This window comes from Brachycentrus maculatus, unplaced genomic scaffold (assembly GCF_059751285.1).
Source record: "Brachycentrus maculatus isolate JH-2025_06_01 unplaced genomic scaffold, ASM5975128v1 h1tg000164l, whole genome shotgun sequence".
Classification (NCBI taxonomy): Eukaryota; Metazoa; Arthropoda; class Insecta; order Trichoptera; family Brachycentridae; genus Brachycentrus; species Brachycentrus maculatus.
This window is the reverse complement of record NW_028280917.1, coordinates 95,001-214,551: the sequence shown is the minus strand read 5'-3', so window position 1 is coordinate 214,551 and position 119,551 is coordinate 95,001. Positions and strand designations below refer to the sequence as shown.

Here is a 119,551-nt window from a genome sequence, read left to right as displayed (position 1 = left end):
GGTAGAATGGTGAATGTTACACATGCGTAAAGTGATCACATTAACAGCTTTTAACAGAGCCTAAGCTCTGTAAATACCCAGACATCTTTATACTTCTTCATCTCTTTTGAGATGTCAAAATGTAAATATTAATAAGTGGAAAAACCCAGATTTGAAGGATATGGATACGCCCAAAATATTGAGAAAATTATATATTTTTTTACGTATGTATGTGGCCATATAAAACTGTATACCATTACTATCGATCAAAGTAAATCTTTTACACAAAAATCTATTGCAAATTCAATACAAGAATTTTTTTACAACATTTTGAGTGTGTCCAAATACTTGTTCACAAAATCTGGATTATCTCCAATTACAGGAGTTATTTTCATATTATTTTTTTACATCTCTTCAGATTTTGTGAACGAGTATTTGGACACACTAAAAATGTTGTAAATAAATTATCTGGTCAAATTATAAGCTTAAATAGTAAAAATAAAAATTATATTTTCAGCGTTTCTCATGTGTGTGATTATAATCCACGATTCAGACCTCACATACTAATAAAAGAGTTTCTGCTTAGTAAAAAAGCTTCTTTTCATCTCACCAATAGAATAGTGAAGTTCTAGTGATTCAATAATAATGTTTCAAAATTGGTTCATTTATATAGAACTTCCAAGAAATTGAGTAGTGTGGTTGTCAATATTGGGTAGAATTGGCGAATGTTACACGTGTGTAAAGTGATCACTTAAACCAGCCTATGACGGTCGTCAGCCCTGTAATTGCCCAGACTTCCATATTCTTCTTCATCTTTGATGAGATGTCAAAAAATAATATAGATTTTTCTTTGCCTATGTATGTAGCCATATAAAACTTACTATTACTATTGATAAAAGTAAATATTTTACACAAAAAACTTCTATTGCAAATTTAATACAATAATTTTAAATATAATTTTCTTATATGATTTTTTTTATCTCGTATATTTATACTCGTAAATAAAAAAGATAAATATTTTTGTTTCAAGGATATATTATTTACAGATTTATTTTTTCTCGTCAATTATGAGTGAAATATTTCAGTATATATTTCATTCCTCTAAACCTGAACTATCTCGCGAGAATTTCTTTGTTCCATGAACAAAGAGAACCGAAGGAAAGTGGTGTTAGAAAGGCCGTATATTTCAATAAGGATAATGACCACGCGACTCGACATATTCCCGCCTGAAACTTTACACTATTACAACGCGTTGTTATTTTATTCAGCCGTAAGTTCGAAACTGCTATGACACGATTATGTCATTTGTCGTTGACAAATTACGTGTTCGGGGAAAGACGCATTTAGGGATTTTCAACCTAAAGAGTCACGCTCTAATTGCATCATTTTAAAGTATTTATTCGTGTTTGAGTAAAAAGCTTAGAAGACTTCGTGTGCGCATTTAAAAGCCTTCTTAAATATAAGCATAAAGGTTTTTCCCTAAAACTGTACCGTACACAGTTTTTAAATACACATTAGAGTACTTTTATGAATTCGATCAACAATTGTTTCAACTATTTTAAATATTAAGAATACACATTTTAATATTTTGCCTCGAAAAACTCGTTCATATAAGCAAAATTTTGTTTTACTTGCACAATATTATATAAGAACTGGTATGCACCCATGATTTCCCTGGTCATTAATGCTATTCTTCTTTTCTACTTTGCGTTTTTTTAACTTCTTATTTTCCTATATACCTTTTAATATTCTACACCCAGAGCTTTCACGTAAGTCATCGATATCCTACCAAATATAATAAACTCATATATCCAAGAATCAGGAGCACATGACTGATTACCTTGCCTTTATATAATAAAAATTAAGTTAGAACTGCACCGAACCTATGAGGTATACACTGAACTATTGGATGCGGAAAACAGTTTATTGATTATTCGTATAAAACAAAAATTATACGAACCATCTAAAAAAGCTTTAAAAGGTTTTTTTAAACACATATAAGTACATATATTTTCCTCACAGTACCTTTCTAATGTGTCTTTAATTTTTTTTTATTATTACTTGATCTCTCAAGCCCAAAGAATGTTACTATTACTTCTAAAATAATAAATGTTTTTGATTATGTTATTTATTCCCGTTTTATTTATATGACATATTTTTAACGAATGCTGAGTAATAACGCCACTCGAAGAATAGTTTAGTAATCCTTCAATATTATTATTTAATATATTTAATCCAACAATATCCTCTTCATACTCTTCTTGTTTTTACAAATTACAGACAGAATTCATATTTATGGCGAACTTTTTACAATTTTAATGCAATCTCTAAAACATTTCACATAGACTTGTTTGAGTATAACCGCAGTAGTTTGCGGCGCTTGTTCTCCGAATAATGGTTAATTGTGCATATGTATGTGTATGTGTGTATGTGGGGTTGCGTGTGTAGGGGTGCGTGTGTGTATGTGTGTGTCCATGTGAGCGAATGTGTGTTTGTTTGCAAATTAATGTTTTTATTTATCATATATCTATTTTTGAAGACCTGTAATTGGCTTTGTGTTGATTGTTTTGTTAATTGTTTTGTATTTGTAGCTGTTGGTTTTCGTACAAAAAAAATATAACCAGCTTTAAACTTCTTTAAAAAACGGGCCGCAGTTTAGGAGCTCAGAGTAAACCAGAAAGCTTAAATTATTAATATCAGTCGCAAATTACAAGCGACCTAATTTTACTGCGCGATTGAAGTGGCACGTTTGGGAATTAATTATGTACCTTACTTCGACCCATAAACGTGTATGGTAAATATAGCAAAATCCTATTTTTCAGTACTTGCATTTAAATTCTCTCCGATTTGTGCTGAATATAAGTACAACATTCATTTTATTCATATTTTGAATTCTATTATTAATATTTTCATACTTTATTGAACTTGTTCTGTGATCTTGATAAACGTTTGCATTGAAAAGTCCATGCAAATGCTTACTTTTTGTATTTTATATTAATTTAATCATATCATAAATTATTATAATTAAAATGTAACTTGGTTTTAAAATCACTAAAAATATTTTATTTTAAATTAATTATGATGTCTACCGGTTTCGAAGCTTACCCCTTCTTTATTAAGACTGATTAATACTTCTATTAGTATAAATAGTATTAATATTATTATATACACTATTAATACTTTCTAAGCTAACCGGTAGACATTATAATAAGTTATATTAAAACACTTTTAGTGATTTTAAAACAAAGTAACATTTCGATTATAAAATGGAAATTCACAAAGTTAGTGCTTCAAATATTATAAAAATTATTTTATAAATTATTTATTGAATTAGTATGGATCACCATTTCGTGGTACATTTCTTGCAATAAATTAATATGATCAACTCCCTGACGGTTTGTTGGAATAAAACAGCAATTTTTAATGAAGTAAATATAATACATACTTATTTCCGCTTCGAACAAATATTGCACTTAGAATAAAAATCGAAGCTTATAAAAAAGTATGCAATTATTATCTTTATTGAGAAAAGTTCGAATGATCGTTTGTTTGAATTCTTAAGTCATCTAAATTGCTTTAAAATTTTTAAACAACTTTGGAATCTTATACGCGCATATTTTTATGTTCATAATTTTTTGTTTTAAACGCATTTTTTATCCTAATGGCAGTGCCATCTGTAGTGCGTTACAGAAATACTTAACAATGATCATGATGCACATCGTGCTTCTTGAAAGCAGCTGTAACTTTACCTTTTTGTGTTTTTGATTGCATTGCTTCATACATTTTAAATATATTCATTATTTTACAAGCATTGTAACATTGAAAAAATAGGAATATCTGACCATATTCTTCTTCATAAATGTTGAGATGTAAAAATTAAAACCCAAAGACAGGTATTTGGACCCACTAAAAAAGTCAAAATGACAAAATTTGATGATTTGTTCTGTTTTAGTAATCATTATTTTTAATCTTAAGAATTATATAACTACATATTGAATAATTTTATCTTTATTTTTATTTCTGCTATATATAAATAAGAGAACATTAATTTTCGACTCAAAACCTTGTTTCTAAAAACATACAATATAGGCTAAAATTAAAGGTGCTTAAAATTAAAAAAGCTTTTCGAGTTAACTACGTTAGTGAATAATTTTCCGTAGTTTTCCAAATGGTGAAACTAAAGCTACCGTTGCCTGTAATTAAACAAGACATCAGGTAAACTACCAAATGACTTTTCGACTCGGTCTGTTATTTTCAATAATTATATGTTTCAACAGTGAATGCTTGCCTGCCCATTTATTAAAAATACATTAATTTAATATACAAAGACCTAAAAATAAAAGGGTTAATTAAGTTAATAAAAACAAAAATAAATTTCACAACGCTTTGTCTAAATACTTATTTACAAATCTGGGTTTCTCTACTTTATTTAGTTATTTTACATTGTTTGACATCTGAACATGGATGAAAAAGAATATGGAAGTTTGGCTTATGAGCCTATGACGGATCGTAAGCCTTATATGTAAGTACCCAAACTTTTCATGATTCTTTTTTGCAGCCAAGTTTTTCTCATTCTTCCTCTGCTTCTATTACCAACATACTTTATTGAATTTTACCGATAATACTTATCTCAGCCTTGCATTCATCATTTATATCACTATTCGAACATCTATCATATAATGTTTTGCCGCACATTTGTATGAGAGAGCGCATTTCGACTGCGTTCAGCCTGCCTTCATCCTTCTTTTGTCGACTTTATGCTTCCCATATTTGTTTATTAACATACCAACATATATACATATACTAAATGCATGTATTTACAGCCCTGTAAATACCCAGACTTCCACATTTGTGTGTGTGTGTGTGTGTGTGTGTGTGTGTGTGTGTGTGTGTGTGTGTGTGTGTGTGTGTGTGGTGTGTGTGTGTGTGTGTGAATGGGTGTGTGTTTGTGTATAATATGTATAAAGTAGTAACCTTCAACAAATTATGCCATATTTTTTTAAATAGAGTATAAAAAAAATATTTACCTGTAACTGAAACATCAAAATATATTAAACAAACTCGAATGTAGAATCTTCACCCTCTTAATTAGGAAAATATTAATATCTCGAGTACCAAAGTGATGTTCTAGTTCCCCTGAAGCCTTTGGTGAAGTTGAGTTGCAAACATCCCCTTATATTGCGCTTTATCAAAAGATGCTTCTACATTTTAAAACAATATTTTAATATTTAAGGCACAAGGAAAATAAATGTAAAGAACAAATCAAGCTACAGGATGTTTTATAAAAAATATCCTTTATTTTTTTTTTAATAATTACAAATAGTTCAGTTAAACGCTGTTGAAAATACGTGATTGATTTCAGTTTGGGTATGTTTGTATCTCAGTGTTATTCTTTAGTGCTGAATATCGAAATAAATACCTATGAACATTTAGTTATTTTTCTTATCTTCTGTTTTTTCATTAATAATATTACGTTTAAACACAAGAAACTGAGAAGAAAAAAATGTTAAACATATATTTGGGAGTTATATGACGAAATATGTATTGTATTTAAGTTAACATTTTTTCTTGTGGTCAGTTATCGACTTTTGATATTTATTTTTAAACTGATTTATATGTTTAATAACAAAAAAAATACACGGAAAGTCTAGAGTAAATACAGCATAAGAAGAAGACGTATATCCTATCTTAAAAGCTCGAGAAAATGGTTCCACCGTAGCATGAATTCGGTATTTGGAGCGGCTGCAAACATAGTAAAAAGTGGCGTGATAATTGCCAATATTTAGCACAAAGAGGCATAATACGAAAAGTAATAAAAATACTTAAAAATAATGTTTCTAATAATTGTGTTACATTAAAAAGAAAGCCGGAATGACTTAACATAATTTTATGATGGAGGCAAAATAACATACATTAATACTTTTTTCTCATTTGTTTCTTTTAAATATGCTTCCCTTATGTCCTTTTTGAAAAATTTGTTATAATTTGTTATATTTTCTCATTTGTATTTCATTTGTATTTTCAGTTATATTTCCTCATTTGTTTACTTTTACACATGCTCTATACCTTATGTTTTTTCATTTGTTTATTTTTAAATATGCTTTTAACCTTATGTTTTTATTTTATATGCCTATTTATTATACCTGTTTATTGTTTTATATCTTGCCATGTATTACTTTTGGTTATTTTTTAAAAATCTTTTTTGTGACCTTCTTATTCGTGTTTCAGTGAATTCCAAAATTTCAAAATGAGAAATAGAAATTGCTTACTGGGAATATTATATATTTGACTTTTGTTTGTAATATGTTTTGAAATAAATAAAAAAAATATATACACCCTGTGAAATTTACTTGTATAAAAATATATTATTTCCTTTCAGGTTTTAAAACACATTTTAAATATTTGATAAACACCATCCGTAAAAAAAACAGAATGGCATTTTATATGAATATTCTTTTCTATAATATTCTTAGTTTAGGTTAGAATGGTAAGAATTATCCAGATATTTTTTTTAAAGGTTGATAATTTTTTTAACACAATTGTCACTATGCAATCAATATTTATTGGCATTCATAAACGGATTTCAATATATCAGTGCATGCATTCAACAAAAGATTTTTTAAAGGCTAAACTGCTTACTGAACTAGTAAATCCAATATTATTTATTATCTAAAAAAAACTCTTCTTTTAAGCCAGATACGTGACAGACATTACAAATAAAAAACGTAGCATTAAGCTCATAGATTGTTGTCGTTGAAATCGTATTATGTTTAATACGATGGCTGATTAATCAGGCGTGTGGGCACCAATAGGACGTACCGAGGACGAGCCATGCAGAAAAAGATACAAAGAGAGTAACGTCCTTTTTCGCGAGGTGCCGCCCGTAATCATTCCGAGCGGGTGGTAATTGATTACATGCCCGGGAGCTTTCTGCGCGCCGGGTAGGGTAACCAAATTAAACTATGGATTTATTAAAATTTTAATATTTTTTCTTACATTTACGGAGTTTTTTATACTTAAATCATTGATTTCCTTCCGTAGGACCCAGTGTGCAAAAAACGTTTCCCAATTATTGATTTTTTTCTTCTTAAAATCCCCCTCCGTAGTGTATTGGTCAGCACGCTTGGCTACAGTTCTGTAGGTCCCGGGTGAGAAATCCAGGGGGAGGGGTCAAAAAGATATAAGCTTTTTTTTCTTTTAATATTTATTCTTTATTATTCTGGACTGGTACCTGAAGTCGAGTGCTGATCACCATTCTTTCACGTGTTAACGATCAAGATAACACTGTGTTTATATATTGCAGTGCCCTATGCACAATTGGGGTGTAAGAAACAGATTTAAAAAAAGACGAATGATGACATACCAATGAATCCAAGCATTGTTATGAAATATGATGTAACACTTTTTTATTTGTGTTTAATAAGATTTTTAAAAAAATATTGGTAATTTTTAAAAATGCAATTTTTTTTTACGAAGTAATCAAAATTGTCATTCCTGAAATAAGAAATAAAACTAAACGTATCACTCAAAAACATATTTTCAAAAACACGTAATTTCTTAACCTTCTTTCATTTCATTTAATTATTTTATCACTTTCTGTCAGCGAATACACATATGTTTTATATTGAATCATATGGTTCTATCACATCAAAAGTATCCACATGATCATAATTGAGGAAATGTTTAAAAAAATGAACATAACGTTGAAAAATAAGATATGATCCTTACCTTTTTCTATGTACTTCGATGACTAAATGAAAATGATATAAAACTGAAAAATTAATTATTTTGCATTACCATTTTAATCAACATGTAACTAAATGTAATCTTAAGGGGAACACATAAAAAACCGATAAAAAAATTTCGAACTGATTTCGAGTCGAAAAACAGCTTTATAATGAACAGTTCAAGGTGGAAATTGTAACTTGAAAAGAAAATTGTCGGTGTAGTTGATGGTGTTAAAGAAAAACAATATGTTTTCAAAATTAAGTTTCGTGAAAAGAAATGAATAAAAAAAGAGTGAAAGTTATAAAATTTATAACGAAATCAAGCTTTATAAGATAAACATCGGATTTTGTTCATATTTTGACAAACCATTATATTTTTTTGCTTACAACTATACAATATTAAAAGGTATATGTAAGTCATATATCAAAAATTGCCAATTTTCAATTGTTCATGTTTTCAGAATGCCCAGAAAATGCACTCTATTCCAACAAAACGGCATACTTTGAACTTAATATTTACCCGCTACAGGGCAGAAAGTGTTGTTTTTGCATTTAAAAAAAAACGTATAGTTCAAAAACGTATAGTTCAAAAATCAAAGGACTATCATTGTAATTTACATTAGTAAAATTTTATTTTGGGGTCCTGAACAAATAAATCTATTTTACATAGAATATCTTTGGAACAATTGTTTCGGGTTTAAAATAATTTGAGTTGAGACCTGTTATGATTAGCCGAATTTATCAGCTTCAAAACCTGAGGTTTCAGTTTATCAGGTTTACAAAATAAATATTATTTAAAATGTTGGTGGTAGTATTTTATATTCAAACAATTTGTTTTAAACTTGGAATAATCTTCCACAAAGTTTTAGCGTACCGACCCCCAATTTTGTTTTCATTTGTTTTTCAATTCAAATAGTGATAATACCCAATTATAAAACTTTTTCCCATTTCCCTGGCGAAGTTTGGTAAACCTCCAGCGAGTATCGAGCGGCTGAAACTTTCAGGTCACCCGTTGGTCGTGCCCTGAAATGGCAAGTTAATACGGAACCCGTACAGGGTGACCTAAAACTGACGATCCCGAAATACACCATACTCAAAAATAGTCTTACCGCAATCTTGGAGAGGAGGCTTTTGTTGGGGACAAAAGTATTTTAATAATTAATCCCCTCGGGTCATATTAAACAAAACAAGGGTTTGTATTCCTTCTAGAAAATTACTTAAGGAAACTCTTAGGGCTGGATACTCATTAAAAATGTATGCGTAATCAAGTTAGAACGTCCTCCGAAAGTTGTTGAGATTCGATTCAATTCATAGCTTACTTGGAAACAATTCGGAAATCAAATAATAAATACTTTCGCAACAACTTGATTTAATTTTAAAAGTATATATTTATATATATATATATATATATATATATATATATATATATATATATATATATATATATATATATATATATACATATATATATATATATATATATATATATATATATATATATATATATATATATATATATATATATATATATATATATATATATATATATATATATATATATATATATATATATATATATATATATATATATATATATATATATATATATTATATATATATATATATATACATAGATATATAGATATATATATATATATATATATATATATATATATATATATATATATATATATATATATATATATATATATATATATATATATATATATATATATATATATATATTTATATATGTATATATATATATATATATATATATATTTATAAAACAATTTTTAACTAATATATACACAAAAAAAAATAACTCTTTATCATTCACCGATTCCAATATTTTGCCTTTTTCCCATATTCTTATTCATCTTTGATGAGATGTCAAAAAATTATACGAAAATAACTCCTGTAATTGGAGTTCTTTTTAAGAATCCTGTAATTCGGAAATCAAATAATAAATACTTTCGCAACAACTTGATTTAATTTTAAAAGTATATATATATATATATATATATATATATATATATATATATATATAAATATATATATATATATATATATATATATATATATATATATTTATATATATATATATATATATATATATATATATATATATATATATATATATATATATATATATATATATATATATATATATATATATATATATATATATATATATATATATATATATATATATATATATTTATATATATATATTTATATATATTTATATATGTATATATATATATATATATATATATATATATATATATATATATATATATATATATATATATATATATATATATATATATATATATTTATAAAACAATTTTTAACTAATATATACACAAAAAAAATTAACTCTATCATTCACCCATTCCATTATTTTGCCTTTTTCCCATATTCTTATTCATCTTTGATGAGATGTCAAAAAATTATACGAAAATAACTCCTGTAATTGGAGATAATCCAAATTTTGAACAAGTATTTGGATACACTCAAAATGTTGTCTTTATATTGTATTAGCTTTTCACTAGTGATAAATAGTTTTTTTAAAAAATAACTTCAGATTTAATTTTTAATATGCTTCTCAGTGTCGGCATTACCTTAAGATTTCAGATTCTTATTATTCTCTTATCCATTTTTCAATAAAACCTAGTATTACAGTGCAGTTTCCTCCGCATCGGGATGAAGCCGATATTGGATTCCAAAGCACTTTGTGAAGGGTGATGCATTCTAAAGTTCCTTTATAAGTGCAAAAATGTATAATGGGTGATGCAGAAAATAATAATATATCTATCGCATATTATAATACAAATACTTACACCTTATTCATTTCGAGTTAACAGAACTAATACTAATATTTACGATTTTTTGTTTTTTTTTCAGCATGCAAACAAATTTGTTTCCATGCTGTGGTAGTGATTGTCCTGACGAAGAGACGGGTACGTCTCGGTGAGTGGTTATATCCTAATATTACTAACATTTTTGTAAAAAATAAATAAGTAAAAATGACTAACCACAAAGTAAATGCTTTATATATAAATCATATTGAGAGTATAATTATATTATATATCAGATGTATACAGAGAAGTATAAAGTGTATACAGAGAAAACAAAGCTATGTTACTTTCTTGCGTAAAAGTATTTTAACAATATTAATATTATTTATTATACCAGACACTTCACCAGTAAAAATGACTTACCACAAAGTAAATGCTTTATATATTAATAATATTGACAATTGAATAATATTATACATCGGATGTATACAGAGAAATACAAAGTACTTATATACAGAGAAAACAAAGCTATGTTATTTTCTTGCTTAAAAGTATTTGAACAGTATTAATATTATTTATTATACCAGACACTTCACCAGTAAAAATGACCTACCACAAAGTAAATGCTTAATATATTAATAATATTGAGAATTGAATAATATTATACATCGGATGTATACAGAGAAATATAAAGTATATACAGAGAAAACAAAGCTATTTTACTTTCTTGCGTAAAAGTATTTTAACAATATTAATATTATTTATTATACCAGACACTTCACCAGTAAAAATGACTAACCAAAAAGTATATGCTTTATAAATTAATAATATTGAGAATTTAATAATATAATACATCGGATGTATACAGAGAAATATAAAGTATATACAGTAAAAACAAAGCTATGTTACTTTCTTGCTTAAAAGCATTTTAACAATATTAATATATAGGGAGCTGGCAGCCGACAGAAAAGCCTGGAGACAGTTTGTGGACTCCATATGCTCCACCTAGGGAGCGGATTTGGTTTATTTAAAAAAAATATTATTTATTATACCAGACACTAGAATATTCACACTACGGATGATTTCTCAATATTTTTTGTATCTTAACTTGATATGAAACATCTATTGTTATTTTTATATGAAAGACGATGGAAGTCTGAGCATTCCACTGCTTATGACCTGACATTTCACTGACTTGAGCGATCTCTTTATATCCAAATGCTGGGATACTTAGACTAACATCTTATTTTATATAAAAAGAACGATAGATATTTCATATTCAGTTGAGACACCTGTAATAAAGGTATTTTTTTTTTATTAAACCCTTATCCGCACCCCAATGGTGCATAGGGCACTGTTTCATATAAACACAGTGTTGTCTTGATCGTTAACACATGAAGGAAAGGTGATCAGCCCTCCGCTTCAGGTACCAGTCCAGGGTAATATTGAATAAATATTACAGTGAAAAAATCACTAATATTTATTTGACTACCCCTGGGAATCGAACCCGGGACCTCCAGAACGGTAGCCGAGCGTGCTGACTATTACACTACAGAGGCGGACAAAAGGTATTATTACAAATTTTTAATTAAGTTTTTTTTATATTTCTTATAGTCTTAAATTGATATATTATACATATTGTATATACCTACACTCATAGTTCTCATTAGCGGACTTTTGTATGCTCGAGTAACCGTCCCAAATTTCAACTTTTATGTACGTTTTTTTAAATGAAACGTCTAAGGATATTAATATTATTTTATTATGGTCCACTGATGTAGGTATCTGTTTTTTTTTCACCAAATTTAAATAGAGAAAATTATATAACTCATGATTGAACCCTGTTTTTTTTAAATTATTAAATTCATATCATACATGATGTAACCCGCTTTTTCTTGTCACCGAAAGAAATGTCAAATTCCTTATGAGGCGATATGTTGCGTTACGGCCTTCTATTTGTCTTCCTGACATTGAACATTTTTAGTCTTGGTATACAAGGTTCTGGGATAGTATTTTCACGTTAAGGCTCTACTAAACCCCCATTAGGTTTTTTTTATCAAAGTATATGACATAAAACAACGACCGTACTTTTCAGAAAAAATATTGAAAATGCAAAATGGAAAATTGAAAACTCTAAAATATTATAGACGAATAAATTAAGTTATTTATTAAATGTTAAGATCAAACACTGATATTTAGAGTCTCAATTGTATTTTATTGTTAAAACATACAAAAATAAATTTTGGCAATTCTTTCGCCTTGTTATGGCATTTTCAAACTAATGTTTAATAACTAACATTATTTTGAAAGCGAAAAAATTGTCACAAATTTTATTTTTATGCGTTTTAAGAATAAAATATTAAAAAGAATTTATAAAGATTTTAACATTCAATGCATAAATTAAAATGGAGTTCTACAAATTAAACGACAAATCTACACATAAATAAATTACATGTTTTATATATTTTTTTAATATATTTTAATAATGTCTGTAAATTTGTACTTTTTATGTTTATTTCAGATAAAAAACTAAACGATACAGAACTGTTTAAAAAAATACTACAGCAATTATTTCCTGTAATACCAAGACTTACAAATTTTTCTTTTTCTATTTTGAGATATCAATTTGAGATTACTCTTAACTGGACAAACACAGATTTGGACACACTAAAAATATTATGGATGTTTGTCTTCTCTTAAAATAATGTAATAAATAATGAGTCATCTTGCACAGCTATTCTTAAATTTTTGTTGATTCTCAGAAATTGTTTTATTCTTAGAATCTGTATAGCTTTTTGTTGGACTAACTTTCTAAGCTGTTTATAATTAATGAAAGAACGAAAAAGATTTTACTTTAGAGTTGTACTCATTGAGCGTTATTTTAATCCTTGTAAAGAGAATTTCGAAACATACTTTATTTTCGAGATCAGCATAACTCTTTACGGAAACATGAATAATTAGTTATGCAAATACACTTCCCTTATTACCTCGGCTAATAAACGAAAATGTTTTCTGTTCGCGTTTACATAATCCGTTTATTAACCCAACATCGCTGCGCATCGCTGCTCCCGGCCTAATACCGTTATGCGGAAATAACAGCCCTCGCAGTCAGAAGCAGTTCTAGGGTTATGAAAATTATTGGAAAATATCAGTGTGCATACATTATGTCACATGACCTTCGTCTTTTTTTTACCCTTATACCGTATCCTATTTCTTAGTATGTCCATTAAGGTGTCCCTTTTATGCTAAAATACATATATATATACATATATATATATATATATATATATATATATATATATATATATATATATATATATATATATATATATATATAAATATAAATATATATATATATATATATATATATATATATATATATATGTATATATATATATATATATATATATATATATATATATATATATATATATATATATATATATATATATATATACAACATTTTGAATGTGTCCAAATATTTGTTCACAAATCTAGATTATCTCCAATAAGGAGTTATTTTTCATATAATTTTTCGACATCTCAACAAAGATGAAGATGAATATGAATATGAAAGAATTTCATCTCACAATAGATGTCTCCAGTGATTCAAGAACAATGTTTCGAAATTGGATCATATATATAGAACTTCCAAGATTTTGAGTAGTGTGGTTGTCAATCATGGGTAAAATTTATGTTGTCTATATTGGTCATTAGCCTCGTAAATACCCAGACTTCCATATTCTTCTTCATCCTTGTTGAGATGTTAGTGAAAAAATAAGACTTATGTATACACTTATATACATTATATACAATTATGCACCATATAAACACACTGTTATTTTGATGATTAACACACGAAGGAAAGATGATCACCTCTCCGCTTCAGTTACCAGTCCAGGTTGATAGTGAATATGTGTGTAGAAATTGTATATATATATACATATATGTATGTATTTTAGGGACGTGCATTCTATAAAGGCAGGAACTCAGTGCCTACCCTACCTTACTAAGTAGTACCTAACTTACCTTACTACCTACCTCTGCTACGATCGGGTTGGAAATTTTAATTTATAAGACTTCCTGTTATATTACATGTGGATAGTGTTATTAATTTATCAATGGAATCGAATTTATTAATCTTAGATTTTGTTTTAAAAATTAGATCTAAATGTCATTCGACGTAGAAATATCGTACGGTCAATAGAAAACTACGAACCAAGAAACCCTATATCTCAATAGTGGAAATCATCTATAGTGCTGAAATCTATTCAGAAACTATTTTAAAAAATATGGTGTCTCAAATAGAAAAGAAACATTAAAAAAAAACTAACTAACCATCACGCCACTTCCCCGCAGGGGTAGGCTGAGAGAATAGAACGCCACACCACTCTGTCTTTGCAAACATTTTTCGCCTCTTCCACGTTCATGCATCTCTTCATACATACCCGCCGATTGTTTCGACTCCTTACCTAACCGTTTTCAAGTATTTGGCATACCTGGTCGTGCCAAATTTTTTTCGGCTTTTCTCTGCTCCTTTTTCCAATTACATACGCCACATTAATTTGTTTTACCGTTATTTCCACACTCATTCGTTATACAAGTCTAAACCATCTCAACACACCTTTCTTAATTTTATCGATAATGCTTATCTCAGCTTTGTATTCCTTCGAAACATTTATCAAAGAAGAATAAAGAAGTGTCGGTGTTTGGATGGCTTATGACCGGTTATAGGCTGGTTTAAGTCATCACTTTAAAGATTTAAGTCATTCACCATTCTACCAATGATTTACAGCCGCGGTTCTCAAATTTCGGAAATTGTATATACTCATACAAAGTATAGTGCTATAAATCATTCTTGTAAGATAAGACGGAATTGTATTTATTTTTAAAACGCATATTTTGTTCTGCCGTGTAGTTCGCATAGTTTTGCCCTTTTTTATACCTCTTTATTGCTTCATTAAACATACTTATGTTTGAGTAAAATTAGTGTTACATAGAAATATTTTAATTTATTTTAGTAGTTGAAATTATTCAGTTTTTATAATAATTAAACTTCTCCCTATATTTTGAGATTTACAACATGATATCATATGTATTTTCAACCAAAACGATGTCGAAATTTATATATTTAGTATCATAAAACTGAAAAAAAACGTTTTTCACTCTCCATCTCTTCCATCTCTCGGAAAAAATGGAAAGCTTGCAAACGTTCATTCAAAGTGGATTTAATACTATTTCAGTTCACTTTATTAAGCTTAATAATAATACAATTTAAAGGAAAATGATTTTAGGCAATATTTATAAGTAATTTTTTTTATTGCAATGCTACATATATAAATTTTTCTCTAATACTTAACAAGGGTGATTATTTTCCTAGAAGTATTTTAAATAATCAGAATATTCTTTCATATATTAGAATTTTAGTCACTAGAATTTTCACATAGTAATTAATATATTTTTACTCAAAAGATTGAGTAAAACATAACATTAATTATCTTTATGTGCTCAAAACGTAACAATATACGTATTTTTAAAGTGATTACGTAAACGGTTTATATATCATTTCGTAGATTATTGTTTTTTTAAGATTAAAACATGCTTTGTTTAAATCTGTGTAAAACATGCTTTATTTTTATCATGAGAACAGGAAAGATAAACTAATATAAGCCGACCAGGAACTTCTCAGCATTTGCTCATTGCTGGGAGAAAACCACGTAAAATTCCTCAGGAAAAGCTGGACTGTTGACTGTCGTCAACAAACCTTCCGTTCCACTACAAGAGGGTTCGGAATTTTGTGTCCTAACTTGTTTTTTGCTAATGTCCTTAACAATTTTTATCAGCATCATATAAAATTGATTATTCAATGTTATATGCATTAATACAATTTTTTTTTGTGTTTCAAAAAGCTTTTAACTCATCATCTAACGCAATTATTTTTACTTCATCCAAAACAAAAACCAAAACAGTATAAAGGCAGAAAATTAAAATAAAATAAAAGATTTTAAAAAAAAAGTGCTTAACATTACTTTTGTTTACTCTTAAATTGTCAAAAAATATATTTTAGTACCTATCAGTATCATCTGTGAAAGCTTTATTACTGAAATTTTGTTTCCGATACAAATAAATATAATGTAAATATATTATATTATATAATAATAAAATAAAGAAGAAGTGTAAAACCAATATGTTTTATGAGATATTATCTCTCAATTATGATTTTAAATTTTCTAGGAATATATCATAAAGATGAAAATATTAATGTCGAATTTCACAGTTCGTTTCGTATATTATACAGCCTGGCAATTAATTAAACTTATTGGTTAATTAACACACCTACTCGTGATTATTATATCGATATTCAAATGTTTTTGCAGCTTAATATAAAGTCTAATTTACTGTTGATGGGAAAACCGAAATGGGTAAACAATAATTGTTTTAAAAAAACACTGTGCTTATCATCCATAGTTTTCTTTGTGTAATACCACTTTTTTAAACACTTATTTGTAAATACCGGTTTCGGAAAATAATTCCATCATTATAATTTTATTTCAATGATCTGATGATGTAAAACAGATTATAAGCTTAATAATAAAAATGAAAATGGTATTTTCTGGCGTTTCTCATGTGTGTGATTATAATCCAGGGTTCGAACCTCACATACTAATATAAGAGTTTCTGCTTAGTAAAAAGCTTCTTTACATCTCACCAATAGATGTCTCTAGTAAAGTTCTAGTGATTCAAGAACAAGGTTTCTTAATTGGTTCTTATATGTAGAACTTCCAAGAATTTGAGTAGTGTGGTTGTCAATAATGGGTAGAATTGGTGAATTTTACACGTGTGTAAAGTGATCACTTAAACCAGCCTATGCCGTAAATGCCCAGACTTCCATATTCTTCTTCATCTTTGATGAGATGTCAAAAATAATTGAAAATAGAATTGAAGATTTTGTTAAAAATATCATTTTTATTCAATTACTTAATGATCGTTTTAATTCAATTACTTGATGGAATTATTTTAATTTTCAATATCAAAATATAGAACGGTTGGTTTCGTTTCAAATGTCAATCAAATTTACTATTAAATTCACATAAAAACGACCTTGAAACCAAATTATGTAGGAAATAAACTGTGTAGCCTTAAGCAAAGTTTTCTTTAATAAAAACTGAATTGCTATAATGTTTCACATATCAGATGCTTTATAACTTTTCTTAGTCGACAATTTACAATAAAAATTTTACTTAGCTTTTGATTTATATTCACATTTCTTTTGTATTAAAGCATTTTTAAAAAAATACAAAAATGTTTATTTGAGACGACAATGTTAAAAAACCAATATTTCTGGTGTAAATTTACAAAAATGTTTTTTGGGGATCTTCAGATACTGTGATGGAACAATGACATCAACCAGAAGATGACCCTTGTCAAACAAAATACAAAAAAGATTAAAAAGTCTGCGTTAAAATTTTAGTGAGTTTTTTTTTCATTTAATTTGATGTTAATAGTTACTATTACCTTAACGTATTATTTTGAAAAAGTCCAAGAAAATAACTGTCATATAGCGAGTTTTTATGCCTAGAATTTTCACTAATGAATTACATGAAATTATAGTAACTTTTAACATAAAGAGTAAATCCACTCACGAGTAGGCATAGGGTATAAAACTTTATGTTGAAGCCTGAGTAGAGTCATGATAAGCGGTGTTGCATAAGCCGTAGCTAGATTTCAGAGTCACTTGGACGTTAGGTAATTAAAAAAAAACATAGACTTCGTACATCCAATAAATCATACACACAGTTTAAAACTAACCAACTAACTAACCATCACGCTGCTTCACCGCAGGGGTAAGCAGAGAGAATAGAACGCCACACCAATCTGTCTTTGCAAACATTCTTCGCCTCTTCCACGTTCATGCATCTCCTCATACATCCCCGCCGATTATAACGACTCCTAACCTGACTACTTTCAAGTATTTGGCATACCTGATCGTGCCATGTTTTTCACGGTCTTCCTCTGCTTCTTTTCCCAATTACTTCATAAATTTGTTTTACCGTTCTTTCCTCACTCGTTCGTTCCACATGTCCAAACCATCTCAACACACCTTACTTAATGTTTTTTTTTACACACCATTAACTTTATAAATATGATATTTATAATATCACATTGATCGCTATTCCCCTGAATTAAGAACGGGTATTCTGGAACCCAGACAAGCAATTTCAAGTGGGTATTTTGATTTTGCTACGACACGTTATAAATAGCTCTTCGGTTGTGAAATAACATTATTAACTAATTAGCTTAAATATGTTACATCAAGGCAGCTTTGAAGTTTAGCAAAACGGGTGAATTCCTCTCGTTAAAGTGTTTTAATTATTTATAATGTATTTAAGAGACAATATACATAATTCTAGGAAAATTTGGAACTTGATTAAAACGCTCCATTTATTTAAATGTGTTCAGAATAATGTTTGCGAAATGTCTGCCAATAAATTAAGAGCATTTTACATGATGAATTCCACTTTTGTTTTAAGTTCATTGGAATCTAAATATTTATTTTTAATTTTCACAGACATTTTTGTAAAAAATAATGCTGCCCTCTCACGCTACTTATATCGATAAACCTCACCTTCATGTAAGTAACGATCAAGATGAGACTGCTTCAATACGATGCAGTTCCCTATGCTGCATTGGGTGCGGATAAGGATTAGAAGAATATAGAAGTGGCGTGTTTCAAATCATGACGAAATGCATTTTTTTAGTGAGATGAGTTGCAATATTGATACTGCTTTCAATACACATATGATAGTACTTATAAGAATGTAACCATCCAGACTTCCCCAGTTTGCACTGTACGGCCAACCACAAGGTAGTCAACTCCTGGGCAGACCACCAAAAAGACGGATCAACAACTGGGAATCGACATAGCAGGAGGCTAATCTCTCTTAAAAACAGGCCACTAGGCCCATACCAAGCAGAAGATGAAGATTATAGTACTAAAATTACGGTCTAAAATTCCTTTAAACGTTCTTTGACCCCAATTATTGCAAAAATAAAGAAATACGAATTCTCCTTGCCGCATACCACAAGCTTGGTAAAATAATGATATAAAAGCATCCATCGGGTTTTCAGGACCCTCGGTGCAATATTCAAAATGAGTTTCAGGATTTCCCTGGAGAGTTCCTGCCGCTGCATACATTATCTCTCCCTGCTTTTATTTTAAACTTCCATCTCAGAGGGAAAATTTAAATGTATACTTTAGACACTGCTACTTGCCGCATTTTAAAATACATTTTGCATAATATTTTCTTCCTTTTAAATATCAGAACTTATTGATACGTAAAACGGAATTCTTTCAAACTAATGTTTATTATTTATTTTTATCAAAATAAGTAAATTAAATCACACACACATATAAATAAATATATGTTTATATAAATATATATATATATATATATATATATATATATATATATATATATATATATATATATATATATATATATATATATATATATATATATATATATATATATATATATATATATATATATATATATATGTAAATAAATATATACATATTATTTTATTATCGAACCATAATCGCTCCCTAGGTGGAGCATATGGAGTCCACAAAGTGTCTCCAGGCTTTTCTGTCAGCTGCCAGCTCCCATGTCAGATCCGCGTCCCGAAGTTCTGACGAGATCTGCCGCGGAATTGTCAGCAGTGGTCGTCCTGGGCGGCGCGAACCTGATGCCTTGTAAAAGCGGCAAGCTTGATTAAGGTTCTCAGGAGGTATGCGGAGTACATGGCCAAGCCAACTAAGATTTGCTGCGTCCTACGCGTTATCTCTTCATTCCTCACAAAGTCAAACCACCGCACGCCTAAAATTCTCCGCAGACACTTATTCTCAAAGCTCAGTAGGTACACGGCTGCTCTGGGCAAAACTCGGCTGCTCCTCATGTCCATACCACCTTAAAGTACTGTTCTTAATTTTTTCAACTATACCTTATTTAGCCTTACATTCCTTGCTTTCCTTTGTTTTTATTTTATACTATAAATACGATGACATACGAGTGATAAAGATTAAATCTGCTTGCAATTAAATGTCTACTAATGAAGAGGTACTGATAACCTTGCCTTTATGCAATTAAGGATTCAGTCAATAAGACGTTGACTCGATATTGAGCTCTATGTGCTATTGTGAGAGGGATAAGAGTCGGATGATTTAAAATTAAAATTACTTGATTTAAAAATACGAAATAAAGCACGGAAATTTAGTTTTTTTAAATCAAATGATTTTAATTTTAAATCCTCCGACCCTTGAAAACAAATATTAAAACACTTTAATTTGGGAGCAGTTTATGTAATTCCATACACACTATATTGATGCTCATAGACTATAATTAGTAGATTTTTAATAAATAAATTTCTTACATAGATATACATTTATTATTCATGATATCATAATAACAATATAATTTTGGCAAATTAGTTTCAGAATATTCTACGCTATAAGCTAACAAAAATAGGTCAAAAAAGCCTTTTTGACCTATTTTTTATCGTAAGCATGAAGATCATGTAAATGTTGACAAACTCTGAATTTAAGAAACTGTATTGCTAACATATTTTGATCAATTACGTTAGAACATGATAAATTTGATGTAGAATGTTACTAAATATGTGTAAATATTATGCAAAATATATTGGTTTTAGCTGTTTACCTTCTAAAAATAGTGCACGTTCTAAATTTTTCTATTCCTATAGAACATCTATATTCAACTCTATGTTTTATCTAATTAAACAAGCATTAAGCTGTAGAGTTCACGAATTATCTCAAGGAATGTGTTAGAATTTTGAAAAAAGTATTAATTTTTTAAACATGTTGTTTGACGAAAATATAATCAATAAAGAGTTGTATTTCTAATATTCAAACGTAAAAATTAATTTACATCCGAGTATCCTTTTTTTACAAAATAATGTTAGAACAAATAAGAGTAAAAGATTCTGTTCTACAATTTTTTTAACAATATTTATAAACATTTGGATTTGGTAGGTAAATTATAATGTTTATCTATATTAATACTTTATTAAGCTACAAATTGATGTTCACTACGATTAATTATTAAATGAACCCTCAAAAAGTATTCCTTTCCATATCCAAAAGTTTAGAAACCACAGACTACAATATATAATAATATAAATTGTAATCAGATAAATGAAAAATGACAAACTGGAAAATTGCATGGAATTGAATATTTTTGTGAGTAAGGTACTATTTAAGAATCGCTGCATTGGAGAGAGATAACAGATATAAAAATGAAATGTGTTTACAATATTGTTCAGCAAAAGTAGATCGAAATTGTCGGTTGAAATCTATTGACTACCCTTAGTTGTTCAGCAGTATTTCTAACGTTTTTAAGCATCTTTTATATTTGCCATCTAAAAACCCATTAAAAATTTACTCTATAATTTAAAATAAATAAAATCCGCATGCACTATCAGTAACCCTATTAAATTATAGACAATTACTGAAAATATTGCTCTGAAACTTATTCATGAGAGGGCTTATCAACGTGATGACATTCCAGTAAAATTATATTTGAGGTTAAATTAAATATAAAATCAATTTGTACAACCCAAGTGCAATTAATGCAATAATATTTAAAAAATACAAAAAAGAAAAAAAAACTATTTGATGATGCTGCGAGTTTAATTATCAACATACTTAAGTAAGAGAAATTTACACAGATTGAACATACAATTCTATTTTACAATTCTTCCTACTAATAACCATCAGAATCACCAATTGCTAAAAGTTTGTGACACCAATTTAAATTATTATAAAAAAATCATGATATTTAAAGATATAAAATGTTATAGCAATTATTGTAGGTTTAAAGTGTTTTTTAGTCGAATAAATACCGAGTATAAGAATTGGGAATTCGATTTTAAGATCTGAAAATTAATAAAAATAGTATGTTTTTAGAAAATATCATTTAAAAAAGTGTGAGCCAGGAACATTTTCAAATAAAATTGAATGAAGTAAATGTATGTGATTCAAACTGTTTAATGATTCGGCACTAACTTTGCGAAATGACATGTTGATTATTTAAAAAAATTACATAATATACATCCACTTATTGAGTTTAATTTCATTACAAAATAAAACAATCAACACTACAATACTACAATAATACAATATTGTTTTAACAATCACCTGTCGATGAAAACAACTGTAGATTTCGAAACTAGTCGTGTGTAATGAAATAAAACTCAATTGGTGGTACTATACAAGTGTTTTTCATTTAAAAGTTTAAAACATTTTCGAGAAAAAAAAAACAATTTAGACACGCGTGGTACAGTAATTTTAAATGGATTTATATAAAAAAAAACAATGCTTCAAGGCGTAAAAAATCAAAAAGGGTAGAATTACATAAAACTGATTGGTAAGAATTCAACCCTTAACAGTTGGCGATTCGTCTCGATTCTCTAGCGAAAATGATACAGCGCGAATGTTGGAGTTCCTAGTGTTGGGTTGGCGGCGGATTGGGTGAGGGCTCCTTAGGCCACGGGGGCCTCGCGCCTCCTGCGGCCCGGGCCTGCGGCGTAGTTGGCGGAGGCGAGCCCCATGAGGTGTTTGGCGGTCATGGAGCCCGAGTAGCCCCGTCCGACGCCGAGGTCCAGCCCGCGCTTCAGGGGGCTGAAAAAGAAGCGAAAAAATTGAAGACATTAGCAAATCATAATTTGGATGTTTTCAAATCCTTGTTACACATATAAATACATTTGTGGAACTCCTGACCAAAAAGTTACACTTCCAGTATTGCAATATGCAAATCTGTTCAGTTAACCTACTGTATTCTATCGAAATCTTAATTAAAGTTGCGATAAAACGTGAACACATATTGGTTTAACACTCCTGTGTTAAACCAATATGAAATCATTAAATCGCACCAAAACGAAACAATTTTACGAGCTAGAATTCGTGATTACTTAAATCATTTATAATGAAAATGTATCGTTTTGGTGAGGACCTCCACATACACTGTATACATTCATTTAAAAATTTATAAACGTATAATAAAAATAATGCAGAGACCTACCAAGCCGCCTTGTGTATCTTGTCGGTGGAATTTTTTTTAATACGTTAAAAAAAATAGTTTATTCTACAATATTTTAACCTAATATACACACAAAAAAGAATAAAAGTAATTTTTATATTTTGACATTTCGACATAGATGAAGAAGAATATGGAAGTATGGGTATTTACATGGCGTTAGACCTGTTATAGGCTGGTTAAGTGATTTATATATTTTTTCCGTCTTCCATAAATAAAAGCTTTCTCAATCCATCACAGACAACTATATGTGAACTCATATGTATTGTGTCATGTGATTGATCATATATCTGTGTGGTTGTCAATCACGGGTGGAGTAGAATGGTGAACGTTTCACGTGTGTAAAGTGATCACTTAACTAGCCTATGACAGGTCATAATCCCACTTTAAACATGTGTAACATTCACCATTCTACCAATGATTGACATCACACTCCCCAAATTTTTGAAACTCACTTCAAGTGCGAATTTGTTTTGAGTTGTTTATTTAAATCATATATAGCGCATTCGCCTACAAAAGACATATTATGATAACAAAGAAACCATTGTACCATTGTAATATCGATCTATGTTTAAAAAAACAATTTTTGTACATGAATTAAATAAGTAAATAAAAAAGAAAAGAGAAAACATTACACCGTTGACGATATAACTAAGATATTTTTAACACAAAACGTAAATGTGATATCCATTATCCCTAAAGCAATATAAAGGAATTGGATTCGTAAGATTTCACAATTGAATTGTTTTATTTGATTTTAACACAATCTATCATCTCTAAAGGCTTTAAATCCTAACGCGTTGGCATAAAAGCCGATTAACAAAACTACCAAACCAACGATTTTGAGAATGTGTGACACTATAAATTCATACTTTCATTTGAATTACATGCTTCTTTGTAACATATGTTGTATGGAATTTATAATCAAAACTTTTGAATATGTGAAAATTTTTATTTTGTGTAATAGAAATGTTATTTTTAAATCGCTTTCTTTAAAATATATCAATTAGAAGTCAGAAATCGTATGTGAAAGGTTTTGTCATTAACGTAAGTCTAAGTTCTTAGTTTAGTTAGCTAGTTTTTTTTTCCAAATAAATAAAAGGTTTAAAAAAAAGAAAGATTGAAAGGAAAGGAAATTAAAAAAACTTATAAATATTTTTTAAATATTTAATTAAAAAAAAACAAAAACAAAATATATTATAAAAATATATCCGTGGAGACACGTGTGGCTCCTAGCGCAGCCGGTTACGAACTGAATTGTAAATTTGCGACCACACCCTTAACAGCCAAAATAATCACAACGAATGGCTAGTTCAATTAGATGAATTTACAACATTTTGAGTGTGTCAAAAAAAAATAAAAAAATAAAAAAAATAGATGAATTTCATGAGATGGATTTTTATTTATATACTGTGGCTATGTTAAAAACGTCAAACTGATTTACATGCGTTCAAAGTATTTTCCGTATACATATTATTAAGGCTAATATTTATTTAGGCTAATTTACTTTCTCCTCTTGATGAAATCTTATCACACTTACCAAATTTTAACTGACATTTGCAACGCCTAATTTGATCGATTAAAAAAATTATCGATACATCATGTCATCGGTATATCAACTAACACGGAATTCCCAAATTACTCCATCATTTAGCTTATCTCATTTGGTTGAATTTCATTGTTTATTTTTCATTTTGTTATCGCAACGGATTACTGTTTTTGCGATTATTTTTAAAAAAATACAAAAGGCGCTTAGGTGAAAAAAATAACACCAATAAATTCTTTTTATTTCGAAATGCGACCTTCGCTCATTGATGCATAACAATAATTAAGGTCTTATGTAAGTTTTTATTTTATTATTATTATCCGCAATTCAGTTGTTATTATTTGTAAACGAGAAATTAAGATTTGATCAATTAAGTAGGTAATTACAATATAAATAATCAAAACAAGATGTACGGAATTATTTAGTTTTTTTAAAAAAATTTGTTTATTAACATATTTTTTTTTTCCTATCCAAACAAGAGTTATTGTCATATTATTTTATTTTTTTATCATCTCATCAAAGATGAAGAAGAATATGGAATCTTTGATGAGATGATAAAAAAATAATATGAAAATAACTCCTGTAATTGGAGATAATCCAGGTTTTGTGAACAAGTATTTGGACACAATCAAAATGTTGTAGGAGTTATTGATTTTTGTGTAACTTTTTTAAGTTAAATATTTTGCTTTTGTGGAAATACAATTGGTATTTTTTTATACATACATGAAAAATGGGCGATGTTAATTTAATATTTTTATAACAATTGTATGACGTCGCAAAATAATACAATCGTAAATATTGGTATTGAAGATTAAGATTTTAGGAGCAGATTTGCCTAATTATTTTCTTTTTAATTATTTGCGTGTTTAAGTTGCATTTATTTACGAGATTTATACACATTCTTGATATCAAATCGTACAAACCTAATAACGAAAAATGAAGTTTCACATGTTTTTGTAAATTAAGTTTAGTATCAGCTTTTTGAATATGTTTTTGGTGTGCAACAAAGAACATATTATAAGTTAGAAATTCAAATATTTGGTTATTTATTTTACGTTTATAAAATAAAAACACACACACGTAAATTATGCATTTCAAATGTGCTTAATCACTGTTTTACGGCAACAGGTTAAGCATAAGTCAAACATAATTTCCCTGGAAAAAAATAACCTTTCAAATTTATTGCTAACAGCACAATGAGTAAATATTACGAGGAAAATATCTTGGTGTAGTTGGGTAGACCCTCGACTGCCAAACTGGCGTCTTTGGTTCGATTCTTTTTTCAATGGGTCTGAATATTTGTGATAAATTTTTCAAATTCACCTTCCCTATCCTTACTATCCTACCTGCAAAAAGCTACTAATATAGAATCCGTGCAGGTTATTATTTGACTCAAAATAAATATCCGAATGAAACACATATGTAAGACTAAAGGTGTGATGTAACTACGCTTTTTCAAATGTTTCCACATTTATTATATATATTTTTTTAGTTCTAACCTTTATATGGTGCATAGTGCAGTGCATCATATAAACGCAGTTTTATCTTGATCGTAAACACACGAAGGAAAGGCGATCAGTTCTTCGCTTCGGATATCAGTTCAAGGTAATATTGAATAAATATTAGAGTAAAAAAAACTCTTGTACTTATTTGACCCCCATGTGAATCGAACCCGAGACCTTCAGTACGGTAGCCGAGCATGCTGACCATTACGGACATTAAATGAAGTAATATCCTCCTAATTAATTCAGCATTAAAAAAATAAGGTTTTGAATATAAGCGTATTTACAAACCCCCTCGAATCGGGATAATCCTTAAAACGAATTCGATAATAAGACCTTCATTTTCGCAGAACGGGGTAAGTTTTACAATGCTAATCCTCCGCCCGCTTCATGGCTGTCAAGAAGGATTAGCGTCATGAGTCATCCTGTGGTGTGAGGAGTGGAGGAAGAAGAGCGAAGCTGAGTTATTCTACCTAGCCCTATATGCTATCTGCTCTGGAGGCTTGTTAAAAGCTTTTGTGACGTACATTCTGACGTCACTCAAGTTCTTACCCTTTCAAATAGAGCCCTTCGCATTTGAATGTCTACATTTTTACGTTGAATCATTGATGTGCACGAGTTTAATGTATCGATATTTGTATTATACTACAGTAAAACCTCGATATAATCGACCTTTATTTTTCGTACTTAGAATAAAATGGACAAAAATCCGGTCAATAAATATTATACGTACAATACAATATTTACGTAATTTTAGAGAGCTGATTATGAAAAAAACAGAAAACTTCAAAAAAAAACTCAATATGATTATTTTTTCAAAGCAGAATTACCGAAAGCAAGCGCGTTGATATCAAACAATAACGTCACTTTACGACACGTGTCCGAATTTTTTTTTTTGTGTTTTGTATTATTTACTTATATCTAAATTCATAAATTGATTCAAACCATTATCCGCACCCGATAGTGCATAAGGCACTGCATCATAAACGCAGTGTTATCGTGATCGTTAAAACCCTAAGGAAAGGTCAGCCCTCCGCTTCAGGAACTAGTCGAGGGTAATATTAAATAAATATTAGAGTGTAAAACAACTATTCATTTTCACTTCCCTCTGGGAATCGAACCCGGGACTGCCAGCACGGTAGCTAAACACGCTAACCATTGCATCAGGCGGACATCGAATATAACGGACAAAAATCGGTAAATAAATATTATACTTACTTTTCCTAATTTCATGGAGCTGATTTTAAAAAAAAAACTTCAAAAAAGCAAATTGAACTTTATTATTTTTTCAAAGCATGATTATCGAAAGCAAGCGCGTCGATATCAAATAATATCAGCAGGGCTACTATCAGCAGAGTCACTTTACGACGAGTGTTCGAAGACAATAAATATTTGTTTTCATTTGTGTTTTGTATTATTTATGTGTATTTCAATAGTGTTCATATATTCAAAAAAAGTTTTTGATTTATTTTAAGCCTGTTGTTGTATAACGGACTTTCAGCTGAAGTGAATATTCCTCCCCCCAATGTTCCGTTATATCGAGGTTGTACTGTATTTCGTTTGATTGACACAGTGAATTTAAGAGATAATTTCAGTATTCATCGTGTGTGAATATTAACAAAATTGTTCAGAGATATCATTATTTTCATCATGACCATCAAATAATCGTTAATTTTCTATCTATACTTTTCAATTAATCAAACTTTATCTTTGTCTAAAAATACACATTTTTATTGATTGCTAATAATGAAAATTACTTGTTAGCGACACATAACACGTGTCTCGATCCTCATCAACTCGGTTATTCAAGCGCTGAAACACGTGTCATGTCAAAAAAGGTGTATCTAAATTGGACAAAGTTTTAATTAAACACGTAACAAGGATAAAGTTTTTTACCAAATACAAAATCAGTGTTTGTGACAAAGTCGCGATTAATGAGGCAACCATATGTACATTTTAATTATTAATTGGGGAAATATAATATTTGTCTTTGTATTTCTAGACACTGTGGTGTGTGGATAGAATGCGAAACTGATATCGTGGGATGGATTCCCGTCACAGCTAAAAAAAACTTTTATATTTTTTTATTAGTAGGAAAATATATTTAGCTCCTAAACCGTAACATTTTATAAAGGCAAAAAATTATAAAGAATGATGTATGAGTATGTAGATCTTTTAATTTAGCTACAGAAATCATATTATTTTTGACATCTCATCGAGTCTGGGCATTTACGGGGCTGACGACCGTCATGAGCTGGTTTAAGTGACCACACGTGTAACATTCACCAATTCTATCCATTATTGACAACCATACTACTCAAATTCTTGGATGTTCTATATATATGAACCAATTTAGAAACATTGTTCTTGAATCATTAGAACTTTACTAGAGATATCTATTGCTGAGATGAAAAGAAGCTTTTTATTGAGCAGAAACTCTTATAGTGTCAGCCGCGTAAATGCCCAGAATCCCATGTTCTTCTTCATCTTTGATGAGATGTCAAAAAATAATATGAAAAATAACTCCTATAATTGGAGATAATCCAGATTTTGTATTTGGACACTCAAAATGTTGTACAGTAATAGTGCATGAAAGAATTTTTATTAGCAAAGCGTTGACATAAAAAAATATTATAAAATTTAAATGGTTAGATTTCAATCTTCATTCCATTAAAACTTATTGGTGCCTCTTTTTACGTTGAGATACTTATGATATATTATCCATATAATGAATAAACCTGTAATATATAAGTATCTATAATAAAAAGTAAAAAATAGTTTACTTTTTGCATTTTGAAAAACGATATATCTATCAAAAATATAAATCAATTCTAGAAATTAACTGAGTTTTTTTAATAATATGATAAGTATTTCAGGATTATATATTGGCAAGAATTATTAAAAAACATTTAACGTTAATATTTCAAGATTAAAAATACAAAACTGTTTTAAATGAATTCGTTTATTACTATGTACTAATTATACATATAAGTGTGTGTCAAAAATGTAAATTATACTACTCTAAAATTGTTTTCAGTATTGGCTAAAGAAAATGGCCAACTCACGTTATTATTACCGATAGCTTGTTTGACTTTTCTGTTAATTAATTTTTCGACTGTCTCATATTAATTCCTCTTAATACCATATGAAGGAACTTGAGAAATGGGTTTTTTGAACACTGAACATTAAACCAGCAGTAATGGACTTACGTTCGTTCGCCTACCAATCAAAAGAAATTATTATTTGGATGGATTTTTTCAACATTCTATTTATCGAATCATTCACCTTAAAATAGAAAGTGATAGTAAAGCTGACATTTGATAATATATAAATAAACATTATCGTATTTTATCCAGCATTTCATGTGATTTTAATAATGTTCATTTATTATTGACTACCAATAGTCAATAATAAATGAACATTATTATTTTTATCATTTGTCATTGACATTGTGATAACCAGAATGTTAAGAACAATAAAAAGCGTCGTGGCAATGGTCCGAATCTGGACGAAACGTAACTTGACTAATTATACGTCTTTTTTCATACATCACCAAACCCAGAAGGCCAAAATGCTTCATTGAATACAAATAAGTTTCCAGTTCCACTTAGATGGTTGTTTTTTTCAATTTACTTGTAATATTGTCTTAGTTTCTTTTTTTTTAAGATTTCATGAATAAATGATAGTAAATTTCTCCTTTTCTTTGTTCTTTATTTGTACCCATGGTATATGGGGAATTGCATAAGATATTAAACGTTGTATCGACAAAGGCAAAGGAAAATTATAGTTTGGTGATAAAATGATCATTTTGTTATTACACTGCAAAAAATTATTCATGTATATCGTACAAGAGAAAGTAACCAACTTACAAAACGTAAAATATTTAGGATGGCCATTTAGTCACATTTGCTAGGCAAGAAAATAAACATCAATGCCGTTAGTCATTTTTAACAAGTCAATATATTAATCTTACAAGTTATAAATCCTTTGCGATTTTTTTCAGGGCAATATTAAGCTAGTAAGATATCAAATAGTCAGTAGTCACGTTTTTGTAAAAAATGCACTTGGTCACTTTCTCCTGTATGATTAGAATATTTATGGTAAATCGCAGGAAATCGAACTCAGAATCTCATACACTGTTCCCAAGTTGCTAACCACTAAAAACTAATATGAAAATCATTATGCACACTAATATGTACATACATACAAAGTAATCAAAGGCTACCAACGATTAAAAAACCAACCCTAAAAGTCATCAAAGCACATCACAAAAAAGTAAAGTATTTATAGATCGCTTAAAAGGGGACAAAAAACGACTACAATTTATAAACGAGGACAGAACCGTGATATTTTTATTAATATTGAAATTAAAAGAAATAATATTATTTTGTTTTTAATTAGTTTTCGGGTTTCGATCGAGTTTCGGCTTCTACTATATATACCTTCTTGGTAAGTAATACGTGTTCTGAGAGAGGTAGGTTGATTCCCACCATTTATTTATTTTAATTATATATATATATATATATATATACATATATATAATTAAAACTATTTTAATCAATTTTAAATTAAGTTTTACTTGGTAAATGCCACTCTTTCTTAAAATCTATTGTAACACATTTTCAAACACCGTAAAACTTAAACCAAGTAAACTATGTTAAAAATTGATAGATAATAAAACAAAGTGACTGCGCAATCAATTCATGAAATTGTATAAATATACAATTTCATGTATAAAAATACACCACAAACACCCAGACCAATTGAAAAACAATCTTTCTTGAATTAATTTTGCAATTGGTAGGAATCGAACCCGCGACGCCAGTTTCGCAGTTGAGCGTCTACCCAACTACACCACGGCGCCCTCTGAAATTTAATTAATGAATTATACAAACATAAAAATTTAATCACAATTGGATACGACAAGTATTACGTTAAATGAATATCGCTCAATCCTTTCACCAACGTCATGTATCAAAAACCGTCAATTTTCAGTTGTGCATGTTTTCAGAATGCACTATATCATATATACATATAATGAAAATGTATTGTTTAATAATTTTTTTAAATATACTTAATATTTTTCAAATATAGAAAAAACATTCAGGTTTTACCTAAAAAGATCTGTTGCACAGTAAAAAGTTCAATAAGTGGCTAAACATTTATTTTTATTACATTGTATTATATTTTTAAACTTTAAAAACGATATTTCAGGTATGCCAAATACTTGAAAGTGGTCAGGTTAGGAGTCGTAACAATCGGCGGGTATGTATGAGGAGATGCATGAACGTGGAAGAGGCGAAGAATGTTGCAAAGACAGAGTGGTGTGGCGTTCTATTCTCTCTGTCTACCCCTGCGGGGAAGCTGCGTGATGGTTAGTTAGTTAGTTAGTTTTAAAAACGATCTCTCGAAAAATCAAGTTTTTTGATATGTGACGTTGTTGAAAGGAGCGAGCGATATATTAATCTCTATGGCACGATGATAAAGACATATAACGAGGTATTCGCAAATGGTGTAAATTGACAAATGGGCTGAGGAATCGTACGAGAGGGTACCTAATTGCGAAGTGACATTGATCGGTCGGTTCCCAACACACCCTTACCCTACTCACCCCCGCAGAGACGCGATGGAATGATCCGTTTCACACCCGGGTTGTCAAATGTGTTGCCATCGATGCAAATATTGGATTTATGTTCTATTTATAGCCAGTCTGTCAAAAGGGCCATTGACATCACTAATCAAAACGAGCCGTGCCCCAAATAAATGTAATGTCCACTTCCTACGTGACGTAATATAATTCATGTACCTACAACATTATGAGTGTGTCCAAATACTTGTTCACAAAATCTGGATTATCTCCAATTATAGGAGTTATTTTCATATTATTTTTTGACATCTCATAAAAGATGAAGAAGAATATTATTTTCATTATTTAATTTAATTATTTTCATCTCACCAATAGATGTCTCTAGTGAAGTTCTAATGATTCAAGAACACCGTTTCGAAATTGGTTCATATATATATAGAACTTCAAAGAATTTGAGTACTGTGGTTGTCAATAATGGGTAGAATTGGTGAACGTTACACGTGTGTAAAGTGATCACTTAAACCAACCTATGACGGTCGTCAGCCCCGTAAATGCCCAGACTCTCATATTTTTCATCATCTTTGATGAGAATTCAAGTACAGTGAAATTTCGGCTTGCGAATTTCATTATTCGTTTCGTGAGATTTTTCGTAATCCGATACGTTTATCCATAGTATTGATCGTTATGGATCAATGTAAAATTATGTATGGGGTTTATCACTCTGGAGGAATATCTAATGGCAGTGTAGTGGTAAACAAACAATCCACACTACTACTATTTCAGTTTTTTTTAAAGCAGGTATGTTTTGGGATACGCCGCGGTACAAACCCGATGACGTATACGGACGTCCGTTTTTCGTTTCCAATATTAAAGTATTCAAATATTGAATTTTAAACCTTCATATCTCCCTTAGTTCTCTACAGATTTCAATAAGAATGTTACCGATAGTCTTGTGATTTTTCAAATTAAATTATTAGCCAATAATAACACATCACGAGAATGATCCATTCCATCCCGAATCTTTAAGGCAGAGATCTAAACAAATGGCTGGACGTTTATCCACGCTTATTTTTTTATATATATTTTTTTAAAATGGTTAGTAAATTTTAGTATTTTAAAAATAGTTTCTTGTATTTTTTTTAATCTCCTTACTTTTCAATAACTTTTTCTTTTCAAACCATATATTTATTTCGAAGAAAAACTAATTCTTTCAATGCAAAAACAGTTATAAGATAAAAATTAAATTACGTCAAATGTTACCTTGGAGCTTCTAACTTCTATATATATTGTTCAATTTCGAAACATAGTGCTTAAATTGCTATTATTTCTCTAGAGACATCTATGTTGAGATGAAATAAGCTTTTTTATTGACCAGAAACTCTTTAATTTGTACGTAATTGGAGATAATCCAGATATCTGAATAAATATGTATTTGGATATAACATTTAGCATTCATCATAGTCTAAAACTATGAGAATGATAGAATAACATTTTTGTATGTATGTAACCTCCTGGGTTTTTATATATTTTTTGAATTACCTAGCGTCCAAGTGACTCTGAAATCTAGCTACGGCTTTTGCAACACCTCTTATCATGACCCTTCTCAGGCTTCAACTTTTTAAGTTTCATAGCCTATGCCTACTCGTGAGTAGATTTACTCTTTATGTTTAATGTTACTTTAATTTCATGTAATTCATGAGTGAAAATTCTAGGCAAAAACACTCGGGTTATTATGTACGTATGTACATTTTAAGACACTTTATAGATTCCTTTAAAAACAAAGCCATTCACTGAATTATAAGTTTCTCTTATTTACTAATGAAATATATTGTAGTTTCAACTATAATATATGTACAATAACTCCTGAAGTTATACATCTCTCCTAAAGGACTAAACTTTGTGTTATAGTCCTTGGCTGAAAATCCAGGGTCGAGGATTTCAGAAATAATATTACATCTCCAAAGAACCTTAGACTTTAAATAGACAAACTTTCTTCTTCTCTGTGTGCCATCTCGTACTGATGTTTGGCTATCACTGGTCTATTTGGATTCTATTCGGCTAGAACTGGGATTTCGTGTCCCTATCTTTCTTCCTTATTAAGGTTTTTATTAATAATAATTAAAAAAGAACTAATAATAATAATAATTAGCTTCCCCTTACTTTCCCCTCCTTATTTATAGAACAATTTTATATTTTATATTTTAGTTATTATACAGACCTGAATGATGGAAGTTTAACTTCTGAAACATGTAGTCTATAATAAAACTCAAGTGGTAAAAAACGAATTGTTTTCATTAATCATTGTAAAAAAGACGAAGATGCAATAATATTTGATATCTTCCGTTTTTAATATTTTTTTATTAATTCCAATATTTTATGTTTTTTTTTTATAAATAGTAAAATGATAAAAAAATAATAAAATAAATAAAAATATGTTTTAATATTTTACCGTTTCGTCGCATTTTATTTCTGCTTTTATTTATTTAAAAATACTCGTAACTGAACATATAAATAAAAGCATTCTAGGCAAATAAAAAAGTAAATGTTCGTTTGCTCCAAATCTTAAATCTTCCAATTATATTCACTGATTGATTGAAATTTTTGACACAACCATATATCATTGGCAGGTAAAAACGTTTTAAGGGTTATTTTACTGCATGGCACTGTCATCTGTTGAACGTTACGCAATACAGCAATCCTTAACGTTGCGCATGTCGGACAGCATGCTACTTTGCTCGATTTTTTCGTTTTAGGTTCCTTGTTGTTTAATATATTTAAAAAATTAAATTATGACTTTGCAGTATTGTGAAATAAAATATATTAGAAATGTACGTTTTATTATCTTTCTTTTGCATTTAACCAGAATGAGCCACAGCAACGCCTGGCAGGGTATAGGTTGTATGAAAACGTATTATTTTTGATATCTCAACATAGAAGAAGAAGATTATGGAAGTCTGGGAAAAAAATAAAAAATAACCGATAATTGGAGATGATCCAGATTTGTAAAAAGTATTTGGACACACTCAAAATGTCGTTAATATGCATCAGTTTAAATACATTTGTCGATCTACCCCTCGACGGTATTCACTAAAAATTATACTGAAATAAAATAAAATACTAAAATTATAATTTACCAATGGGGATTTAATCTACTGAAGATTTAATTTTGACCCAGTAGTATATACAAACAATTGATTTTAAATTTTACATAGTATTCAAAATGACATAAAAATACAAAACTTTTATTTTATTGCATTTTCCTGACTTTCGATATAGCTGTTAAATTATAATTCAAGTAAAAATGTATATTAAAGAGAAATATTCTACAAAAATAAAATACTTCCCGTACCGGGAATCGAACCCGAGCCTCCTGGGTGAAAGCCAGGTATCCTAGCCACTAGACCATACGGGATGTTACGGGCGGAGACAAATATATTAATTATATACTAACCCATTTGCGCTCCACTGCTTGGCGCGTTCTCCAATAAGTGATTGTCCTATCCTGGTAAGTACTTCCATCACCACCTCTGGATAAGGGTCGGAGTTAATATCGTTGTAGTAGGCTATGCTGCAAATGTATAATAAAAGTGAATTATTTTGGTACGCCGATAACATTAGCCGAGGCGCGAACCATTTGCGGATTGTAGTTATAATTTTCAACAATAGAGGTCAGTCAACTCAGAAAAATACAACTCTTTATCTATACACAATTTCATTTTTGCTATGGAAATATCCATTTTTTTGTTACTTAATAGAAACTAAATAAAATTTCGAAAGTATCTTTCGTTATTAAAAATATTTATATTTAATTTTTTTTATGGATAGTAAGGATATCAAACAGGGTGTGTAGTGACATCTATTGACAAAAGTTTCGACATAACCAGTAACAGTTTTGGTGCAATGCCGGGCTCATTTTTATATTAGTTTATAATTTCATTCATAAAAGTAAAAAAAAAAATACTATCGGTCAAAAGAATTATTATACGTACGTAAACACACCTGAAAAATTGTGTCATTGTTAAAGATTGCACATTTTATTAAAATAATAATGCAAGCTTACATTAATTTATTTATTTGAATAAATCTATATTCGTGCTGTCATGATAAGTTTTCCAACATTTGTACCAAATTTAATTGGGGATATATTTTATTTTTACAAATTAAATTAAATTTTCGCGAAGGTTCCCTAGATAGTTTTGTAAACCTTTCTTTTGACCGGATCAACTCAAAAAAGCTTTTTGGACCTCCAACGATTAAGTGCCTTTTTCCGTACATGTAGAGGCAAATTAATTTAAATTTTATAAAGATTTTTGAAAAGGTATTGGGTCATGTTATATTAATTAAACCCCCTTAAATAATATTATACCTATTATTTAACATTTTATAACGACACAAAAATATTGTAGTTTTTGTAAATTATTACCATAAATAATTTCCCAGAGGAAAAGAAATTTCCCCGAAAACTTTATATAAAAATATGGAGTTTAAGGGAAAATACTAGTATTGTTTTTCTTAAACAAATCTACCATCCAATTTTGAAAATACTTTAATGCAATGTCTTAGCTCACAGTAAAAGCTTGCGCCACATTTATTCTTATTCGAAAGTAATCTTTTGACCCAGCTGCCTTTATTAATAATAGATTTATATTATCCACTGACACTTCGTGATGGAATTGCATTTTTAATTTATTATTAGATTAAAACCAATATTTTTAGCTTTTCCACTTTTTTATTTGACCAGCGACCGGGTTTCGTCGTTACCGACATCATCAGACTGGTCTGTCATCACCAGTCTGATGATGTCGGTAACGACGAAACCCGGTCGCTGGTCAAATAAAAAAGTGGAAAAGCCTTTATTAATGCCTAAAATGTGCCTTACATTATTATTATTTTAACATGAGATTATGTTGAAAATACGTTTCACTTTTTTAGTATAATAAAATAATATTATTCAAGACGAAACGTTCAAAATAAATCGTGTTAGTACCTACTCAAAGAGAGAACTAGAAATCTTCCTTTCACGTGGAATTGTGTTACGGTGTGGTATGAATAAAATATATAAATCGGCTAGATATATTGTGTCTTTTGTATTTCTTTTCTTCTGGGAATTTCTGGCTGAATATCAGTAAATCAATAGTGGATATTTTTACATACATATCTTCAAATGTATTGTAAAATCACATGATCCTAATAAATAAATAAAAATATTGAAAATGAAAAGCAAAATAAAACAATTTTGGACCAGTACTTACCAGGTAGGTGTGCGCAAACAAGAGTTATGGCTATCGATAACATGTTTAAATCCGGTTTTTGCCAAATTTGTTACATTAGATCTATATCTAATGTAAAATTTGGCAAAAACCGGATTCAAACATGGCGACTATTTAATTACTAAATGCAACTAGACGAAATAATGAAATTGTAATATTTTACATGGTGTTTTTATTTCATTTTAATGCTTATTGATTGGCCAAAATTTTTGTCTGTGAAAACCCCCAAAACCATGTAAATATTTTTTTTTGGTAGAGTTTTTTAAAGCCTCCACTCGTTTACGAGTGATTTTGGCTCTAAGAAATAAAATACATATGTATACACATATAATAAATAAATGATATTTGCTAGAGTTACGAAGCTACCATAAATTATATATCAATATCAAAGGATATGATTCAGAATAGTTTCATCTTATTTTTCATTAATTGATTCGACAGTCACTTTATGGTAAAATCTATCCATTTTTAATTTAAGTTTTTCTTAGTAAATACCACTATTTATTAAAATATACTGTGACACGTGTTTCGATGCATTCCGTATCATTTTCAAACACCGTATGTGAATCTAATTCCAAAATTTAGAGTTGGGTCCTTAGGACTTTGAAGGTTGAAGAGGGCGTAGGAGTTGTTTCTTATTTTTATTTACTTATTTAATTTTACAATGATAAAGGAAACACTTGTTTTATACCACTTGAGTTTTATTAAAGACTACATGTTTCAGAAGTTAAACTTCCATCATTCAGGTCTGTATAGTAACTAAAATATAAAATATAAAATTGTTCTATAAATAAGGAGAGGGGAAAGTTAGGGGGAGAGGGTTAGTCAAGGTTAGTTCTGAAACATGTAGTCTTTAATAAAACTCAAGTGGTATAAAACAAGTGTTTTCTTTAATAATTGTAACATGTCTTACCACAAAGTTAATGCCGAAACAATAAATAAAATATGTCATTTTAATTTTAAATTTTTATCAGTGGGAACACTTCATTCCTCTTATTTTATTTTTCTATGGCAGGAATTTTAGTTACATCAAACGTTTCATCCGTCCGATTTTTACTTACCATATGTATGGAGATTGGACTTCGACAAGGATTTTTGGCCGTGGCATTTATGGTACAGTGTTAAAGTTGATGAGAGACTTTAGTTTACCTGGACGGGACTTCCTGGGAATCGGTGGCAATCAGGAAGGAAGCGAACACCAGGATGGCCGGGAGGAACACGCTTTGAAAGAATTGCATCTTGATTTCTGAAACAAGCAAAAATCCATTACAATATAAGCCAATTTCGTTCGACAAATACCATCGTAAATTTTTAATAGTTTTTAGTCACCAATCGTTATCAAGTCATTTCTGGCTTCTAGAGAGATTAAAACTATACATTATCAATATCGTTTTACTTCATTAAGGAGGTATTCACAAACACACACTTTAGTAAGCGAAGACGTGTCTCCTCGCATAAAAAAAAGAATATACCTTTTTTTTAACTTGTTACCTTTCAATACCTCTTTTCTTTTAAAAACATATATTTATTTGGAAAAAAAAAATTTCAATCTAAAAATGGTGTTTCAGGAAGAAAAAAAAATCAATTACATTAAATACTAGGTTTAAAGAAAATTAAGTTTCCCCCTATCGAATAATCCCTTAAACATCTGAAATACGGTTTTACTAAGAACTTTGCAGGTTAATATATTTAGCAAACTCGAGTTTCTTGCTGGCATTTTCCATTTTTGGAATTATAAAAACATATATCCCATACAAAAACTACTACAATTATTTTTATCCGAGCATAAAATATTTCACATTCGGAATTTTTGTAGGGATTTTAAGCTTGCGGAATTCCGAAAGAGGAAAAGCAGGTGGAAAACTAGCGTGTGCGGAGAGTTCAAAAGTTTAAAAGTGCGGCAAATGGCTTCGAGAGGGTTATCTTACCTTCGTAGGCTACATAATTCATTACTAATTAACTACTAAGTCAAATTTGTTGTGATAAACGTGGTACAATAATACCTAGGTACGTCTCATTTATTTTTAAATTGAAACTTTTAAAGTGATCTAGTCATGTCGTAATTCTTCGAACCCTTATCCGTACCCCAATGGTGCATAGGGCACTCCATCATATAAACGCAGTGTTATATTGATAGTTAGTTAACACACGAAGGAAAGGTGATTCCCCTCCGATAGGTCTTCCGATTCAGGTACCAGTCCAGGGTAGTATTGAATAAAAATTAGAGTGAAAAAATCACTTAAATATATTTGACTCCCTCCTGGGAATCGAACCTGGGACCTCCAGAACGGTAGCCGAGCGTGCTGACCATTACACTACGGAGGCGGACTAATTTTTACTTATCTATTGTACATTTATATTGACAGAAGCGCTCGCGTGGAGGGGTTAAGGATTATATTTACCATATACTTTCCAAAGATATTCGTCATCCAAATACGTTGTACATTCTTTACAAGTTATTTAATTATTAAAGTTTACGAATCTCCCCCCACTCCCCGTGAATAGCAATGTGCTCACGCGGCATTGTAAACGAATCAACGTGCTCGGAATCAAATATTCAGCTTTAATCAATCAGCTCCCCACACGATCGGGTTGTAAATTTTAATTAATGAAACCTGCTGCCATATTACGGGTGGGTAGTGTTATCAATCCGATTCATCAATATTACAGCTCTTTTTTTACTTTGAATCAAAATGTCATTCGAAGTGGAAATATCGCACACTTAATAGAAGACTGCGTATCAAGAAACCGTCTCAATAATGGAGATAATATATCGCAAATCAAAAAACACTTTACTTCAATGAAAAGAAAACCTATGGAGTTCATCTATCATGAATTAAAACCCCTACATATAAATAATGGAGATTATCCATCGTGCAGAATTCTCTTCAGATTATACTAAAAATTATGGCATTTAAAGTGTCATAACTTAATACGAAACATGTATCGTTCTTCGTTTTTATTGAAAGAAGATGGAAGTCTTGTTTATTAGGATACACAGCCTGAAATAATATTCGAAATAATTCGGTGAATTTAACACAGGTGTATAAAGTGATCACTTAAGACAGCCAAATGCTAGGTCAAACGCTCTGGGATGCTCAGACTTACATCTTCATTCATAAAAAGGAAGGACGAAATATGTTTGATATCAAGACACCTTTAAAAATTAATAAACATACATCAAGTTTCTATATGAAATAATGCGGGATTCAAGCTGTTTTATTATTATTTCATAAACTCGGCACGATAAACTGATTTATTAGTAAAATGGTGATCGATAACGTCAACGTCGTGCAAAGCTCACAAGGGATTAATAAAGCCAGGCGAGATAACATCCCCCGATCTTTTAAACTTGGCGAGAATGCTTTGCATGAAAAATTGAAGCGAGTTGATGCAGTATGTAACAACTATGGAAGAATATAATGGATGCAATATCGTATCCCAACGATACGGTACTAATGGCGCCATTGATAAGCATTATATAATGCATTATATAATACCAAAATAAGCATTAATTTTCACTGTCCGGATCGCACTATATCGTACTAATCAAAAAGTACTTGCATAATGAAAATTTATACACAGAATGAGTGTTTGAGCCAGTTTTTGCATTTTGCGCAACAGGCATTGGTATTTGCCCTCAATGAATGCTATGGTAAGGAAGATATAATATTATTGAATATTACAAAATCGTAGATATGTACATTGTACATAAATACCATATATTGTTTACAAGCGGGATTGAAACACATATAATTGTTTTTATTTTCATTTAATTTCATAAGGAGGGTTATCTTTAGGTTAGGACCAATCTCATTGTCTTCGTGTTATTTACGATCAAGATAATAATGTGTCGATACGATGCTGTGTAATAAAAATACTTCAAAAATACAAAACTTATCATCAACATAAATTAAAATTTAAACAATACCGCATTTTTTTAACATAGTTTTAAAACATCGGAAATATTATCAAACTCGAATTGAACAACTCTGCGTCCATATTTTTAAGACCAATAAGTATCAACTAATTGCGCTGACTGTTCTTAAATGCATTTGGACTCTTGGAATACTTAATGGGAAAGGCTACAAGTTAAAATTTATTGGGGCAAGGAAAGAAGGAAGAAAAGTTTTCTTCTGGGAAACTCTTATGCACGGGCCAACATAATTAACATTCACAGAAGATCTCGTTCAAATATTTTTTTTTTGTATTCGTCTTATATGTAAAGGTAACTCACCAAGCCTTTTCACTGGTTTTTATTTAATTTTTTCACCAATTAAAAAAAAAACATATTACATTTATAAGTCAAATATATTATATTCCCGATTAGTAATTTCTATTACGAGAATATATGAGAAAATATGACTAATCACTAACACAAATATCTTTCCATAAAGTATTTTTTCAGTTCATTCATTTTGGATCCCTGACTGGGTTCTATTTTATGTACATATGTCAGACAGCTGGTTAATTTGGGTATAGGCAATATATTGCAAGAACCTTACTTAAAATATAGTTGTGTTTATCAGGTCCACATATATTTTTATTATGACCTCGTGTATTAAAATGATGAATTTCTCTGCTAAAAATCGGTTTGGTGTTGCTGTGAGTCGTTTTAAACATTATTTGAAGCATTGTATTTGTAATCTCATATGTTGGGAGAATACCGAAAGATATTATTATGTTAGTGTTCTTTCTATATCTGTGTTGAGATGGCGTCGTGTGAGGTCTTATCGGGATTTTTTCTTCTTCGTCACATCCGACAAATGACGTTCGTGCGAGACCAATTTGTCAAAATCTGTATTCGTGTCCCTAGATGTCAAAACATTAAGATTGAAGTCAGTTCGTAACAACACGTCAAGGGAAATGTGTTCTGTTCCACTAAACTCGGCACGCTCCACTCTACGCGTATATGCGGAACGTGACAGCACAGCACTAAATAGTGACATTTTGGAGTCCTATTCTCAGATCATACGCATTATCTTTCTTACATACGACATTCGAGAATACACATTGGATTATAAAAAAGTAGGAGATATAAAATGTAATATATAATAGATAAATACTGACTTCAATACAATACTCATATCCTATATAAACTCACAAATCAAATCATAGAACTCAAATCATATATTTTCATTAATTGATTCGACTGTTACTTTGTGCTAAAATGTATCCAATTTAAATTAAGTTCAACTCGGTAAATACCACTGTTTTAATAAGAGTTAAAGGAGTTATTTTCATATTATTTTTTGACATCTCATCAAAGGTGAAGAAGAATATGGAAGTCTGGGCATTTACGGGGCTGACAACCGTCATAGGCTAGCTTAAGTGATCACTTTACACGCGTGTAACATTCACCAATTCTACCCATTATTGACACCCACACTACTCAAATTCTTGGAAGTTCTATATATATATATATATATATATATATATATATATATATATATATATATATATATATATATATATATATATATATATATATATATATATATATATATATATATATATATATATATATATATATATATATATATATATATATATATATATATATATATATATATATATATATATATATATATATATATATATATATATATATATATATATATATATATATATATATATATATATATATATATATATATACATACATACATACTTATATGAACCAATTTAGAAACCTTATACTTGAATCACTAGAACTTCACTAGAGACATCTATTGGAGAGATGTAAAGAAGCTTTTTACTAAGTAGACTATGACGGTCCTCATCCCTGTAAATGCCCAGACTTCCATGTTCTTCTTCATCTTTGAAGAGATGTCAAAAAAAGAGTACAATTAATTTGGAGAATATACAAAATCGATTGATCTTATATTTAAAAGAATACCTAATTAATACTCTCTAGATTTATCGAGATTCGACTCATTCGAGAGTCGGATTTCGTATTCTAGAGTTATCACAAAATGTACCTAGTTTACACGTTCGTCTAAGTTGTTAATAAGATCTTTTCTCTCTGCTTAGAGTTATGTCAGGTAACTGCGTAGACAGTAAGTAATTACGGAAAACTTTTTGCTCTGTTGAATACGTGTTATGTGCTAAATTTGGGCAAAAGAACACTCAAGTTAGATTCCCACGACAGCACCCACTTACGAACTGAAAAGAATTACCTGGTTATATATTTAAAACTTCAGTTTGTCTAGTAAGGAATCATTAATCTTACGCTTTATTACTTCAAATCGTTTTGTCTATGATTTTGTATTAGTACCTTTCCCCCCAAATTTTATTAAGAACAAAATTTAAAAAGTCTCCATTACAAAATTGCGCTGCACGTTCTCTGTTAAAATGGTACTAAGTAAATATCTGAAAATGTCCGCCTCTGTAGTGTAATTGGTCAGCACGCTCGACTGCCGTAGCGGAGCTCCCGAGTTTATTCCTAGAGGGGATGAAATAAATAGAAGTGATTTTTTCACATTAATATTAATTCAATATTATATCTGGACTGATTCCTGAAGCGAAGGGCTGATCACCTTTCCTTCGTGTATTGACGATCAACATAATACTGCCTTTATATTAAAAATAGATGATGATTTATATTAAAAATAGGATATTATACTTTCATTATATATTGAGAGTCCGCTCCGTAGTGTAATGGTCGCCACGCTCGGCTACCGTTCTGGAGGTCCCGGGTTTGATTCCCAGGGTGTATCAAATAAATAAAAGTGATTTTTTTCACTCTTATAGTTATTCAATATTACCCTGGACTGGATCCTGAATTGGAGGGCTGATCACCTTTCCTTCGTGTGTTAACGTTCAAGTTAGTACAGCCCGCAGCGTTTATATTAAAAATGGATGACGATTTATGAGTTTTTATTAAAATTAAATTTAATTAAATTTTACCTTAATTATACATATATCGAGTGTGAAAACTGATTTATTGAATTAGGTTTTATTTGAATTTAATGAGTTTTGCACTACAAAGGCATCCAAAGTTAATAAATCAGTTCGATCTTTAAAAAATAAAAACTCAACATTTATTTTTATATCCCATTTATTTAAAATTTAACGCTCAACGCATCACTGGAGGAGAGTCGTTGCTTCTACAAGGGTCACAACCCTCAGTAATAAGGAATAAGACGGAGAAAAAGCGTTATATTACGAGGTGACAAAGTTGTCAATCACGAGCGATATACACGTATTACGCCGAATTCATTTTATATATGTGTCGCCTACTTTCAAAATCCGCCAGATCCAATACCCTATCGGAATGCCAAGTGTGTTTTTTTGTTTAAAATATTAATATTCTTGAAAACCCTGCTAAAAATACTTAATACCAGCGTTGTATTTCAAATTCCGCTATATTCATGAAACTTGCCTTCTGACCCATATCAGCTAATCAGAGAGCGGGAATAGGTCAAAAATTAACATACCGTCATTATCGGTTTATGTCTCGTGTTTTTTTTCTTAATAATAAAATTAATAATAAAACCCTAATCCGCACCCAAATTGTGCATAGGGCACTGCGTCATATAACGCAGTGTTATCTTGATCGTTTACACATGAAAGAAAAGTGATCAGCCCTCCGCTTCAGGCACCGGTCCAGGGTAATATTGAATAAATATTACAGTGAAAAAATCACTTATAATCACTAATAAAAAATCAGTTTTAATATAATCACTTAATACTTAAAAAAATGTGAAAATTCTCTGTTTCGCAATATTTTATCTAAGGATAGACAAATCTTTGAAACATGAATGTCACCCGGATAATCTTGCATTTTTTTTAAATCGACTTACATGGATCTGGCGGATTTTGAAAGTAGGCGACACATATTGGTTGTATTTTCATATGTCATATACGAGTAAGTACACAATCATACCATATATCTACAAAGAGCGCATTGTGAGCTTTAACGCGGAATCCATCATCTTTTCACATGTCGTAAAGAAACTTTATACAAAGACTGGTTTCCATCGGTAAGAGGAAAATACCCTTGGGCTATTCAACGTTATCATCAAACATCTAATGTGCTCAGATTTCAATACCTCACGAATAAATATCACTAAGGATACTTTTAAGTGTCGGGTTGTGGTCCCGTGGTTAGTGTCGCGGACTCTTGAGGCAGAGTTTCTCGGTTCGAACCCACTTTACCACAGTTTGATACCTATTCTTACCTATTTTTTTCATATAACGCGGTGGAACAGCGTTCCGGCACCTTTTTTCACGTGTAAATGAAAAACATAATCAAAATCAATTAGATGAATAATGTTTGTGTTTACGTAATAACAATCTTTATTTATATAATTCGTCAAAATGATAAAATATGGTATTGTAAAGAATATTTCAATTATACTTGAATATAAAAATCTTGTATTGTTAAAAGTCTGCGTAATCGGAGGGCATGTATGACTAGATGTATGGATGTGAAGGAGGAGAGGAGTGTATGTCAGGACAGAAGAGTGTGGCGTTCCATCCTTTCTGCTTACCCCTGCGGGGAAACGGCGTGATGGTAGTAATAGTACTAGTAGTATTTTTTTAGTAAAAAGCTTGACATGAATTGAGTTCCCAATCCTTTTTTGTTAGCAAAAAACAGCCCTGCCTATTTCTAATAATGAGCTGCTTAGGCTCACAGAAATAGTATGAAATTGAAGTATGTTTGTAAATAATCTGAAACACTTTTTTTTAAATAAAAAAAATAATTCACCGTTTGCAAATTTTATTTTATTTGTTTTTTCATTACGTTTTATTTGCGGACGGTACTTCGAATGTAAGAGTTAGATCCTAGTGTAGTGAAACTGTAAATAGTAATCGCATTGTACCAATGTGTCAAATTAAACCAAAACGTCGAGCTGACAGTTTAACGCCAGTCAATTGTTTCGAGACATTTTCAAATAAAAAACGCTGTGACAGGAAAATGAATCGGTTAGGTTAGGTACCAACCTTATCGTCCTACGCAGCGATAAAAACAATCTGTAATATATTCAAAATACATCGGCACTTAGCCCCAAATGACATATTATATTGAACAATTTTGGCACAGTAAACTTTACGATCAAACATTTTCGAAAACTAAACGATCAATTGAAATTACGAAACAATGCAAAAACATAATTCAGATACTCATTTTGTTTCATATTTCAGTATATTAAATGAATAAAACATTTAATTTTGAAAGGCAGATATCGTAGTCGTACAGGAAAAAGTGACCGGTAAAATGTTCCGAAGGGACATTTAAGTCACTTTTGCTTGGCAAGAAAATAAACATCAATGCAGTTAGTCATTTTCAACAAGTCAATATATTATTCTTCCAAGTTTAAAATCTAGTAATCTAGCAATATTAAGCTAGTAAGATATTAAATAGTCAATGATCACGTTTTTGTAAAAAAATGCACTTGGTTACTTTCTCCTGCATGACTACGATATGTTTGTATTTTCATGAAGAAAATTTTGATATATATATATATATATATATATATATATATATATATATATATATATATATATATATATATATATATATATATATATATAATTATATTTATATATATATATATATATATATATATATATATATATATATATATTTATATATATATATATATATATATATATATATATATATATATATATATATATATATACATATATAAATAAATATATATATATATATATATATATATATATATATATATATATATATATATATATATATATATGTATATATATATATATATATATATATATATGTATATATATATATATATATATATATATATATATATATATATATATACATATATATATATATATTTATATATATATATATATATATAAATATATATATATATATATATATATATATATATATATATATATATATATATATATATATATTTATATATATATATGTATATATATATATATATATATATATTTATATATATATAAATATATATATATATATATATATATATATATATATATATATATATATATATATATATATATATATATATATATATATATATATATATATATATATATATATATATATATATATATATATATATATATATATATATATATATATATGTATATATATATATATAAATATATATATGTATATATATACATATATATACAACCTACAAATTAACTATAAAACTATGAAAAATAATTTTTCGGTCACTAAATAGGCACTTTTTTGGTATAACATCATTAAACAGTGTTTTTGAATAATTTGAACTGAAATCTATCTAGAAATCACAACAAATTTTTATTTTATTTTAAAAATTCTGATATTTTCAGTCTACTGTATACTTATATAAATATATAAAGTTCTTTCAAATTTTAAGCAACCTGAAAGAGCAATTGTCAGTAAAAGTATAAGCGCCAGAAAGAAAATTCTAGTAAATTCAGTTAATATTTTTAAATGAAGGAAGGGGTGTTTTCAATATTTAATTAATGTATTCTTTAAAAAAGGATAAAGACTTCTTATCATAACATAATCCCGTTTCAAGACTGTACGCTAGTAATTTCTAAGTAAAATATGGGAATATTCTTTGCATAAAAAAACCTCGCAATCCTTTATGAACAACTTCCTTTGTAAATCACGCTTAATTATAAATGAAAGCCGTTTTAATTTAATTTATCCGCACTTAAAATATTTTAAGATAAAACTTTTTCAATTTATAATGTAAACCAATCTATTCACTACGGGAAAATTAGCGTTCCGACTTAATTGTGGTCTCCTTAGTGAAAATTGTGTTTGTTAACGATTTTAACTTTGAAAATAATTTAAATGGCAGACTGTCTTACATATAAAAAAAACATATCTCAAGAAATATAATTCATTATTTTAATGAGTTTTATTCCGTAATACCTAAGAACTAACCGTTATTTTTAAACTCTTTATTGAAAATTTGTCTTTTTTCAATTAATTCGGCAGTCACTTTGTGGTAAAATCTATCCATTTTTAATTAAAGTGTTTCTTAGTGAATATCACATTTTTTCAAAATCATTTTCAAACACCGTATATGAAGATAAGTCTAAATTTAATCGTTGTGTCCTTGGGACGTTGAAGGTTGAAGAGGGGGTAGGAGCTATTTCTTTATTTATTTATTTATTATTCATTATTTTTATTTCTTATCATTGGGAACATAAACATAATTGTCTCATAATTTAAATCAAACTGTACGCGGCCACGCGTTGCTGTAGCTCAGTCTGATTAAATGGAAAAGAAATAAAATATAATAGAAAGCGGACATCTAATATATATGTAATTTATGTTGCTGTGAAGCAATGGAAACATTAAAAATCTCTAATGTCAACAATCCAATCGAAAACATTAAAAACGTAAGTCATTATAGCTGTAAAAGAGCACGCCATCCACCATGAGCAAATTTTAGCAAAGCGTGTGTTGTTGTTATGCTCAACAGATGGCGCTGCCATTGAGATCAACTAAACTATTCAGGAATATAGATGCAAGTAGAAATATCTATCTTTAATGAATTAAATGCATGCACTATGGTTTGTAAATTGAAACAACATTATTGTGGAAGATGTCTAATTATAAAAAAATATTTTTTCAAGTAAAAAAAACATTTGAATAAGTAAAAAATTGACGTATATTCATACTTTATCGTTCAAACTAATTTGAAATTTAAAACGTTTCTGTTTTTCAATTCACAGAATACTGGGGCTATTCGAAAATTTATCTGTTTTTGTTAATAATATAAAAACCAAAAAAATATCCTTTCAAATCATGGCTCATAATAAAAGAATAAGCTTCTGAAATATTCCTTAAAGTCTACCAACACCTTGTAGAAACACATAATGTTTAAAATGTTGTTGAAGCTTATATTTTGTTTAAGCTTAAGTTATTTAGCGATTTAGACCCTTATTATTATCAAATGAATAATAATTTTATATTAGGTGATTGGGAATCACAAACCGGTAGACATTATAATTCAGTTATAATAAAATATATAAAGTAATTTTAAAACAAAGTTATATTTTAATTATGAAATGGAAAATCACCGAGTTAGTGCTTCAAATATAAATCATACTTAAATTTATAATTTTTATTTAATACGGTTACAAAAGTCTTTTTATAATTTTAATTTATTTTCCAGACATTTCTACTTTTACAATCTTAAAATTAATACCGCAGCTCTCTCCAATAAAGAGACTACGCTCTTGTGCGTGAAGAGATATTTACACTTATTTTTTTAAATGTTTGTTGGTATTATAGTTTATTTTTATTTGAATTATTTCTTGTGTTTATTACGAATTTTTGTTCTTCTTGGATTGACATGTACATAATTCATTTGATTTATTTTTAACATTTAAATGTCTTCAATACTTTTTTTTTTAGCTGAAGAAGGTTATTGAAGTACATACTTGGTTTCCAAATATTTAAAGTTTATTTGAAATTATTAAGAAAAGTTTGATTTGGTTGCCAGACAGGTTTAAGAATAGCTTTAATTAGCCGCAAGCTTTTGGAGCTTAAATAAACAACGATTAAGCAAATAATACAACCCTTTAATTCACAAAAAATACTTACAATTCGCAATTATTATTCAAACAATCCAGATGTTTAATTGGGTGAGTTATTATTTTATTCTGTAATTTAGTGAACAAGGCTTACCCTTAGAACTGAGTTGTTTGCTGTGAAATATATATAAAAATATTCGTTATGTTTGATTTTACTTGCTAAATTTACAATATTTTTTTAGTACTTCCTACCGACTGGATCGAATCCATTAAGCAAATATTATCAAATTTATTTTTCGTGGCCCAAAGGTTATTTTATTTATCCACGATGATATTTATTTTTTGTATTCTAAAGTTCATTTATCTATAATTAAATCTGTTTTAATCATTCCAAATGTCACTTATCTATTATAATATTATATATTATTTTTATGGTCTTAAATGTCATTTATCTATGATAAAATTTTATTTTTAGTGCCCTAAAGGACTTATATTAATGATAAAATTTATCATGAACAAAAGTCCTTTAGACCCTAAAGTGTATCGTAATAGATTTTTAAAAAAAGTGGCATTTACCCAGTGGAATTATTATTCAAAAGAGATGGATATTACCACAAAGTGACAGCCGAATCAATTCATAAAACTATTTAATGAAAGTAACTGAATGCAGTCGAAATACGATTTTTCAGACGAATGAGCGGCAAAACGATGTATGATAGATGTTTGAATGCAAAGCTGAGATAAACATTATCGATAAAATTAAGAAAGTTGTGTTCAGATGGTTTGAACATGTGGAACGAATGAGTGAGGAAAGAACGGTTAAACAAATTTATGAGGAAAACGTTGTTTTCCTGAGTTAATCTTTTATAATTTGTGTCAAAAAATCCAATTTTAATTAACTATTTAATTTAAATCCCTGTAATAATGAATCAATAATTAAATGCCCGTAAATGCCCAGACATCCATATTCTTCTTCATCTTTGATGAGATGTCAAAAAATAATATGAAAATTAACTCCTTTAATTGGAGATAATCCAGATTTGTGAACAAGTATTTGGACGCACTCAAAACGTTGTAAATCAATAATAAGTCATATTTTTACTCCTTTTGTCACTTGAACCCTATTGTACTCAGCCGTACTTCGCTTTCAGAATATAGGTATCGAAGTGCTATCTCGTTTTCGAATTTGCAAAACTTTCTCGTGTTTAGCTTATCAGTACACAGAACTCATGTAGAGCTTATCAGTGGGCCTTTTATTCACTCAGAGTAAGCCTTTAAACAAAGTCGAGACGAAAATAAATTTCTTAATTTCATGAACTTCTCCACACAATATTCCATCAAATTGGCTTTACGATGGTATTCAATATATCTGCGTCATTTTCCAACACACATTTCAAAATAATCTTTTAAAATAAACAAAGAAATTTTATAAAAAATTTTCAGTTAAAAATGACTATAATTAATCAAAACAATTTTAAGTAAATTGAAAACAAAAGAAAAAAATTCGTACGTAAAGCTTTAAAATATCCTTTGATATTTAAAAAAAACAGTAGTGTATTTTAAAATACAGCATATACTCTATATTTGTCGAATTCAACGTTTAATATGTTTTGACATTCAAAAAATGTCCATGTTTTCCTTTTTATTCATATTAAATTGAAAATAAACGAATTTCTATTATATAACGAAAAATATTACAAAAACATAGCATTTTTTCAGCAAGCTTGCACGTTTTTCAACTTTTTACATAAAACTACCACTTATTTTATTAGAATTTAATGATAGAGTATAAAAATTATTGTCTAGACTTAATATACCTTGATGGTTCTTAGACTATTTATTGCGTATGTCAAAAAATAGTCAGAGCTTGAAATAATTTTTTAAAAACTTGCATTTCATTATAAATAATTAAGATACTAGCTTGAAAATAACCATAAAATAGAAGTTAAGTTAAACAATAAATAGAACTATTTTAACTGTGATTTGCTCTCTGTTGTCTTACTAACATTAATATTTAGTATAAAAGGTTATTCTAACATTAAATAGGATCTACGTTTCAGCATGAAGATCTCAAAATTCAGCACAGAAGAAATCCTTAAAAAAACAACCGTGAGAAATAGCAACTGAAACCAACTACGTATAATCCTTTCATATATTGTGCAAATAAGAGAATTATGCCATATTATGATCATTTTGTGTTGTTCATTTATTTATTTAAATTATTAAGAGGACAACAAACATAAACATATGGAATGAAAAATAAACCATGAATAATTATAAACTCACTAAATTTAAAAACTTTCTTATCCACAGTAAATGTGAATACCCACGATTCATAAAAAATGCAAAGTAGACAGAGGCTATTATGAAAATTAATAATTAACTAACAAAGTAAACAACACTCTACTTTTCCGCAGGCGTAATCAAAAATAAAAGAACACCACACCCCTCTTTTCAGACAATTTTCGCCTCTTCCACGATCATGCATCTCTTCATACATTCCCGCTAATTATGACTCCTGACCTGATTATGCCCAGTTGTGTGTAACACTTCGTCGTGCCAAGTTCTCCTCGGTCTTTTTCTGCTCCTGTTTTTAACTTCATTCGTCTTTTAAATTTGTTTCACTGTTCTTTCTTCACTCATTCGTTTGGAATACCCAAACCATTTCAACACATCTTTTAATTTATCGATAATGCTTACCTCAGCATTGCATTCTTTATTATTTCCCCATTTAATCTATCATAAATGGCTTTCACATTTGTCTGAAAAATCGCATTTCGATTGATTTCAGTCTACTTTTATCCTGATTTTGCCAAATCCATGATTCACTTTCATACTTTAGGGTTAGAACCATGATTCAGTATTATTTCAATATCTTCAGCAATCTATCCATCCCTAAAAAACATGGTTCCCAAAATTTCCTATTTACTGGTTTTTAAACCCTAAATAAACATTTTAAAGAAAATATTTTAATTCAATTAAAATAACAAGAAAAAAAAGTATTAAAATTTTAATTTATTATTAAATCATTTTACGTATTTACCTTTTCTTTTATAATCCATTATATAGACTTCTTTTTATTTCCGTATCTCGCGTAGATCTATTCTTCCAGCATGTATGTACATATCGTAGGTGTTATGTCAAAACGTTAACTCTAAAATCCCTGTTTGAACAATCCCTGTTATTTAAAGCTTTTAGCCTGAATACGATACCCGCTTTTAAACTTAAAGGAAGGCAAAAGAAAAAGGGAGTTTAGGGAAGGAGGTAGAGGAAAAACTAAGTGATGAGGTTTGATGGACAGTTAGGATTCTAATTACAGATAGTAATGTCTCAAAGGTTTGTTAAAAGTTATCAGAATAGGTGCATTTTTTACAAGGAAAGGTAATTCTTTCAATATTCTGGACTCTCGGATAGAGAAAGTATTACTGAAATGTGATGTGCTATGACGACGAATGGAAAGTGTTATTTTTTCAATGCAATTACTGGACATATGGTGGGTATACTGACAAAATACGTTAACGTTTTTTTGCCAGTACACCTACAATATAATGTACTTTATAACACTGCGTACTCGTATTATGTAGATTCATTGTTAACATACATTGTATTCCACAAAGTTTTCCTACTGATAAATGTTTTGAAACATCTAACTAGTATATGTTTCTATTTAGGCTTTATTCAGTCAAAACAGTGAAGAAACTTTCATAGACTTACTTAACGTGTTGTTTGACTATTATTGATTTAAAATAACATTCATACGTTAATGATAGTTTCAAACGAATTTGTGCGAACGCCTTATAAAATAATATTTTAGTAAAAAAAATCCAGTGAAACACGAGTTATGGGTGATTTATCTTTGAACATATTTTTTTTGCCATGTTAAATTAAGGTAAGTCTGCATCGTGTAGAAACATCGTTTTATTTATTGTTTCGGCATTTGCTTTGTGGTAAGACGTGTTGAAATTATTGAAGAATTTTTTTTAACACTAGAGTTTACTTAAGACAGCTTGTTTCGGAAGCTAAGCATCCATCTTCAGGTCTAAATGTAAACTAAAACATAATAAATAATCGTGTTTAATAAATAACTCCACCCTTGACTAACCCCCCCCTTCCCCTAACTTATCTTTCTCCTTGTTTATAGAATAATTATTTATTATATTTTAGTTTACATTTAGACCTAAAGATGGAAACTAAGCTGAAACTAGTTGTCTTAAACTCAAGTGGTAAAAAAACAAGTGTTTTCTTTAATAATTGAAACATAGTTTAATATTGAAAGTCAAATACATAACGGAAACCCAGCATTCAAATAAACATATTAGTGAAAAATCATTTTTATTACTTGAGAATCGAACCCGGGGCCTTCAGCGCTGTAACTTAACGTCTTGACCATTACACCACGGAAGCAAACTGTACAGATGACATAAATGAAGGTTAAAGGGTAGATGATACACCCCTACTCGTACAAACCCGTATGACGTGGAAGAATTTCTTGAAGAATAACAATATTAGTTTAGAAGCATATAAACGAACTAAGTAGAGCCTCTTGTTTAATTCTGTCTGAGTGAATTTCACTCGTTAAATATTTATTAAGTTAAATAACGAATTGAAGATAAGTTGTCCTAAGACAATTCGTCAAAGTTATAAGGATGTAAGGTAGAGGGTTTTATCGTCACAACAGTATACCGAGTTACAAAACTTAAATGAGCAGTAATTAATAAAACAACAGTAACTTAATAAAAAAAGTTCTTAAAGACTTATTTTTTCTTCATCTCAGAGACGTGGATTCAATCGACTAATTTTTAAGTAAAGATAATCGATTATTTTTTGAGTAAATATGCTGAATCAACGAAGGATGTCAAATTATATGACGAAATATCAATAAAATAAAAATCATTAAAAACAATTTATATCAATAAAAATAAATAAATTTTATAAATATATAAATATAAAAATGATCAATCTGCTTTTATCTCAATAATAAAGCAGGTATAAATTTTCTTGTAAGCCATTTGTTTATTTTATTTTGTATTTTAAAAGTATCATTTACTTTGTGGTAAGGTAATATAACACTCTCCTTATAATTCGTCGTTCTCTAATGTAAGGGTACTTTAAAACTTTACTTAGAACATTTTGAGTGTGTCCAAATACTTGTTCACAAAATCTGGATTATCTACAATTACAGGAGTTATTTTCATATTATTTTTTGATATCTCATCAAAGATGAAGAAGAATATGGAAGTCTGGGCATTTACGGGGCTGACGACTGTCATAGGCTGGTTTAAGTGAGTTAAAGTTTAAGTGTAGTTTAAGTTCACTTTACACACGTGTAACAAAAAAAAAATGAAAACTATACTTCACGAAAAATCATTTCCTCATCAAGTCATCAATTTTTAATTTGAGGGACACTTTTTTATAAAGGATTAATAATATGCTCTAATACTCTGTCGTTATTTTTAAATGGCGTATATTTTGTTTCAATTCAAAGAAAAATATCGTCAATTAAGATCCTTAAAAAATAAAGGAAAGTACCTAATTTTAATACAGATCAACCATGCTATTGAAATTTGGAATATTTATCGCACTTACTTTATGGTTGGTCGTTTTTAATCTTTTTACAAAAATATTAGAAATCCAATCCAGGTCGACCAAAAACGCATGTGATTAACATTTTGTGTAGTTATACTATGTGAATAGTGCTATGGTAGTGACGTGTAGTATTGTTTGCATGCTGGCGTCATGATTATCCTGACGAAGAGAAGGGTGCGTTTCGAAACCGGTAAAATAAATTGACGACTTCATTTTGTACTGTGACTGAAAAAAATCGTCATTTTAAAAACCAAACGTGCGTCAATACGAACATGAAAAATTTTATTCTTTCTGAAATAAATCAGTAAAGTACGTGAAAGAAATTTCGATAATATCTTTCATTTTGCCAGAAAAAAAATAAAAAACCATGATTTTCTACCCTTGCCTTGATGTGTGTTTGCCACAGAATTTTGTCTAGCCTCCCACCAACCTGACGATGGCGGTAACGATGAATCCCTGTTACTGGTCAAATAAAATAAATGTGGAAAAATCTATATGGTTGTTATTTTATTTTTAATTCACAATTAATTAATACCTCGGAGTATTGCTGCTTTGCAAAAAAAATATATTTCTGCTATCTTTGCCTTAATTTTATTTGAATAAATTAATAACAAAGTCGTACTATATTTATTTTACAACGTTAATTGTTTTTAAACTAGTACAATATAAACACGATTTCATTTGAAGAAGTTACGCTTTACGTTGTGTAAACAAAAGTTAAACCAGATAGAACTAATTTAATCAAAAACGTAATATGCTTTGATTTCGTCTCAACTTGTGGGATTAAAAAAATTAAATCTGGTTTTGGAATTCATATTGTTTTCATATTTTTAAAATAATGCGATCAAAAAAGTTTTCAAATTATACGTAATTAAATATTAATTGAAACATTCTTCATTTAAACATTTTGAAAGGTACCTTTAAATGTTTGTATGTATATAAGTATCGTCTGCAAAGTTGCTACACACACATACACACACACATATATATGTATATGTATATACACACACACACACACACATATATATATTTATACACATATATTTATTTATATATATTTATATTAATCTTGATTATCACCAGTTTAAACATGAACGTAAGTACGAAATTAAAAAAAAGTGAAACAAGATGTTGAATTTGTGTTTTATTATAATTTTACGTAAAAATATATGTTAAAGCAAGGAAAATTATGTTCGAACTATTTATTTAAAAATATATTTTTTGTGTCTGTATGTATATGATAAATTAATATTTCAAATTATTTTGTTTTAATTCTAAATCTTATTTAAGATTCAAATGACATGTACATAAAATAAAATATAATGAAAAATGACATAAATGAATATTTTAATTGATTTTTTAATAATTCTATATCTTATTTAAGATTCAAATGACATATACATGAAATAAAATATAATGAAAAATGACATAAACATGAAATAAAATAAAAATACAATATAAAATAAATGAAAGGATTCCAAAAAAAGAAGTTAAATTATATTCATAATAAAACAAACATGTATATATAAAAACACACAAGTGCACTTTCTTTGATTTGGCAAGTAATATTTTTTTATAATTTTTTTAAAATATACAATATTCAATTATTACTAGCTCATAAGAAAAGATAACACCATTCTCTATAAAAAGAGAATTTGTGGAAACAGTTAAAGGTGATGGATTTATAATACGCTTTAGTGAACCGCGACCAACGAGGAAAGTTTTGCAGGGTGACGAGGGAAATTAGGCATCCCTTCGCTCCTAAATATCATTTGGTCGGGTCAACTTTCTACCCATTCATTTCAATCCCTTATTTGCCTCCCGACTGTTCAGTTCCGTGCTTTATCTAGTTTAATCAAGTAACCCTATATATATGTAAATCGAACCGTGTTAGTAATGCTCTCCTGGTAATTTTATAGTTTGGTAACCATATTAAATATTAATAAATACATTATTTTGATGATATTCACGTGTCCAAACAATACGAGTTCATATCGTTACAAAATTATTCCTCTAAAAATTGCTGTCAAAAACTACGAAACCATAATAAAATATTTCTTGTGTCCGAACGAATCAAATAATATTACATTTTCTTCTAAAATTCCTAAGTAAATATTTATTTGCTAAAAATCTTTAATCTCCTTAAATTGTTCACCGATTGCTTTGTATTTTTGACAAACGTTGCATTCAGATAAACGCGTTTAACTATGATTTGAGTTGTGTGGTTGTAAATCATGGAAAGCGTGGTGAATGTAATACGTGTGTAAAGCTATCATTTAAACCAGCCGTATGCCCTGTAAATGCCCATACTTTCATATTCTTCCTTAACTATATTGAGGTCTTGTACTTTATTAAAAATATTTTTAATACCGATTATTATTGTGTTTAAATATAACTCAAGTTTTTACTGAATACTTCATAATTTCATATATTTCATTGAAAATACTGAAGTTTTTTACATTTCTACTTTAGGGTTTATTGCATCGCAATTTGACATCTTTGCAAAACCATTAAACATTTTTATTATCTACATTATTCTCGACATGTTCCATTCATCTATTGAAGAGGTGACGGTCATTAATCTTCATACTTAACGTACTTGAATCTCTCTCTGGAAGCTAGGTACTATCCTAAACTTGGAAATAAGATGAGAATGGAAAAACTAAACGTTAGTAAAAACTAAACTAGTTTTCGTTTCAACCTGTTTTTTTTTTATATTTCTCTCTTATGCTCTTCTGACCCGACAATATGGATCGACAACCAATTTGGAATACTTTTTACAGTATACGCTTTCAATTTTGAAAATATCTTGTTAAAACACAAAAATCAGTCTCTTAAAGTATTTTATTTCAATGTTTCAATCATTCTGTTATTCCACAAATTCAAATACTAATGGATGAATAATATAACAACATGACTTCGAATGAAATAATAAATAATAGCCTATCACCAATCTGATGTTGTCAGCAACGACGAAATCCGATAGCTGATCAAATAAAATACGAGTGGAAAAAGGTAATTTGTTTTTGAATTTTTTTATAAAAGCTTTTTGTTGGATGTGTTGATTTTATGCACGTGAATCGAGATTATCAATGGATTACATTGAAGATGGAAATTAAAAAAATTAAGATTTTTATAAATGAAAAAATGTATCTTAAGAAATATTTTGCTGTGAATTTAGGTATATTTAAAAAACACACATATATATATATATATATATATATATATATATATATATATATATATATATATATATATGTATATATGTATATATATATATATATATATATATATATATATATATATATATATATATATATATATATATATATATATATATTTATATATATATATATGTATATATATATAATATATATATATATATATATATATATATATATATATATATATATATATATATATATATATATATATATATATATATATACATATATGGGTACATACATATATGGGTACATACATACATACATAAATGAAAAAATGTATCTTAAGAAATATTTTGCTGTGAATTTAGGTATATTTAAAAAACACACACACACATATATATATATATATATTATATATATATATATATATATATATATATATATATTATATATATATATATATATATATATATATATATATATATATATATATATATATATATATATATATATATATATGTATATATGTATATATATATAAATATATATATATGTATATATATATATATATTATATTATATATATATATATATATATATATGTATATATATATATATATATATATATATATATAATATATATATATATATATATATATATATATATATATATGTATATATATATATATATATATACATATATGGGTACATACGAGTATACTATCGAGCATAAAGCCCCTTTAAAAATATTCATACGAAAAACGAAATTGATTTTCTTGAATGTTTTCCGCAGATACTTTGTGGCATATTTTATAAACTTTATAAAATAAAAATAAAATATTTTAACTTCTTTTTATTGGTACACTTTTTCCAACCGATTTCGACAAAAATCTAGTCATGATCAGGGTTTATGTACATAAACCTTGATGATGACAAGGTTTTTGTCGAAATCGGTTGGAAAAAGTGTACCAATAAAAAGTGGTTAAAACAAAGTTGTTTTATTTTATGAAGTTTAAGGTAATTTATATTTTTCTTATCTGATTGTTGAGGACCCCCAAATCAGGAATTTGGAAAATTAGATAATACTTCGAACCTCTGACCTTTTCTACTTAAAGACGTGTATAAGATTTAACCCCTGTTCGTTACTGTTAATTACTTTTGCCATTAGGCAATTAGTATCGAATGTAGGGTGAGGAGAGTCAGACGTATTTTTTCCATTGTTTCTTTATATTTACACATCCACAACATCACTAACTAGGTAAAAACTTACCGAAATTGTAAGTGAGTTAAATGAGTTAACAGTTTCATAATTTGATTAATTTTAATTTGGTATAAGACTTTTATTGTGACGTATTTAATACTGCCTCTCAATAATGACTTGAGGGGAAAAAAGTTCCAGGTACTTACTTTAAGTCTTCGGTGATTGATTTTTAGTTGATACAAATATCAAGACAATATTTGCTGTCAATTTTGAAGAAGGGAATACATTTTTTTACCCATATCCGCACCCGATGGTGCATAGGGCACTTCATCATACAAAAGCAGTGCTGTCTTGATGGTTAGATACACGAAATAAATGTTTTAAAAATCTTTTTGGTTTGAGTTTAAATAACTTAATTTCTTGAATGTTTTTCGCAGATACTTTGGCACATTTTATGATTTTTATAAAATTAAACAACTTTGTTTTAACCACTTTTTATTATTAGTACACTTTAAACTACCGGTTTCAACAAGAACCTTATCGTCATCAGGGTTTTTTGAAATTCTAAAATATTAAAATACTGATAATTAATTACATTCCCTTACCAAAAACTAAATGATGATTACAAGATTCTTCTTGAAACCGGTAGGTTAAAGTTTACTTATAATAAAAAAGTGGTTAAAACAGAGTTGTTAAATTTATTAAGTTTAAAAAATTTAAATTAACCGCAACTGATAATTTAAATTTTATATTACACAAGTGAGTAAATGCACAGTAATTTGTTTTACAATTTTAACACTGCTAAATATTTAAAATAGTTATGTAAATATTACTATGTAATACAGTATACAAATTAGTTTCAGACTTTAATGAAATCATAATATTGTACATCCTTAATTAAAAACCCTTTTCATCCGTGTGTGTCTTGTGAACTGACTGCAACAAAATAACCAGATTGTGTACTCATAAAACATTCACTTTGCGATTTCTAAAAAGCGCCATAATGAAAAGCTTTTAGAAACTTTTTTATAGTCCTCTAAAGCTTCCGCTGGACAAGGCCTTAAATTTTATATTTATGTACTTAGATCTGAGCTTTTCAAAGGTATTAACATTATATGGACATATTTAAAATTTGCGTATATCTTATGGGCATTACATTGTACGCTACCCGCATTGTATGGAGGAAAAGCTTATTTGTATGTAGCATTACAACTACCGCGTATGCAAGATAGTTTCCGTATAATATGACAAGACGTGACTTTTATAATTCTTGACTTATTCTGGTTTATTATACGTGAGGCGGAATATACCTTGATTCAAGAAGATTTTCAAGCATTTTTACATTGATATTTCACCCCCATATTACTTTTACTCTATATATAAGGATTTATTCTAAAAACTACTTTATTATTTTATTTCCTAATAATTTTTCACAAAGCCAACAATGTTTAAAATGTAAAATGACAGCAAAAATAACATAATTACGGGTTATAAAGATGACAACAAAAATTACTGTTTTGACACGTTTAACAGAAAAATTAAATTAAAAGGTGAGTTATAAGAAAAATAAATGAAAAATAAAAATAAGTGGCAGTACAAGAATTTTGAAAAGCAAGGTGTTGTACAAAATAGGAAGTAGGATGCACACACATACACATAAACACACACACACACACACACACACACACACACACACACACACACACACACACACACACACACACACACACACACACACACACACACACACACACACACAAGCATAATATGTATCCTCGTTGTAAAATTTATTAATTTAAAACAACTACAGTTTTGACTAAGCTTTGGAAGCACTTGTGAATTGACATAAGGAACAACATTTTAATTGTCATACTGTTTTCTTCCATTGGTGGATAATTGCAAATATTTTATAATCGGGTAATTCTGAGGCCAAAAACAATTTAATGTAAATCGGTTTGCAGCCTTGATAATCTTTTATAAAATTAAATCTCTAAAATGTATGATTTAAAATGAATATTTTCACAATTGAATCGTTGATTGACCATGATAGCCAACAATTAACTAACGATTAAAATATTCGCTTTTGTTTGATACATCTTTGTGGAAACCTTAATAAATTTTCTAATTGCTCTTAATTACCCAATTTTCTTTACATTACTCCTAATGCGTATAACTGATTAAATTATTATGTGTCTAAAGCGATCCATGTTTTCGTTAAAATGATAGTAAAATGGATCGTTTCAGAGTGATATCATGTTCAAATGTAATTATCCTGGAAATGCGACGTAATTATGATCACAACATAATGGATCAATTAAATTATTGTAAAATTATTATGACGTGTAAACCAATTATTAGCACGAAACAAGATAACATTATACATCTACGGATGTGGTAAATGAGTTATCTTAGTGATTGACTCGGTGTTGATTTCGTGGAATGACATATTAATATAACATTTAAAAAAAATATTAAACACACGTAATTAACCACTTAATGAGTTTTATTTTATTATACACGACTAGTTTCGAAAACAAACAGGTGTTTTCATCTACAGATGAAAATTAAAACTAACGAGCAAAAAATATTTAGGGGTATATATAGAGGTTGATAGGGTAATAAATAAAGGAGAGGGGGAGGGGTTAAGGAATGACACTTTTTATAAAATGAAACAAAGATAATAATGGCGACATATTTTGAAACAGCATATTATTAATTGACATTTTATCAAAATTTTATTTTTTATGTATTTCTTAATTGTCCATGAATTGACCTTTATTTGTAACGGGGTGTAATAATTTAAATGTTTGTGAGTCAAATGAGGGGTTAGTTCCCATTTTATGATTTACAATTTCCGAAAAATATGTATATTCCTCCATATATATCCCTAAATATTTTTTGCTCGTTAGTTTTAATTTTCATCTGTAGGTGAAAACATTTGTTAGTTTTCGAAACTAGTCGTGTATAATAAAATAAAACTAATTGAGTGGTTTAATCTATGTTCAATTAAAAAAAAAACAATCAATTTCTGTTATCATGTCATAATAGAGATAAAAATAATAAATTTTGAAGCCAGGCAACAAATTTTGAAGCTAGGCCAAAATTATATTAAAAAAATATAAAAATCATATTGTACTTTTTTAAAATAATTTAAACTCAAATTAACCGTTTTTTTCTTTAAATAGACATTGTTATTTTTTTTAAAAACATTTAAATGTTGTTGAGATCTTTTGAGTATACACAATTAAAATGCATTTCTAAAATTCAATAAAAAGAACGTGAAAAGAATATTTGGCATCATTTATCTAACAACCCTGATATGTGGTATATTAAAATAGAATTAAAAATCTTGAATTGTTGCTCTTTGTATTTTAGAACCTACAAATCCTTCAAAATTCATGTATATCAAATTCAAACGAATTTATTTCATGAAAAATCTTACCCTTAGGGATGTAAGACCTTTCAACTTGTAGCTTTAACAATTCACATTCTCGGGTGTGTAGTACCTACTCCTCCCTTGCGTACAGCCCCGGGCTATTCCATCGGCCTTTAGACCAAAACATCGTATTTGGCAATTTGAGGAAACCGCTTTGAAATATTGTAAAGTCACGAAAAACTTATTTGTTTATAAGAAAGTATTTAAAGAAATATTGTGGGCCAGAAAAAAAGACCAGAAATATGTAAAATGCATACAGCGAAATCACTTAAAGAAAAAAAAACGTAATATTAGAAATGTGAACAAGATAAATATACGATGAGAAATACGATACAAATTGTGGAGGTCTTCACCTAGTTACATTTCCATTTTAAATGATTTTATGTAAACAGGAATTCTAAATTGTAAAATTCATTCGTTTTGGTGCGATTTAATGATTTAATATTGGTTTACCACAGGATTGTTCACGTTTTGTCGCAACTTTAATTAAGATTTCGACAGAATATAGTAAACAGAACAGATTTGAAGTTAAAGCATTTTTTGTGCAATATTGGAAATGTAATAATTTTTTTTCGTAAGGATCTCCTCAATTGTGGTCACAATGAAAAGTGCATTAGAAAAAAAGCTCAAAATTTATTTTCTCCTTACATTTTGTTCATTTGCAACATTGTCTTCTTCGTTGTCTTTTCGATCTCGCATATTTCTCTCATCCCGGTGAACTAAAACTAATTGATTTATAAATAAAATAAGACTTAAAAAATTGCTTTGCAAGAGAGGGTCTATCAGGAAGCCAAGATGCTTCTGTATCAGATCCAGGAAAATGGTAGGACAATTTCCAACATATCTCTTAGACTCTTGCATGATATGATCCTTAGAGTCTTTATTTCTGACACTCTTTTGCTATTGCCAAATGTCATGAGGGATCGCACAAAGATTTTAAATATTTTGCTGTCTGACTGCCGAATCAATAAATAAAATTAAAAAGTTTTTGTTTCAAAACTATTGTCTCTAACTTGTCACATACGACGTTCTTTCAAAAAAGGGTTGATATTTTATCCTTAGGGAGTGAATATGCCAAAGGAGACAGAGGTAATGCAATATTTGATAATTTTTTATTTATTTATTCGACAACCTTTTTAGCCGAACCGACTCAAACAAAAAATAACGTTATTATACTTAGATACTATATTATTTCAAAAACGTCATAAGTTCATCCCATATATATATATATATATATATATATATATATATATATATATATATATATATATATATATATATATATATATATATATATATATATATATATATATATATATATATATATATATATATATATATATATATATATATATATATATATATATATATATATATATATATATATATAAATATATTTATATATATATATTTATATATATATATATATATATATATATATATATATATATATATATATGTATATATATATATATATATATATATATATATATATATATATATATATATATATATATATATATATATATATATATATATATATATATATATATATATATATATAAATATATTTATATATATATATTTATATATATATATATATATATATATATATATATATATATATATGTATATATATATATATATATTATATATATATATATATATATATATATATATATATATATATATATATATATATATATATATATATATATATATATATATATTATCCTTTGTGTAGACGTGTGCAACAAGAATATATCGTGTAATTATTTTATTGTCATGATGTAGCTTTCCATCGAACCATACACGGGTTTTCCATAAGGTAAGGAAAGAGAATAAAACCCACACAACTGTCTTTGCATACATTCCTAGCCTTTTCACTTTTGTGCGGCTCCTTATACCAGTGGCGTGTATTCCGTATAGGTAAATGAACAATTCCTACCCCAATTTGATTTATATAAAAAATAGATAATTGCGATAGCAATAAAATGTGTATTTATTGTAACTGCAGACAGTTGGTAGAACTCCATATTGAATTGTTGGGTATTATATACCAAAATTAAACACGGTTTATTTGGTTGAATTCTACATTTATTTATGTTTATTTTAATGCGTGACGCGTTTCGTCTTCTTAGGACGTTATCAAACATTGACGAAAATTATTTACAAAATGTCCTTATATACTAACAATCATTGCTATTATTAGGTCTAGGAGTACATATCATAAAATAAACCGTGTTTAATTTTGGATATATTACCCAACAAGAAAATACGTGTCGAATCATATATTAAAAAAAACATATGCGTTATCTTTTAGCGACAATACACTTTTTAGATTTTGAAAACATGAACCCTATTGGCATTTTTTAAATTCCAATTTAAACGCCGCTTTTTCTAGAGACTACCCTGATTAACAACTGTATACACTTCACTTTCTGATACAAAATCTTAATAACAAAACAACTAAATAGCATTTTTCATTTTTTCTTGAATGTTTTTCGCAGATACTTTGTGGCACATTTTATAAACTTTATAAAATAAAACAACTTTGTTTTAACCACTTTTTTATAAGTTCACTTTGTCCAACCGTTTTTGATAAGAACCTTGTCATCATCAGGGTTTTTTGTACTAAATTCTAAAACATTGAAATACACATAGTTAATTACATTTCCCTTATCAAAAACTTCCACGCACTCTTACGCGGCTTCATACTGTTTTTGGGCGATTCCATTCGTAGGTCACACGTTGCCATTTGGAGTTAACGTATTCGCTACGCAGTGTACAATAAAAACAACCTTTATGAGTTTTTTTTAAATCATATTTTTATATAGTGTACTGAGTACGGGAAGGGTAATTAACTTTGAGTACTTCAATGTTTTAGAATTTAGTACATAAACCCTGATGATGACAAGGTTTTTGTCGAAACCGGTTGGATAAAGTGTACCAATAAAAAGTGGTTATAACAAAGATGTTTTATTTTCTAAAGTTTTCTCATTTTTATTTTATTTAACCAGCTGATCCAATCAGCAATATCAAATAATGAAATAAATAAGTGTTTTCGAAATATTTCAATTAATAGGAGTATGTTAAAAATACCAATAAATTAAAAGTTTCTCTTTAATTTAAAATGATGAAATATTTTTCGTGTTTTTTATTAAAAAATACACATTATGATTTCAGAATGGGCAAGTTAGTAATACTTTTAACCTACATCAGTAGGTATACACAGGTAAAGACCCATATCAGAAACTAATTCACATGGAAATTTTTAGGGATACGAACTCTTATCCCTCAGTAAATTTTTCATTTTATATCTTCTATCAAACGTTACATTTTATATCTTTTAACTGTTGAAAAGTCTATCTTAAGACAACAAAGTAATATGCATGTATGTATGTATTTATGAATATATATATATATATATATATATATATATATATATATATATATATATATATATATATATATATATATATATATATATATATATATATATATATATATATTTATATATATATATATATAATATATATATATATATATATATATATATATATATATATATATATATATATATATATATATATATATATATATATATATATATGTGTATATATATGTAAATATATGTATATATAAATAAATATAAAAATATATATTTATTATATGTATATATGTATATTTATGTGCATATCCGTGGTGAAAATAATTTTAATGAATCAAATCGTGATTTTCGTTCGTCAAAACGAATTCAGGCCGAGATACAAATAATGGATATTATTATCCGCCTTCATGGTTTTGTATTTAGATAACCGCATTTGGTTTTCGTACTGAAGACCCCGAGTTCAATTCCCAGGGTGGTCAAAATAAATATAAGTAAAAATACTTTCAAATTTATTATAGTCTTAGACTGGCACAAAAACCACATGACTGATCACCTTTCCTCCATACGATAAATGATACAACACTGCCTCGATACAATGCGGTACCTTGTGCACCATTGGGGAAGAATAAGGCTTAAAAGAAGATATAACGGTCTTTCCGCTGTCATTTGTGCAAATAAAAAAGGCATTAGTAAATTCTTTGTTGGGATTTCAACGGGATAAAACTCGTAGTAACCTAATTTCCTGGGTGAACGGAGAAGAAATGAACACTTCAAACCATTTTTCAACATTTTACAATTCTTTTTCCACTGATCCGATCTGAATCTGTGGCTTCTCCATCCGCTTCCATCAATACTTTCCATTATTTGAATCTCAAACAAATCCCCGGAGAGATTCAAACCCACTTTTCGTATCGTCTCATTGATAGTTCTCATTCAATTTCTATCTTTATAACAGATCTCGCTAGCTTTAAATGCTATTATTTGCCATGTGAATGTACCAGTAGAGATTTAAAATGATTTAAAGAGATCTCTGTATAAAATCCACAAAGCTTCGGGTACACGAATACATTATAATCTAAATCCTAGACTTTGTACCTAATAAATGTTTAGTTTTCAAACTATCGGTTAAACATTACATAAAAAAACTGCTTTACTTGTATTTCTCAACAAGATTTTCTAACTACATTCCCGATTACAGTAAAAATATTATAATTTATTGCAGCTGCAGACAGTTAATAATAATAATAATTTTAAATAATTTGTATAGCGCCATTTACATAATAAACTACCTTAATTCCATATTGTATTATTGGGTAATTTTTCCAAAATTAAACACGGTTATTGGATTGAATTCTACTTTTATTAAGATATATGATAATATGTGACGCGTTTCGTTTTATTAATACATTATCAAACACTCGTTGATAAAACAATGAGTGTTTGACAATGTCTTAATAAACGAAATGCGTCAAATATTGTCATATATATGTTAATAAGTAGAATTCAATCCAATAACCATGTTTAATTTTGGCGTTAGTACCCAACAATAAAATATAATAAATTCCATTAGTAGGTTCGTTTATTTACTTTCATGTATTACCGATTAAGGAAACACTGCTTATATACGATGCAGTGCCCTTTCCACCATTGGGTGTAAATAAAGGTTGGAGAGAGTGAGACGAATAACTAAAAACTAAGAATGTTTTCGATAAATGTTTTGTTTGAGGGTATACTTATTAATAGAAACATAATAATTTATATTGGTGTTGACTTATAATGAACTTACCTTAGTCAAATTCAATGTAGTGTGTTATTGTTGATAGATTAAAAAAAAACTTGCAATAATGATCAAGAGTTAATTGTATGAAAATTGTAAAATGTTTATATTCTTAATTTTTTTGTGTGTATATTAGGTTAAAATCGTTAAAAACAATAAAAATGTTTTAAAGAGAACTCCACCGACAAGACACACAAGATGGCTTGGTGAATCTCTGCAAAAAAAGTTCTAAACATGTATAAATTGTTTACAACATTTGAGTGTGTCCAAATACTTGTTCACAAAATCTGGATTATCTCCAATTACAGGAGTTATTTTCATATTATTTTTTTGACATCTCATCAAAGATGAAGAATATAAGAGTTTCTAATTTAAGAGTTTCTGCTTAGTAAAAAGCTTCTTTACATCTCACCAATAGATGTCTTTAGTGAAGTTCTAGTGATTCAATAACAAGGTTTCTAAATTGGTTCATATATATAGAACTTCCAAGAATTTGAGTAATGTGGTTGTCAATAATGGGTCGAATTGGTGAATGTTACACGTGTGTAAGGTGATCACTTAAACCAGCCTATGACGGTCGTCAGCCCCGTAAATGCCCAGACTTCCATATTCTTCTTCATCTTTGATGAGATGTCAAAAGAATAATATGTATAAATTGTGATTTAAATAAATGTATACAAATAAAAAAAAATGTATTCACACAAATATACTATGAGGCAGAGTTTTAGTAGTGAGTGATTTATATGAAACCTTGGACTGATAAAGAGAGTGATTGTGAGGGGGAAATCCACTTAGTGATATCGAGTTTCGGTCCTCATCTAACAATACGTTCGAGAGAAAAGAAGTCTTTATTGTCCTTTGATAGTGGCATTATGATTCTTTCCATCCCTTCAGTTAACGCCTGAAAACACCGAATGATTGAATAACAGTGGAAAAATATAATCAATCTGTCGTTCCGAATTTCCCCTGAAAAATGCACGAGGTCGTTTCCAACGAGTGGCAAAAATAATTTGAATATTTTGTATAAAATAATTCAGATCATTATATTTTTCTAAAAGCAATATCATTGCTCCGTAAAAAATAATCAAGATGGTTCATTATTTTCTATGATTGAAATCATTTTCCACCCGACAAACTATTTTATTCAATTTACTTTCCAGTCATTATTGAGTTTTATGATTTCAAACCTACTCGGGGAGCCTTTTACTCAAATACGTAACATAACCACATATAATATTATGTAAGTATTCATTCGCATGTATTGGTGCATTATTCATTTGAGGGTGTAATGTCTACAGTTTTATAATATGTACATCGTGAATCACGAATTATTGCATATGTTATAGGTAACAGGCGTGCAAATTTATACAAATTATATTGTTTATTGATTTGGCATTAACTTTGTGGAATGACATGTTGATTACTTAAATTAATAAAAAAATAAATAAATAAAACCCTTATCCGCACCCCAATGGTGCATAAGGCGCTGTGTCATATAAACGCAGTGTTATCTTGATCGTTTACAAGTGAAGGAAAGGTGATCAGCCCTCTGCTTCAGGCACCAGTCCATGGTAATATTGAATAAATATTACAATGAAAAAATCACTTATATTTATTTTACCCCCCTTGGGAATCAAACCCGGGATCTCCAGAACGATAGCCGAGTGTGCTGACCATTACACTACGGAGGAGGATTACATTTAAAATTAAACACTTGTATAAGACCAATCATTTTATTCCACACTGACTAGTTTTGAAAACTACAGTACTGCATATGTTTTTATCAACAAGTGATCACAATAACCGATAAAACATAATTATTTCATTCTGATAAAACATTTATTAATAATATGCTTTTCCAAAATTCCTCACCATTCCTCACCAAGTGTCATCCTTTAACCCCCCCTCTAGTTATTACCCCACCCACTTCTACCAATACCTGAATGACTTTTTGCTCGTTAGTTTTTGTGATCACCTGTCGATGAAAACTCTGTAGTTTTCGAAACTAGTCATGTGAAATAAAACTCAATTAGTAGTCTAACGCAAGTGATTAATGTTGAATAATAAGCAAAGTATCTTTTTTATTGTTTCGGAATTAACTTTGTGGTAAGACATGTTACAATGATTAAAGAAAACACTTGTTTTTTACCCCTTGAGTTTTATTATAGACTACATGTTTCAGAAGTTAAACTTCCATCATTCAGGTCTGTATAATAACTATACATATATGTGTGTTATTATACAGACCTGAATGATGGAAGTTTAACTTCTGAAACATGCAGTCTATAATAAAACTCAAGTGGTAAAAAACAAGTGATTTCTTAAATCATTGTAAGCAAAGTATCGCATAATTTTCAAATATCTTCAGTAAATATTTACTTCCTCAAATCTTTTTGGCACCATGCGATTTATTTAAGTTGGTCAAAGAATCTTGATGTATTTTTAATCGTTTTTTTGTTTGCTACTAATACATCAAACGTATTATATTCCAATCAAATCCCAGGAGACCAACTTATAACCCTTGAGTAATCTAACAAGTTAATCAGTAACCTAACAATCTGATGATGTTCATAACAAGAGGGTTTCGAAAGTTTTCAAGTTTACCGCCGAACAGATTTCTCATTAACAGTGTGTGGAACTAACTTTCGTCTCAATATACGTAATGTTTCCACTAAATGAACCACTAAAAATTAGTTTTGACCAAGCGCCCGAACTATTTCAAAGTGAATAACCCCTTGACAGATTATTGCTGGTATATTTGTAATAATGAACTTTATGTTTAAATATGAAACGCATATCGCTCACTCCTTTCAACAACGTATCAAAAATCGTCAATTTTCAGTTGTCGTGTTTTCGGAATGCCCAGAAAATGTACTATATCCCAGCAAAAGCGGCATATTTTAAACTTAATATTTACCCGCTACAGGACAGAAAGTATTGTTTTTGCATTTTGAAGAAAAGGTATTGTTTAATTATTTTTTTAAATAAACTAAATATTTTTCAAATGTAGAAAAAACATTCAGGTTTTACCTAAAAATATCTGTTGCACAGTGAAAAGTTCAACAAATGGCTTGATATTTATTTTTAATACATTTCATTATATTTTTAAACTTATAAAACGATCTCCTGAAAAACCAGGGTTTTTGATATGTGACGTTGTTGAAAAGAGTGAGCGATATGTGCGTAAAGGCCATTACGTCTCTGAGATTAAAAAAAAACTCTTTCGACTTACAGCAAAAGTTTTTTTTTGATAAAGGTTTTTTAAATATTATTTTAATATTTTTTAAGCACGTTTCGAGCTGAAATATTAACTCGTAAACGATATTTACATGTTTATTAATATGTTAAAATATATTAATAAATTATTGAGATTGAAAAATTAAAGTCTGGGTTAATGTTGGTTTGGGTAAAAGTTAGTTAACAATATATCACTGGCTAGTTTAAGTAATCACTTTAGTTTGAAGGTTCATTATATATAATTCACCAGTCCATGCGTGATTGGTAGCACTATTTGCAAACTTTTAATGTTGTATATATTTGGAGTGACAACAAATCGTATTTTCTGATAAAGCTTCAGACATGCCATCTTTGGTTGAAAATCACAAAAGTTGTGATTTTCCTTGTGAACAGAAACCTTTACTTTGTGTATAACATTTTTTCTGATTTTCGAATCAAATTATGGATTTCAAAAAACACATTTAAAAAATCTTTTGTTCTCTGGAAATGGTTTATTTTTCAGTATAACGTTTGAAAAAGTTAAGTTATCCCTAATTTATTATTTAAAATGAATGAAAATCTAACAAAATACAAAATATCTCAAAAAATCATTTAAAAAAAAAAACACTTAAAAAGTTCATTAACTATTTTTTTTCTATGACAATTTTTATTTTATGTTAATGAATTCTATTAATAAACAATCCATAAAATAAAAGCGTGTAAATATTACTTTTACTAATCTTAAATGATTTTCCAAGTTATCATAACCGATTTTTGACTTGAAATTTGATCCAGTATATATTTTACCCATTATCAAAGTTTTATTTAATCCGTCATAAATTTCATAAGAACCTATTCATCATAATTTTTGATCTTCTGTTTTTAATAAATTTTCATTTCTTATCTTTATAATTTGATGGAATATGAGACGCTCTGGTGACGAAATGATTATAACTTTCAAGGATTATTGCCGCTTATGTAAATTATCTAACACTTCATACAGCACTAACATCTTGCAGAAGATGATACTTTAAGGCTTATATTAAAGGGCTTTTTATCTCTAAAAAGAGCTTTCAAAGACTCTACAATATTACAAGAAAGCTTCATTACAATTCTGAATAGTCTTGTATGATTTTATTATATCAACATGAAAAACGTAATTAGAAACTAATGGAGTAAATTTTATTATTTTTAATTTGACATTAAAATTGTGGAGTATCATGATGAATTGAATTGAAAAATAAAACATTTGTCTAATACCACTATTGAGTTAATAAGTGTAAAAACGACTATTTTTGAGAATTACAGATGCTCTTGAAACTGGTTGTGTGTAATGATATAATCATAAAAACTAATAAGTCTTATTTCAATAAACTGAAAGTAAAATGTTTTTAATATGAAAGTACATTTTTTGTAAATTAATTTGGCATTAACTTTGTGGAGTCTCATGATGAATTATATATTTTAAAAATACTTGTAAAATACTTCTTTTGTGTTTATTAGTGTACGACTAGTTCTGAGAACTACAGGATGTTCTGGAAACAAGTTGTGTTTTTACATTTATAAACTCAAAAGAGATATTACAAAATATTTTTATATATTTATTATAAAACAAAGATTTTTATATTCACTGAAAAAAACAGAATGTTAATTATATTAAATAATAAAGTATATTATAATATTACCGATTACCGACGCAACGTTTGACCCCCGTTAGAGGAGGCTTTTTCAGGACGCTGTAATACTGAATTTTTTGAAAGCTTCAAAAAGCTCAAAATTATTTAACGATATTCAAAATTACATATCAATATTATTTAAAGCAACCTTGAAAAGTGTAGTGCGTAAATAATTAAATGACAATAAAATTAGGGAAATTATTCAACTAATTGTTTATTAATTTAAAAACGGTTTCTATACGTCTTTGTAATTTTGATTTTACTGCAATCATTCACAATTTAAAAAAAAAGAAAACAAAAACTTAGCGTAACCAGATCCTTGTGATTCAATTACAATCACTCAGCTAGAATAAAAGATGGGGAAGAAAGATATCAGAAAATACATTTACTGGAATATTTCTCCGCTTGCTTCTTGCACCATTTCATACGAATATAAGAAATTTGCCTGCAAACTTTTGTCTTTATTTTTAACAAGCAATGCGATCCTAAGTTTTGTAAAGTTTTTTTATTTAACGAAAAAAAAATCGAAATAAAACAAAAGTAAAACATTTTTTGACGACTTTCGAGTTTATTAATGTAAATGCGACTAGTTTCAAAAACGACAGATGTATCTAACTATGCCTCAGATAACTATAACTCATCAACAGTTGAAAAAAAGTACATTTACTTACTGATGAGAATATCCATTTTTCTTAAAACCAGTAGTATTTACAAATACTAATAAGCCTCAAAGTGGTCGTATACAAATGTTGTATTTTTATATTTAATTCAGTTATTCCAGAAAGTTAATACTTAATCAGTAAATATATTTTCTATATTAAAAATAAAATGGCTGAAACATAATTTATTTTTATTTTTAAATGAGGCTAAATTCATTATATATATAAAATATGGGAGTCTGGATATGTAAAAAAAATAAGAGAAATATAAAAATTATATTTAAGTATGTACAGTAGGCGGGCCACGGTTGTATGGAGAAAAAAAATTGACCGATTTATTGCAGGCACAGAAAGAAGAAGGTGCCAAATGATGTTTTTATCAGACACACAAAATTTTATACACATCCGAAATCATCCAATGTACCCGGATCGGCTTTGAAATATTGTTTTTTTAATTTTATTTTTTAGTAAAATTTTTGCAGTAAGGCTAAAAATTGTCAAAGTTAAAAAACATTGTACAGGTGGGCTTGTTCAGTTCTCAATTACACAGTTACATAATTTGTGAATTCTCTTTTCCATCCCGAAATTGTACCTTCACAAACTTAAGGACTCGTTTTATTTGTTTTCTACTCAAAAAGTTACAGCAGTCATTTATCATTTGATGAGTAAGCTTCAATATTGACGTGCACATTCATAATTCGCTTTAAAACTTTTAACTACTCGTTCGAAACTTTGGAGAGTAATTTGCCGCTTCATCCGTTTATACTCGTAAATTCACGCGAGAAACTAAGAAAATGTGAAGTATTTTAAAAGAATCTCCGAAAGTGAGTCAAGACGTACAGAGGCTTAGTTCCTAGATTAACATAGAAAATGATATTCCAATATATATTCCATCCAAACCCTTATCCGCACCTCAATGGTGCATAGGGCACTGCATCATATAAGCAGTGTTATCTTGATCGTTAACACGTGAAGAAAAGGTGATCTGTCCTCTACTTCAGGTACCAGTCCAGGGTAATATTGAATAAATATCAGAGTGAAAAAAGCATTTATATTTATTTGACTCCCTCCTGGAGATCGAATCCAGGACCTCCAGAACGGTAGGCGAGCGTGATCACAGGCCAAATGAAAAATAAGTGGAAAATATTATGAAGTGTTACTCTTTTATTGAAAATGATTAGAAAAAGACTAAAGGCAAAAGTTAAAAAACGTTTTCTGAGTTCATACACTCGCATACAAGATATCAAATATTACTCGTATTATTTGTGTCCCGAGTAAATAAAAGCATTTTCCAGTTCTCGTCAGAAAATATTGTCTCCTTTTGTGAATTTTCATAAAAAAATAAATTATGCATAACCATTCAGAAAAATTCTGATTCTGGAATGACATCTTTCCTAAACAGAGACATCTGATATAATCGCGAAGAAGGAATGTGATATCTATGATGCAGTCTAATAAAGAACTTTTGCGAATAAATCATTTTTCCTGGAAATATGTATGATATAAAAAGTCCATAGATCAATATATGAGAATCCAATCATATAAAAAATTCATTAATTATTATGTACATATTATTTTTATTTATATATTCACTATCCAATCTCAGGATGCGCTATGCAAATATTTGATATAACCAAAGCTTTTAGAAAACTTTTACCGAGAATACTTTAAGTTTGTGATAATTTGTAAGTTGAAAATGCCGCATCGGATATGAAAGCTCATTTAAACTTTCAACAATAACATTGTATTAGGAAGGCAAAGAATAAATACAAATTAATAGTAGTCTTTCACTATATTTTTTAATTTAAATATCAAAGATATGTATTTGGAATTTCATTGTTTATTGGTAGTAATCAAAAGCTTGTAAAAGACTTATTCTTTTCTGTAGATTTCTCTTGTGCTTGGGAGAAACCTCAAGGATGTACACTACAACATTTATTTATTATTTGTACTGCCTAATATTTTTTGTATTTACATTTAATTTGGTAAATATTTTTTTTTATATTTAAAAAAAAAATTATCATTAATTACCAGCTGTACCCGGCAATGCGTTGCTTTTTCTCAGTCTGGTTAAATGGAAAAAAATTAAATCACACATTTCTTGTATGTTTCATTTCAAAATGCTTATGAGGCAATAATAATATGAATAACCTTTGAAACAACTATGCATTAAAAAAATGATAACAACTGTCAAGCAGTACGCTTTTCGCCATGAGAGAAAATAATATTGTATGATTTGCTGTTACGATCAACAAATGGCACTGCCATCGTGGTCAAAAAAGCTATTGAAAAAGAACTTTATTTTATTTGTCTCGGGTATAAAAAAACACCTGTCAAAGGTATATAAAAACAGGCGGGAGTTCGAAAGCAACGTGGAATAACTTAAGATGATTTAAGATTTTGAAGAAATGAACTTTGACATTTATAGAGCAATGTGTACTGCTAAAATATAGGTCATTATAAGCACCATGATTCATTGTGTAAATTGAACTATCTCCATCTAAAAAACCTATTAAACCTTGAATGATAGCAAACAAAGGGTGTATAACGTAACTCTTTTAAGCCGATAATCTCGTACAGGTGAAATTCAGCCCCTCTTAAAAACGTCTTGTTTTAGTAAAAAAGTGCGTTAATTTATTTTCTATGACCCCTATCAGCACTCAATATACTACATTGGATCAACTTAATGATTAATTTTATGAAACAAAAGTAATCTGACTCAAATTGCAAACTTGAAAAACCAAGAACTCTCCTATTAAATTAATGCAAACGCAGTAACGACAGTCAATAGCCAGGAGAGCGTTGATATTTCATAAGATGATATATGCTTAGTATCATCGCTCAAAATACAATAATAATAAGTAAAATTTAAATTTAAGTTTTGTACTGATATTTCTTGATGGACCTGCATTATATAGAACAAAATAATTGCTTTATGTTTTTTTCCACATAAATTTATTTCACCAGTTTCGTCCTAACCAACATAATCAGACTGATGATTTCGGTTACGATGAAACCCGTTCGCTGGTCGTATAAAATTTATGTGGAAAGAAACCTTATATTATAATTTTATTTTATAAAATTAAAATACTAGATTAAAAGATAAAACATAATTGAACTGCAAATTCCCTGTATCAGCAAAGCGTGTTATATCAATATTAATATGTGGAAGATATCTTTATGGTACAATATAACAAAAGTAAAACAGTATTGAATTTTAAACCATAGTAAACACATTTTATTAAGCATTGATAATCAATTTACAACCTAGGATCTATGTAAATAAGGTACTTGTTCATAGTCGCAATGTTTTAGTAGTAGTAATTAGTTGTATGATTAAATTAAAAAGGAAAACAAATGTTTTTAGTGTAATAACGTGATGAATTCTTTGAATAATATAAAAGTAGACATAATCACACATTATGTTCATATCCAATTTTCTAAAGCGTGTCATATTTCTTTAAAAAATAGAAAAAATATTATTTGTAAGATAACCACTTATCGACACTCTAGAGAGATGTAACACTTATCTTATTTATCAATCTATCTTGAAGAATATTAAGTTACAAGGGTTTCTTTGATATGTATGGACCATACATAATTGTTTTGGTGTTCTGGAAACAATCAACTATGGGTTTGGATAAGAAACCAGACAGAATTCTGCTGATTTATTTCTCATTATTAAATTAAGCGTGTAACGAATTTCCTAAATGAATGAAAAATGTATTCATCACAGTTTTTCTCGTACTCTCGTTCCTGAATTTTTTAATAAGATTTTACGTTACATTAAGGAATTTTATGATTTCGGGACGGGTAGCAGGTACGTTTAGATCGTGCATTACATCCCTTAAATTTAGCGACCCTCATTATTCCTTATTTTTATAGCTTACGTCATTACATTTAACTTCAAAAACGTGCATAAATATGTGTTATAAAATATATAATACGAGCTATAATTTATAAAATAAAAATATTAAGTAGATTTAATAAAAATATGTTTAATACAAATTTGTTAAAATCTTTAAAAAAATGTCAATAAATTATAAATTTAACGGAGCAGTATGAAAAAAAGATATTGTTTATTTATTTTTTGTATTATTTCATGAATTTATTTATTTATTGCGGTTGTTCAAATATATCACAAATCAAATTGGACGCTGAAAGGTATCTAATGTAAATTTAGTACTTTTTTTTGACATTTATGAAATATTTTTTGTCGTTCTCTCGAAATAAGATTTAAAAGAATGTTCTGTCAGATACATTAAAGCTTCTATATCAGATCCGGAAATACGATTAGAGCTTTCAATACCATAGATAATTCAAATAAAATATGACAGTAACAGTACTTGTATTATTATGGATAGGTAAGCGAATAAAGTAAGTATTATGTAAGTAATAAAGGTAGGTTTTGATAAGAACTAATGGTAGGTATATAGCCTCTGGCAGTTGCAAGCTTTATGATGCCATAAAGTTTAGTCGCGGATTAAAGTAAAAATTCTGATCCTTTATGGGGTATTCTAAAAGCTTTCTTACATATAATTTTCATATTTTACCGCATCCATCGTTAACATTCTTACACTTTTAAATAATCCCCATGGATTTTAAGCATGGAGATAAGTTCAACGAAGATGTTCTGTTACAATCCTAAGTTAAATTTCAGTATCTTATTTTTATTAAATTATTTTATAGTACAATTATACGTTATTTTAATAATACAATTATCCTCCTCTGTGGTGTAATGGTAAGTAAGTGACTTTAAACTCTAATATTTATTTCATGTTACCCCGGCCTGGTCCCTGAAGTGTAGGAGTGATCACCTTGCCTTTATGTTAGTTACGGTCAAGATAATACTGCGTCAATATGATGCAGTGCCCTATGCACCATAGAGTGCGGGTAAGGGTTAAAAAAAGTATACACAGAAGATTGGTCTCATTCAGCGTAATCGTAAATAACAAACGTTTGGTTTCAGTAATAAATTAAGTGGTTTTAAAATACATATATATTTAAATAAGTTACTTTATATCGGAATGAATAATTTATTTTCTTTCGGTGCAAGATTCACCCTGTTAACTTTATTATTGTAATACGTATTCAATTGTGCTTAAAGCACCAAGTCAGATCAACGCAATTCTAACAGGATTAGTCCTGCGCTTTAGATTATTAGATATCGGAGTAGAATTTATTTGATGAACTCAAAGGATATAAGTGGAGAATATCAGTATGAAGTATATATATTTTTTTATTGATTTAGATGTCATTTTGTAGTAAAACCTTTCCATTTAAAATTGTTACGTTTATCATTTTGACCATCAAAATTTTTTAAATGTATTATTATACGTTTTTTCGATTTATTTAATATTGTTATCAATTACCGTATTACAGTATACGTATGGGGTATTTGTTGATGATATTGAATTTCACAATAGATAATAAAATATTTATATATAAAAAATTTACCAAGTAAAATTTGAAAAAACCCATTTTGTGAGATATTGATGGATATCAAGGTTGAGCAACAAATACGAATCAAGTATAAAAATCCTCTAGTGCTCGACTATGATACACGTACCACCAACAATGAAAGGTTCAATATGAAAACAATATATGTGTGAAGACCTCAGTATGAAATAAGAAGTATAAATAAAATCCAAACTTATGCATTCAATGCGGAACTTTATTGCAGAGAGCAAAGCTGTTAAAGTTTCGAATAAAAACACTGCGTGAAAATATGCAAGTAGTTTCATTTAAACTTTCATAAATATTATATCAAAAGAAAGTTCTTTCAGTTTTTCAGATATTTTCAGCGCAATGTGGCTACCACCATTTCAGTTTACAAACCTTAAGTTTTAGTGAAAAGATTAATATTTGCAAAGAACATCAAAGGATGAAATCGCTAGAGTTAAAAGAATTTTCCTAGTGTTTACTTCCTGTTTAAAGTTTTATATTAAAATTTCTGGTACATTACGTCATAGTTAAGTAATGGTTCTTATGAATACCTTTTACTATTTTAATACATTAATGAAGCAAATGAATGATAAGTGTATTTATTCAATCATTTTATACTCCTTCCTTATTAGTAATTAAAATATTTTAATTGGAGCATCATTGACGGAAAAATACGGTATGAAAGCAAAGTTTTCCGCATAAATGATATATTTTAAAAGATATATTTTTCATTCATTTTATTATTTTCCTTTGAGAAAATTTTATAATGGAAGTCAGAGCGTTTCCTAGCCTTACGACTTATTTGTTGTGGAATATTCGCTAAAAAAATATTTGGTTATTTAAGTTGTATTTTAAATAAAGGGAATCAACTTTCAATATAATTTTTATATTATTTTACCAATAACCTGATTTTAAGTTGTAATTAAACTTATTTGTATTGCAACTAATAAAATGCTGATTTTAAAATAAATTTAATTCATTTGCCTTTGATAATTTTCGAGTTTATAATTGTAAATATGACTAGTTTTGAGAACTATACAAAAACTCAAAAAGGTTTTTTTTACAAGCGTTTCATTGTTATATATTAATAATGTTATTCCACAAAGTTAATACCAAATCAATAAATATCTTGATATATGTTGATGATTCTATAAAGTTACTTGCATTCAAGAATTAGTAAAAAATATCCTTTGTAAAGAATCTTAACACGATAAAAAATAATTGACATTTATAACGTTGGAGAAAATTGTCTCGAGACGAAAATTAATTACTACTTGACAAGAATTGTAAAATTTATTAAACGCTTTAAAATTTCCAACCATAAATTTGTAACGTTTGTAATGCAATTATAATTAACTCTTTCATTAAATAGTGATGAACGATTATGTAAATAGGTAGTAGTATTTTGATCTTACGAATATAAAATGATATAATGATGCTCTCGTTAATTGATTCACCAGTCACTTTATAATATATATCAATTTTTAATTTATGTTTTACTTCGTTAATACCACTATTCCTTAAAAACTATTGTGACACGTGTTTCGATGCATTACGCTTCATTTTCAAACACAGTACGGTAAACCATATGGTATTAGTAAATGATGCGGAATACATAGTGTGTCACAATAGATTTTAAGAAAAAGTTATATTTACAAAATAAAACTTTAAAATTGGATTTTAAACAAAAAAAATACTTTTAAAATATCACTTTTTGAGTTTATTAATGTAAACACTACTAGTTGCTAGAACTACAGATATTCTCATCACCAGGTGAAAGTACTAACTTATGTATTGTCAACTTTATTTTCGCCAGTTGATGATAATATTTGTTGCTCAAAATAAGAGTTATTACAAATATAATCATTTAATATTATTGAAGTTTTAAAATTTATTTAGGTGACAGCTGTTTCACTCTTAAAATTTGTTTAATCTGTTAGTATAGTAAGATTTTTCTATTATGTTATAAAGTGAATGCATTTTTCTCACATTACGAGCAAAGTTATATTCTCTCATACATTCTCTAAGGATGTTTACACTTAAAATAAATAAATAAAGTAGCATATTTCGTTATGATTGTGAAAAATACATGTTGTTTTTTTTTAACGGGAAACCTTTAAACTTCAGAAATATCCTTAAGTTAAATCAATTTATTAGTATACTATTTTCATCCTCTTAGTACTCTTTTGTAACGTAATTAGCGTTTCTTCCCTATTTACAAAGGGGTAGAATATACCGATTAAATAACCCTACAATTAACTAAGATTCATGGATAGGGTTCATCTGATTTATTTCTATTTGTTTTATTATTGATTAAAACTGTTCAAAGGTTACATTCAGTTTAACTTTTTTATATATACATATATATACATAAATATATATATATATATATATATATATATATATATATATATATATATATATATATATATATATATATATATATAATCATCATCAGATAGGGTTCATCTGATTTATTTCTATTTGTTTTATTATTGATTAAAACTGTTCAAAGGTTACATTCAGTTTAACTTTTTTATATATACATATATATACATAAATATATATATATATATATATATATATATATATATATATATATATATATATATATATATATATATATATATATATATATATATATATATATATATATATATATATATATATATATATATATATATATATATATATATATATATATATATGTATATATATTTGGTACCTAAAATGCATATGAGAATAGAAAAGACTTTGATGGAACACGTAGATATTCACTTGACACGATTGTACTAAATATTATACATAAGTTTATTTTTTTTTTTATTCGCGGTAAGGATTTCATATGTACTGCTAAGACTAATAGAAGAGCAGCATGAATGGATATCAGAAGGTATCAAGTTCAAATCTGTGTCATTTGCTTACGTGTAGTGGTAAGCTTGCTTAAATATTATGCTGGAGGCTCTAGGTTCGATTTGCGGTGGCGATCAAATGAATACGTATAAAAATAACAACAAAAATAACACCCGGATTGGTACCTACCTAAATTATCACATTGCTTTCATTTAAATAATTAATGAGTAATGTAATCTTGCCTCTACTCCCATTTATAAAAATAATCTTTCCATATATGACGTAAGAACATCTTTTACTAAAAACGTCGTCTTATGTATATAAAACGTTTTTTAACGTACTAATATAAAAATTAAAGAAAACTACAATTTCACCTAAATAAAACTGTAAAGCTTTCTATCCCTTTTTTACAATTCGAGCATCTATTCTACAACGTTTTTTGTAAATAAAACGTTTTTTAACTTCCTAATATGTAAATTAAAGAAAACTTCTAGAGTTACACCAAAATAGAACTGTAAAGTTTTCCTTACGTTTTTATGGGGATAAAACGTTTTTAAACGTCCCCATATAAAAATTAAAGAAAGTTTTATAATATATATCATATTTTGTTTTTTCCTTATGTTTTTTTTAAATTTTCTCATTTGTTTTATTTTCTCAATTTTTTATATTTTCTTCTTTGTTTATTTTAAATGTGCTTCTTACCTTATGTTTTTCTCATTTATATCTTTTAAATATGCTTCTTATGCCTATTTATTATACCCGTTTATCGTTTTGATATTTTGCCATGTAGCTAATAGTTTTGGTTATTTAAAAAAATCTTTTTTGTAACTTTATTATTTGTGTTCCAGTCTTGTTAACTTCAATACCATGTCCCAAAATAAGAAATAGAAATTACTCATCGGGAATATTATATATATATATATATATATATATATATATATATATATATATATATATATATATATATATATATATATATATATATATATATATATATATATATATATATATATATATATATATATATATATATATACATATATATATACATATAACTTATGTATGTACTATGTTTTGAAAAAATAAATAAATAAAACTTTTGCATTTACACCAAAATATAGGTGTAATTAATTAATTAAAATTATTAGATCAACATTTATTTAAATGGTGCAAAGTTTCCACTGAGGGAGGAAAAAATCTTGTTTATTACAATAATTACAATTACAAGATGGTGGCTGTAGGATCGCTGGGGGTGTCGTCATTAAGTAATCAATTTGAGAAGCGCTTCCCGCTATTGCTAGCGGGAACGTTCAACCTCCCTTCGTTTACCAGCTAATTTATTTAATCTTGACGCCTGCCATGAAATATTCATATTTCCAAGCAGACTCTTCGCAACGGCGAGCGTCGTATCTTAGTGAAGCTCTGCCGTGCTTCCAATGTTCTCGGATATGAAAATGACACTGACTACCAGATTGTAGTAAATTAACTAATAAAAACAGGTGAAGTGTCAGATAATTTGTCACGTACAGTAGGGGCCATTGTTTCACAATAATGCTGTAAAATACCTACATGCCACAACAAAATCTTTACATAATCTTCATAAAATTAAACAAATTTGTTATTATAAGTACACTTTAACCTACCGGTTTCAACAAGAACCTTGTCATAATCAGGGTTTTTTTAAAATACTTAAACATTAAAATACTCATGGTTACTAATAAAAAAGTGGTTAAAAAGTTGTTTAATTTTATAAAGTTTATAAAATGTGTCACAAAGTATCTGCGAAAAAAATTCAAGAAATCTTTACATAATATTTAATATTTTATTTATTGTTTCGGCATTCACTTTGTGGTAAGAAATGATAAAATTGTAAATGAAAAACACTTGTTTTTTACCACTTGAGTTTTATTTATTTTAATTTTAACAAAAAAATAAAAATAAAACTCAAGTGGTAAAAACAAGTTTTTTTCATTGACTTTTTAATACTTAATAAATAACTTTTTTCTATTAGTTCTTATTACCGTTTGTTTATAAATTTGAAATTTCGATAATTCATCAACGATGAAGAAAAATATGTCGGGTTGTGGTCCCTTGGTTAGTGTCACGGACTCTTAAGTCAGAGTTTCTCGGTTCGAACAAACTCTACCACAATTTGATACTTATTATTAATAATGAGCCGCTTAGGCTCATAAAAATTTAATGAAATTGACATATTTTTGTAAACAATAAAAAACATAAATATTTCTCCTTTTAAACAAAAATATGGTATTCTGGGTATTTATAGGGCTTTTGACCTATCATAGACTGGCTGAGTGATCACTTTACACACGTGTAACATTCACCATTCTTCTCATGATCACTCCTGCATATATCATAAATCTCATAACACTTTATGTGTGAGTTCACTAGAGCCGTCTATGGTTGGTTTGAGTAAGCTTTTATTAAGCAAAGACCTTTTTATTTAAACGATTGCAAGATCCTTACTGGATTTTTTTACATAACGAAAGACTCCTGAAAACACGATTTTTAATTTTTACGCAGCTTATGATTTGACGGGATATTATATTTATAACATTTTGGATGTGTCTAAACGTTTTTGGTGAACTAGGATTTGGACACACCAAAATGATGATAATTATTTTTTGTCTTAGCTCTTTACTAAATTCACTCTTAATTAAATTCACACACTCCCTCTCTCTCACACACTCCCCCTCTCTCTCTCTCTCTCTCACACACACACATACACATGCCTTTATATGTGTTTTGATTTTTGTATATTGTATTTTTTTAAAAGCAATATGTCATATAAACCATATAAAAACATTGCTTTACAAAATAAAATTCTAAGGTTTCGTTTTAACTAAATCGCTTTTTGGTTAGTTGGAAAAAGCTCCAGTATCGATAACTCACAACATCATGTACATTTAATGCTAACTTCATCTTTACCTCTGAAGTTTTGAAGTGAATGATAGAATAAGATCGTCGAGTTTGAAGTTTTCGTACTAGATTACAATATAAATTATCGTAGCTTTAAGCTCATTTTATCTGTAGTCGAAGTGAAAACACGGCTTTACGACTACAGGTTGATATTTCACTCAACGTAGAAAATTAATTCTAAAGTTGATTTCAGTCCTTTTAATACGGTGTTAAAATTATAATTTCGCTCTCAGCAGAGAGAAATAGCTTTAAAAGCATTTCGTTGAAATTACACCGGATATAAAATATTTAGCTTTTGGTGTAATTGTTTTCGTTATAATTGAAAGTTTTACATAAAAGTCATGCACAGTTAAACCTTGATATAAAAGACTTCTATTTAACGAACTTTGGATATAACGGACAAAAATCCGGGTAAATGTAAAAAAAGTCATGATAATATCATACATGCCGAAATTCAAGTGTCTCCGGATTATTTCTGTTTAATTTTTCTCCATCCTCAAAGAGGTCTATTACGCTCTGTTCCAATCTATAATTCTACATGGAATTATTGGCTGGGGGGGAGGTGCCAAAACTACGTTAGACCCAATTTTCAAAGTACAAAAACTTATCCTAAGAATAATAAATAAATGTAACTCGACACACCCATCCAATGAGCTATTTACAAGCTATATGGTACTAGACGTACGGCAACTGTTCGTCAAGGAAGTACTGATTCACTTCTGGAATAAAATGGAAAAGGTAAAATGTAAAAGGTAAAATGGATAAAATGGAAAAAACGCAACAAACTATTCCGAAACCCTTAAGATTTCCAGGAGTGATCAGGTCTTTAAGAACAGTGTCCGTCGATGGTTGCTTAACATTGGAAGAGACAAGGTAGAAAGTGAATTGATTAAAGTCCAGGTGTAATTATCACATTGAAAAACCTTAAACTATAAATTATTTTTGTATCTCCTGTATGTTATGTTTATAATCTAATCATTAAAAAAAATATTATTAAAAATTTAAAAAAAAATATATATATAAATTTTGTATTACCATGTTAGTATTCGGCTCAACACAGGCCATACCTAAAGAGCCGTAATACGTATAATAAATGTATATATGAAATGAATATGTATATTGAATGTATCTATGTATTATGAAAATAAATAAATAAATATAAAAAAAATTAAGTACATCTGATACAGAAAAAATTATAAATAAAACTCCTAAGTAGATAAACCCAGATTTGTGTACAAAGATTTGGACTTGCACGCACCCAAGATGTGAATAAAATATTCGTAACTGGTGAAATTATAATCTACATAAAAATTAGAAATCAATGTTTTCATCTTCTCCCAGTATGTAAAATAATCCTGTTAGGATCATGCATACATCTAAATAAGAGTCTCTCCTTTATAAAATATTTCTCAAACCAATCATAGATGGTGCCTTGAACACAAAAACATGAGGCGACATGAAATCTATGATAAATGTATGAGTTCCAAAAAAAATAAGTAGTGTGGTTTTCGATCATGGGTAATGTAACCAGTGTATTAAGTGATCACTTATCCAGCCTGTGACAGGTGTGATAAATCCTGTAAATACCTAGACCATATATTTTTTCATCTATATCGAGGTATCAAAATGGAATAATTATTTTTTTTACACCATATTTATAAGTATAAAATTGAGTACTACAAAATATAATTAATAAAATTTTAATAATGAGCCGCTTACTCTCACAGAAATAGTATGAAATTGAAGTATTTTTGTAAATAAAAAAATTAAAAATTAAAACCCTTATCCGCACCCCAATGGTGCATAGGGCACTGCGTCATATAAACGCAGTGTTATCTCGATCGTTTACACATGAAGGAAAGGTGATCAGCCCTCCGCTTCAGGTACCAGTCCAGGGTAATATTGAATGAATATGACAGTGAAAAAATCACTAATATTTATTTTACCCCCTTTGGGAATCGAACCCGGGACCTCCAGAACGGTAGCCGAGCATGCTGACCATTACACTACGGAGGCGGACAATTTAGTAAATAATAAAAACAATAATATTTTAAAAACTTATTTAAAAAAAAAACAAAAAAATGTTAATTAGCAACAATTGCTTTAGAGTCCTAAATTAATTCCATTATCATTATGCTCATCTCCATACATTACATATGAGTCCAAGTAGTGAAAACGGATATAAGATCTGTAGGTGTAGATACATAGTTTATTCGTAAAATTTATCTCTCGTCTACTAAATATATACCTTTGTTCATCTACATAGTATTCACAAAGCGTTGTATTCAAGCGAAGAGCTTTGATAAATAAATATCGTAGGTAAACCGAAGCACGGTATTTACAAAATTAATTCATGAATTAAAATTACTCTGACGAGACAATCACTATTTACAATCATTATTCACGTCAGAATCAAGACTTAACAGACATCTGTTGAGTTTTACGCCTCATGTGTCAAATAATCTCATATGTGGTTCTTGTCACATACCATTGTTAAGTCAGCAAACACAAAATACCAACAGACTTATATTTCCATCTTACATCTCCGAGAAGCGAGGATGGGGGTGGTAAGCAGATTATCAGGAGACAAGAAGCATATCGTACCCTGAATAGTTAATGGAGACATTCACATTCTCTCAACGCTGGCGCTTTCTGTATTTCATTATAGTACTATATTTCCATATATGAATTCAATCCTTCGGTAAACAATGCAAAGGGCGTTTGAATCACGCTCTTGAGATTTTCAGTACCTTACGAGATTTAAATTTTAAAAAATGCGGTTTGAATTGATATTAACTAACCTTTAAATCCTTCGGTTTATGCGTATGCGTTATTGTGAAATATATGAACTCCTACCAAATCCAATTAGGATTTAAATAGAAAGGTTACGGTTTAAAATTGAAAATTTTCAGTACATGCGTACGCGTCATTTTGAAATATTTAAACTCCTACCAAACCCAACCAAGGTTTAAATAAATAATTGCGGTTTTAAATTGAAATTATCCAACCGTTAAATTTTTTGAGTTGTGCGTACACGTATTTTAAACTTTTTATACTCCTACCGTACTTGACCAAGATAAAATTTAGACAATTAAGGTTAAACATCGAAATTAACTAACCTTTTTTTTAACTACTCTATGATTTAAATAGAAAATGTGGTTAAATTTTAACATATTTGAATAAAGACCTATAATACATGCTTAGAACAATTTTATCCAAATTATTTCATCAAATCACTCCATTTTCCTATAAGTAAGAGAATAAAACTCCAAGAACGTATGTAAAAATTATAAAACTTAAACTTTTCGACGACTGTTTGTGTCTTCCTGACATTCATTTATTCTATGTAAAAAAACAATTCGTGTATTTTTATTAAGATACTTAAAAATAACATATTATTTTCAACAATACTCTTGGTTTTGGCATATATTTAACGTGAAATCAAGATACATTTATTAAGCAGTGAATGAGAAAAAAAGGTAATAACATTCTTTGTAAACCGTTACTCTCCGAAATAATTTGGTTTTTTCGTCCTTCCATTAAAAAAACAATTTCCTTTCGGAAAGATTTATAAGAGTTTAAATATAAATCGCTAATTTGGTAGTACTTCTGATTAAGAAAATCTTAAATCATATCATACGAGTACTCAAAAAGTATATAATTTAAAAAAAATATTCATCATTGTTTTTTTAAATATTTTAGAAGTGTGATGCAAGAAGCTTTTTGTACAATATGATATCATAAGGGAAAATAAAATAGTATTTTTAATTTAATTTTTTTACCTAAAACTGAATTTTGACTAATTTTATAAATTATTTGCAATTTCCGACTTTTAAGGAAATACAAATCGCTGAGTTCAAGTATAAAAAAGTAATAATAATAATAATAAAACATCAGTAAATCGTTTGTTTATTCTATAATAAAACCAAAAAATCAAAACCTAATTTCATTTCAAACAATATTCACCTGTTCCACATTCATGCATCTCGTCATACATACCCGCCGATTATTCCAACTCCTAACCTGATCACTTTCAAGTATATGACATGATAATTGGAATGAAAAACAAAACCCTCAAATGAGACAATTTTTTAAATTTTTTAATGGAAACACGACTACTTTCAAGAATTATAGATGTTCTTATCAATCTGTGAAAATACTAACAGAAACTAGTTGAAAATAAGTCGTATTTACAAAAATTAACTCAAAAGTGGTCTTATGCAAGAGTTTTACATGTAAATTAGAAGATAATTGAAAGTGTAAAGAATCAATATGTTGAGTATATCCCAACCTTTCAACACAAACAATGGATTTCTCAAGGGACTGTTGCTGAGATATCATAAAGTTTCCAACTGACGCAAAGAGGTTTTGTTGAAAAGTAAATACGGACACCTGGATATTTACAAGACCTGTGTTTGGTTTAAATCATTGGCGCGAAGAAAACTAGGGAATGGTTCGATGATTTCGGAGTTATGTGAGCTTTCTTTGATAAGTAAAAAAAAGCTTTGAGGTATCTCTACATGAGAGAGTTGGGATATTACCCACAGCTTTTGTCAACCGTATTTCTCTAGGGCAAGCTTGGAAATTATGTTTAGTCTTGAACGAATATCCGTTTGACCACGCATTGTTTTCGATAGTTACACAGTATGTCATTTATACATTTTCTTGATAAAACAACGTCAGCATAGATTGTTTGACGTTACAATAAACAAGACTAATCGGGCGATGGTTACGCCTGACGGAACAGCTAACACCATGTTTAAGTACCGTTTTGGACATTAAACTTTTCCACGATTCTTTTATTCCTTTGAAATAATATTACAGATTTAAAATTAAGTTTGTTTTTAATAAATTATAAATATATTTAAAGAAAAAAAACATATATTGAAAGGTTTCAAATCATTCATCGCATGGTGCCGGAAGATAGCATATGGTGGGATCCTTGTCTTATAATATGCAAACATGGTGGTTTAACCCTCTAGGCACCAATCAAGAGTAATATTTAATAAATATAAGGTGAAAAAATACTAAATTATCGAACCCCTTAGAATCGAACATGCTACCTCTAGAATGGTTGCCAAACGCCGTAACTACTATACTATGGAGAAGGATGAGAATACTGTAAGAACGTGCGCAGAATGGTATATTAATTCAGTATAAATTTTTTAAAATCTTTTTCGATGCTGTTGGAATCTATGAAGAGCGTATATTATAGAGATGTTATTACCTTTTTAAAGTATAATTGTATGATTTCAATGTGGATAACTGGCCAAAAGTTTGAGAACCACTTCAACAAAGAAATTGTAAGTACAGATAAATATTAAAATATTAATTTCGCTGCTCATAAAAAATACTTTTCTCAAGAGAATTGTTAAATAATTACCGTGGCCCTTCTAAAAATTACTGTTTTTTGTAATATTTAAATTGCGTACACGTCTTGAGAATTGAGTAATATACTTTTGAAAAGATTTATTGAAAAAGTTAAACAATTTAAGAATGATTTCTTAGAAACCGATATGCAAAAAGTGATAAATTGAGTGTCTGTCAAATTCCATTTAAAAACACATTACAATAATATGTCAAAATTACTTATCACTATTTTTAAAACTAATTATGAAGATTTATTGAATAACAAATAAAAAAAATTCAGTTTACCTGAGATATAAAGACATTCGATTATCACAATTTTAATTTTCGGTTACCTACTTCTTAAATTTCGTTGGAAATATAGAAAAAAAGGCAAGGCATATTAAAAAATAAATTAAAGTACATCATTTATACAAAAACGTTTTTGACACCAAAAATAACCAAGAACTTAGAACATTATAGGAACCTTTCATTTTCTAACTGAGAACATTATCATTTCAATTTTTTTTTATTTAGTTAAGCTCGTCCAAAAATGAGCGCTTTTTGCCAATTTCCCTCCATTGAATCTATTCGAATTTCGTATACATAATTTTAAACTTCATGACTTTTCAACATTCAATACTAACGTTACAAACATTTATATTTGGTTATATAAATATATTTCTTAGCCAAATATGCTGGTTTAATAGATTTTGTGTACTTCAGGATTTTGTTAAAAAATTACTTTTTAAAGGTTAAAGAAAATAATTTTTCTTGTTTCTTTTTACAACTTATTGAACTACCAACTTCGCCAAAAAACTATTAAATTCGTTAAATTAAAACCTATTTAATATGTTCTTATTTTACTTAATTTAACTAAATTTATTTATTACTTAATAACATATATTTTTCATCTTTTTTAATAAGATAAACGAGGATCTACCCGTAAGTACCAATACTGGAAATATTTTTTAAACTTGTCAGATTTTCTAAATTTGTAAGATTTTTTAAATTTTAAATTAAATATTTTCAAAAAAATTGTTCTGTCAAAAATGATCAACGCAGAGAGAACACCTTTTATACAAAATGTGCATACCTAAAAGTTATATTTATTCATCTTTCGTTAACACATATGCGTTTGTTCAATATGTAATATTTGTTCACGTTAAAAACTCCTTGGTTCCTTTTTCTTTAAGTAAATTAATTTTTAGTTAATACGATTATTTAGCGTGTTAAAATTCTTACTTTCATTATTAAATTACGTGTTCAAACTGCGCGAAATACCTACATTTTGTACTGCCAGACGTTTCAGTTCAGTTCACTATCCGTTTGTTATTTAATTTCTTTCAAAATTACCTACCTTCATGTTCCTGAAATTTCTCAGCCATATTCAATTAAATCCTTGAAATTATATTTAGGGGTTATGTCTTGTTATAAAAGCATCTCTTCTAGCTTTATACGACTGAAATGTAAATGGAAGAGTCTCTAAATTGTCATACTTTCGTCTTGAATTTACTTATGAAAATTGATTTAAGCATAGGTAAATTAGCAGTGGTGGATAAGGTTAAGAAAATGGAGTTGTACTAGTGTTTTAAGAATGATCACAGATATACAGGGTGGTGCAAAATTTATCATACAATTTAATTTTTGAATAACTTTTTTACTAAATAAAAATATATAATTTTAAGATAAATAAAAACCCTTTTCCGCACCTCAATGGTGCATAGGGCACTGCATAATATAAACGCAGTGTTATCTTGATCGTTAGCACATGAAGGAAAGGTGATCAGCCCTCCGCTTCAGGTACCAGTCCATGGTAATATTCAATAAATATTACAGTGAAAAAATTACTTATATTTATTTTTACCCCCCTTGGGAATCGAACCCGGGACCTCCAGAACGGTAGCCGAGCGTGCTGACCATTACACTACGGAGGCAGACATATTTAATTTTGAGTGATGGAAATCTTTATTTGGACCTGAGCAAAATGTCTAAATCTTTTTAGACTTTGATTTAAAAGAGATCATTTCAAAAGTTGTTTGTTTTTTTTTAATGAATCTTAACATTGTTATACATTTAAATTTTTTTTCCCAGTTCACCAGTTTTTGAATACGTATATTATTTATTTATTCGGTATTAAATTTGGTGAATGACATGTTGATTACTTAAAAAAAGTAAACACTTAATATTACGTATAATACCAGTAACTAATTAAACTAACTTAGTTTTACTATTCACCTGTAGATGAAAACTTCTTTAGTTTTCGAAACTAGTTGTGTGTAATGAAAAAAAAACTCATTAAGTGATATTGCACAAATGTTAATTTTCTTTAAATAATTTTAATTATGGGCCCATGTAACAGTTTTTTCCCGTCACATCCCATATCTGATAATTTAAAAAAAATCACAACTGATTAATTACCGCGTACTGATAAACACTTTGTGATTGGAGTGAAAAAATAATAGCTTTTGTGAGAATTTTTCTTCAAAATTGTTAGACCTACACGTTCGATAGGTTAACCCATTGCCATTATTGAAAATTATTTACTGAGCAAAGCACAAAAGAGAAAAAAATCAAAAAAACGTACTTGGGAAGTTATCAAAGGAGGATACAAGAAATTGAAGTCAGAAATAATAATAGAGGCGGTAAATACGAAAAAGGTTATTGAATTATTTCTCTTTGGATGGCAGACATGTTGGCTAATCACACTTATTGAACTTTTATAATAGATAATATATTTTCAATAATATTTTTATTATTGACGGTTGAATTATTTCCCCAAAAAAATATTTTGCAATTTTTCCGATCTTATTTAAGAAGATGACATTTTTTTTTATATCTTCCAGATTTCTCGAAAATAATGTTAAGTTCACAAACATTACCCTACTCAACTCTTTAATATTTATAACATTTTGAGTGTGTCCAAATACTTGTTCACAAAATCTGGATTATAATCCAGATTTTGTGAACAAGTATTTGGACACACTCAAAATGTTGTAAATAAACTATCTGGTCAAATTATAAGCTTAATAATAAAAATGAAAATGGTATTTTCTGGCGTTTCTCATGTGTGTGAATATAATCCAGGATTCGGATCTCACATACTAATATAAGAGTTTCTGCCTAGTAAAAAAGCTTCTTTACATCTCACCAATAGATGTCTCTAGTGAAGTTCTAGTGATTCAAGAACAAGGTTTCTAAATTGGTTCATATATATAGAACTTCCAAGAATTTGAGTAGTGTGGTTGTCAATAATGGGTAGAATTGGTGAATGTTACACGTGAGTAAAGTGATCACTTAAACTAGCCTATGACGGTCGTCAGCCCCGTAAATGCCCAGACTTCCATATTCTTCTTTATCTTTCATGAGATGTCAAAAAATAATCTTTAATATTTGATGTTTGAACGCTGTTCCCGTATTTTCGTCGTTTGATTTCTTCTCATAATTGACGCAGTTAATGTCAATTTGGTGAGTTTTACATTTCAATAAATAGCGGATACAAAAATACATATGAAATTATTTAAAATATATTGTACGGTTATATTTAATCTTTTGTGAAATATTTTATATCAGATAGTAAAATAACAATTCTATTTATGATAAAATTACGTTATATTTCGTACAAAACCCCCAAAAATGTAATGTGCATAAATTAAAAACCCATTCATTTTTTACTTAAATTATTTTAGTGGTACTTGAAACTAACAGGCACATTTAATGTTTAATATTGTTATATTTATGTTGCAAAACCAAAATATCAAGGAATACCATTGAATTAAAAAAAAAATTAAGTTCTCGAAATAAGCGTTTGATTTTGTAAAATACAAGTGTATTTACACGGTAATGTTCAGGTTAATTTATACTGTATTATATAACGAGAACTTACATCATGGTTGATTTAAAATTCTTTATTTTATAAGAACAATCTATCAATAAATTTATTTTGCAATTCGAATAAAATAAGATGTGAGAATTTCTCTCTTGGACCAAATTGGTTTTCAAAAAGGTTAGACTTCCATACTGACAAAGGTAAGCCTTTCGGGCTAGTATAAAATATTATTTTTCTCTCAATTTAAAAGTCTTACTTGTAAATGTTATTTATCTTTTTCAACATTTTGGTGAAAATTTTAAAGGAAAAAAAACTAAAAGATTTTTACGACAGTTAATTAAAATCGGCTTTTAAAAGTTTGTTGACGTGAAGTCGCTAGTGGCTATTTTTTTTATTTAACGATGAAATTATGTTTCTGTAATATTTATCAATCTTGATAAAAGAAAACGAACACAGCTATTTCATTTTTTAAATTATACACAGAAAACATAACTGGTGATGTGTAACTAACTAACTAATTAACCATGATGCAGTTCTCTTGCAGAGGTAGGTAAAGAGAATACAACGCCACGTCAAACAGTCTTACAAACAATCTTCGCATTTATGCATCTCCTCATACATATTATTGACTTGTCAACTTTCAAGCATTTGAAATATTTGATCATGCCAAGTTTGTCCTTCCTTTCTCTGATCAATGGGGGGGGGGGGGGGGTTGATTTGTACTAGATAATATGCACTGTTTTGTAACTTAGATTTTTAAAAAAAATGGATTTAAAAAAAAAAAGATTTCTTCTCAGTTCGGAATTATGTATTTTATTGGTTAAAACTCTTACTTAACTCAAGTGTTTAAAACTGCAACTTGTAAACAATTGAGTTAAGTAAGAGTTGCTTACAAATCTTACTTATAATAATAATAATAAAACCTTTATCCGCACCCCAATGGTGCATAAGGCACTGCGTCATATAAACGCAGTGTTTTCTTGATCGTTTACATATGAAGTAAAGGTGATCAACCCTCCGCTTCAGGTACCACTCCAGGGTAATATTGAATAAATATTACAGTAAAAAAATATAAGATAATTCAAGAATTGCTCATTAGAAAAAGTGTAACTGGTGTTATATTTTACCGTCTCAACTATTATAACTTTCATAAGAAAAATTAAATGCAATTGAAAAAGAATGCAAAAATTGCTGAAAGTTTGAAGGTACTGCTTTCCTGTAAAAAAAATCACTCCAGGAAGCACGCCATAATCCTTTTCGCCTTGCATAATTTAATACCTACAATTAATATTTTAGAGTTTTTTGCTCTTCACAAATTTAGACTTATGATCCCATATTTTAATACAGCGTATTGAAATACAACTTATTCAGCATATTCCTTAGAAATCTGGTTAAGTGTAATAGAGTTGTATTGTTAATGTCTTATAAATAAGTTTGTGTGTGTGTGTGTGTATATATATATATATATATATATATATATATATATATATATATATATATATATATATATATATATATACATATATATATATATATATATATATATATATATATATATATATATATATATATATATATATATATTTATATATATATATATATATATATATATATATATATATATATATATATATATATATATATACATGTATATATAAATATTCGAAATGAAAGCTGGATCTTTTATAAAACTTAGAAAAAAAGAAATAATTAAACAAAACTACTCAATACTACCTAACCATGTGATGTATAATGTTTTGTGTTGTTGTAAGTGCGTGAATAATTCTGTCATTTATTAATTGGGCAATTTATAAACCCGGTATACACAATAAAACATCTCAAGGGCACTTTGGCAGTGACATGTAGCGTTATTTGCATGCTTATGTCCTGACGAAGAGACGCGTACGTCTCAAAACTGGTGGACTAAAATCGCAATCAGCGGTTGAATACTAAAATGACTGACCAGAAAGTAGATACTTTAAATATTAAAAATATTAATGAAAAATATGCCACTACGTTTTAATTTGTTTTCTCAACAAAACGAGATGTAACCTTAATTCCAAAATGGCATTCAAAGAAAACTTTTTCTTTCCAGCAAAAGAATTTTGATCTTGCTTTTGAAATATTTAATCAAAAGTGAAACATACATCGTGTAATTTTCTTTTGCAGCATTCCTTTTACAGATTGATAAGTATTACGTGATGTAGTGTAAAGTGATGGAAAATGTAAGACTGTGTTTAACTGCTTGTTGAATCGTCATTCTATTAAGTGCTTGCGGAAATCGAACGACATAGAACTAGACAATGAGAAATGGACACAATGATGTTAAAGAATATACAGTCCCTGGTCTTCACAAAAGGCTCATTAAAGATTTTTTAATAAATTAATTATTAACTAACTAACTAACCATCACGCCGCTTCCATGCAGGAGTAAGCGGAGAGAATCTAACGCTACACCACTTTGTCTTTGCAAACATTCTTCTTTTTTAATTTTTTTATTTGTATAAATTTATTTTAATCACAATTTTATTTTAATTTTTTTATTTGTATACATTTATTTCAATGACAATTTTCACATTTTTAGAACATTTTTTTTGCAGAGATCCACCAAGCCACCTTGTGTGTCTTGTCGGTGGAGTTCTTTTATAATACATTTTTTATTGTTTTAACGATTTTAAGCACACACAAAAAAGAGAGAAAAATTAAGAATAAAACATTTTACAATTTTCATAAAATTAACTCTTGATCATTTATCCATTCCTTTATTTTACCTTTGTTCCACATTCATGTATCTTCTCATGACGCTGCCGTTTTATACTAATCAACAAAATGTTTTAAGAAAAATAAAACATTTTTATACGTTCTTTAATAAAAATACATAAAAATAAACAAAAATCAATCACGTTAAAAAATAGACAGTAATTTGAGTTGCCAAATTTTTGTTGACAAATTCTGGATTTGATTTACTTATTGGTTATTTATTCACTTATTCAAACATAGATGTCACCGATGAAGTAACATTCAGTTTTTTATTTTCAATTGAACCATTATTTCAAATTTTAGCAGTGAAAGTTTAGTAGTTAATTATATGTAAAATGGTGAATGTTGCACAGAGTATAAATTGATCGTTTCAACCAGCCAATGATAGGTAGTTAATGTTGTTTATGTACAGGATTTCATAATTTTCTTCATTCCTGTTGGGATATCACGAAAAGTTAGCATTATCAGTTTAGTTTCTAATTTTAGTGTTCAGGTCTGTAGTCGAAATAATCGGCGGGTATGAATGTGGAAGAGGTGAAAAAAGTTTTCAAAAACAGAGTAGTGTGATACATCACGCAAGACACATGAGCCAAACTTATGTAAAAAAAGTTGGTTACATAAATTATATTATTACATAACATGTCAATTTTAATGAGAATTTTAAAATAATAAAAAGACCAAAAAAAACTTGGTATCAAGTATTTCAATAACTTGTGTCGTGTTGTGGTTCCGTGGTTAGTGTCACGGAATATTAAGTCAGAGTTTCTCGGTTCGAATTCACTCTACCACAATTTGATACCTATTTCAAATAATGAACCGCTTACAGAAATAGTATGAAATTAAAATATATGTGTAAATAAAAAAAAACATAAATATTTCTCTATCGTTTAAAAAAAACTTAGTAATTTTAGTATTTGGGTCTGGTGTCGGAATGATTGATGTGTATGTATGAGGAGATGCATGAATGTGGAAGAGGCAAATAATGTTTGCAAAGACAAAGTAGTGTGGCGTTCTTGTGCGGCGTGATAGATAGTTTTTCTAGTATATCAAACAATATTAATATTTTAATACGAATTAGATTAAAATAAATTATTTTGTTGTGGTCCGATTGCGATGGCTACCCCATGTATTGACTGACACGTAAGAATGTTTGCGCTCGTACTTATGTACATGCATTATGTAGTTTGTAGACAGTGGCGCAGTGATTACCCTTGCGCAAAGCCCTTGGGGGTGCAAGAACGGTTAAATGACATTTTCTGTAACCACTTTGCGGAGAACAAAGTCACACAGTGCAGTCGCCACTGGAAAATAGAACATAGATCTGTTAGCAGAAGCTTTAAATTTCCTAGAGAAAATGCATTAAAATTCATCGAAGTCTTTAACAATTTGACTGCATATTTTTATTTTATTTTACTGGATAATTTATAAAGCCCCATTTTCGTGAAATACTCGTACTACCTCAATTATCACATTAAAATAATAGTGATATTTCATTTATTTATTGTAACTGCAGGCAGTTTGTAGAATTCCATTTAATATTTTGGGTAAATTATCCAAAATAAAACAAGTTTATTGGATTGAATTCTACTTTTATTTACATATATGTATATGATAGAATGTGACGCGTTTCGTCTTATTAAGACATTATTCAATTCTGATAATGTCTTAATAAGACGCGTCACATACTTTCATATATATATGTAAATTAAAGTAAAATTTAATCCAATAACCTTGTTTAATTTTTGAACATATTACCCAAAAATTATATTTAAGACAAAAAAATATATTTTCAAAAATACGTTTTTTATGTTTGCGGAGGCTTTCTGTGATTTATACATATTGTTGATTTATATTCATAATTGATTTGGCATCAACTTTCTGGAATGACAAGTTAATTATTTAAAATTAAACACTTGTATAAGACCAATCATTGGGTTTTATTTTATTTCATGCGGCTAGTTTTCGAAACTTAAAATTAGAATTATTTTACATATTTAATACGCCTGAAAACTTTTTTTTAAATTTTATGAAGCTTATTACCTAACTACGCTTTGACTTCCATATTCTTCTTCATCTTTGTTGAGATCATCATGTCATCATGTAAAAATAACTCCTAAACGGAGAGACCTAAAATGTTGCGAATATGTAACATTGTTTCGTTTATTTGAATTCAATACGAAAAGTAAATCCCATACCAATAAATAAAAATAATAACCCATTGTGGAAGAGAAGTATGCAAACCGAATTCTTCTTCGTCTTAAATTCGATTTCAGGAAACTCGTTTTTGTTTCTTTTCCTTTCCATACTTTCAATTGAATCAATAGGACGCTTTATCTTGGGAACGAAAGCTTTCATGATGTTATATAATGTATGCCAGAGATGGCGAACCGTTTTGAGCCTGAGTGCATTTTTTTAAAAATATTACAATATGTCGCGTGCCACGTGCCATGGAAATAAGAATGCATAAAATGTGAGTGTAACTTCAGATTTTTGATATAAACTATATATTGATATAAAGGACTTATTATTGGCAAAATAAAAATAATAAAAATGAACTTAACCAAAAAATCGTAGAACCCTAAAAACTCCATTATTATTGCGATTTTTGTTGGATGCTAGATGCCATTTATTCTATTAGACTCATATCAGGTAGCTTTTAATATCAGACAGTAGTACTTTCATCTATAAGTCTAACGTTTAAAAAAAAAAATTCGCATGCCATGCAAAATCGTCTCGCGTACCACCTATGGCACGCGTGCCATAGGTTCGCCATCCCTGATGTATACAATATACACGTATGAGAAGGCAAAATATTGACGGTAGAAGGCTTCGGTAATGTAGGGGTAACTAACGTTAAAAGCCACATTAATGGGAGCTTGTCAGCGCAGAATTGTATCATTACATGTCAAATGTAACTCATACACGTATTAGGTAGCCATACACTATAGAACTATGAGACTAGCCATCAACGTAATAGAATATCACATTATTCAAACGTTATAATTATTTTTACAAAGCGAAAGCTAAACTATTTGGGAAGTATGTTTTCTGTAATCCGTTAAAGCAAATAAAAATCTATCAGCGAAATCTTAATTGGTCTGTACACAGTTATAACTGTACTAAACTTTGACTTCTTGTTCCAACCTTAATAATGTATGAAAGTAAAGCATGAAGTTGAGAAAAGAAGTATGAATGTAGACAGAATGCAGTCAAAATGCGATCTCATGAAGATAACTGCCTATTTAAACAAAAATGATTTTGCATTTCATTTAAATTTTTATGTCCTTTTTTAACAATAAAATACATCTCTGTAGACTTAAGAAATCTGTGCTTGATTTAACAATTAATACATTTAAAAAAAAAAAACTTTTATAATACCACATGATTATATTCTTCATCTTTAAACCCTCATCCTCACCCGATGGTGCACAGGACACTGCATCATATAAAAGCAGTGTTACCTTGATCGTTAGCAATGTAGGAAAGATAATCAGCTCTTCGCTTCAGGTACTAGTCCAGGATATTGAATAAATATTATAAACATATAATATGTATATTGAATAATTATTAAGGTGAAAATCATTTATATTTAATTGAGGCGGACAAAAAAAATTCGATGTTAAATTATACAAGAGTTTAATTTTATCTTGAAATATTCAACGTGTCATTCCACAAAGTTAATTCCGAATCAACAAATAATATCATACATCTGTTAATAAAAAAACTTTTATTATAATATTCTTAGTATGAACCTGAGATCTCATTCGTAAAAATTATTAGCCCTGATTACTTTGGTGTGGAGTTGATCAAAAATATATGATATCAATATTTTTTCAATAAATGATATGATATGTATCATTTTTAATAAATGTTTTATGTATTTACACTATTTTCAATTCGAAAAATGGCTAAATAAAAAACTAAGAAAATACTTAAGATAGATCGTGCTTTCAGTATAAAATTGCCAAATTCAAACCGCAATGCCATGTGAAAATTCCAAGAAAGATTCAAAGCTCTGAAAGTTTGTCTGCAAACGAAAGCTGTCTGACGTTTCTTATCTCATTTCAAAACCATAGATGTTTGTCAACGAACCGCTCATCCATAAGGAGAATGAAACACGTAATTGGTCCCTTGTTTACGGTCTTACCACAATTTAGTACGCCATATTTGTTACGTCCCTTTTTAAATATTTAACAAGATATTTGACTTTTGAATGACATTAGTACAAAGCTTACTTATTTTGTATTGACCACATTTATAAACCAGTTTCATCATAAATCTGTTTGTTAAGATTAAAAAATATATATTTTGTTGAAATATCCATGCTCATAATAGCTAGAGCCAATTATAGTTTCCATACATGCCTATAAATAATATAAATTTATAGGAATCCGGCAAAACGAAGTAAAACATTTTAAACTTAAAATAACAATTTAAAATAAAATCTCTACTAAACAAATATCATTTCAAATTAAGCTATCTTAGAGAAATTACTTTAATTTAGAAATTAATGGAAACCGATACACCTCTGTAAATAGGATATTCAGGCGACCAATCATCCCCTCCATAAGTATAACCAGGGCTTTTTTAAATAATAAATTCATTTTATGTATTTTAAAACTCTTTCTGACACAAATTATTACTAATTTGTCGGGTTGTGGTTCCTTAGTTAGTGTCATGGATTATTTGAACCAATGCTGCTATAATATGATATCTTTCTGTTTTAATAATGAGTCGCTTTCGTTCACTGAAAAAGTATATAAAATATTCGCGTACATAATAAAAAATACAAATATTTCCCTTTTACAAAAAAATATTACTATTACTCGATGAAAATAACCACAAATTGATTTGGTTTTCCGATTTCTACAAATTCTTTTTTTTTCTAAAAAAACTACGGTTATACCACCGCTACTACGCGACTAGGTTCTACACATAACGAATTTATTTCTTATTTAAAAATATTACCTTCATAATTTTCATGGAAAACATTTTCATATTTATCTAAACGTCTTAGAAAAAAAGCTTTCATTGTTTGTATCAACTTGTCAAGAAAAATATGATTGACAGTAGGCAAATGTCCAATTTCTACACGGTTTACCATATTTTACCGTCTCCCAGATATACACTTGTACGTACCTACTTACATATATTTATCTAGAAACTAGATTGATCAAAAGTCAATACATCTTTTTACCTTTATTCACTGAATCTGAAGGGATATTTAAATAATGTTGTTATTTGAACCTAGGAAACTACCCTTAATAACGTTCTGTTTCCCCTATAATAATATCTACGCAAAGCAAATAATAATAAATTAACCATCCATTCAATTTAAAATGCGTAATTTAATTATTCATTTCCTTCTAACCACCCGTATTTGCACCATTTGGTTTACTGGGCACTGTATTACATAGAAACAGTGTTATCTTGATCGTTAAAAACATGAAGGAAAGATGATTAGCGTTGCTCTTTGGGTACCAGTGCAGGGTAATACAAAATAAATATTAGAGTGAAAAATTATGTTTATTTATTTTGACCCTCCTGAGAATCGAATCCGGGACCTCTAGCACGGTACCGTAATTCATTAACCACTATACTATGGAAGCGGATATTTATTATTTATTTATAAAAACGAAATTATAAATAATATTTAATAATTGACGAGCTCCAAATAAAAACTATTATGGATTTTTTTTTTATATTTCATGTACATATATTATACTTTAAATACTTTCATTCAAATTGAATTTGTTTTAATTTTTTAATATGTTTTTATTGATTGCTTTGGCATCTACTTTGAGTAATATCTATCTATTTATATTTTATATTTTACTTATAAAATTTTATTTACTGTAAATACTACTTATTATGGAAATCTATTGTGACACATACTGTGTTTGATAATGATGCAGAACACAAAACACGTGTTATAATAGATTTTTTTATAAATAGTGGTATTTACCATTTATTTCATGTAAAGTTAACACTTGCATAATTTAACCGAATTTCAATGAATACTATAGAAACTGCTCAAAGAGTTAAAACGTGTTTGTTTATTGTTCATGTGTTAATTGAATATATGAAGAAAATCTCCTTATCCTGATTTTTGTTTAAAAATAAATAAAATGCATAAATCCTACTACAAAACTCAATACAATTTACTTTGAACATGTCGCTCACTCCTTTCAAGAACGTCATAAATCAAAAATCGACAATTTTCAGTTGTGCATGTTTTCAGAATGTCCATAAAATGTACTATATCCCAGAAAAAGAGGCATATTTTTAACTTATTATTTACCCGCTACAGGGCAGAAAGTGTTGTTTTTGCATTTTGAAGAAAAGGTATTGTTTAATTATTTTTTGAAATAAACTAAATATTTTTCAAATGGAGAAAAAACCTTCAGGTTTTACCTTAAAAGATCTGTTGCACAGTAAAAAGTTCAAAAAGTGGATAGTAATTTATTTTTAATACATTGTATTATATTTTTAAACTTTAAAAACGATCTCCTGAAAAATGAAGTTTTTTGATTTATGACGTTCTTGAAAGGAGTGAGCGATGTGTTATTCATATCTGTGTATGAGAGTCAACTTCTAATTGAATCATATGAATTATTCAGAGGATGTCTTTAATGTTTCTTTTTTCATATTTCTTTACACGTTTCAGACATGTTGTCCTTAAAAGGATTCTACAATGATTTTATTCACAAAAAAAGATGTTAATACTATTGTGTTTATTTAAAAAAATTAAAATGCGATTTATTTATCAAATCGGGGTTTATTTAGGTTTTCTTGTTTTTTTTAAAAAAACATTTTGAGTGTGTCCAAATACTTGTTCACAAAATCTGGATAATCTCCAATTACAGGAGTTATTTTCATATATTTTGTTATTTTCATAATATTGTTCTAGTGATTCAAGAATAATGTTTCTAAATTGGTTCATATATATATAACGTGGTAACAATTTTCTTTTGTAAATTGGGTGTAAATAATATGTAAAGTGGGTGTATAATAATAAAATAAACAATGTGTTGATTTGTAAATAAAGTTTATAATTAAAGTTTATTCTTAATTTATCTTTATAATATTTTTCTATCTATCTATCTGATTCTGACAGTTCAGAATATTATATTTTTTCTATCTGATGTCTTTTTTACACAATAGTTTTTATACACAATATTTTGAGTATGTTTATATTTGTATTCACAGATCTAGGTTCGGTCCACTAAGGAGTTGATTAATATTGATATCTCAGTAAAGATGAAGAAGATTATGAAAGTCTGGGTATTCGCAGGGTTTACGACCTTCGGTTGAGATTTAAACGCGCTCAAAATACTGTGACATAATTTACTATGACAAATTCATCTTTCTGGATTCTAACGACAAGTTTGTTGAATCACAAACTTTTTGCAAGACCAAAAGTTTGTCGCAGGTAGAGAGAAGAGCACAAGGCTTGTTATTATCGTCACTAGGGTTATGCAAATAGACTCTCCCTAATGACACTTCCTAATTAGGCGAAGGCTTTCACGGAAATACGAAACAGCGTCCATTTTACACATTTCAGAGCTTTGTCGCAGTCGCATTTGGTAGTGCTGAATTATTGACGCCTCCAGCTATTTGTTAAAAGCTTACTCCAACTAAGAAAAGTTAATTATTCGAATAATTTGAATAACTTTTCATGGGCATATTAATATTATACTTACAGCCTTATTCGGCACTACCGGAAATACTTTCAAAATATTTATGATATTTAAATAAAACCACCAGAGTTAAAATACCTTAACTTTATAAAGTGAAATAACTTTGTTATAACCACTTTTTTATTATTACAATTTAACCTACCGGCTTCAACAAGAACCTTGTCATCATCAGGGTTTATATTAATTCAAAAACATTAAAAATACTTAAATACTCTCTCCAAAAAACTCTTGTAACTCTCTATAAAATGTGCCACAAAGTATCCGCGGAAAACATTCAAGAAATAAAATACCTAGTTTAAAAATCATTCATCATGTTCATTAATTTTGAAAACCTTCGTAGAAGAGTTTCCATTTTCGGTTTAAGGGTCTAGAAGGCTTTATAGTTTGTGGTTGAATAAGAAAACAACTGCTGTTATTGTGGAGCTTCTGTCCATTTGCCAATAGAGGTCCAACAGACCGATTGATGTTGGCCAAAAAGGTTCATCATCAGAAGCCGGAAGTGTCGAACGTGTGGCTAGCCAACATAGATATAGATGTGGCTGGAATGTCTAACCATCAGAGACCTAAAACGTGGACATGTGTCCCATATTTCTTAAAATATTTTTCAGAATCATGTTTGTCAAATATCATCTTAAAATGTATTAATTCTGCATAACATTTGTCGCTTCAAGGAAAAAATATGTCTTCATGAATGTTGCATGAAATGGAAAAATTTCCATTAAATTCATACGTTTGCCATTTTCGCAAGGTGACATTTTTTAGTTATAAATTGAATTTGTGTACGAGCATAGGCAGCATCCGTGTTATAATACAATTTATGGAATGAAATATTATAATTTAATTATAAAAAAAATGTTAAACAAAATCTGATTAGTATGGCTAATCAAATCTATAGGTACCAAATAAATATTTATTAAATGTTTTAAACATTTATTGAAAAGGGGTTTTTCATAATAAAAAGTAAAACACTTTATTTATACCAACTGTTTAACTCTGTTCTTATAAAAAGATTGTATTTTTAAATATTTTTTTTTGCGAGAATATCATTTATACAAAATGTAAATGTTAATATACAATAACTTCTTGTATAATAAACCAATCAACAAAAGGTGTTGAAAAATGTATTCATAAAATAAGTATTAATATAATTATTAATAATTGTGGATTTTATGTGCCAAAAATGATATCAGACTATTGTCTGCCATATGTTTTAGAGGACACTTTGAATTATATTATTATTGACGGATTCACATAAATGTCATATCTACAATGACACATGTGATGAATTTAAGGTTATCTTAACGTTTTGGAAAGTTTGTGAGATTGATTATAACTCCAAAGCATTAAGAAGTGCAGATTTATAAAAATCTAAACCTAAAAGTTGTGGGAATCATTGGACCATTATTCGATATCGACAATTTACAAAATCGATATCACTCTACGGTTTTTATCGCTCAATTCAACGATTTGAACCTAAAAAATATTTTGGTTTCAATGGAATGTGTGATGTCGAAATATCATCAATAGTAGTGAATGAATTTATGACTAATATATTGCTGAGGTTGACAGGAACTCCTATTGTGTTTGGTGATGGAAGGCGTACCTGACTTCAAATATATTAACTCAAATGTAGAGATTATGACCAAAACAGAGAACTATTTTGGAGATAATTCATCATATTTCTAAATGCCAAAAACTGTTAGACAATTGTGTGTTGAGTGACGAAATAGGACGTCATTCATAAAAAATAATAAACCTACCCTAATGCAGTTATTAATTAATCTGTTTTTTCAATGTGTTTAAATCTTTGTAAACAAATATTCATTTTTCTCCCACAAAATGACTAGACTCCTATTTCAATATTCAGTTTATTGAGATATTAATAAAAAATCAAAATATGATCGAATTATTTCTTATTTTAAAAATTAAACACTTGTTTAATTACTACTTGTTGAGTTTTTATTCATTATACATGCCTAATTTAAAAAACCAGAGATGTTTTCATCAACAGGTGATTACAAAAACTAAAGAGCTTTTTTTCAGGTTACATAGAAGTGAGTGGGGTAAAAACGGTGATGTTTTCTGGAAAAGAATATTATTAATTAAAGTTTTATCATAATTTTAATGTATTTCTTAATTGTGACTTTACTTTGTATGTGACTAACTAACTAACTAATTAACCATCACGCCGCTTCCCCGCAGGGGTAGGCTGAGAGAATCGAACGCCAAACCACTCGGTCTTTGCAAACATTCTTTGCCTCTTCTACATTCATGCATCTCCTCATACATACCCGACGATTATTACGACTCCTGACCTGGCCGCTTTCAAGTATTTGACATACCTGATTGTGCCAAGTTTTCCTCGGTCGTCCTCTGCTTCTTTTTCTAACTACATTCTACTTTGTATGTGACTAAGTGTAATAATTTGAGTGTATGTGAGTCAAATGAGTGATTAGTTTCCATAATTCTATTCGCGAAATCTAATAACATTTACTAGTAAGTTCTTTGATTCTTTATTTTATATTTATAACAGTTTGGCCAGTATATTCCTTATCACAGTCTGCACATATTTATCATTGTTATAGTAATTTCACACATTAAAATTTGTTGAACGCAAAAAAGGTAGTGTGCTACCATTGCTTTATTTTCGGATAAATTTGTAAAAAATTAATTGAAAACATTGCAGCGAAAAATAAAATGCTCTGTTTTTTACGTTTTTCGAGAAATGAATGAAGGGGAATATCAAAATGAACAAAAGGAATCGTGTATTTATTTTCTTTTGTATTGAACAAGTAAGAGATTCATACATTGTATTTGAATGAAAGGTTCCGCAATTTAAAATTACAATAATGAGTAAAATGAAAATTCTTGGTGGAGTTAATTATTTTTTACATGCTCTGATTATTTTCATTTATCTTTATGTTTGATAAAAAAGCATCTAGATTTTCCCTACAGTGAAACTATGTGATTTTGAAGATTATATTCAATAAAAAAAACATGGTTTTAACTCATTAAAGGAAAGTTTTTAAAAAGTGTTAGTAAAAAAATAAAACAGATTTGTACATATCCAAAATTTAATTCAAATCAAGAAAAAAATCTTTAAGAGCAAAATGCAATGACTATGTAGCAAAATTATAGAGTTTTACATGCGTCTTCTGAAAAATCTGAATTTTAAGTACATAATTTCAAACGAGTATTTCAGTTTATAAAATAAAACAACTTTGTTTTAACCACTTTTTATTGGTACACTTTTCCAACCGGTTTCAGCAAGAACCTTGTCATCTTCAGGGTTTATGTACTAGTTCTAAAACATTGAAATACTTATTAAAAATGGTTAAAACATAGTTGTTTTATTTTATAAAAGTTTGTAAAATGTGCCACAAAGTATCTGCGAAAAACATTCAAGAAATGAGTTTTTCAGTTTTTAGCCCCCATTTAAAATATCTAAAACGTGTAAATTTTTAATTTTGCGGTTATATAATAAAGGATTATATTTTATTAAGACGTTTATCGCTTATTGATAGCCAGAATAATATGTCTTTTTAAATATTGTCTCTTTACTTTTTTTCTGATAACTACTCCAAATATTTTTTTTATAACCATCCCCAACATTTTTTTTACATTGACCTAAAATCTTCAATAAATGACTATCTTCTATTACGTAGCTTGACTCAAGGAAAGAATTCAACCCAAGAATTCTTCAAAAACGATTTAAAAAATTGGTTTTCAAAATAAATTAGTACATCTGTTGTGATAAAAATTGCTATCTTAAAAAGACTATTGAGATGGAAATATGGAAGTCTGAACATTTACACAACTTACGACATGTCATTTGCTGGTTTAAGTGTAACATTCACCATTGTACCCATAATTGACAACCGTACTATTAAAATTTTGGGAAGTTCTGTATGTGCTTCAATACGCTCAAAAATTGGTTCAATAATTTTTTTTGAGGTATACTCGTAAATTTAACTATTTTACATTATATAAATCATCGTCAACTACTAAGAGTATTTAACAATATCGATGGTTTGAATCGCATTTAGTCATTATTTGTAAATATGTTTAAGAAATAACATTTTAACGTGTTCAGTGTTTATTATTACGTCCCGTACGTCGAAGTGGATTTTGATTACATTATCATGTACTCTACGGGATGACCCTTAGTTAAGGGAGGAGCTTTTCTTTGTCGTAAGGTCGTATGTCATACACGCAACTTCCACCGAAAGCTCAATTACGTTTTTTCCACACATTCGTATCATACAGAGTCCATTACCATAAATGTGATTTATATTATCTTTTTAAATTGGATATAATGGTATTAAAATAATAGCGATTACTTTAAGAGTTTTTAGACATGCTATTTATTAACAAGCTACATCCGGCCACGCGTTTCTATGCCTCAGTCTAGTTAAATGGAAAAGAAAAAAAACAGAAAGCGCAAAATTCTAATTTGCTTAATTTCACAATGCTCGTGAAGCAATGAAATTATATAAAATGTAAGAAACAACAATGCAATCGAAAGCTTTAAAAATACTAAGTGACCGCTGCTGTCAAGAAGAATGCTATATGCTATGATCATTGTTTAGTATTTCGTAATGAGTTGTTACGTAGAACAGATGGCACTGCCAGAATTAAATAGAATTATTGTAATTGAAAATGTTGAAAAAAAATTATAGGTATACTTAAACATTTAAATATTACAAGTTATAAACTAACTTATCCGTCTCCATAGTGCAGTGGTCAGCGGTTTTGCCGAACATGGAGGTCCTGGATTTGATTTCCGTAGTATTAAAATAAATATAAGTTATTCTTCACTCCAATATATTTTTCATATTACCCTGGACTGGTACCTGCAGCACAGGACTGATAACCTTTCTTACAAATATTTTACGATCAAGACAACATTAATTTTGTATGATGTAGTGCCCTGTACACCATTGGGTATGGAAAAGGGCTGGAAGAAGTATATTTCAATAATTTATAAAATTAAATTAGTGACCGAAAGACTAAACCAGGTAGATTCAGTACACAAACATATGAAATATTACTAGCATTAGTATAAAACACTCTGTCCATATCTACATTATTAATTAACTTGGATAATGGTTCTCGTTACGACTGCCAAAATATTAAGGGACATTGAAAGCTTTCCTAGCCGCATTCCCGGATCTAATACAGAAGCATCTAGACTCCCCGACAGACCTCTCTTGCAAAGCAATTTTTTTTAGTCACCTAATTATTTGACTTATGTAAATATGATTGAGTCTGTGCAACAAAAAATCCTTCGTATGCTCACATTTAAATGTCACCTAGGCAGAACTCTGTTATGAAGAGTGCCTAGAATATTTCAATATTGACTAATTGGAAATTAGGAGACGAATTGTTGACTTTTATATTTCTTTATTGTTATTATTGTTTTTATTGTTCGGGAATCGTACAGCTTTACATTTAAAAAAGTAAATATTAAAAAAATAGTTACATTAATAAAAATAAAGCCAATTAAACAATTCCACATTTATGTTATAATAACTATCAAAAACATTAAGAGACAAAAAATAAAATAAAAAAGTGTGGTAGTGTGTGTGTGTGGAAGGGAGTAAAAGGGTAAGGTATGGTGTAAAATAAAAATTATAATTTTATGAACTAAGTTGCGAAAATTCCGTCTCCCTAGTATATCACTGTTAGCGCATTTGACCAGCAAGCTGGAGGTCCTGAGTTTGTTCTCTGGGAGCGTCAAATATTATAAATATGAGTGATTTATTACTGCAAATGTATTTAAGTTTAACCGGGACTGGTACCTGAAGCGCAGAACTGATCATCTTGCCTTATGCAATTAACGATCTGCGCCAATGCTATTTACTACCCTTAGCAATATTTGGTATGGATAAGGGTTAGAAGAAGAAGAAAGTTTTGGTAAAAGTATTTTCTACTTTTTTTTATTTATTTTAAAACGCAAACTAATCTTTGTAACTGTATATTAATACTGATTTATCATTGTGTCTATTTTCTTCAGTACTGCAATAACATTTTTGTTTAAAATTAAATTAAACCTAATTTAATAATTGTTATTCATCAAATCAGCATTTAAACAATTTTGTATCTTTTCAATTAAAATCACTTTGCGATAATTTGAAAAGTTTCAACGATTCTGAAATCGGCTTCTTCAAATACATCAAACTCTTTCAATTAATACATTTATGAAGAGTGAAAAGTGGATTTCGCGAAATGGCCACATTTTATAATTAAAATAAAAGATACAGAAGCTTTTAAATAAAGCTTCATGATGTAGCTTTTATGTTTTAACCATGAAAGCAGACTTGAGCTTTGAATTTTTTCACGCTGGACATAAATCTATATGATTTTTAAAACTTGTATGTTTAAAAGGTGAAATTTTAATGAGTTTTTAATATTTTCATTCATCAGATAATGGATTATTCATGCAACGGATGATATATCAATATCCAAAAAATAATCGATCGAATCTCAACCTTGTTCAAATTTAGTAACTTCACAAATTTTACATCTAATAGCACCACCGTCAACCATACTTCTGAATCTATTAAATAACAACTAGCGTATAAAAGAAATGATGGATAGAATGATGAACGTGACCTACGATATTCTTTTTCACCTATGTTGAGAAATCAATATTACCGTAAAATGTTTAGAACTTTACTTTTTACTTAAGTAGTAAAGATAATTTTAACATTGCTTTTGGACATTTATTTTTCGGAACATTGTTTTTTTTTCCGCTTTTGTCCGCCTCCGTAGTGTAATGGTCAGCACGCTCGGCTACCGTTCTGGAGGTCCCGGGTTCGATTACCAAGGGGGGTAAAATAAATATTAGTGATTTTTTCACTGTCATATTTATTCAATACCCTGGACTGGTACCTGAAGCGGAGGGCTGATGACCTTTCCTTCATGTGTAAACGATCAAGATAACACTGCGTTTATATGACGCAGCGCCCTATGCACCATTGGGGTGCGGATAAGGGTTATATTAACATTGTTTTTTTTAGTCAGGTGTGAACTATATTGTCAGAATGTTCAAGTAAATAAATAAAAAATCGTGAATATTGATTTTTTACCGCAGAGAAGTAGAGTTAAAGTTATCTGCACAACATATTAAAAATATTGACATCCGTATGGAATCAGTGCTTAGAGCTGAGATTCCATACAGAAACTATCGTTTTGACTTTGAAGTTTATACATTTTTAACATAACTTTCTTTCAGTGATTTTTTGCTAACTGCGACATTCATATCGGTTTCAAATTGCAGAAAAAATGTTAAGATAAAAGTTACATTCATTACAAGTTAAAACGTTAACTTTCGTATGTAATCGATGCCTTGGTACGGAAATTTTGCTAGCTGCGATTTATGGTAAGAATCAGATTTGATTTAAATTACAAATTTAATGGTTTTATTGCTATTACAAAATGTATTTCAACTTACCGATATGTTAGTTTGACTAAGATGATCTTTTATTTTATACGCGTATACTTAACCAAAGATCTTTTCCATTATATATTCAAAATAATCATTGTCTTCATGCGAATTAAAACCGATTATTATAGTAGTTATAAATGTACAGATTATATATCTCGTTGGTTCTATAAATAAAATATATTCAAATCCTTGTCTTTTAATTGACCTGTAATATTTTGTGGGCCGATTTAAAAAACAAAGGGTTTGTAAAACCTTTAAAAAATTGTGCTTTTCATACAATAAAAGGCTTTGAATAAGCGTATATTTCCATGAATATTTTGGTTTTAAATTATCTCCGCTTCAAAATATGCTTATTTGCATATTTGCGTTTCAAAGTGATTTTGTTAAACTGAAAAATTCGCAGGTAGATGCTGTAATTCTGATTTTTTATATACCCACACTAAACAGCGAAAATATTTCTTTCCTGCTTTAAAGTATAGAAAATCAATAACTTTTGAATATTTTTTTTGATATAAAAAATTAAAAACAGGGTGCAAATAATAGTTAAAAGAAAATACAAAACAGATATGGATTGATTTCACCTTTGAAGAAACTTGTTATTTTTCTTTTTTGATATGACGATTTTTAATCATACCAAAAAAAGGGATTTTTTTGTTGATAATAGGCCCTTTAATACAAAATTTTACGTCTCACTCATGAAATTCAATAAAAAATTATCGGGTTTGCAGTCAATATTCTTTAATTCTCTTAGTCAATGGGTAACATACAAGCTTTAGTATAGAGAAAAAACCTTTGATCTGTAATTTCGGTGAAAATTTGTTATCTTCGAAGCTGGTAATAAAACCATCAAATTAAATTATGTGCATATATTGTCCACATATAATACCACTTATCTCTTAAAAGTTTGCTAACGATAAAAAAACGTACTTTTCCAATTTATTGTGAATTTGTAAAAAATTATAAAACACATGTCGATCGTTAGTTCATTGGACAGAAAAGAGAAAAATATAAAATTGAATTTTATGTGATATTCTAGTTTGGAATACTCTAATATTACATCAAAATTGTATAATGTTTGATTTATTTTTATGTAGTTCAACATATTTGCAAAGCAAAAAAGTGTGAAAATTCTTGAATGAAGAAATCGGTTTTATGACAAATTAACAAATATTTTATGAATATTATATATGTAACATCGAATTAATTTAAATTTCTGTCAAAAGTTTCTCAAACTTTTAATTTAAAATAATAGCTTAAATATCCTTTATTTGCCTTAAATCATTGGTATAACTAGAATTGTAGAGCTTTGTGTAAGATGAATCTCGTAATACAGAGTAAATTCTGTTTCAATTAGTGCAAAGTATTTCTCGTGTGTTGACATTATTACAAGAGTTTGATGCTGATAATATCCAAAACTTTCGAGGAATAGGTACGGATTTTATTTAGAAAGATATAGGTTTACATAGTTTATTAAGAAATATTATATAATATAATCAATACCTAGTGATAATAGCAAAACTATTTTTTTAGTACTTTTAAACACGTATTTTACAATTTGTGTTTTTAAATGTGATTAAATCTATTAAAATAAATAAAAAATAATGGCTTTAAAAATTCTAACATATTGCATTTATTTTTAACGCTAAAAAGATTATTTTTACGTAAAAATTGTTCCTTAAACCATTCAGTTATATAAAAGCAAATATATATTTATTTATATTTTTAAAAATCTACAATATGTACCCTTGTTTTTTTAACGAATCTGTTATTTTCACTACCATTTTTCTAACTGAAGATTTGGTATCATAAAAATATTATTATTCTCTTTCTTTCTGTTGGCAGAGTAAATATTTATTCTAGAAAAACATTTATATATTGTTAGAATTTTTGATGTCTTTCTCAGTTCACCTAAAGACAAAACGCTGTTTATTTTGTCTTACTCATTATGCCGTTTGCCGAAAAGGTGAGCAAAAAATTCTTCCCTTCATAAATTTAAGATGAGATTTATATTGATTAATCACAAACCAGTACTAAAATATGATTTATAAAAAAAACTACATGTTAATATTTGTGTTTTATGTATTTTTGTATAACCTTCATGTTTTTCAGATATTTTGAAAATCCTAGAAAAATATTGCGTAAAAAATATACATGGATTGTCTTTCATGTAATGTTACAGTTATATTTCAAATATCAATTTTAGGGTTGTTGTTTTATATATATATATTCTAAAGAAAGTATTTAATTTAAATATCTCGATTCCCAAATTTCATTAAAACTTTTTTTTAACTTTTTATTTATAGTACAAGTTGAATAATTAAGAATTGATTTTTTTTATACCTGTTTATTGATTTTTTTTTTAAAAATGTATTAATTTTGCTTATAAGTAAATTTGCCTTAAATAAAAACAATTTAATTATATTTCTTTTACCTTTTTTTCCTGCTTAACTTTTGAAAATCAAACTAGAATATGTGAATTTTGAAATTTAAAAAAAAAATTGAAAATTTTGTAATTTTTTTAAATATTTTTTAGTTGGCTTCAATTAAATTAAATTCTTCTTGCCTATTATGCCCAATTATTTATAGCATTTTTAGTATACATGTCTTAAAATGATAGTGGATGTGTATAGTAAAAATTAATTAATAAGGTGCATCCTTAAAAACAATACAATACATACGACTTTAAATTCAATATCTTATATCAATTAAGATTTGTCGCATAGCTCATTCATTTGTCTTATTCGTCTCATCATATTTTCTAAATAAGACACCAATAAATCTGATAAATCCTTTAATATTTTTTTTATTTGTGTAGTTAACTATTTTTTTTAATTAAATAATATTTTTCAAAGTTACAAAATGTATAAATCTTACCTTTACGTGGGTTACAGATGAGGGCTGAGATCGTCAACGTAGTAGGTTCTACGGCGTAGCAGAATCGAACTGAGACTTGGGATGTGCAGGATGTAGAGCTTTGTGAAGTTCTGTAGACGGGGGGATGTCTTTCTTCCGGGTCCAACAACAAGTGGGCTTCGCTGGAGAATGCGTGATGGGCGGCCCGCTGTACCACCTTATATAGGCGGCCGCAGCCCCTCCACTCTCCCCACCCCAGCCGCCTACTCGCTACGTCATTTAGGAAAGAGATGAATTTATTTTTTGTTTGCTCTACAGACGTACAAATATACATAGTTCCAATTTCTCTCTTATTGTTCGATTTGTATTATTAAGATTGCGCAGAGGTGTGAGCAAACCTAGGGGAAATCTAGAATTGTCTCATGTGGATGTATAATAACCCCACTTTTACATACCTGCAAATCTCGTTTGGGAATGATTTTATCCAACGCCCACAGGTGGTATCGTTTTAAGCGATAAATTATCTTTGTTTTTATATACCAATATACGTGGTATTTAAATTGGTCTTGTAAATTATATACGAACCTATATTTCAATTGTAAAAGAAAAACACTTGTTTTTTACCACTTGAGTTTATTTTATTATAACGACTTGTTTTATAGGCTACGCTTCCTACTTCAGGTCTAAATATGAACAATTTATTTAAATAAATTCAAGTGGTAAAAAATAAGTTGTTTTCTTCTATAATTTCATAGTGTCTTACCACAAAGTGAATGCCAAAACAATAAATAAACAACGTTTGAATTAAAAAGTCGTTTTACTTTAATAATATAAACATTATAAATTACGAAATAAGTCAAGAGTTGTTTGACTGTCAAGAATTCAAGACATCCAAATACGCTTAGTCATTAAAAAAATGGCAAAAAACATTAAACTAAAAATAATTAATTTTAAATGATATCTCAATGAAAATTAGGAAGTTATTAGGATATGAATACAAAAACTTGGTACTTACAGGGCTAAAGACCTCTCATTAGCTAGTTTAAGTGATCTCTTTATTCATTTAATACAACGATTATTGTCATCATTGAATAACTATGTTCCTTAATTGTTATTATGGCCGAAGCCAATTTTACAAAAAAAGATAAAAAATAGTATCATATAGGAAAATAAAGCGATACATTTCGCAGCGTTGATTTTGTGATTATTTCTAAGTTGTGAACATTTAATTTTGGCAAAAAGAAAGATAAATTTTTCATGAAGAATGCTGTTCATAGCGTGTTATTAAAAATTCGGTATAGATATAACTACGCGAAGGGTAGTAATTCTGATTGCTGAGAAGAATTTATTAGTGTATACATTGTAGCATATGAACATTGTGTATGTATTTGTATTTACAACTCATGGGATTATTATTTTTGTGTACTTAGGAAGAGACATATTTCAGATATCGATATATGTGTATATAGTATATATATATATATATATATATATATATATATATATATATATATATATATATATATATATATATATATATATATATATATATATATATATATATATATATATATATATATATATATATATATATATATATATATATATATATATATATATATATATATATATATATATATTTATATATATATATATATATATATATATATATATATATATATATATATATATATATATATATAAATATACATATATATATTGTAGGAATAAAAATATTACATTGTATTTTATAAATAGACAATTTCAGTTACGCTGTGCCTATTTAAAAAAAGAGCCTAAGATTATTGTTACACACAGATTGTTACACACAAGCTAAAAAAAATTATAAAAATAAATTATATCACCCGCAAACATAACATAAACAATAAATTATAAGCGTAAGTCATTCTCCAAACACAAGAGCTTAGTCTCTTTATTGGGGACAAATGTATATGAATTAAATAAATAAACATGTGATAATTTTTTAAAATCCATGTACGTATATATGTTTATATATTTATATAAATATATATACAAATATATGTCTATATATATATATATATATATATATATATATATATATATATATATATATATATATATATATATATATATATATATATATATATATATATATATATATATATATATATATATATATATATATATATATAATATATATATATATATATATGTATATATATAAATATATATATTTATATATATAAATATATATTTATATATAAATATATATATATATATATATATATATATATATATATATTTATATATATATATATATATATATATATATATATATATATATATATATATATATATATATATATATATATATATATATATATACATATATATATAAATTGCTTTAAAAAAATATGTTTGAAAATATTTTCAGCAATTTGAGTAGTTGATTTGAAAATTAAATATTCCTTCTGGGCAGTTGAACAGACGTATTGCTTTATTATAACTGGCAGTTGAGCGCTATTAGAAGTGCACCGCCTTCAATGTGCTCTCAAACAACTCATTATTATTCAAGACACCACATTATAATGAAAAATCTGCATTAAAATGTAAAATACTTCAGCCACTACTTTGTCAATTTGCTGTACTCAACAACACAATGTATTTTTGCTTTTTTTCATTTTCTAATGTCTTTCATTATTGATCGTGTCGGGTTGTGGTCCCGTGGTAAGTGTCGCGGACTCATGAGCCAGAGTTTCTGGGTTCAAAACCACTACACTATAATATGATACTTTTATTAAGGTAAGGTAACCTTATTTAAGAACAAAAAACACTCTCCTTACCATCCATTGTTTACTTTGAGTAATACCACTTTTTTTAACACCTATTGAATGATGGAATGATTTTTCGAAACCGGTAGTCATAAATAGCATATGGAGTCCACAAAGTGATTCCAGACATTTTGTCGCTCGCCAGCTCCCTTGCATCCTCCCAAGTCAGGTCTGCGTCCCGAAGTTCAGACGAAAGCTGCCGACAAATTGTCAACAGCAGTCGTCCTGGGCGGCGTGAACCTGATGGTTTGTAAAAAAGGCAAGCTTGATTAAGGCTCTCGGGAGGCATGCAATGTACATGGCCAAGCCAACAAAATCGCCTTTTCTTGACGACAGTTGTGACCGAGATTTGCTGCGTCCTACGCCTTATCTCTTCATTCCTTACAAAGTTAAACTATTAATTTCTTATTCTCAAAGCTATAGAGGAGTTTATGTTCCAAATAGTATTTTACATTTTATCCATCGGAATTGATCGAAATGAGTCATTATAAAATATAAATACAATTTAAAACATTTACCCTCTATAACGTTTCCTCCGATAATGCAATACTTATATCAGCGTTATAGGGGGGTTTACTCTATACATATTTTATACGAAGGCACCGCCTAGGAGATATTAGTCTTCAGGTGTTACGGTGTGTAGAGGTCAAAATGGTATAACTACTTTAAACACTTATAACGACTAGTATATATAAATTTCATTGCGTTATAACAGATTATTGTGAGATTCAAGATAAGAGTAACAGCTGTTTCACAATTGTTTTAAAGTAATATTTCATACCAATGCGAACGTTTAAAGTTATGACCACGCTAATCAATTCAGAAATGAGCCCTTAAATAGTTATTATATTTAAGAGGGAAGATCAAGTATTTTCACAAAACCAGCTACGAGTTTTCCTAAAATTTTATTCCCATACTTAGTATCCTACTTGCAGTAAAGCCTACAAAAAAAAATGGGAGTTATTCCTTAAGAAATTATGTATTGTATTTAGTCTAAATAATTTAATGAAATATATTTATTTTATTTTTATTTATTTTATTTTATTTTGAACTTTTTGTACAATATGTGTGTACATTGGAGGGCTTATTGCTATAAAGCAATATCTTCCAACCAACCAAAAAAAACAGACTAGTGTGAACGATCTAGGCTTGTACCTTTTGATGTCTGTTAGAAATTAGTGGGGAGATAATGCTTGAACAGGTTAAGACATGGATAAGAAAAAAGAATAACAAAGAAACATAAGAGAGTATAATTACAAATTAAGAATTTAAACAGGGTAACATGAATAGAAAAACAATATGACGATAGAGTAAGGAAGGCATGGGAAAAGGGAATCAGGTAGAAAGTTTAAGGAAGAGACGAGGGGTCAGGGGAGGAGGAGATGGACAGTTAGGGTTCTAAGGTAAGATAATGATGTTTCAG

The 119,551-nt window shown here is 28.4% G+C and overlaps 1 protein-coding gene and 1 non-coding gene across 2 annotated transcripts; both read right to left on the bottom strand.

Annotated features, from left to right (window-relative positions):
• Positions 1-20,857: 20,857 nt before the first annotated feature.
• On the bottom strand, positions 20,858-115,649 carry LOC148308469 (uncharacterized). Its single transcript, XM_088261660.1, has 4 exons — positions 115,337-115,649; positions 38,680-38,776; positions 35,712-35,828; positions 20,858-23,210 (listed from the first exon to the last, which is right to left on the bottom strand). Exons 1-4 carry the CDS (start codon positions 115,647-115,649, stop codon positions 23,072-23,074), a joined length of 666 nt encoding a protein of 221 aa, XP_088117786.1. The 3' UTR covers positions 20,858-23,071.
• On the bottom strand, positions 35,601-35,672 carry TRNAE-UUC (transfer RNA glutamic acid (anticodon UUC)). Its single transcript has one exon. It is a non-coding gene; the product is annotated as a tRNA-Glu (tRNA).
• Positions 115,650-119,551: the final 3,902 nt, after the last annotated feature.

Bases quoted from the DNA above. Each gene is read 5' to 3' on its own strand.
- LOC148308469 (XM_088261660.1), bottom strand. From the start codon at position 115,649: ATGTATATTTGTACGTCTGTAGAGCAAACAAAAAATAAATTCATCTCT. The intron at 38,777-115,336 runs GTAAGATTTATA...TGCTTGTTTCAG, and splicing joins CATCTGTAACCCACGTAAAG to AAATCAAGATGCAATTCTTT. The intron at 35,829-38,679 runs GTAAACTAAAGT...ATACATTTGCAG, and splicing joins TCCCAGGAAGTCCCGTCCAG to CATAGCCTACTACAACGATA.